This window comes from Bubalus kerabau, chromosome 4 (genome assembly GCF_029407905.1).
Source record: "Bubalus kerabau isolate K-KA32 ecotype Philippines breed swamp buffalo chromosome 4, PCC_UOA_SB_1v2, whole genome shotgun sequence".
NCBI lineage: Eukaryota > Metazoa > Chordata > Mammalia > Artiodactyla > Bovidae > Bubalus > Bubalus kerabau.
The window spans coordinates 85,315,989-85,460,167 of record NC_073627.1 but is presented as its reverse complement, the minus strand read 5'-3'; the positions used below and the strand labels follow the sequence as shown (position 1 = coordinate 85,460,167).

The window sequence follows — 144,179 nt, the reverse complement described above, 5'->3', positions numbered from 1 at the left end:
TTTTGAACATTTATAATCATATTTATTGCATTATTAGGTATATTGCTTTTTGAATTGAAATATAATTTATGTGTAAAATATCATGTATGAAATGAGTTGCCAGTCCAGGTTCGATGCAGGATACTGGATGCTTGGGGCTGGTGCACTGGGACGACCCAGAGGGATGGAATGGGGAGGGAGGAGGGAGGAGGGTTCAGGATGGGGAACACATGTATACCTGTGGCGGATTCATTTTGATATTTGGCAAAACTAATACAGTTATGTAAAGTTTAAAAATAAAATAAAATTAAAAAAAAATTAAAAAATTAAAAAATAAATAAATAAAAAAAAAAAAAAAAAAAAAAGAAATGTCCAATGAAATAAGGAAGCCACAGGGATGTATAACATACAGCATAAGGAATATGGTCAATAACACTGAAATTTTATAGGGACAGTGGTTTACTAGACTTGTGCTGATTAATTCATAAAGAAGGCAAATGTCAAATTACTATGTAATATACCAGAAATTACCATGATATTATTTTCTTTCTTTTTTTAAAATTTTTTTCTTTTTCTTTTCTTTTTTTTTTTTTACTTTACAATATTGTATTGATTTTGCCATACATCAACATGAATCCACCACAGGTGTACATGTGCTCCCGGTCCTGAACCCCCCTCCCACCTCCCTCCCCATACCATCCCTCTGGGTCATCCCAGTGCATCAGCCCCAAGCATACTGTATCCTGCATCGAACCTGGACTGGTGATTCGTTTCTTATATGATATTATACATGTTTCAATGCCATTCTCCCAAATCATCTCTGCCTCTCCCTCTCCCACAGAGTCCAAAAGACTGTTCTATACATCTGTGTCTCTTTTGCTCTCTCTGATCTGATACTGTATTGGTGTTTTTCTTTCTGGCTTGCTTCACTCTGTATAATAGGCTCCAGTTTCATCCACCTCATTAGAACTGATTCAAATGTATTCTTTTTAATGGCTAAGTAATACTCCATTGTGTATATGTACCACCACTTTCTTATCCATTCATCTGCTGATGGACATCTAGGTTGCTTCCATGACCTGGCTATTAGAAACAGTGCTGCAATGAACAGTGGGGTACATGTGTCTCTTTCAATTCTGGTTTCCTCGGTGTGTATGCCCAGCAGTGGGATTGCTGGGTCATATGGCAGTTCTATTTCCAGTTTTTAAAGGAATCTCCACACTGTTCTCCATAGTGGCTGTACTAGTTTGCATTCCCACCAACAGTGTAAGAGGGTTCCCTTTTCTCCACACCCTCTCCAGCATTTATTGCTTGTAGACTTTTGGATCGCAGCTATTCTGACTGGCGTGAAATGGTACCTCATAGTGGTTTTGATTTGCATTTGTCTGATAATGAGTAATGTTGAGCATCTTTTCATGTGTTTGTTAGCCATCTGGATGTCTTCTTTGGAGAAATGTCTATTTAGTTCTTTGGCCCAGTTTTTGATTGGGTCGTTTATTTTTCTGGAATTGAGCTGCAGGAGTTGCTTGTATATTTTTGAGACTGGTTGTTTGTCAGTTTCTGCATTTGCTATTATTCTCTCCCATTCTGAAGGCTGCCTTTTCACCTTGCTTATAGTTCCCTTTGTTGTGCAGAAGCTTGTAATTTTATTTGAATATGCTATCTAGGTTGGTCATAACTTTGCTTCCAAGGAGTAAGCGTCTTTTAATTTCATGGCTGCAATCACCATCTGAAGTGATTTTGGAGCCCAAGAAAATAAAGTCTGTCGCTGTTTCCACTGTTTCCCCATCTATTTCCCATGAAGTGATGGGACCAGATGCCATGATCTTCGTTTTCTGAATGTTGAGCTTTAAGCCAACTTTTTCACTCTCATCTTTCACTTTCATCAAGAGGCTCTTTAGTTCCTCTTTACTTTCTGCCATAAGGGTGGTGTCATCTGCATATCTGTGGTTATAGATATTTCTCCCGGCAATCTTGATTCCAGCTTGTGCTTCCTCCAGCCCAGTGTTTCTCATGATGTACTCTGCATATAAGTTAAATAAGCAGGGTGACAATATACAGGCTTGACGTACTCCTTTTCCTATTTGGAACCAGTCTGTTGTTCCATGTCCAGTTCTAACTGTTGTTTCCTGACCTGCATACAGGTTTCTCAAGAGGCAGGTCAGGTGGTCTGGTATTCCCATCTCTTTCAGAATTTTCCACAGTTTATTGTGATCCACACAGTCAAAGGCTTTGGCATAGTCAATAAAGCAGAAATAGATGTTTTTCTGGAACTCTCCTGCTTTTTCCATGATCCAGCAGATGTTGGCAATTTGATCCGTGGTTCCTCTGTCTTTTCTAAAACCAGCTTGAACATCTGGAATTTCATGGTTCATGTATTGCTGAAGCCTGGCTTGGAGAATTTTGAGGATTGGAGTGATTCCAAGTGAACCCAAATGTGAGATCTTTTAGCAATCTTAGTTCAGTGCATAAAAGAAAGAGAAGCACCTCCTTGAATGCTGCTTTTCTGGTTGTAATAATCTTGGTGGGAGAATCCTAAGAGGAAGATGAATCAGAGAATGGAAGCAACGGTCTCTTACCATTTCTAGAGAGAGGCATAATCCTTGTCCACAATCCTATATGGGTATCCTTCTGCAATAAGAATTGGGAAAGAAGGGTTCAATCATACATCTGACAGTTATAAAACTGTTAAAAACTTTATGACTTTATGTTCTTTAAAGTAACCAATTTATTGTATTGTTGTGACATTTTTACATGTTCTGACATTTTGACCTTAATATGATGAGCACCTCTGGTGGTGGTTGAAATTAAACATAGACTAAAAGGCTACAGGATATACAAGGATGGTGTCCTCTAATTTTCCTGGAGATTAATCTCTCCCTCTCAAATATATAAAAGTAAACTTTTCCTTGGTTTGATCTTTCCTCCCAAAGTCTTTTCTAAGTTATAATTAGAGATGAAAATTAAGATATCAATGAAAAAATACACTCTGATTTATCACTTCTGACAGAAGAGGTCTTTTCCCCAGGCTGCTTCCCAATTCCTTATTTTAGAGAAAACAGCAGGTGAGGGTGACTACTTCTCAGCTAGTGACAGCTTCCAAGACAAGAATTATATTCAGGAAAATATTTGTGATTAAAGCACATCAGAAAAGAGACATCACATCAAATCAAGATATTTTACTCAAATCAGCTCACTGCCCAGCTCAAATACCAATGTTTCAAGGTTGGAATTTTAACACCTTAAGCTCCTTAATAGGCAGATGACGTAAATCTCCCAGCAAGATTTCACTTAAATATAGTTCAGTTCAGTTCAGTTGCTCAGTCGTGTCCGACTCTTTGCGACCCCATGAATCGCAGCACGCCAGGCCTCCCTGTCCATCACCAACTCCCGGAGTTCACCCAGACTCACGTCCATCGAGTCAGTGATGCCATTCAGCCATCTCATCCTCTGTCGTCCCCTTTTCCTATTGCCCCCAATCCCTCCCAGCATCAGAGTCTTTTCCAATGAGTCAACTCTTCGCATGAGGTGGCCAAAGTACTGGAGTTTCAGCTTTAGCATCATTCCTTCCAAAGAAATCCCAGGGCTGATCAACACAGGGCACAGCATTTAATGAGCAGTTACAAGTCAAGTGCCTTATAGACTATGTATTTTTGCTACTTTTAATCTTCCCAAGTCTCTAGTGTAGGTATTATTATTTTTTGTTTTGTAGAGGAGGGATTGAGGCTGAGAGAGGTTAGTGCCTTGCCCAGAGACATGTAAAACGTGTGTTAGTCACTCAGTCACATCCGATTCTTTGTGACCCCATGGACTATAGCCCTCCAGGCTCCTCTCTCCATGGCATTTCCCAGGCAACAATGCTGGGGTGGGTTGCCATTTCCTCATCCAGGGGATCTTCTGACCCAGGGATCCAGTCTGTGTCCCCTGCTTGGCAGATGGATTCTTACCTCTAAGCCACCTAGGAAGCACCAAAAGAGCAATAGAAGAACCATAAATGTAATGTGGGTATCTTAAACCAATGCTTCTCAAACTTTTTCTTGCTTCCTTCCTAAGGGATTCCAATCCTCCCATGCCCACCTCTTTTTCTCTGCTTAGTTATGAAATATTTCTATTTCTGCCATCCTAAAAGATTGTTTCTGGCCTGCTTTCTTTCTCCCTCCCCTTTCCCCCTCCTTCCTCTTTACTTTCTCCCCTCCCTCTCTCCCTTCCTTGCTCCCTCCTCTTTTTCTTTCTTGTCAAGAAGCCAATATTTTTTTTTAAATTTTCAATATTGAAAAATATATTTTACCCATATTTTAGTAAATCTATGATGCCATTGATTGAAAGATACACAATTGAACTATGTTAAACTGAGAAAAAAATGCTATCAACTATGATGTAATGTTTTAAAGACAGTCCGGCTTGACACATGGATCATTTACACCAGCCACTCATTGTTTTTCATCAATGCCAAGGCATTTAGCAATTTGTTTTCAGTTCCTCTGCTTGGCATGTCATAGCTAATTCCTTTGTATGCATCTTAATAACAAAACTCAACATATACGTCTGTGTATTTTCTTAGGTCTGTAAACACATGGTTATTATTAGTAAGAAAATATGGGGCTCAAGTCATTCCTGTACGTTGAATGTTTGCTTCACTAAATCAAATTTATTCCCACTCTTTTATTTCTGTATATTTTTGTGTATATAATGACTTCTGCTCCGATGCTAAATCATGCAAGCCTGTAGAAAACATTTTAAATGGTGAATAAACTAAACACTTGTAGCACCAAAAATACTTAAGACTCGGGAAATGAGGGCAATGTGAATAAATTTAATCAAGGCAGTGACCACCATGTCAGAACTGTCACGTGGCTGGCATGGCTACAACATGCCACTAAGACTCAATTTCAGGGATATTAAAAGGTGACAAACTATACTTCTTGGAGTCAGTGAAATAAAGAAATACTGAATATGCTTTCTGATAGCCTCTATTTTCTGCTTCTCAGATCCTGATCAGGTCCCAGCTATTTTATTCTTAAGGCATTGCTTCTCTTGTGCTTCTCATCCTTCAGAGAAATATTGCTGTGCACTGTGCCTCTATCCACTGTGATACGTTCCTTCCCTACTCTAGGCAGCTTTTTAGTATTTACCCCAAGGCCTGTTATAAATGTTCAGAAAATTTAATTTTACTTTTTCATCTTAGGGAGAAAAATCCCAACTACGTTTCCAACTTACAGCAGTATATGTTCCCTTTTTCCATTGTACCGTGATGATATGTAAGCCTTTGCTGATAGGTACAGTGAGCATAAAAGGATTTAATTCACATTGATTGATTTAACTCTGCTTGAAACTTTTAAAAGAACTCTATAATTTGGAATTATTTTCCATTGTTGAATATTTTGGAAACATTTTTATATGTAACTAATGAACAGTTCCTTTGTGCCTTGAAGAAAGTACATATGTAGTAGTTGATTTTTATTACATATTCATTTATTTTTCTTCATTCTTAATAATTTTTTCATTTTTGTGTAATGATAATACCTACTCACTGTACTAATCCAAACAATACATAGTCAAAAGTGACACTGAAAGTCTCTTACTTTCCCTTTCTAATCCCATTTTCTAATATGATCACTGTAAACTACTATTTCCTTTAATACAAACACACACACTCACACACACACACACACACACACACACACATATAGCAACTCCATGTAGGGACTTGGTGTTTCTACATAGATACATGTATATACATCTATCTATCTATCTATATATAGCTTATTAGCATATTGTAGGCTTGTTTCTAATTTAATTCATAATGATCTACATTGTTTTTAATAACTGCTTAGTATTTCATAGAATTAATATACCATGATTTAGGCAACCATTTCCCTCTATATGGGCATTCTAGTTGTTTACAGAGATGTTCATAAACATTTTAGAGTTATTTTTGACTAAGGTTTTAAGAATATTTAACATTGCTGATTATTTTCTTTTTCTTTCTTTTTCTCTGCCTTGTCAGTTAGTATCCCAGAAATGAAAATACTCAGGATATATACATATTAAAAAATTTTAATGTCATTATTTAAATTTTTCACAATATAAAAAGACACTAGTAATCAGTGAATATGTGGGTTCTTCTAGGTTTTCTAATGAATGTTATTAGCATTGAATGTTATAGATTTTTGGTTGTCATCCAATAGGCAAGATTTGATCTCTTGTTTTAATGTGCATATTCTCTGTTTACCACTATTGCAGTGGTATACTTTCATTATTTATTGATCATTTTGATTTCCATTTTTTGTGATTTGCCTACTCCTATTTTAACCCATTTTAGATTATCTTTTTCTTAATGATTTGAAATACTTCTTTACATTTTAATAACAGCAAACATCAAATGCTTACTATTTCAACTGACTTTGATTCTGAGTGCTTCATAAGTGATAACACAATAATTTGCACAACATTATGAGGTAGGCACAATTTATAGGTAAGAAAACGAAGGCAGAGAAAGGTTAAGTATATGTCCTAGGTCACACTGCTAGTGAGTGGCAGAGGTGACATTCAAATGAATGCACTGCAGTATGAAGTCATGTTCCAGCTTCTGAACTACGGGCTGCTCAGCCAGAAAGGTAGATCACTTTGTGCTGAATGCACAGATACGCTGTTGCCACGTTCATAGGAGCTGGTGGCAGGCATTTTCAGAACATGTTGGAAAACAAATGTTTCTGTCTAGGGTCTGGTAAGAATGATACTTCTCATGAAGAAAAAATAAAAACTATAATGTTTCAAGGTTGAGTATTGATGGTATATATTTTTGAAAATGAACTATGGAAAATGCCAATAAAGCTGATAAGGTAGAAACTGAACAATGAAAGCAAAGGAGTGGGGGGGGGGGGCGGATTTTCTTCGTCAGACCAGGCATGAAAGGTCACAAATTCTTTAATGAAGTGGGATTGAAAAAATATAAGAACTACTTTGTAATTTGTAGTTTACCTAAGTAAATAATTTGTATGTAGTTTTCATTACATTAGCTACTCTTAATTAATCCCTTTGTGGTCTTTATAAAGTTTGTGGTTTAAGAAAACTAACAACAGGAAAAGCTTTGACAAAATTCAGCACCCATTTATGATAAAACCTCTTCAGAAAGTGGGCACAGATGGAACATACCTCAACGTAATAAAGGCCATATATGACAAACCTACAGCTACCATTATATTCAATGGTGAAACACTGAAAGCATTTCCTCTAAGATCATATCTCTCACACCTAGAATTGTCAAAATGGATAGATTTATGACTGTTATGATATTTATTTTAGCAAATTTAATAGTGCCAGGATTGTAACACCTTTTAAACGTCTACCTCCATTTAGTTTTATTTTTGGAACCCTCATAGTACCTGATTGCAACAGTGAAAAAAGAATCTTAATTCAAGATAAACCCAGGCATGTTACGGTTAAAGTCTTTTAAGTAAGGATTTCCTCTTTAACTTCTCTCCTTTCTCCCAAGAGTTAGTCTAAGATCTAGGGGCTCTGGAGCATCAGATTTGGGAAAGATATTTGGTTCAGGGCCATTTGTCTTCTAAGTGGGTATCCATAAGATGCTACAGTCCTGTAGGGTCCTGGAAAAGTGAAAAAAATCAAAGTGTTAGTCACTCAGCCATGTCTGACTCTTTGCAACTCTGTGGATGGTAGCCTGCCAGGCTCTTCTGTTCATGGGATTTCCCAGGCCAGAATATTGAAGTGAGTTGTCATTTCTTTCTCCAGGGGTCTTCCTGACCCAGGGGTGGAACCTTCATCTCCTGCATTGCAGGCAGATTCTTTACTGCCTGAGTCACCAGGGAAGCCCTGTTTGGTCCATGGTCATGGCCAGACCTCCTCACTGGAATTTTCTGCTGGCATCACTTATAGATTGAATTGTATTTTCCTAAAAGATGAATCAAAGTCCTAACCCCCACTACCTCAGTATGTGACTTTATTTGGAAATCGGGTTGTTGCAGATGTAATTAGTTAAGAAGAGGTCATACTAGAGTAGGGTGAAACCCTAATCCAGTATGACTAGTACCTTCTTAAAAGTGAAGACAGGAGACGATAAGGTCATGTGTCAATGGAGGCAAGAGATTGGGCCTATGCAGCTATAAGGCAAGGGATGCCAAAGATTGCTGATGACATAGAGGCTAAGAGAAAGTTATGGAACAGACTCTCCTCCAGAACCTTTAAGAAAGGATAGCTCTATGACATCTTGATTCTGGACTTCTAGCCTCCAGAACTTTGAAGAAATAAATTTCTGTTGTTTTAAGCCACTAGGGTTGTGGAACTTTATTATGGCAGCCTTAGGAAACTAATACAAAATCCAAACTCATGCTATTTCTGTGTTGTCTTCTTAGCCTGCGGGTCCACTTGCATTCAGAGGTGTATCCACTCAACTCATTTGGGAAAATGTTTGGCTACTTCCCATGCCCTGTCAAACTGCCCATCTGCCATAGAACTTCTTGTAGCTTCTCTGTACTATTGAAGGGACAGGTTGTCATGGACACTTTGTAGTGTTTGACAACTTCCAGGACAACCACAGAGGAAACCAGGCTTACATACTGTCTTATCTGAATCCCATAACCTTTCTGGGGTTGCTGTAATTCTCTTATGCCTTGAGCTCACCTAGGAGTGAGGACATGGAGCAGGATTTCATGCACAGTTCCTACACCAGTATGTCCTTCTTTCTAAGCCTTCCCATTTCCTACTTACAATTTCTACCCAATTCATTTTCCTACAGTTTCAAACTCCTGGGATTTCTATCTAGTTTGGGTATACAGATAATAATTGTCTCTACAACCTGAGTCTATCACTATCTATTCTTGAATTTTCTGTCTGACATCTAGGAAGAGTAAAAATTTAGAATTGACCCTCTTTTTTCCTCTGGTTTCTTTATTACATGCTCTCTTTGGACAATGAAAAATTTTAGTCTTGTGGTTTGAATGGAAGTGAGTCACTATTAAAGGAAAAATGCAGATGCATAATGCTGGAAACTGTAAACTCCTAGAAGAAAACATGGGGGGAAGCTTCTTGACAATGTTTACATAGAAATGACATCAAAAGCACAGGCAAGAAAAACAGAAATAAACAAGTGGGACTACTTCAAACTAAAAAGTTTCTGAACAACATAATAAACAATTAGCAGAATGAAAGGGCAATCCACGGGATGGGAGGAAACATTTTCAGACCATATATCTGATAAAGGTTAACACCAAAAATATATAAGGAACTCCTACAATTCAATAGCAGAAAAACCACACACACACACACACACACACAATCCAAAACCAAACTGATATGTCAATTATAAAATGGGCTAAGGACTGAACAGATATTTCTCCAAAGAAGGTATACAAATGGTCAACAGGTATATGAAAGAAGTCTCAATGTTACTAATCATCAGGGAAAAAAGTGCTAATCAACACTACAGTGACCTATCACTTCACACCTGGCAGGATGGTTATTATAAAAAAACAAAAGCAAGAGCTAACAAGGGTTGGCTAGGATGTGGAGAAATTGGAACCCTTGTGCACTGTTGATGAGAATGTAAATTGATGCAGCCACTTTGGAAAACTGTATAAAGTTTCCTTAAAAAATTAAGATAAAACTACCATATGTTCTAACAATCCCCCTTCTAGGTGTTTATTGCAAAATAAATGAAATCAGGGTTTCAGAAAGATATTAGCACTTTCTTTTTGACTGTACCATTATCCATAATAGCCAAGATGTGGAAACAACCTAAGTTCATCAATGGATAAATGAATAAAGAAAATGTGATACATAATGGTATATTCAGTTCAGTTCAGTTCAGTCGCTCAGTCGGGTCCGACTCTTTGTGACCCCATGAATCCCAGCACGCCAGGCCTCCCTGTCCATCACCAACTCCTAGAGTTCACCCAAACTCACGTCCATCGAGTCGGTGATGCCATCCAGCCATCTCATCCTCTGTCGTCCCCTTCTCCTCCCGCCCCCAATCCCTCCCAGCATCAGGGTCTTTTCCAATGAGTCAACTCTTCGCATGAGGTAGCCAAAGTATTGGAGTTTCAGCTTTAGCATCATTCCTTCCAAAGAACACCCAAGACTGATCTCCCTTAGAATGGACTGGTTGGACCTCCTTGCAGTCCAAGGGACTCTCAAGAATCTCTCCAACACCACAGTTCAAAAGCATCAATTCTTCGGTGCTCAGCCTTCTTCACAGTCCAACTCTCACATCCATACAGGACCACTGGAAAAACCATAGCCTCAACTAGATGGACCTTTGCTGGCAAAGTAATGTCTCTGCTTTTGAATATGCTATCTAGGTTGGTCATAACTTTTCTTCCAAGGAGTAAGCATCTTTTAATTTCATGGCTGCAATCACCATCTGCAGTGATTTTGGAGCCCCCCAAAATAAAGTCTGACACTGTTTCCCCATCTGTTTCCCATGAAGTGATGGGACCAGATGCCATGATCTTCGTTTTCTGAATGTTGAGCTTTAAGCCAACTTTCTCACTCTCCACTTTCACTTTCGTCAAGAGGCTTTTTAATTCCTCTTCACTTTCTGCCATAAGGTAGTGTCATCTGCATATCTGAGGTTATTGATATTTCTCCCAGCAATCTTGATTCCAGCTTGTGCTTCTTCCAATCCAGCGTTTCTCATGATGTACTCTGCATATAAGTTAAATATGCAGGGTGACAATATACAGCCTTGACGGACTCCTTTTCCTATTTGGAACCAGTCTGTTGTTCCATGTCCAGTTCTAACTGTTGCTTCCTGACCTGCATATAGGTTTCCAATCAGTCATAAAAAGAAGGACATCATTGTCGTTCAGGATAACATGTATGGATCTTGAGGGCAGAAGCACTGGATTCGAGTGGTGATGGGAGGTGGAGAGAAGAGTAGAGAGATAGGTTTCATGTATCTCTAAACAGATAGATGGTGGAGGTCTTTTTAGCTGTGTAAGAAAATTTTAATTTCATTCATAGATAAGGGGAAACTGTTGCAGAATTTTACACAGGCAAATAATTAGATTTTAAAATGTTGGGTCTGTTTTTACTGAGAGAATTGCATTGAAATGATAACAGAAGACTCTGAGAGAAGTTAGTTTCATCATTGAGAGATAACTGTGTTCTAAAGTCATGTAGAAGATGAAGTTAATATCTCTAACAGAGTAGTGAATATCTAGTGGTAGAAATGATTATATTTAAAAATTAATTGGTGAGGAAAAAGACTGAAAAAAAGTGAAGGATAATCTTGGGTTTCTGGCTAGGGGCCACATTGTAGACAGAAATGCCATTCTGAAAATATGCAACGTAAGAGGATAAACAAGTACTTTGGAGGTAAGATAAAGTAGTTTTTAGAAATGTAGGATTTGGGAGTTCTACAGACATTAGAGCATGAAAATTTAGTAGGCAGTTTTTAACTTGGACTTGGAATTTGAGGAAAGGTCAAACCAGAGTTTTGGATTTGGAGGCCTTCAGGCAGTGACAGGTACTGAAGCCATGGAAGGGATTGTGATTGCTTATGGAGCTGACTCTTTGGAAAAGACTCTGATGCTGGAAAAGATTGAAGGCAAAAGAAGAGGGTGACAGAGGATGAGATGGTTAGATAGCATCACCGTCTCAATAGACATGAACCTGAGCAAGCTCCCGGAGATTGTGAAGGACAGAGGAGCCTGGCGTGCTGCTGTCTGTGGGGTTGCAAAGAGTTGGACATGACTTAGTGACTGAACAAGAACAACAGTGGATGGTGTCGCAGTTAACTGTTGTGGCATAACAAGCCACCTCAAAACTTAGTGGTTTTAAACAAGGATGCCTAATCCTGCTCGTATTTCTATGATCTGGGTAGGGCATGGTTGGGCAGCTTGTCTCTGTTTCTATAATTTCTTTAAAATTCTTATTGATGTACAATGGATTTATAATGTTTTGTTAATTTCTTCTGTATAGCAAAGTGACTCAGATATATGTGTGTGTGTGTATATATATATATATATATGTATATGTGTATGTATATTCTCTGTCTCTGTTTCATATGGTGTTGGCTAGGCTCATTTATGCATTTACAGTCAGCTTGTGATGCATTTGGGACCAAGGATGCAGTGTAGCCTTACTCACATGTCTGATACCTGTGTTAGGATGGTCGGAATGAATGTGACTGGCTAGACCTTTCTCTTGTCTTATGGTCTTTCATCTTCCAAGGACTTTTTCTTTACGTGGCCTTTTATCTTCAAGGAAGATGGCCCCAAATTCCTTTCATGGCATCTCAGGGTAGCAAAAATGGGAAAGCAGGAGCTGTAAGATTATCACTGCTGCCCTAGAATTTGCAATGTCATTTCCACTCAGTTCTATTGTCCAAGGAAATCATAAGCCCATCCCATTGTGGGAGGGGCCTGGAATGTGATTTCACCAATTCACTGGGGGCAATTTTCCAATAATCTATCATAGAAGGTATGAGAGTGAGAAGAATCTAGAGCTCTGAAAAGTACAACATTTAAAGATGGGTGTAGACAGAGAAGCCCATGAGTGTGACAGAGGAGTGAAAAGTAAGGGAGAAGAATAGCATTGTGACAATTAGAAGATTCTACTTCCAGGAGGGAGTGGTCAGTAACTGCTGAAGTTAAGAAAATAATAGCTTAACAACTTCAGATTTAGTAATGAGCAGGTTGTTGGCACCTTTGACGGGAAGAAGTTCAGTGGAACAGAAGAGTTAAAGCCAGGTTGCAGGGTCAAGGGAAGGAAAAACAAGTATCAAGAAGGTGATCTGTGAAAGGGCAGAGAGAACTAAGGAAATAACCAGAATATGACACATTTCTGTGTTAGTCTGTTTGTTTTTAAATAAGGGAGGGATTTGTGCCTGTCTAAATGCTGCCATCAAGGTGGCAATCAAAAGGAAAAGGTTGAAGATATTTAAGAGACTAATATTAGGGAACTGAGTTCTACTTTCTTGAATTTACTGCTAGAAATTTGAACTCATTTTAGCTGCACAGAACAAAATATGGTTACCTTAAGCTATTACTTTTTAGCTCTTTTTAGTTTTTTGAAAGAATTTATGTTGAGTCAAAAGTCAAATGCATTAAAATGTATAAATATGGGATTCCTGCTTGCTCTTTGAAGTGTCCAATTAAAATAATTTTATCTAAAATGAATCCAATTGCAAATAAAAATGTTTAAATTAAAATGAAATATTTTGAAAGTATATTGTCTTATAAAGGTAAACACTACATTTGAAGTATGCATTTTAGCACTGGATATATTTATTTTCTTCAAAATGCAAATGCTGTAACAAACGTTGCCAATGTAGAGAAATAAATTAACTTTACATCAAAGAGAAAACATCTTACAAATGGCAACAAGAGACCAGTTTTATTTAAGATGTCTGATATTGCTTTATGTCTGTATTAATAATAAAATATTTTTATGCACTATTTCTCCTCATGGAAAACCCTGCTGTCCTTATTCATATACAAATAAAGTTGAAAGGGGATCTAGATGCCTGTGTGTCTCCCACAAGCTTTTTCTGGAACTAATTTGATGAGAGTAAAATTTACACTGTCTCACTACCCTTTTATACAGATATGCCCTTCTCTATTTTACTCCTAGAGCCCTGAGTATTTCTGTAGTTTCTATAGAGTTGATCAGACACACGTTTGCTCCAGAGCATTTAAACATACATTATTGATTCTATTGTTTGAAGGTAAAAATGCTTTTAAAAGAAACTTGGAAAACAAATTCTAAATGCATTGAATTTAAAGACCAAGAGAAGTCCCTCTGGAGGGTTTCCACAGCAGCAGTTTGAATGTTGTATATTTCTTTGCAAGCAACAGGTAGTCACTTAATGGCATCAACAAAAAATTTGGAACCTACTATGTGCTAGGTAGCTGAGAAGCAAAAAGAATTAGGGCAAACTATATCCTGTTCTCAGCTCCTCCTCTGTTACTGATCAGATCCATCACAGTCTATTCAGGGTGTCAGGTGAGTAAAGAATTTTAAGAATAATGTGATATGTGCTATGATAAATGTGGGAAAAATGTACTTTGTGAGTACAGAAAGAAGAAACTAAATTTGTATGTTGGAGAAGGATGCAGACAAGAGAGATGTTATCACCTCCTAAAGCAGCAGAGAAAAGGCATTTGATTTTTATCGTAGAGAAGGAGTGTGGTTGGTAGGATGGATTGAGGGCTTGGCAGGTTGGGAGGAAGAATTACACTTTGTTTAGAGGAAATAATTTATAATGGCAAAGAACCATGTTAGGAGTTTTTGGCTTGAAGTGCTCCTTGTGTTTTTCTGGGTAGTATGGCAGAATCATAGGATGTGCTAAGGGCGTGGCAACTTATTATACTGAAAGAACAGGTAGAAATACAAATTAACATTTTCAAGACATCATAAAGTTTTAAACTTTATACCATAAGTGGTGGGGTAGGCTGAATGACCAGTAATTTATATATGCCATAAACATTAAAATCAGGAAAATCACAGCAAGAAATCATAGGACTTGTGTAACAAAAAGCAATTATTATTTCTCCCTCTCTGTTTTCAAGAGAAGCAATAATCAAACACTGTAAGGCATTTCTGGTAACTGTTTCTTTGAAGTAGAAGCCTCTGGGAAATGCCTCCTTGTAACTTGTGCCATTTCATAGTCTTAACCACCATGACATAATTCCACATATTAAATCTCACAGTTTGTTATTAAGCTCATTCCTTTTGTTTTATCTTTTTGGTGTCGAAGATCTCTTTTCAGCAGCTTTTGATTCAGTTGAAGGCAATTTTAAAGTTATCTCTTGGACTTTCCACTTTAGACTACATAATTCCATCTCATTTAGTTTTTTTTTTTTTTCCTCACAACTTCTATGCTACAGCCCTTTAAGCCATTTTAATTGCTATTTTCTGGATCTTTTCCAGTTTCTTGACATCTTCCTTATATGTAATGAATAAAAAGCAACATAGTAATTTTAAAGAGTCTAAGTGATGTTACACCTGGTATAAAGGATTATTTTCAGCCATTATACATTATACTGCTATTAGGATATGTCTGGTTTCACGTGAGAATTTTTCAAAGACAGCTCTGTATTGGTGGAAGATACAATTTTCTTTGCTGTTTTGATCATTCCTTTACCTTTTCTGTATATGCAGCTAAAAATATTTTTAAAGCAGTATTGTTATATTCTTTTTTGTCGTTTATGATTTATCAGCCGCTTTTAAACTCTATTCTCTTTTTTCAAACTTTATCGAGGCATAATTGACAAACAAAATTTTGAAGTATTTAAAGTATATGACCTGGTGATTTGATATTTGTATACATAGTGAAGGAATCTCTACACCATTTAAACACTATTCTTATCTCAAAGCAACAAGATGTAATGGAAAGAAGATAAGTTGAGATCTGGATTCAAGCCATGTCCCTGTACGATGTGTTGGAAAAAACAAGTTAGGCTAAAAATGTTGTCCCAGAATAACTGTGGGGCATCTTCAAAAGTGTTCTAATTTAGATGGTAACTTGAATAGTCACCTCGGGCTCCATCAATTACTCGTGTGTGCCTCTCTGACTTTCACCTTCCTCATTGGTAAAAGGGGAAAGCAATATCTAGCCAATACAAATATTAAAAAATTAAAGCTTCTACTATGAAACCTGATACATGGTAAATATTTTAAATAGGTCTTTCCCTTTTTATTTTCCCCTTTTAATAATGATTTTGTATACTTAAATTATCTAAATAACTGAGGTAAAAGCAAGTTCCTCTACATAGCATACTTGTGAAGGTCATCCTTGTAGACGACAGTAGGGCATTTGATGAGCATCTTTACTTGTATCTACAGTTCAAGTCATCACTAATGACATCACATAGCACAGACATGCTCATATGATAGCTTGAGTTGTCCTTTAGCTTGACAGACAACTGATACGAATGACCCCGTATTCAGTCAAGTTTCCAGTTTTCAGGTTGAATCCCATTAAAATAGGATTTCACCAAATGCCTTCTGAGGAACACTGTTCCCTGTGGGTAATTGATGGATATCATGGATGGAGGGGCAGGGGGAGGGAAATGCTTTAGTCACATAAACTGGGGAAATGGGAAATGCTGGAGTAAACAGTTAAAGAGATTTCTACTTTGCAGGATTTTCCAGAGCCTTTAGAATACTCATCTATACTGTGGTTCTGAAAGAGTATGCTATAGTGTACAGCATGTACAAAATAACTAATTGAACTTGAATTTTTTAGAAATAAAGTTCCTCAATGCTCGATGGAAATTACTTTGGAAAATACTACAGTACTGATAGCTCAGTTTATCACAGTGTTTTCCAGTCTTGGCAGGATGTTCATCTGTTCATTCATCATCCATTGATTCAGCAAGCATGTATTTGGTCCACATTAGTGATTGAGTGCTTTGTGTCTAAGTAGCATTTCAAACCAAATTATATATCACACGTACGTGCGTGCATGCATGCTAAGTCCCTTCAGTCGTGTCCGACTCTTTTCGACCCCATGGACTGTAGCCTGCCGGGCTCCTTTGTCCATGGAATTCTCCAGGCGAGAATGCTGGAGTGGGTTGCCATGCCCTTCTTCAGGGGATCTTCCCAACCCAGGGATTGAACTCAAATCTCATGCACTGGCAGGCAGATTCTTTACCACCAGCGCCACATAGGAAGCCCATTTATCACACAATTATAGTTTAATGAAAGCAATCTAAGTAGTAATTATAAAATATAAATATATTATCAAAAATATATCTTAAATTATGTAAATATTTATTTAATTCTCATTTGGTTGTAAGAATTCAGGGTTCTATGGCCTTCAAATGTTTTTGATTGTGCTCTCAGTTCTTCACACGTCAACTATGCTTAATTATTTATGAATTATATGCATAGATTAATGGGTTAATGCATCATGTATTATAAATCATGCACAGAATTAGAACATTTTAAAAAGATGAGATGAGAAGGAAGCAAATTTAATCATGCTACAGACTTGAAGGGACTTTTATTTTTCATCCATTATATTTGTCCTCATTTATTAAGAGTAATTTTAGGTTTACACTATGGTGAACAGTTCACCAAAAAAAAGATAAAGAAATATACATATTTCTCTGATCTTCATAAGCTTGCTCTGATTGAAAAGAATGGCTGTTTAATAGAGCAATATCAGTTTAGAAGTTGGGATTCTTGGATCCATTCTATTAAGATTATCAAATATTTGTAGAATATCTCTCATATCTAAGTGCTAAGCATTAGGAATAATGGAAATAATTCATGGCCCTTAACTTTGGAGAGTTTTTATCACCAAAGGAGTGATACTGAGTTTAACAGTATTTTCAGGACAGAAGGGAAGGTTACCCTGGAAAAGCACTTCTTAATATTATGAATATTATATTTTGAGTAGAAGCTCTTTCTATTAAAGGATTGCAGAGAAAATGTCCTAATGTAAAAGAATTGTGAAGTTAGCTTGCTCGGAGGGACGCCAAAACTCTCTTGTTGCTTATGGTTCTTACTTAGTGCTTGTTCTCATGAATTCTAGTTGTTTCTGGGTACTCCTTTCTGCTTTATATCCATTTTAGTGTGTAAGACCTCTGCTATCCTGTAAGATGCTGTGGCTAGTGATTGCTGTTTCTCCTTATCACCTGCCCTTGGTCTCAGTGGATTCACCATTCTAACCTGTTTCCTTGTTAACTTCTACCATATTGTTCAGCCACCAGTAGCCTGCCATTTCATCCTTTGTGACCATTACCCTAGTATATTATTACTTTAGATTCATTATATTTCATCATGACTCTTAATTCTAGCAGATGTCCACTTACATTTCAATCACATGTAGTCTCCACTAGAATTATTTAAATGCATGTGAGTTTAGAATGTTTCAAAATGTATTTGTTATCTTTGTTTTTTCATACGCTCACATTTTCACCCACATATAAAAGCTTCATTATTTGAGGGATGGATGTAATCCAGAGAAGGATTTCTCAGGTTTCTAGTTTTATTTTTCTGAAACATTTCACTTCAAATAGAGTTTTAATTGTATTGGCTCTAAGTGAATGTAAACCAAGTTAGTATTGAACCAGCAGATGGAAAAATCTTTATCATTGAACAATGAAACAACTTGAATTCTTTTTTCCCCCTTTTGCCATCTGGTATCTGTGCTCATATTTGAAACATTAACCATTCAGAAAAGAGTTGTTTTCTGTATCCAATCGTCAGAAGCTTTCTCTGAAGACTGGTGCTTATCTTTTTAGAAAAAAAAAAAAAAGATACAATGCTGCAAATACAAATGGAGCCCTGAACTAATATTTGACAGTCACATAAAAACTTAAGAAAATTCAGAGTACAAAGTGATTCTAAGGAGAGACCATTTTCAATTTATTTTCATAATCTAATTCTGCATTGCTTGTAAAGGTTAATCTAAATCCAGCAGAACAAAGCCTGTCCACTGTTTACTTGTTATAGGCACTCTTACCTTATTCTAAACACAGCAAAGTAAACATAGCCCATCTTTACAACCTATTGCTATTTTTTCCAAATTGTAGCAGATATGATTTTTATCATGTGATCCTCAAATTATCAGTTGTCAAATGGTGTCTGTAATAGTAAAATTTTTCTAAGAAAACATCTAGAAGAGAATTTATAATACTCACTTTGAAATTAATGACACAATACATTGAACCTCTAGTTATTCAAATAACCTTGCAGATCAACTTTTTCTGAATGTCTAGCCATATTTGCATTTCCTACTTGGTGGGGGATGAAAGCCAAAGGAGCTCGCATAGTTTAAATATTATTTGAAATATTAGCCTAAGGAAATATCTATCTAACATTAAAAACTTCAGCCCCTGTGATTCAAGCATTACAATATCTGGTAGGAATGACTTTTAGATTTTTCTGGTGTTTCATTATATGTGAAACTTTATTTCTATTTTTTTCATGAGTTTTCTTAGTATAAACAAAACATGAGTAATTAATATGGTATTTCTGTTGTACTTAAAGCCTTGGTCTAAGTCTAGATCTTTTAGCTTGTGAGATATTTACTATCACTTTTTGGATTGGTTTGTCTTTGATAGATTTTGAAGACTTTACTTCTGTGGTTGTGTTTTCCACTTGGGGACTACGATAATGCCTCAGTTTGTGGCTGAGTGGACCAATTCCAGAAGTTTACTTTGCATGGACAGATAATACCATTCTATGAATTATGCTTTAGTTTTAGAAATGATTTTTCACAGACCGATCAGTCTCTGATCAACAATTTTAAGATTACAAATAATGTTCACTAGGTTAAACTTAAGTGTTTTCTTGTATAAACTTGGACCTTTATCCTTCTGCTTAATCTAACTCTGGCTCACTTGGATTTAAGACAGATAATTTAACTTTTACTCCCAACTGGTCTTTCAGGTGTTGAAGGGCTTTTGGGTACAGAGATGTGCTCAACCTAATCATGTGATGTGTAGAGAACTGAGATTTCTCTCAGTAGCTACAGAAAAGTCCTCGCAAGGAACCTAAGTTCCTTCCCTGCCCCTGGGAAGGCTGCAATCTCTCCAGAGCAACTCTGATCATTGTGAATCTGAACTTTTCCCTCAGAAGAGGTGCCTGGTGCTCACTGCTTTTGTGCCCTGCCATGTGTTGTGCTTAGGTGCTTAGTCGTGTCCGACACTTTGCGACCCCATGGGCTGTAGCCTGCCAGGCACCTCTGTCCATGGGGATTCTCCAGGCAAGAATACTAGAGTGGGTTGCCATGCCCTCCTCCAGAGGATCTTCCCAACCTAGACCTGGGATCAAACCCAGGTCTCCCGCATTGCAGGCAGATTCTTTACCATCTGAACCACCAGGGAAGCCTGAGAATACTGGAGTGGGTAGCCTATTCCTTCTCCAGGGGTTCTTCCTTACCCAGAAATAGAACCAGGGGTCTCCTGCATTGCAAGCTGATTCTTGATCAGTTGAGCTACTAAGGAAGCCCCTGCCATGCACTAGTGGTAAACAGTCTATCTTCCAACGCAAGAAACTCAAGAGACACAGGTTCGATCCCTGGGTTGGGACAATCTCCTGGAGCAGAAAACAGCAACAGTTAATTGGACTAGAACAATAGCTAAAACCAGAGGCAGTACCAAGGACATTGTTATTGTTCAATGGCTCAGTCATGTCTGACTCTTTGTGACCCCATGGACTGCAGCATGCCAGACTTCCCTGTCCTTCACCATCTCCCAGAGCTTGCTCAAACTCATGTCCATTGAGTCGGTGATGCCATCCAACGATCTCATCCTCTATTGTCCCCTTCTCTTCCTGCCTTCAATATTTCCCAGCATCAGGGTCTTTCCCAATGAGTCAGTTCTTCACATCAGGTGGCCAAAGTATTGGATCTTCACTTAGCATCGGTCCTACCAATAAATATTCAGGGTTGATTTCCTTTAGGATTGACTGATTTGATCTCCTGGCTGTCCAAGGGACTCTCAAGAGTCTTCTCCAACACCACAGTTTAAAAGCATCAATTCTTTGGTGCTCAGCCTTCTTTATGGTCCAACTCTCACATCCATACATGGCTACTGGAAAAACCATAGCTTTGACTAGACTGAACTTTGTTGGTAAAGTAATGTTTCTGCTTCTTAATATGCTGTCTAGGTTTGTCATAGCTTTTCTTCCAAGGAGCAAGTGTCTTTTAGTTTCATGGCTGCAGTCACCATCTGCAGTGATTTTGGAGCCACTGAAAATAAAGTGTGTCACTGTTTCCATTGTTTCCCCATCTATTTGCCATGAAGTGATGGGACCGGATGCCATGATCTTTGTCTTTTGAACATTGAGTTTTAAGCTAGCTTTTTCACTCTCCTCTTTCACTTTCATCAAGAGGCTCTTTAGTTCCTCTTTGCTTTCTTCCATAAACGTGGTGTCATCTGCATATCTGAGGTTATTGATGTTTCTTCCCGCAATCTTGATTCCAGCTTGTGCTTCATCCATCCTGGCATTTCCTATGATGTACTCTGGATATAAGTTAAATAAGCAGGCTGACAATATATAGCCTTGTTCCATGTCTGATTCTAACTGTTGCTTCTTGACCTGCATATAGGTTTCTCAGGAGGCAGGTGAGGTGGTCTGGTATTTCCATCTCCTGAAGAATTTCCCACAGTTTCTTGTGATCCACATAGTCAAAGGCTTGAGTGTAATCCATGAAGCAGAAGTAGATGTTTTTCTGGAGTTCTCTTGCTTTTTCTATGATCTAACAGATGTTGGCAATTTGATCTCTGGCTCCTCTGCCTTTTCTAAACCCAGCTTGAACATCTGGAAGTTCTCAGTTCATGTACTGTTGAAGCCTCGCTTGGAGAATTTTGAGCATTACTCTGCTAGGGTGTGAAATGAGTGCAATATTGTGTAGTAGTTTGAACATTCTTTGGTGTTGCCTTTCTTTGCGATTGGAATGAAAAATGATCTTTTCCAATCCTGTGGCCACTGCTGAGTTTTCCAAATTTGCTGGCATATTGAGTACAGCACTTTCACAGCATCATCTTTTAGGATTTGAAATAGCTAGCTGGAATTCCATCACTTCCATTAGCTTTGTTCATAGTGATGCTTCCGAAGGCCCACTTGACTTTGCATTCCAGGATGTCTGGCTCTAGGTGAGTGATCACACAATCGTGGTTATCTGGGTCATTAAGATCTCCTTTGTATAGTTCTTCCATGTATTGTTGCCACCTCTTAATATCTTCTGCTTCTCTTAGGTCCATACTCTTTTCTGTCCTTTATTGTGTCTGTCTTTGCATGAAATGTTACCTTGGTATCTTTAATTTTCCTGAAGAGATAGATCTCTAGTCTTTCCCATTCTATTGTTTTCCTCTATTTCTTTGTGTTGTTCACTTAAGAAGGCTTTTTTGTCTCTCCTTGCTATTCTTTGGAACTCTGCATTCAGTTGGGTATGCATTTCTGTTTCTCCTTTGCCTTTCTCTTCTCTTCTTTTCTCAGCTATTTTTAAGGTCTCCTTAGACAACCATTTTGCCCTTTTGAATTTCTTTTTCTTGGGGGTGGTTTTGATCACTGCCTCCTGCACAGGGTTACCGACCTCCATCCATAGTTCTTCAGGCACTCTATCAGATCTAATCCCTTGAATCCATTTGTCACTTCTACTGTATAATTGTAAGGGACTTGATTTTGGTCATACCTGAATGGCCTAGTGGTTTTCTCTACTTTCTTCAATTTCAGTCTGAATTTGGCAATAAGGAGTTCATGATCCGAGCCACAGTCAGGTCCTGGTCTTGTTTTTGCTGACTGTGTAGAGCTTCTCCATCTTTGGCTGCAAAGAATATAATCAATATGATTTTGGTATTGACTATCTGGTTGATGTCCATGTGTAGAGTCTTCTCTTGTGTTGTTGCAAGAGGGTGTTTGCTATGACCAGTGCATTCTTTTGGTAAAACTCTGTTAGCCTTTCCCCTGCTTCATTTTTTACTTGAAGGCCAAACTTTCCTGGTACTCCAGGTATCTCTTGACTTCCTACTTTTGCATTCGTGTCCCCTATGATGAAAATGAAATCTTTTTTTGGTGTTAGTGCTAGAAGGTCATGTAGGTTTTCAGAGAACTGTTCAACTTCAACTTCTTCGGCGTTACAAGTTGGGGCATAGGCTTGGATTAGTCTGATACTGATATTGAATAATAAACTAAGGACATCATTTATCTATTATTTAAATTACTCTGTGAAAGAAGTTTACATTACTGCTCATCTTAGCCCTGGAAGGTAGGCTTATACTTTTCCCTATTTTATAGGTATGGAAATCAGACTCATAGTGACAGAAGTAGGACTCAAACTCAATTCTGTCTAACTTCAAATTCATTCCTTTAACTGCTGCAGTACAACAGAGGTTAGGTCTCAGGGTTATATTATTCAAAGTCCAGAGACCTTTTGCAAATAGGCATGCTCAGAATGGCACCTCAGGCATAGTTGCCCTGAGGCTTTTTGGGGGGGACATTTTCACCAGCATGCACTTTTCCACATGGCATACTTCCCTGGCAGCACAATGGAGACTTTAAACAAGACTTCTTGGTGGCTTGAAGATGTGAGTAAAATCCTATTAATAAACTTCAAAGCAATAACACATAAGGTACAGTTCAGTTCAGTTCAGTTGCTCAGTCATGTCCAACTCTTTGCGACCCTATGAATTGCAGCACACCAGGCCTCCCTGTGCATCACCAACTCCCAGAGTTCACTCAGACTCATGTCCATCGAGTCAGTGATGCCATCCAGCCATCTCATCCTCTGTCGTCCCCTTCTCCTCTTGCCCCCAATCCCTCCCAGCATCAGAGTCTTTTCCAATGAGTCAACTCTTCGCATGAGGTGGCCAAAGTATTGGAGTTTCAGCTTTAGCATCAGTCCTTCCAAAGAACACCCAGGACTGATCTCCTCTAGAATGGACTGGTTGGATCTCCTTTCAGTCCAAGGGACTCTAGAGTCTTCTCCAACACCACAGTTCAAAAGCATCAATTCTTTGGCGCTCAGCTTTCTTCACAGTCCAACTCTCAAATCCATACATGACCACTGGAAAAGCCATAGCCTTGACTAGACGGACCTTTGTTGGCAAAGTAATGTCTCTGCTTTTCAATATGCCATCTAGGTTGGTCATAACTTTCCTTCCAAGAAGTAAACGTCTTTTAATTTTATGGCTGCAATCACCATCTACAGTGATTTTGGAGCCCAGAAAAATAAAGTCTGACACTGTTTCCACTGTTTCCCCATCTATTTCCCATGAACTGATGGGACCAGATGCCATGATCTTCGTTTTCTGAATGTTGAGCTTTAAGCCAACTTATTCACTCTCCTCTTTCACTTTCATCAAGAGGCTTTTTAGTTCTTCTTCACTTTCTGCCATAAGGGTGGTATCATCTGCATATCTGAGGTTATTGATATCTCTCCCAGCAATCTTGATTCCAGCTTGTGCTTCTTCCAGCCCAGCATTTCTCATGATGTATTCTGCATAGAAGTTAAATAAACAGGGTGACAATATACAGCCTTGATGTACTCCTTTTCCTATTTGGAACCAGTCTGTTGTTCCATGTCCAGTTCTAACTGTTGCTTCCTGACCTGCATACAGATTTCTCAAGAGGCAGGTCAGGTGGTCTGGTATTCCCATCTCTTTCAGAATTTCCCACAGTTGATTGTGATCCACACAGTCAAAGGCTTTGGCATAGTCAATAAAGCAGAAACAGATGTTTTCCTGGAATTCTCTTCCTTTTTCCATGATCCAGTGGATGTTGGCAATTTGATCTCTGGTTCCTCTGCCTTTTCTAAAACCTGCTTGAACATCTGGAAGTTCATGGTTCATGTATTGCTGAAGCCTGTCTTGGAGAATTTTGAGCATTACTTTACTAGCATGTGAGATGAGTGCAATTGCGTGGTAGTTTGAGCATCCTTTGGCACTATCTTTCTTTGGGTTTGGAATGAAAACTGATCTTTTCCAGTCCTGTGGCCATTGCTGAGTTTTCCAAATTTGCTGGCATATTGAGTGCAGCTCTTTCACAGCAGGGTATGAATTAGTTGATCCCAGTTTCTGTGCCCAATCCTGGAACTTACTGACCTTTACATTTTGGACATATTACTCAGTCTATTGCTTTATTCATCTTTAAAATTAGACAATCCAAATTTTAAAAGGACAATTGCCCATTTTTGAAAGACGATTAGATTATTTTGATAAAGAGTCTGTAGTTTGATAGGGTTTGAGTATGTTAATGGCTTGTTTCTTATTTTCCAAAGAAAGACTATATGTGGCTACTTAAAAAAATAAAAAAGAACCTCTTAATTGAAGTATAACACACATAGAAAAGTGCAGAAATAATAAGTGCTTGGCTGAATTAACTATCTCAAAATGAACTCACTTGTGAAACCTCCTCTCTACTCAAGAAATAGAACACTGCCAAAAGCATAGAAGCCCCACTCATGTCCCTTCCCAATAACTGAAACCTCCCTCTCTCCCAGAAGTAAGCACTAATTTGAATTCTAACACCTTAGATTGGATTTGTATGCTTTTTAAAAAACTTTGTGTAAATGAAGTGTAAAGTGAAAGTCGATCAGTTGTGTTTGTCTCTTTGTCATGGAATTTTCTAAGCCAGAATACTGGACTGGGTAGCCTTTCCCTTCTCCAGGGGATCTTTGCAACCCAGGAATTGAACTGGGGTCTCCTGCATTGCAGGCTGATTCTTTACCAACCGAGGTATCAGGGAAGCCTGTGTGAATGAAGTTATAGATAATGTATTCTTTTGTACTTGGCTTCTTTTGTTAAATTATGTCTGTAAGATTCATTATATTAGTGCATGTGAGTATAGTTTCTTTATTTTGATGAGTGCAGTATATTTTATTGTATGACTGTATCATAGTTCATTTATTTATTTTGAAGTTAATGGGCATTTGGGTTGTTTCCAGTTTTCAGCAATTATGAATAATGTTGCAAGTGTTCTTGCCTATGTCTTTTGGTTAATATTTGCACATATTGAGTTACTTGGTCATTCACTATGATATCTTTAACCTGAATAGATAATACCAGCAGATATCCAAAACTATTTTCTATTTCTGTCAGTAGTATGTGACTGCTTGTTGCTCCTAAGATTAGTTAGCTATTCGTGTTTTCATTCAATTGAATTGTGATGAGTTTGTAGAGGTGTGTTTTTAACTTTTCTTCACTGCTAATGTGGTTAAGCCTCCTTGCCTATGTTTGTTGAACATTCGGATATCCTTTCCTGTTAAATTCTTGTTCCTAATCTCTTGCCTACCTTTTCTATTGAGTTTTGACTATTTATTCTCAGTAAGAGTCCTTTGTTCCTGTATGGGTTGCAGATATTTTTTCCCAGCCTGTGGTTGACTTTTCACTTTCCTAATAGTATTTTTTAATGAAAACAAGTTAATTTTAATGTAATCATGTTTATTGATTTTTTTTTTTCCTTTGGTTAGTGCCTTTGTCCTCTGTTTGGGAAATATTTCTTAACTTCAGAATCATCTAGAACATATTCACTTGCATTATCTTATGGTAGCCTTATTGTTTTTACTTTCATATTTAAAACTACAGTCCTCCTGGAATGGATTTTTTGTCTAATGTGAGATAGAAATTTACTATTTTTTAAAATGCTTTTTTGATCTCATGTTTCTCCCCTTTATGGAAAGCAAATGAGACCATGGCCTGAGGAGGATATAACTCTTTCTTCATACATCTGTGTGCTCTGTGACTGTCCTTTGACATATTACTACATTTTCCCCAACTTGCTTGTTGTTTTTCTTCAGCATTTTGATACGTTGGATGAGTTTCACAAATAGCTATTTAGTACGCTAGCTTCCTGAGGAGGTTAGGACAAGCACATTCCACGAAATTCTTAAAGAAAACAGGGTAGTTATAGCAGACATATGGAGCGATTTATTCACAGAGATGCAGATCTTTCTTGCTTTTCAATATTCTTCTGACTATTCTCTGCCATTCACTCCTGAGCCCAGAATCACTATCAGTACCTGAATTTAATCAGCACTGATATCTCTTCCATTTGATATAATATGGAAGAAAGAAGGAGGCTTCCCCTATTTTATCGTAGAACTTTTGGCATTGTGAAAACATAGCTAATGCTTCTTAGGGAGAACATGGCCACTTAGGTGCTTGTTGGCATATTTGTTTTGTGGAGAGCTTTTCCATGACTAGATAAAACATAATGACAATAATGTTTGTATTGTCAGCAGATATTCCATTACGGAATAGGCATCTTTTAGATTTTTTTTTTCTTTTTTTTTGGTGCTGCTACTTTACTTTCCAAATTAAATACTGCTGTGAACACAAACCATTGGTCCAATGATGGAAATGTAGAAAGAATGCACAAATGGAGGCTTGCCCAGAGGCCTTGCACCCATTTCTCCTAGGCTGTGTTATTTTTGTCATCTTCTGTGCCTGTGCTATGGTAATATGGTGATTTTAATGCTAACATTCTTGTGTATCTCTGAACAGTGGCATCCTACTGTTTTTTAAAAATTGTAGGTCAAATTACAATTTTTTTTTCTTACTTTGTTTTCTAGAGTTGAAAATAAAGGAAGAGCTATGCAAGGAGCAAGGTGTGAGTGAATATGCCATAGGCTAGAGCCATCCATGAGTTACATCCATTTCTAATTCTTTGGGAGAGCACTGTTTTCATGTCTTTGTGTAGTTCACAGTTTTTGAAGGGCATGTTAATGAGGGTGCACTCGAAAGAAGATAAGGAAAGGTCAACTAGTGCTTCTTAACTAGTTTTAAAAAACTTCTGACTTCTACAGTTGTGTGGGTATGTGCACAGGCCTAATTGTTAAGGGCTCACCCTGCAACTTAGTCAAAAAATAATGTGCTTTTCCTTTAGCATTGGCCTTTTTAAATGTCAGTAAGTTTGTTAATTCCAAACCAATTATTTTCACACTTTTCAGAGCATAAAGTCATACTGGTCATTTGTACCTCTATATTGGGATATAATAAAAAAACATACCTATGCACATACAGGGCTTCCCTGGTGGCTCAGAGGATAAAGCTTCTGCCTGCAATGCAGGAGACTCGGGTTTGATCCCTGGGTTGGGAAGATCCCCTGGAGAAGGAAATGGCAACCTACTCCAGTATTCCTGCCTGGAGAATCCCATGGACAGAGGAGCCTGGTGGGCTACAGTCCACGGGGTTGCAAAGAGTCAGACACGACTGAGTGACTTCACACACTCACACACATGTATATACAGACACATATGTATGCTCACATTTACATATTACCTTTATCTGTAAGTATGATGCCATTTTCCTCACTATTTTGATTTAATGTGTGCAAAATTGGTCAGTGTTAAATACTAGTGGTGAAAAGATAAGCGAGACAAGGATCTTGATCTTAAAGAGATTCTTTTTGTATACTTACTAAGTCATGTCCAAACTTCCCTGGTGGCTCAGACGGTAAAGCATCTGCCTGCAGTGTGGGAGCCCTGGGTTCGATCCCAGGGTTGGGAAAATCCCCTGGAGAAAGAAATGGCAACCCACTCCAGTACTCTTGCCTGGAAAATTCCATGGACTGAGGAGTCTGGTGGGCTACAGTCCATGGGGTCGCAAAAAGTCAGACACGACTGAGCGACTTCACTTTCAAGTCATGTCCAACTCTTTTGTGACCCCGTGGACTGTAGCCCACCAGGCTCCTGTCCATGGGATTTTCCAGGCAAGAATACCGAGCAGGTTGCCATTTCCTGCTCCAGGGGATCTTCCTGACCCAGGGATTGAACTCATGTCTCCTGTTTGGCAGGTGGATGCTTTACTACTGAGCTAACTAGGAAGCCAAAATCTGGTAGTATGTGTGTGCTAATCAAAAGGTAAGCTTTGGTCTACAATATTTTCACTTTGAATATTTAGAAAATAATATTTAGGATCTAAAATCTATCACCAGGCTATTCAGAAAAATCTCCCAGCTCTGAGCCTATGTGAGCATGTTCTATGTGCAAGTTTGTGGTAGAATAAAGAGAATATCTCTGCTCTCAAGGTACTCACAAGCCAATATGCTACTTTTTCACTTTGCATAGATTCAAAATCATGAGACTAGTGAAACGCAGTGGGTAATTTTAATTCTTATCTGCTTCTGCTTATTCCGCTGGTTTAATTTATTCTTTTCCTTCATACCCTCTCAGAGTTAAAACACACCTGTATACAGGATTTTAACTATTTTTTATCCTGGTATTAAGGAACAATACCTCTTTTACTGGGATTGGAAGTAAAGTGCTCATGCACAATAACTTTTTCATGAAAAGAATGCCGGGTAGAAAGTTCATATTTCCATTGAATTCTGTGTAAGTATGACTTCCTCCAGCCAGTGAATTGTATTAAATATTTGATACCAAATTAAATATTTGATATCATAGGGCTTTACCTATAGGGATATCAAATTAATTTGTATGTTATTTTGACATAGTGTGGTATTTTTCCCTTTTCTTTGTTTTTTGGCTAATCAACAACCAAATGGATAGATAGTCCATGTGAATATTTTGTAGAATGTGGAGATTTCAATACACTAATAAAAAGCATGGACACTGGTGCAATGTGCCTGATCATTTTTATTAGGCTTCATGGATTATTGTGCAAGGTCAAAGATGCCATTTGTTCACAAATTAATTTATGGACTTGATGTAGTTATCCTAAAATCTCAATACCAGTATCTTAAACTTGATGAAATAATATTAAAATTCACCTAGAAGAGAGAAAAAGCAAGAAGAGCTAAGAAAATATTGACCAAAAAAGTAATGGATAGAAGCTTTGACCTATGAGCTATTAATATTAAAAACTACATTAACTCAATGGTTAAAAACTATGTTGTAAGTCAATCCAATTTATGTATAAGTATGTGAAATTTTAGTAAGCATGTATATGGATATAATATTCAGATGTCTATCTACCTACCTACCTATATTCTACCTAAAACCTGATTCTAATATTCAAATCTGTGTCTATCCACTATACTATACTATCTACACTGTACTCAGTGTATATTTGGTACATTTACCAAGAAAATATGCAGGAACCATATAAAAGGATCTAAGAATTTTATTGAGTAGTATAAAACATGACAAAGTTATGTTTCTACATGGGAAAAGGCTTGTAGGACAATATAAATTTCTTTTATGTACCTTGTTATACACTGCCTAGCACATAAAGTGAATATTCAATGAATGTTTCTTAAAAGAATGAATATTAAAAAGCTTGTGGTATTTTTTAATCAGTTATTGGAATTCTATCAGCATGAGATACAATCTAAGTAAGTATTAATATATTGAAAGTAATTGTCAAGATAATTGGGGAAAAGTTTCGTCTTAGTTATCTGCTAAGAATATGTTTGGAAGAGGTAGGGGAATATGGATGAGAAAACTTTTGAGTTAGCCTCATTACATGTTGGTGGATGAATAGGGAAAAAACCTGTAAGAAAATAGTAGATTTGATCATCTATGTTCAGGTCCTGGATTAGATACTTTTTGTGTATTCTCATTGTTTGGTAGTTAGGGCAATACCAGACCAGAAAAATCTCATATATCAGGCATTACATTCAAAACAATAGGAAATTGGGAAGAAATGCAAATTTCTAAGGGAGAGAGAAACTTAGTTAAAATGAGATTTAATGTCTGTTTCTACATATCTTCCCTAGTGTCTCAGATGGTAAAGAATCTGCCTGCAATTTGGGAGACCTGGGTTCAATCTCTGGGTCAGGAAGATCCTCTGGGGAAGGAAATGGAAACCCACTCCAATATTCTTGCCTGGAGAATTCCATGGGCACTGCAGTCCATGGGATCACAAAGAGTTGGAAATAACTGAGTGACTAATACTTTCACTTTCAATTCCCATGATATATGATTCATCAAAAATTCTTTCCCATATAATTACTCATGACCATGGGAAGTCAACTGCAATTTAGTTGCAGGAATCAATCAGTGCTTTTCTTGCTTGATCGATCCCTCATGGGTTTCTGATCCCTATGCCTGGATTTGAACTGGTGATGTAAATTTATTCATTAGTCATTCATGTATTCCATCAACAAATATTTATGAAATGTCTACTAAATGACACAGTGGTGCTAGGTACTACTGGTTTAACAGGAAACAAGACCTGGTTTCTGCTGTCTCAGGAAGAGAGAATGGGAAGCTGCAAGGGATCACATTCTGGTATGTCTACAGAATATGGTATAAGGACTGTAAAGCAGCTGGAGAAATTGTCTGTAGATCATAAGATATATGTAGACTACAAAAGATTTAAATTTAAGGAGTTGATATGAAATCCTAAGAAAAACATGCCACAACTGGAAACTTTTGAGCAATGGAAGTACATAGTCATATTTGTGTTTAAGAAAGACCTCTTCATCTACATTTTCAAGGAGATTGGAGGTTTTTGCAGATAATTTAGATAGAAAAAGATATAAATTTTTGTAGGGTCCACAGGTTACATATTTTGGGATTCTCTTTAAGAAAGAATACAAAATTTTGAATGTAAAATCAGATACAAGGCTCTAGAAGGGACCTAAAGACTCTTGAGTCTTCTAGATTTATCTCTAGATCCAGAGAAGTGATTTTTGGTAGTCTGAAATATGCTGATGATAGAGGGGATGAAGAGAAATGAAGGGAATAAGGAAAATTGAAAGACTTGTGATTAGATGTGCAAGATGTGAAGAGGGAACCATCAAAGATGATGCTTACTTTTCTGACTTGAGCAATCCATTGGGTAAATAAAGAGTCTATTCACTGAGACAGGAAACAAGATAGGGAGTAGATTTTGGTGGCAGTATAAGTTAAATTTTGTACTTGTGTTAGGTTGAAGTGACTGAAACATTTGGGTGTTAAGCTCAAGTTTAATTTATCCTGATAGTTGAAATTATCTCTGCTCTGATGTGGCTCAGTCAATTTTGGCAACTCACATGTTCAGTGTCCTGAGGATGAACATAATGCCCTATCAAATGTGAGTCCTAAAGTAGCCATAGATTTCAACCTGCATAATAAATAGTTAAACGATCATTGCCTTGCAGCACTATTAGCTAGGTCTGAAAACTAATGCTGAGTTATGTAGGACTTCTACTGTTTTTCTCACCTTTAATGTGTTGCTTTGCAGGGTGAGTTTTTTCCTGGTCCCTAGCAGCATAATACTAGGGCAGGTGCTGCCTCACTAGCAGGTTACACAAAAGGTTTCAGTTCTCTGCAGATGATGAATTCATGGTTGTATGTGTAGGGTTTCTCTAATGTAGGTCAGTGTCTGAGCTCCCTTTGATTGTTAATCCATAGTCTTGAACTGATTATGCAACCCACGAAGGACCTGCTAAATATAATGTTTTAAAGTTCAATAGCAAATGTCCTTCCCCATTGTCCTTTAATTTGAAAATGGCTGAACAAACTTTTCGTACACTTCTCATGAAAAAAAAGAAAAATATAACTTTCAAAGAAAATAAAAATCACCCTACTAGAAAAGTTTTAGACAGTTATCAAATGACTTAATACAGAAGGTAATAATAGAGACTGCTTTGCAACCTAAAATACAGCAGTTTCTACTCTGAACACTGTAATTACTATTTATGGCTAGATTATAAGGAAATCTGTGGGTGTCATAGAATTCAGTTTCAGAATTATGGAAACTCTGTTTGCATAATTAAAGGGCTAGTTAGTAAATTCCCTCCTATTTTCTAACCTATTTAAGTAGATCATATATGTGCCAATATTTCTTTGCTAACTATGGTGGAGACAGCCAACTTTAAATCTTTTATTGCTGAATAATACCCATAATAACTGTGTAATATATGGTTCATAATTAGTGAATATGCCAAGGTTTTTCCAGAAGTGCACTAGATATGGCATAGATACAAATTTCTGCTTCATTAAATGACTTTATAGACTGTATTTTGCTGCTTCTGCATATGTGATTTTTTTTTCCTGTTTGATAGTGAGATTACTTTACAGCTTCTTGATGAGAATACCTAGTTTTTATTGGAACCTTTTCTGAAGTTTTATTGAAACTTTTGGTGACCTATTTCTAATGATTTTAGAGCTGTAAAATTTTCTCTCCCTTATTTAAGTAGCTTTAACTTATGTTTGATTAGTGGCTTTGGAAGTAGATTCACAATCTAATTTTAGGAAGGAAATCTTTTCTTACAGGAAACAAATTCAAAAATAACCTTGCACATCACAGGATGCCTATGAATTATGGAAATGGCTTACATTCCCACCCCACTTATTAGGTGAAGGGAGGGTGAAAGTCGGAGATGACGCCTCTTAGTTGCCTTTTGTTCTCAGTTGCATTTGTGCAGACAAATTTCTCTTTAATATCCTGTTAAATAAACGCTGAGGACTCAAATGAGTAAGTTTATTAGTTGGTCTGAGAAGTGACTGTGAAGCAATGTAAAATGCTTTAATTTCATAGTCCTGTAGAAGCACAGATGAGATGCTGGTTTGGGGTGTTTGTGGAATGGGTGGTGGGTGGAAAGTTTGTAAGCATCCAAGTGGACCATACTCAAGTTAGTTTAGAGTTATTATTTGAAATTTAGAGTAGCTATGACTTATACTGGCTTCCCTGGTGGCTCAGGGATGAAGAATCTACCCGCAATGCATGAGACACAGGAGATGCAGGTATGATCCCTGAGTTGGGAAGATTGCCTGGAGAAGGAAATGGCAACCCTCTCTAGAATTCTTGCCTGAAAAATTCTATGGGCAGAGGAGCCTGGTGGGCTATATATAGTCCATAGGGTTGTATTGAGACTATTCACACCGAGAGGATTCAGGTGCTAGATGCCTGGTACAGGGCTGCTTCAAGACTCAGAAATGATCTTAAACTGGTCAAGGTAGGGGGTAAAGCATTGAAGCCTTTTATCTGTCTAGGACATTTCCATCTCTTCCCTAACTCTTTATTATTGGATTATATCTTATATCCATCTTTAACAGTGTAGCTCAGATTTATACCTCTAACAGAGGTATGAAGACCCTTGACTAATCTCCATTCTGTGTCCTCAATGTTCCCATAGATTCTTGGGATGGTGGCATCACTATGTCATCATCATCACCATAGTTGACATCATTATCTGATGCTAATATTTATTTAAATTACTATGTGCCAGAAATTTTGCTAAATAATTTATTTGGATTACTTCATGTAATTCTTACTATGAAATAGGTGATACAGTTATAAGTATTACAAATTTAGAGGTACACATAGCACATTATTTATAACCTTTTTGACTTGCCTTCCTCTCCAAATTGTCAATTTACTGATAGCTTGGACAATCTCTTTCATCTTGTATCTCTGCATCCCTGATAGTAAGAATAGTGACAGTAAATATGGAATACCCAAGATATTTGAATGAATTTTGGTTGAGTCTGGGCTTCCCTTGTGGCTCAGCTGGTAAAGAATCTGCCTGCAATGCAGGATATTTGGGTTCGACCCCTGGGTTGGAAAGCTCCCCTGGAGAAGGGAAAGGCTACCCACTCCAGTATTCTGGCCTAGAGAATTCCATGGACTGTATAGTCCATGGGGTTGCAAAGAGTCAGTTATGACTGAGCGACTTTCACTTTCACTTGGTTGAGTCTGGGTTGATCTAAGTTCTAGGTGTCGCTTGGATATCATCATTTTTAAATAATTTAAATTTTTAAATAAAATGATACTTTGGTCCTTATCATGCAATCAGTACATTTTTAGAACAATAGTTTTTTTTTTTTATTAAATTCAAAAAAATATTTGTCAAATTAAAATAAAATCCCCCTTGGATTTTAGTTCTCTGTCCTGAATGTGTGTTCAATTCACATTGGATGAAAGACTGGTAATCACAGATTTCTGCTATTGGAGAAAATGGGATAAAAGACTTCTTGGCAAAATAGTCACAGTTTTTCAACTTGCAAATTAAATTATAGTGTAGATTTGCTATCTTGCCCTCATTAACTTCTTGCCCTCTTTGGCTTTCTGAGCCCTCTGGGGATCAGATTTCCTGTGGCCCTGTATAACAGGCTATTGATCACCCTTTCTGCTTTGCCACCCTTACCTCTCAGTACAAATTGGCCTGTGTCACTTGGAAGGGGAAGGTAATTAATTTACACTCACATTGAAATTAGATGCATTCTAAAAGGAGACAGTCACCTAGGCTCTACCATTTGGGGATGTGACTTCCTGAGTTAACATTCTAAAGTAGTAAAAGTGTGGGTAAATCTAATTTTTGTATATCTGTGTGTACTGGGATGGGAAAGATTGGAAGATATCCTAAAATAAATTCTAGTGCTGACTTTTCCAAAATTTTTACACAGAGAATATCCCTACTTTATAATCAAAGCTGTTATTATGAAATAAAGTGCAGGTCATGGAGCCATTTATATGTTTATAAACAAGTGTTTTTCTTTACTACTTATAGCTCTACTTTTATGCTAAATAATATACTTGAAGCACTGAATTAGTAATTTTTACAAGCAGAGTGATAGGAAACTCCAAGAAATGGGCAAGGCTGGTCTTCCAGAATGCTTGTCACTTAATGGAATACAGATAAATTAACATATAATAACATTTCCAGGAAAAGTGATATTCATTCCCAACACTGGTACAGAAGAGATGAATAACTGCAATTTTTCCGGTGGGTTTACTTCTTAATTCATTCTGATCATAGCAGTGAAAACATTTTAAGAGGATAATGGATGTACCATTCTCCAGAACCTGGTGGCAATCCTCCTAAACATTATACTTGAAATGAAGTCGCTAATGTTTATAGTACTCTCTGAGAGTGATGTGGGGAGGATTTGGGCTCATTATTGAAAAGCAAAAACTTGTGCATCAGGAGTCCTTTGTTGTTTTGATCTTATACTCAAGTTATGTTTATCTCAGCAAATTCTAAGTAAACTCAGTAAACTCACAGTTTGGAGAGGAAGACAAGTCAAATATGTTTATCTCAGCAAATTCTAAATGATACTTTGTTCTTCAACTAATATGAATAGTAAGGATTATATTATTGGTCAACTCTTTCAGGAGGGAGGAAAATTAAATGGATAGATGGATTGTCTTAAATAAATGGTTTATTAATTTAGAGAAAAAGATATGTCACAAATAACTCTAGAACTTTTTCATTGCTAACACTCATAGATTACTTAACGGGTGCTCAAAAAACATATTTTAAACATGAAACAATATATTAAGATCTGAGTCAGTTCAGGTGACTTTCAGGAATCAATTACCTTAGGTCAGATATCTTCCTGGATGTGATAAAAAATCTGCATATAAAGGGAAAATTCAATCACCAATACATATATTTTTAAACTATATAAATCACTTCAACAGTCATTGAGCACTTGCTGTGTGCCAGGTGCATTGAGGGTAATTGAAATAAAGAAAACTTGACAGTTGACCTTAGGCATTATTAATGTATACAAGCTGGATAAATTTTACTTGAAGGAGAGAATTCTAGGAAGCCATTTGGTTTTTTAAAATAGGAGACTCAGAAACAGAATAAAGCTTATAAAGAGACTATTATTTGCTTTATGGCCATTAGAAAGGAGAAAAGTAAGTGGATAGTTTGCCCAGTTTTCCTGTGATAGGTGAGCTTGATTTGAATAAGCTAATATTGTTCGAAGTTACTGGGTGGTACATTATAATCAACTTAATAAATAATGGTGTTATAATGAGATCCTTTGGCTTAATGTGATGGTTTCATCTTCTCTGAACCATTGTCATTTCCTTTGGGCCAACATAGACTGGAAGTGACCGGATGCAGCATACTAAATCCTGTCTAGGATTTGTGCCTAAAGGTGGAGGTAAAGAAATGCTTCTTTTCAAAACCCAGATAGAACAGGATTTGCTATCACACCTTCTAGAGGAAGAAGTCAACTGATAATTTGAAGCTACTTAATCTGTTTAGCTATTCTTTGGTTTGGGGGTTCTCATAATGCTTTAGGTAACCATATCAAACAATTCTTAGTGATCAGCTCATTCAGTGCATATACCCAACTGTATTTCTCAAGGCACATTATAGTGGTTGTACTAGTATCAGCCAAATGCTGTAGAGCCAGCCCTTCCTTACAACATTCCAGAGCCTGAGGTTGGCCTCATTGGCCAGTACAGAGAATCACATTATTTTTCTAGGAGATTTTCTCTTTGGACACCTATACTTTCCCATGATCTTGCCTTTAGGTATATTCCAGTAACATTAAATATCCTAGGGAATATATTCTTCTTTTAAAAGTCTTATTGGTCCTACATAAAGTTTTAGGGCTTCCCAGGTGGTACTAATGGTAAAGAACTTGCCTGCTAATGCAGGAGACAGATGTGGGTTTGATCCCTGAGTTGTGAAGATCCCCTAGAGGAGGGCATGGAAACCTATTCCATTATTCTTGCCTGGAGAATCCCCATGGACAGAGAAACCAGGTGGGGTATAGTCCAAAGGGTTATACAGAGTCAGACGCTACTGAAGAGGCTTAGCATGCACGCACATGGCTTTGTGGGAGAGAGGTACTGCCTAATTCCACCAATTACTGGTATTTTAAATCCTAGCAACTCATATGATTTAAAAAACCTTTCAGAGTCTTGTGTGGGATGCTTGCTGTTTTATATTGTATACTGAAGTGTCATTCATTTTACCCGCTCCAAACTAAGGTTCTCTCTAGCATAACTGATGTCTTTACCAAGGAACTGCTATGAAGTTATACAGAAAATTTTTCTCTCTTAAAAATTATAGACTGCCTCGCTGAGCACACTGCTACACTTGCATACAAGGTGGAAATATTCAGAGGTCTCAAAATAGAATAATGACTAAGTAAACTGGTCGGTATACTTATTCAACTGGACATTATTCAGGCATTAAAGTCAGGGCTGTGAAGGCTATATAATTATATTAAATATGCTCGTGTTGCTAAATGACAAAAGCAGAGGCAAATCACAAACGTATGTATACTTATATGTTTCATATATATGTATATATTTATTTAGTCTCCAAGATAAATTATATAACCACTTTGCCATGCCCTTAATTTTTGGAAGGGCATTCAATCTGTTGCAACAAAGCCTAAGACTATCAAATGCACACACAGGGGCCAGAGAATGGTGCAATATACTCCTTTGCTTTTTTGCCTCAAGTTACTTTTAGGTTCATTATGAGTCTATTTGGATGTAGAGCAAGGAGTGTATTCTGTCCAGGCTGCTCTCTTCTCCCCCTCCCTTAATGTCTCTTTATCTACCCTGTGGCTATTCCCTCAGGTTAGGTTCTTTCCTCTTCAGTTCAGTTCAGTCACTCAGTTATGTCTGACTCTCTGCGACCCCATTGACTGCAGCTCGCCAGGCTTCCCTGTCCATCACCAACTCCTGGAGATTGCTCAAACTCATGTCCATTGAGTTGGTGATGCCATCCAATCATCTCATCCTCTGTTTCCCCTTCTCTTCCAGCCTTCAGTCTTTTCTAGCATCAGGGTCTTTTCCAGTGAGTCAGTTCTTCACATCCGTTGGCCAAAGACTGAAGTTTCAACTTCAGCATCAGTCCTTCCAATGAATATTCAGAACTGATTTCCTTTAGGATTGACTCCTTGCTGTCCAAGGGACTCTAAAGTGTCATCTGCAACATCATGGTTCAAAAGCATCAATTCTTTGGTGCTCAGCTTTCTTTATAGTCCAACTCTCACATCCATACATGACTACTGGAAAAACCACAGCTTTGACTAGACAGATGTTTGTTGGCAAAGTAATGTCTCTGCTTTTTAATATGCTATCTAGGTTGGTCATAACTTTCCTTCCAAAGAATAAGTGTCTTTTAATTTCATGGCTGCAGTCACCATCTGCAGTGATTTTGGAGCCCAAGAAAATAAAGTCTGTCACTGTTTCCATTGTTTCCCCATCTATTTGCCATGAAGTGATGGGACCAGATGCCATGATCTTAGTTTTTTGAATGTTGAGTTTTAAGCCAACTTTTTCACTCTCCTCTTTCACTTTCATCAAGAGGCTCTTTAGTTCTTCTTCACTTTCTGCCATAAGGGTGGTGTTATCTGCATATCCGAGGTCATTAATATTTCTCCTGGCAATCCTGATTTCAGCTTGTTCTTTCTTCTTGGCCCTTAGAATCAAATCAGTTTGTTTTTCATAAAGCTGGTGTGTGTGTGTATGTGTGTGTGTTAATGACATAGGTCAGTCCTGCTTCACAGATAGGCAACCACAAGACAAAATGTTAGTGCTCAATCATGTCTGACACTTTGTGACCCCATGGACTGTAGCCTGCTAGGCTCCTCTATCTATGGAATTCTCCAGGGTATAATACTGGAGTGGTTGCCATTCCCTTCTCCAGGGGATCATCCCTACCCAGGGATCGAACCCAGATTTCCTGCATTGAAAGTGAATTCTTTACCATCTGAGCCACCAGGGAAGCCCTAGGCAAAGAAACCTAAATAACTAAGATTGAAGAGAACTCTTAGAATGTCATTATTCTCTTTGTCTCTCTTCTTTTATTTTTCTAATCTGGTCTGGGTCCCATAAAGATACGACCACTTATTTTTCTTTAAAATGAAGTGACACAAGAAGGAAACTTTACCTTCCTATGTGCCAGAAAGGAAACTTAGCAAAATATTTACGGTGCTTTTATTAGAGTGGCATATTGTGTTTCCCCTTCATAGATCACAGACTTGTCATGGCGAAGGGGCTTGTATAACACAATGAAGCTATGAGCCATGCCTTGCAGGGCTACAAAAGAAGGATGGGTCATAGAAAGTGTTCTGACAAAACGTGGTCCAGTGAGAGAGGAAATTGCAACTCACTATAGTAGTCTTGTCTGGAGAACCCAATGAACAGTATGAAAAGGCAAAAAGATATGACAGCAGAAGATGAGCTCCCCAAGTCCAAAAGTGTCTAGTATGCTACTGGGGAAGAGTGAAGGGCAGTTACTAATAGCTCCAGAAAAAACGAAGCAACTGGGTCAAAGCGGAAATGATGTTCAGTTGTGGATGTGTCTGAAAATAAAGTCTGATTCTATAAAAAACAATATTGCCTAGGAACCTGGAATGTTAGGTCTATGAATCAAGGTAAATCAGATGTGGTCAAGCGGGAAATGGAAAGATTGAACACTGATTTCTTTATTAATCAGGGAACTAAAATGGATGGGCTTGGGCAAATTTGGTCCAGATGACCGTTGTATCTACTCTGTGGGCAAGAAGCTCTTAGAAAAAATGGAATAGCACTCACAGTAAACAAAAGAGTCCAAATGCAGTGCTTAGATGCAACCTCAATAACAACAGAATGATCTCAGTTCATTTCCAAGGCAAACCATTCAGCATCATACTAATTCAAGTTTATGCCCCAACTACTGATGCAAAGAAGCTGAAGTTGATTGATTCTATGAGACCTACAATGCCTTCTAGAACTAACACTGAAAAAGATGTCCTTTTCATCACAGGGAATTGGAATGCAAAAGTAGGAAGTCAAGAGATGCCAGGAATAATAGGCAAGTTTGGCCTTGGAGTACAAAATGAAGCAGGACAAAGGTTAGCAGAATTGTGTCAAGAGAACATGCTGGTCATAACAAATGCCCCTTTCCAACAACCCAAGAGATGATTCTACATGTGGATACCACCAGATGGTCAATACTGAAGCAGCCAAAAATGGAAAAGCTCTATACAGTGAGCAACAAAAAGACCTGGAGCTGATGGTGGCTCAGATCATGAGCTCTTTATTGCCAAATTCAGGCTTAAATTGAAGAAACTGGGGAAAATCACTAGGCCATTCATGTATGATCTAAATCAAATCCCTTATGATTATAAAGTAGAAGTGAAAAATAAATTCAAGGGATTAGATCTGATAGACAGATTGCCTGAAGAACCAGAGATGGAGATTCATAACAATGTACAAGAGGCAGTGACCAAACTCATCCCAAAGAAAAAGAAATGCAAGAAGGCAAAGTGGTTATCTGAGGAGGTTTTATACATAGCTGAGGAAAGAAGGGAAATGAGAGGTAAGGGAGAAAGGGAAAGGCATACAAAACTGAATGCAGAATTCAAGAGAATAGCAAGGAGAGATAAGAAGGCCTTCTTAAAGGAATAATGCAAAGAAATAGAGAAAAACAATAAAATGGGATAGACTAGAGATCTATCTCTTCAAGAAAATTGGAAGTATCAAGGGAACATTTCATGCAACGATGGCATAATAAAGGACAGGAACAGTAAAGACCTAATAAAAGTGGAATAGATTAAGACGAGGCAGCAAGAATATACGGAAGAAGTATATCAAAAAAGTCTTAATGACCCAGATAACCACAATGGTGTGGTCACTAATGTAGAACCAGACGTCCTGGAGTGTGAAGTCAAGTGGGCCTTAGGAAGCAGTACTATGAGTAAAGCTAGTGGAGATGATGGAATTCCAGCTGAGCTATTTAAAATCCTAAAAGATGATGCTGTTAAAATGCTGGACTCACTATGTCAGCAAATTTGGAAAACTCAGCAGTGGCCACAGAACTGGAAAAGGTCAGTTTTCATTCCAATCCCCAAAAAAGGCAATGCCAAAGAATGTTCAAACTACTGTACAATTGTGCTCATTTCACATGCTATTAAGGTATGCTCAAAATCCTTCAAGCTAGGCTTCAGCAGTAGCTGAAATGAGAACTTCCAGATGTACAAGCTGTGCTTAGAAAAGGCAAAGAAACCAGAGATCAAATTGCCAACATTCATTGGATTATAGAGAAAGCAAGGAAATTCCAGAAAAACATCTACTTCTGCTTCATTGATCACACCAAAGCCTTTGTGTGGATCACAACAGACTGTGGAAAACTCTTAAAGAAATGGAAGTACCAGCCCACCTTACCTGCCTCCCGAGAAACATGTATGCAGGTCAAGAAGCAACAATTAGAACTGGACATGGGATAATGGACTAGTTCAAAATCGGAAAAGGAGTACCACAAGGCTGTATATTGTTACCCTTGTTTATTTAACTTCTATGCAGAGTACATCATGTGAAATGCTGGGCTGGATGAATTATAAGATGGAATGAAGATTGCTAGGAGAAATATCAACAACCTCAGATATTCAGATGATACCACTCTAATGGCAGAAAATAAAGAAGAATTAAACAACCTCTTGATGAGAGTGAAACAGAAGAGTGAAAAAGATGGCTTAAAACTCATCATTCAAAAAACTAAGATCAGGGCATCTGGTCTCATCACTTAATGGTAAATAGAAGGGGAAAATGTGGAAGCAGTGACAGATTTTATTTTTTAGGCTCCAAAATCACCGTGGACAGTGAGTGCAGCCATGAAATTAAAAGACGCCTGCTCCTTGGAAGGAAAGTTATGACAAACACAGTGTATTAAAAAGCAGAGACATAATTTTGCTGACAAAGGTTTGTATAGTCAAAAGTATGATTTTTCCATTAGTCATGTATGGATGTGAGAGTTGAACCATAAAACTGAGCACTGAAGAATTGCTGCTTTCAAACTTGGTCCTGTAGAAGACTCTTGAGAGTCCCTTGAACAGCAAAGAGATCAAACCAGTCAATCCTGAAAGAATCAACACTGAAGATTCATTGGAAGGACTGATGCTGAAACTGAAGCTCTAATACTTTGGGTACCTGTTGTGAAGAGACAACTCATTGGGAAAGACTCTGATGCTGGACAAAATTGAAGGCAAAAGGAGAAGAGGGTGGCAGAGGATGAGATGTTTAGCTATTATCACCAACCCAGTGAACATAAATTTGAGCAAACTCTGGGAGACTGTAGAGGACAGAGGAGCCTGGTGTGTATATTCCATGTGTCCTAAAGAGTGGGACGCAACCTAGTGACTGAACAACAACAACAACAACAATATTGCATTTAGTTTTTTCCATTTTGTTTCTAATTTCCAATGTGTATATAATGGGCTATCATACTTTTGTAGTGTAATAAATTATGAAAACAGTAGGGGAAGACACCAGTTATTTTATTGATTAGGAAGGTGAATTCCATTTGAGGTGAGATGTCCAAGAAAAATTAGTGAGTAGCAGAACCAGGACTAACACCAGGGATGAACTCAAACTGGTGGCAAGCAGATAAGCATTGATGATATACCTAAATTCTTAACATGGGCCCACCATCTTCTAACTGCATTACTAGAGAAGTCTTTTCATTTCTTGCAGCCTCCATTTCCTCATTTATAAGATGGGGGTAACTGGTTGGATTGTAATTTCCATGGGCTTTACACATGCTAGCACACGTGAAATATGTAGCACAACAAAACAGAGGAGGCCTGAAGTGGCAGCTTTCCTCTCCTGGCTGCTCATCAGCATCTGTTCTGTCAGTGATGCCAACATGCAGAAGCTGATTAAGTACATGATGACTTTTATTGACGAAGTCAAGGAGGAAGCAGAATAGACAGGAAAGCAAAAGAAGAGTTCAACATTGAGAAAGATCAGCTTGTGCAAGCGTAAAGAATGAAGATTATGGAATATTATGAGAAGAAAGAAAAGCAGATTGAGCAGAATAGGAAAATTCAGATGTCCAGTCTGATGAGTCAAGTGAGGCTCAAAATTGTCAGACTGAAAGATGGATGATCTTGTCACAAACCTAAAGACAGTGACTCAGCAGAATGGTAAAAGATAGAGCCAGGTGCCAACTGCTGCTGAATGGCCTGATCCTCCTTGGCTTGTACCAGTTGTTGGAGCCCTGAATGGTCATTTTTGCAGAAAACAAGATTTCCTGCTGGTGAAGGCAGCAGTTGAAAAGCAATGTCTGTGTAAAAAATCACCACCAGAAGAGATGTTAATGTCTACAATGATCCGAAGGCCTACCTGCCTGAGGAAATAGCTGGCAAGGTTGCAATCTATAGTAGGGATTGCAAAATCAATGTTTCCAATATCCTCAAAAGCTGGCTGGACCTCATTGTCTAGCAGATGATGCCAGAAGTATAGGGAACCTTGTTTGGTGCAAATGCCAACAGGAAGTGTTTGGACTATGCCTACCGGAGGTAGTGTCCATCTGCTGCTGTGACATGGATGCTTCCGACATTGGAAGAAACAAGATGACCTCTGTAATTTCCTCTTTGCTGTTCTCATATTCTGTATTTATCAGTGGATAGAAGGAAATGACAACCCACTCCAGTATTCTTTCCTGGAGAATTCCATGGATAGAGGACCCTGGCAGGCTACAGTCCATGGGGTTGCAAAAGAGCAGACACAACTGAGTGACTGAACAACAACAACCCTTTTGTAGGTAATACCCCTGGCTGATTGGTAACAATGGGAGTGTTTTACTTAATATGGTCAGGAAACCTTCCTCTAGCATATCTGAGATTTCAGCTGCCTGCTGGCTCTGCAGTAAGAAGGCAAGGGGTCAGACGGTGGGTGCATGAATGTCTCTGAGTCTCCTGTTCTCCTCTGGTCCAGTGTCTAGCCTGGAAGGGCCAGTATATGGTGGGCTCTGGAGTCAGGTCTTTGCTCTTTGGGCTTGAATTGCATGTGAGGCCACATTCCTTCCAGCAGTAGTGGCTTCACTGTTACCTGTTTTGGCCTATAAATGTTTGTAGTGTGATTTAAGATCTACACCATGAATATGCTTTATTTATTAAAACAAAATGCATACCTGGAAAAAAGTATGTAGCTGTCACATAATGGGTAACCAATAAATGCCATTTCCCTTCTTTCCAATTGCTCCATTGCCTGTTATCAGTTCAGTTCAGTTCAGTCACTCAGTCGTGTCCGACTCTTTGCGACCCCATGAATCACAGCACGCCAGGCCTCCCTGTCCATCACCAACTCCCGGAGTTCACCCAGACTCACGTCCATTGAGTCAGTGATGCCATCCAGCCATCTCATCCTCTGTCGTCCGCTTTTACTCCTGCCCCAATCCCTCCCAGCATCAGAGTCTTTTCCAATGAGTCAACTCTTCGCATGAGGTGGCCAAAGTACTGGAGTTTCAGCTTTAGCATCATTCCTTCCAAAGAAATCCCAGGGCTGATCTCCTTCAGAATGGACTCGTTGGATCTCCTTGCAGTCCAAGGGGCTCTAGAGTCTCCTCCAACACCACAGTTCAAAAGCATTAATTCTTCGGCGCTCAGCCTTCTTCACAGTCCAACTCTCACATCCATACATGACCACAGGAAAAACCATAGCCTGGACTAGATGGACCTTTGTTGGCAAAATAATGTTCTGCTTTTGAATATGCTATCTAGGTTGGTCATAACTTTCCTTCCAAGGAGTGAGCATCTTTTAATTTCATGGCTGCAGTCACCATCTGCAGTGATTTTGGAGCCCCCCCAAAATACAGTCAGACACTGTTTCCACTGTTTCCCCATCTATTTCCCATGAAGTGATGGGACCGGATTCCATGATCATCGTTTTCTGAATGTTGAGCTTTAAGCCAACTTTTTCACTCTCCACTTTCACTTTCATCAAAAGGCTTTTTAGTTCCTCTTCACTTTCTGCCATAAGGGTGGTGTCATCTGCATATGTGAGGTTATTGATATTTCTCCTGGCAATCTTGATTCCAGCTTGTGCTTCTTCCAGTCCAGCGTTTCTCATGATGTACTCTGCATAGAAGTTAAATAAACAGGGTGACAATATACAGCCTTGACGTACTCCTTTTCCTATTTGGAACCAGTCTGTTGTTCCATGTCCAGTTCTAATTGTTGCTTCCTGACCTGCATACAGATTTCTCAAGAGGCAGATCAGGTGGTCTGGTTTTCCCATCTCTTTCAGAATTTTCCACAGTTGATTGTGATCCACACAGTCAAAGGCTTTGGCATAGTCAATAAAGCAGAAATAGATGTTTTTCTGGAACTCTCTTGCTTTTTTGATGATCCAGCAGATGTTGGCAATTTGATCTCTGGTTCCTCTGCCTTTTCTAAAACCAGCTTGAACATCAGGAAGTTCACAGTTCACGTATTGCTGAAGCCTGGCTTGGAGAATTTTGAGCATTGCTTTACTAGCATGTGAGATGAGTGCAATTGTGCAGTAGTTTGAGCATTCTTTGGCATTGCCTTTCTTTGGGATTGGAATGAACACTGACCTTTTCCAGTCCTGTGGCCACTGCTGAGTTTTCCAAATTTGCTGGCATATTAAGTGCAGCACTTTCACAGCATCATCTTTCAGGATTTGAAATAGCTCAACTGGGATTCCATCACCTCCACTAGCTTTGTTCGTAGTGATGCTTTCTAAGGCCCACTTGACTTCACATTCCAGGATGTCTGGCTCTAGGTCAGTGATCACATCATCATGATTATCTGGGTTGTGAAGATCTTTTTTGTACAGTTCTTCTGTGTATTCTTGCCACCTCTTCTTAATATCTTCTGCTTCTGTTAGGTCCATATCATTTCTGTCCTTTATCGAGCCCATCTTTGCATGAAATGTTCCCTTGGTATCTCTAATTTTCTTGAAGAGATCTCTAGTCTTTCCCATTCTGTTGTTTTCCTCTATTTCTTTGCATTGATCACTGAGGAAGGCTTTCTTATCTTTTCTTGCTATTCTTTGACACTCTGCATTCAGATGCTTATATCTTTCCTTTTCTCCTTAGAAATGTACCCGCCAATATCTTCTTTTGAGTTACTCTAATGTCATATGCTTTTTACACTTATATATTAATACAATACCTTGTATTGTTCATATGTTGATGTCTTAACCGCTAGTACCACAGAATGTGACTATATTTGAGATGGGGCCTTTGAAGAAGTAAAGTTAAAATGAGGTCTTTAGGGTGGGTCTTAATCCAGTCTGACTGGTATCCCTATAAGAAGGGGATGTTTGGGTATATGGAGATACACCAGGGATGCATGTGCAATGAAGAAAGACACTGTGAAGATGTAGAGAGGTTGACTTGCCACTTGCAAGCTGAGGAGAGGACTGCGAGGCCTCAAGAAAAACCTAACCTGAGGATATCTTGTTCTTAGACTTCTAGCCTCCAGAGCTGTGAGGAAATAAATTTCTATTGTTTAAGCCACATAGTTCATGATATTTTGTTATGGAAGCCCTAGCAAAGTACTACCTCTTCTATCTTTAAATAGAAGCTAAGCTGCTCGAGGGCAAACTGTATTGTACTCCTTCGTAATCAGAGCAGATGATCAACAGTTTCTTGATGAATACTATGATTTTTATGTAGAATAGATTTTTATTAAGGATATTACTTGTATTTGTTTTGTATTTCTTTTATGTCTCCCATGGAGGCCCAGCTATTGAGGTTACAAACAACTGTAATATAATAATGAGGATTATATATAATCTTTTTTTTCCTGTTGCAAATAGCAACTAGAATTGTCCTTTTTATGAAGTCATAGGAGTAAATGCAATTAAGGCTGAAAAGATTATTCCTTGTTGCCTGTCTAGACATAGGAAGAGAGAATTAAATCTTCAAATGTAATTTCTGAAATTAAGATTAATGACCAGTAGTACATGATTCCCTTATATGTTCATGACCTCATGTTGTTTTAGACTAAATGTGGGGGCTTCCCACCGTCTTTGTATTAATGAATATGATTGAATTATTTTAAATATAGCTAGACTATAGCATTAACTTGTCTGTGTTTGAAGTTTGCCTTGTATTTTTCAGAGGATCAAAAACAGGCAATCATAAAAGAGAAAATCAAAGAGCTTTTTACTGAATTTTAAAAATTACATTTAATTCTCATTTTCTGGATTATGAGGAATGTGGGAGAAAATGAATTATCTTAGTGAATTTATGGAAGGGACATCAAGAGATAAAAAAAAAATTTGTAGGTTTTCAATGTTTGCCAAGTGTAAGAGTTTAAAGGGGGATTTAGTGATAAACGAGAAATCTTATGAACAGTATGGTAGCAAGTTTATTACTGGGAAAAATGCAGAAAATAGTTTTTAAGGAAGTGGAGGGGGCTTCCTCCACTTGTTTTTGAACCAACACGACCTTTGTGTTTTCCCTCGTGACTCAGACGGTAAAGCGTCTGTCTGCAATGCAGGAGACCCGGGTTTGATCCCTGGGTTGGAAAGATCCCCTGGAGAAGGAAATGGCAGCTCACTCCAGTATACTTGCCTGGAAAATCCCATGGACGGTGGAGCCTGGTAGGCTACCGTCCATGGGGTCACAAAGAGTCGGACCCGACTGAGCGACTTCACTTTTCAGCACATATGTGTTTACATACACATAAGGAATATTTTTCTAATGTCTTGTCATTGTCATTACCTGCTGAGTAATGTTTGGATGTTAATTAAAGCTTATGGCACTCATTCAGACATCTGTAGATAAAAGGCATTAGAATAGATGATCTAGAAAAATTAACATACTTTTCAATTCTAGGATTCTCTCTGTAGTATATCTGGATATATGGGAAAAAAGGGAGAGGATGAAAGCGATGTTACTTAGGGAGGGTACTGTTTGTACTTGTTCTGTGAGTCTCCTAAAGACAGTCTTTGCCACGGGGCGTTGACTGGCTTCTGAGCTCAAACACCAAGCCCTGTGCTTTAAGACCATGGGTACTATTCACTGCTGAATCTCCAGAACTAGAAGAATGCCTGCAACATAAAAGACAGTCAAAATACTTGTTGGAAGAAGGAGTAGATTAATGTTTCTAATGCTGTTTTGAATATAATCTTTCTATTATAGGGTAACTTGCCTGTATTTTTCAGAGTTATGTTGACATATGTCCACTCAGTTATTAGACATCTGGATTAGAGGACTAGAGAATTAGAGAAAGATAATCACATGTTGCTGCTAAAGTAAAGCAAATGTAGCAGCAAAATTTTAAATAATGTTTTCTTCTGACATAGAAAAACAATAAAGTTTGCTTTATTTCTACCCCTTCCTTTTTTGTGTTTTGTTCTTTTGTTGTTGTTGTTGTTATTAGGAGAAAGATGTATTTTCTGAAACTCCAGAATGAGTATCTTATGTGAGGGCAGGGGACACTGTCTGTTTTTTTTTCATGGACCTAGCAATACTGAATCACAAAAGTGTTTATTTAATTTTTATTTATATTTAGTATGGGGCTGCAGGAAGCTCCCTGGGCCAACTCTACTACCTGTGAGCATGGAGCTCACGGGGGCTGTCAGCGGGAGCAAGGAGAATGTGAGGTGCAGGGAGGGCGCCGAGGTGGGGGCTGTGATCATGGTCAGGACAGAAGCTGTGGATCAGAGAGACAGAGCTGAGGAGTATCCTCCCATCGAAGGCTTGAATGGAGCTACAGGGAGAGGTCCTGGAGTGGCATCTCTCCAGGGCTCTACTACCTCCTGGCTCTGTGACCTTGTGCAAGTTTCAGGGCTTCAGTTTTCTCACCTTAGCCTCAGCTGAGGATCTTTAAAAGTGCTAGTGCTTGAGTCCCACCCCAGAACGTCTAATGTTACTGGGATGTGCCCGAGTGTTGAGGACGTGAAAGCTCCCCTATTGATGCTTCTGTGCAGCCAGGGCTGGGCACAAAAGTATTGAATGGATGAATGGATGCTGAAAATGGTAAATGGTTGCAAAAGTCATGGTATTTGGCTCAATGTTCATTAGAAGTGGGCAAAGGTAGTCTGGAAAGAAGGGAGTGAAGCATACTGCTGCTGCTGCTGCTAAGTTGCTTCAGTCGTGCTGACTCTGTGCGACCCCATAGACGGCAGCCCACTAGGCTCCCCCGTCCCTGGGATTCTCCAGGCAAGAACACTGGAGTGGGTTGCCATTTCCTTCTCCAATGCATGAAAGTGAAAAGTGAAAGTGAAGTCGCTTAGTCGTGTCCAACTCTTCACGACCCCATGGACTGCAGCCTACCAGGCTCCTCTGTCCATGGGACTTTCCAGGCAAGAGTACTGGAGTGGGGTGCCATCACTTTCTCCATGAAGCATGCATGTATGTATATATTTATAGAAAAATCAGAGAAATATACTGATACTTCTGTTTTAACAAAACATAAAAGCTCTGTTAAGTCTGTTGATTTTTTTGGTCAAGTTCAAGGGAAGATTCTTGAGTAAAAAAAGACAAAATCAAAAATATTGAAACATCTGGCCATTATTTTGAAAACGCTTGGTGACTTTATAAGAGAGAATATTCTAAATATTAGCCATATGGCAAGAAAGAATTAGAGAAAACTGAGTTGTCTTGTAGTATGGCTTGTCTCAGATACTAGTCTTCTAGCAGGTAGCTTATCATTATCCTACTCTCCAAGTCATTATGGCAGCATTTCTCTGTATGTCTGAGTTTGGTGCACACTTTCTGTGACTTAGGAGTCTAATGTCACTGAAAAACTCTGTAAGGACAATCATCAGCATGGGAATCAGCCCATCATTCTGACTGAATAGAGATAAAGAGGAAATCAGCTGTCTAATGAAGCTCCTTCTCTGACCCCTGCCATTGTAAAAAATAGCAGCTACAGTATTTCATTATGAAATCTGTGTGCTTCACTTCTCACCCTTCCTTGGTTTGAGAATCAAAGGCCATTTCTGTCAGATCTCACCCTTGGAGTTCTCATCGTCACTCATGACTTCAACTATCACCTCTACGCAGGTATCTCCCCAAATCTGTATTGCAAGTCCCACTCCCTCAGCCCTTGCTACAATCCTGCCTCCCAACAAAACAAGTTTTATTTCTTAATCTAGACAACTTTGACCTTATAGTTGCATGTTTTGATAGAGTCAGAATCACAATATTTTATTCTGCTTTTTCCTCAAAAATTAAATCATTAAACCTTATGGACTGGACTTTTATATTTTTCTTCTTAACAGATATGCTTCAGGGACTGAAACAATTTTTTTTTTAGGATTAGGGAATGTCAGAGCTATTTGCTGGCTTCCTTTTTTATTTTCTGAATAAAAGCACTGAGTAAGTGTGACATGTATATCACTTTAAAGTTGAGACTGCAGAATAAAATTTAAGAGATTTATTCTCTCCTCGAATTTGACTCTGAAAATAACTTGTACTAACATCAGGAACCTTGCATCCTCATCTGTGTAATTGCATGGTTCCCACAGTCAAATTAAAGACATAGAAGTGATTGCAATAGAAAAAAATATTTAAAGAATGCATTAGCTCTGTATTAAGACTGTTCAGTAATTAATACATTCAAAGTTTATACTCAAAGAGTATGTTTTTTGATTAAGTATGTCTAGGCACTATTTGTACATCTCAGAAAACCTTAAATATATATGTCTCTGAAATTCTTACATTTTACAAACTACAACTTAGTCATTCTAGTCTTATATCAACACTTACTGAGATATCTCCATGACTTACCCAAGTCCCAGATTTGAAATAAAATTTCATCTATCCATCTACAATATATAAATTCATTTTGTTTTTAAATAATTTATTTATTTTTGGCTGTGCTGTGTCTTCGTTGTTGTCGGGCTTTTTCTGGTTGTGGTGAGCAGCAGCTACTCTCTAATTGAAGTGCACAGGCTTCTCATTGTGGCGGCTTCTGTTGTTGTGGGCATGGGGCAGGGGCTCTTGGGCACGCGGGCCTCCATAGCTGCGGCACATGGGCTCAGTAGTTGCAGCTCCCAGTCTCTAGAGCACCAGCTCAGTGGCTGTGGCTCATAGTTGCTCTGTGGCATTATGGGATCTTCCTGGATCAGGGATTGAACTGAAGTCTTCTGCATTGACAGGTGAATTCTTTATCACTGAGCCAGCAGGGAAGCCCCCAGATATATACATTTAAAATGATATATGATCCATGGTGCTGGAAGTTTACTCCAGCAGGGAATACCTTTCTTCTGAACAGGACTTTATCATTTACAAGGTGCTTATCTCCACCACACCTATTAATCCTCCATTAGACAGAGGAGCCTGGTAGGCTGCAGTCCATGGGGTTGCTAGGAGTCGGACACGACTGAGGGACTTCACTTTCACTTTTCACTTTCATGCATTGGAGAAGGAAATGGCAACCCACTCCAGTGTTCTTGCCTGGAGAATCCCAGGGACGGGAAGCCTAGTGGGCTGCCGTCTCTGGGATCGCACAAAGTCGGACACGATAGAAGTGACTTAGCAGCAGCAGCAGCAGCAGCCTCATAGTAATACTGATAAAGGAAAGCCATGAATTTGCCTTTCTAGGCTTAAAAATTCTAGAAATGAATTTCCTTGTCTATAGCCATATAAAGGAGATCTTCTTCATCATCATCTCTATACCATAAGCATTCAGATTCTGGATTTATTTTTGTCTAATTGCATGGTTCCTCTCTATTTACTGTTCTATTTCTTTATGCACTCTGGTGTCTCTTCATGAGGTATCTGCATTACATCTATGTAGAATGAGTACCTCTTGCCTCATGGTTTCTTGCCATGTAGTTTGACCCTTATTACCATCAGAAACTTATAAAACTTGCCTATGGTTTAGCTGAAAAACTTACAGACTTCACCCATCAAATATATATTTTTAAAGTATTATATTTTGAAACAAAAATTATTAAAATATATTAAAACTGATTTTAGAATAATTTCATGAAGATGTTTGACAACAATGTTTGGCAGTTTACCCAGGGAGAGACCAAAGTGAAGAACCCCTGCACACTGCTTTCTCTGGAACCTTAGATTTTCCCTCTTGTGCTATATTTACATGTGTAGCTTGTCTAATTGTCTGCTGTTGGGCCTCCTTGTGCTTCTAGTGCTTATCATAACCAGCTAGAGTGTCAGGGCAAAGCGTGAAGAAAACCTTACGTTCTCACCTGAGTAAGCCAGCTTACAGCAGTATGTGGACCCTCTGTGCTGGGTCCCTCTCATCCTGTTTTTCATTATGTGTTTCTGACATTGCAAAAAAAGAAGTCAACAAACTGTCTTCTCAGTAAAGTGGCTCTAAAAACTTAAAAGTTGTTTACTAATTCAGCCAGACTTGAGATGTCAATGATATAACCAGATTAATCAGATGGTAACAAATGCCAATTAAATTTAAATAAATTCAGTATAGTTCCACTCAAGGCAGGCCAATCCAATATAATTCAATTCATTTCAAGCATATCTGAGTGTACAAGGATAAATAAAATGCACTCACTGTGTACATTCTAACAGTGAGAGTAAGCATACAAACAAAATAAATTGCAATGTTCAATAAGTAGAATAATGAAATTATGCACACTATCCTGAAGGACTTTGAAAGATGCCCAAGATGTCAGAGTGGGGTCAACTTTAGACAGAGGGAAGATCATTGAATATCTTGGTCCATTCCCTATGACCTTGGATAGGCTCTTATGCCTATAATAATGATCTTAGCTATTTTCACACAAATACTTTTCACTTCAATTATTTTATGAAACATGAATGTTTTACTACAAATATATTAAAAACAAATGCATAAACCAAAAGATAAATGGCTTTGACTTGAGATTCTATACTGTGATATGAACAGTTTTGGATCTGTGAAATGTGGTGAACTTGGTTTTAACCATCATTTAAAAAGATAGCAAGGATATAGTGGGAAATAGGAAAAATACAAAATGCATATGAATTGAGAGGTTGTTTAATTTCCCATTCTAACACCAAGAAACTTCCTTGGTGGCTCAGGTGGTAAAGAATCCACCTGCAATGTGGGAGACCTGGGTTTATCCCTGGAGGAGGGCGTGGCAACCCACTTCAGTATTCTGGCCTGGAGAATCCCCATGGACAGAGGAACTGTCCGGGCTACAGTACACGGGATGGAAAAGAGTCGGACACGGCTGAGTGACTGAGCACAACAGCACCAAGAAGCCTTTGATTTAGATTATATTATAAATCTGCTGAGGGTTTAAAATTTCTTGTGTGTAAACAGGGAAATGGTTATCAAGGAAATCTCTGTGGTCTCTGCTGGCTCTTAAAGCATTCTCTGATTCTACAGGATGATCGGGCCAGTGAAAATATCCCAAGGGATGCAGAATGAAGAGTGGAATGAGTACAGTCTTTGCAGCCAGCAGAGCTCAGACTGAACCCTGGCTGAACTTCATCCGGTTGAATGATTTAGGGCACATGGGCATCACTTCATTAGTAATTCTCATTTGTAGAACACCTATTTTATAACACTGTGAGGATTAATACAATAACATGATCAAAATACTGCAGAGCTCTTGGCACATACTAGGTACTTAAATGTTAATTTCTGTTTACATCTTCTTTTGTTCTGATTAACAGAAACAAGTCAATCTCTTTTATAGGGAGCCTCAAATATTCAGGTGTTAATGTTCAATAATTCTCAGAATTATAGGTTGTCTGAGAATATGTACTATGGCCAAGACATGATAGATCAAGTGAAGCAGAGAAATGGATTAAGGTATCATGTAGCAAGATATTTGATAGCAGTGTTGTTGTTTTCTTTAAAGAGAAAGTCATTTAACAAACTCATGCCATAGTGGCCTTGCTGCTTTTCTATCTCTCATGACCTTTCAGTTGTGCCTGATTATTCGCTGATACCGTGCAACCTGACTAGTCAGCACATTTGCTGATAAAGGGACACTGCTTACATAATATTTCTCTTGCATTTCACTTCACAGCCAAGATTTATTAACTTTGTTGGTAGGAGTCTTCATATGAAAACTTGGATGCTTTTATGGAGACACACTGTGCTACACTTACAGAAAGATCGTTTCATAAGTATTATTATAAAAGGCAGTATAGCTCTGAAATAAGCTGAATGCAGAGTCTCTAAGATCTAAGGTGGATGTTGCTCCATCTCTGTTCTTCCTGGGGACATTCTGTTCTTGTTTCATTCTCTTTGTCCATCAGTTCAGGCCCAGTTTCACAGAAGCTTAAATCCTCTGTTTTTTTGGTAGAAGATGTGAGGAGAAGCAACTCTGGCTGGAATGGGAAAAATCCTTCCATTTCTTATCAAATGCTATGATAATATGTGATAGCATGTTTCTAACAACCCCTCAGTAAAGAGCATTTACTAAGGGGTTATTAGAAACAATGATGTATATGTCTGCTTGGTATCCTGAGAAGACTGGGATCTTTCAGATCAGACAGGTACAGTTTCAAGTATCAGGTCATCACTTAATAACTGGGACTTTCAATGATGAACTTATTTTCTCTGAGACTTAGGCTAATAATAACTTTTGTATGGGATGATGTGAGGATAAACTAAGACAGTAAATTCAAAGTTCTAAGCAGTATCTCTTGCATGAAGGTATGCTGCTGCTAAGTCGCTTCAGTCGTGTCCGACTCTGTGCGACCCCATAGACGGCAGCCCATCAGGCTCCTCTGTCCCTGGGATTCTCCAGGCAAGAACACTGGAGTAGGTTGCCATTTCCTTCTCCAATGCATGAAAGTGAAAAGTGAAAGTGAAGTCACTCAGTCGTGTCCGACTCTTAGTGACCCCATGGACTGCAGCCCACCAGGCTCCTCCATCCATGGGATTTTCCAGGCAAGGGTACTGGAGTGGGATGCCATAGTGGCCATTAAATGGGGGCATCATAAAAACAAAAACTGTGTACAAAGTGACAAATGAAAAGTGTCTTTATAAAAAAGTGTCAGTCACCTCAGTGATGGTTCTGTTTTCCAATCGAATGACTATCACACACATCTGATAAGAATAAAATCTTTTAATCCCAGCTTGTATAAATCCCCTTTCCTTTTGTTTCAGCAGAATTGACTTCAGTCTGTCTCTCCAATTACAGTATTCTAGAATAAAGTCTTCCTTGCTTCTTTAAAAAAAAAAAAAAAAGAATAAAATCTTTTTTCTAAACAGGTGACATTTCAACTTTCACTCTTTTGTTTGTAAAATAAACAGGAAACAAAAAAGCGACCCCAAACTAGACTTTTTTTTTTAAGAGAATCTATGACAGCATCTTTTTTCAGAACTTGGCAAAAGTTTTCTGGTTGTTATGTGAAAGGTAACTCCTGAGAGAAGGCAGGAAGATTTATAGGGCATAAGTAACAATCTTTCAGCACAGTAATAGTATGTTGCAAGCAAACATAAGGGAAGCCATTATAAAAATGGAAAAGGATGTTACTTTTCACATCTAGGGTACATTTTCAGGGGAGCATGTTGCTATGAGTGGCCAGCATGAATATCTGTGATTATATGAATATGCTGTGATTACCTCACTGATAGTGAGCCTGCTAATGTGACTGACAGGGATGGAGAGTGCTGGTGCGGAAAGGGAGGGATAACATTGCAGTCACTGACACAATAGGCTTTTATCCTACTGTACATTTCCCACAGAGTCAAGTGGCTGGTGATGTTGGTATTTGGAAAAACAGCCAGTGGCTTTCTATGCTAATAATCTTAATCCCAAGCCCGTAAAATTGTTATACACACTCCTTAAAGTAGTAGTCAAAGGTATTCCACGAAAAAAAGGGCTTCCGCAGTCAAATAAGTTTTGAAATGCTGAGTAGTATGTCCTCCCCACTGTGGATCAACACAGTATAAAATACTATATGAAAAACTTAGAAGTCCTGCACTGAAAGAAAGTTAATTAATTAGGGAATGGTTCAATCATTCCCCCATTTTAAACTGGTGTCCTTTATCAACAAAAGTTTATAAACATCCTGTTGAGCAAGTGATCTGGAAAACATACTTTGGAAAACCCTGTAATTGGCATTCAGGGAAAAAATTATATATGTGATAATGTGAAGGGGTGAGTTGTTTTGGAGAGATGGACTTTCACGATTACACATCTTCTGAAACATACTCCTTGTGCTTTCTCAGTGAAGGTGTTTTAGAGTCATCTGTGAAGAATATATTGTAATCTTTGTTCTGGCTTATGACTAGTTTTCTTGTCCAGGGAATATCTCGAGGATACTGTGGGTTGGGTTCCAGTTCAGTTCAGTCGTTCAGTCATGTCCGACTCTTTGCGACCGCATGGACTGCAGAATGCCAGGCTTCCCAGTCCATCACCAACTCCCAGAGGTTGCTCAAACTCAATGTCCATCGAGTCGGTGATGCCATCCAACCATCTCATCCTCTGTCTTCCCCTTCTCCTCCTGCTTTCAATCTTTCCCAGCATCAGGGTTTTTTTTTTTTTTCCAGTGAGTCAGTTCTTCACATCAGGTGGCCAAAGTATTGGAGCTTCAGCTTTAGCATCAGTCCCTTCAGTGAAAATTCAAGACTGATTTCCTTTAGGATGGACTGGTTTGATCTCCTTGCAGTCCAAGAGACTGTCAAGAGTCTTCAACACCACAGTACAAAAGCATCAGTTCTTTGGTGCTCAGATTTATGGTCCAGCTCTCACATCCATACATGTACTACTGGATAAACCATAGCTTTGACAAGATGTACCTTTGTTAGCAAAATAATGTCTCTGCTTTTTAATGTGCTGCCTAGGTTTGTCATAACTTTTCTTCCAAGAAGCTAGTGTATTTTCATTTCATGACTGCAGTCACCATCTGCAGTAATTTTTGGAGCCCCTCAAACATAAAGACTGTCACTGTTTCCATTGTTTCTCCATCTATTTGCTATGAAGTGATGGGCCTGGATGCCATGATCTTAGTTTTTTGAATGTTGAGTTCCAGAATGTTGGGTTCCAGACTGCCACAAGAAAGCAAATATTGCCATAAAGTGAGTCACATGAATCTTTTGGTTCCCAGGACACATGACAGTTATGTTCATAGTATGCGGTAGTCTACTGAATGTGAAATAGCACTACGTCTAAAAAATGTACACACTTTCATTAGAAAATACTTTATTGCTAAACAAGGCTAGCCATCATCTGAGGCTTCAGTAAGTCATATTCTTTTTTCTGTGGAGGTTCTTGTCTTAATTTTGATGGATATTGACTGATCAGGGTGGTGGTTGCTGCAGGCTGCATGGCTGTGGCAATTTCTTAAAATAAGACTCCAGTGAAATTTACTGCATCGATTGACTCTTCCTTTCACAAATGATTTCTCTGTAGCATACAACACTGTCTGATAGCATTTTCCCACAGTAGAACTTTTTTAAAAATGGAAGTCAATCCTTTCAAGCCCCACTGCTGCTTTATCAACTGAATTTATATAATATTATAAATCTTTCATTGTTATTTCGACAGTCTTTTATAGCACCTTTGCCAGGAGTAAATTCTATCTCAAGAAATCACTTTTTTGTTCATCTGTAAGAAGCAACTCCTCTTGAGATTGCAACAATTCAGTCACATCTTCAGGCTCTACTTCTAATTCTAGTTCTCTTGCTATTTCCACCATAATGGCATTTACTTTCTCCACTGCAGTCTGCTGCTGCTGCTAAGTCACCTCAGTCGTGTCCAACTCTGTGCAACCCCTTAGATGGCAGCTCACCAGGCACCCGCATCCCTGGGATTCTCCAGGCAAGAACACTGGAGTGGGTTGCCATTTCCTTCTCCAGTGCATGAAAGTGAAAAGTCAAAGTGAAGTCACTCAGTCGTGTCCGACTCTTAGCGACCCCATGGACGCTAGACATGGAGCCCACCAGACTCCTCCGTCTATGGGATTTTCCAGGCAAGAGTACTGGAGTGGGGTGCCATTGCCTTCTCTGCCACTGCAGTCTAGAATGCTTCAAAATCATTCATGAAGGTTGGAATCAACCTCTTCTAAATTCCTGTTAATGTTGATATTTTGACCTCTTCTCATAAATCATGAATGTTCTTAATGACATCACCTTCCCAGAAGGTTTTCCATTGACTTTGCCCAGATCCATCAGAGGAATCACTATCTATGACAGTTATAGACTTATGAAATGTATTTCTGAAATAATGATTCAAAGTCTAAATTACTCCTTCTTTCATGGGCTGCAGAATGAATATTGTGTGAGCAGGTATAAAAACAACACTAATCTCATTGTATACCACTATCAGAACTCTTGGGAGACCAGATGCATTGTCAATAAGCAGTAATATTTTGAAGGGATGTCTTTTTCTGAGCATTATGTCTTAACAGTTGGGTGAAAATATTCAGCAAGCCATATTGTAAACAGATGTGCTATCACTAGGGTTTGTTGTTCCATTTAGAGAGCATAGTCAGAGTAGATTTAGTAGACTCATTACTAAGGGGCCTAGGATTTTCAGCATGGTAAAATGAGCATCAACTTAAAGTTGGCCCTAACAAGAGAATCAACTTGTCCTTTGAAGCCTCGAAGCCAGGCATTGATTTCTCTTCTTCAGATATGAGAGCCTCAGATGACATCTTCTTCCAATAGAAGACTGTTTAGTTTACACTGAAAATCTGTTGATTAGTGTAGCTGTCTTTATTAATCACCTTAGCAAGATCTTCTGGGTAACTTGCTGCAGCTTTTGCATCAACACTTGCTGCTTCACCTTGCACTTTCATGTTCCGGAGATGGCTTTTTTCCTTAAACCTCGTGACCCAATCTCTGCTCATTTCAGGCTTTTCTTCTGCAGCTTCCTCACCTCTCTCAGCCTTCAGAGAATTGAAGTGAGTTAGGGCCTTGCTCTGGATTAGGCTTTGGCTTAAGGGAATGTCATGCCTGGTTTGACTTATACTGCTGAAACTATCTCTGTATCAGCAGTAATACTGTTTCACTTTCTTATCATTTATGTGTTCCCTGGAATAGCACTTTTAATTTCTTTCAAGAACTTTGCATTCATAACTTGGATAGCTATTTGGGGCAAGAGGCCCAGCTTTTGGCCTATATCAGCTTTTGATTAGCTTTCTGATTTGCTCCCTCATCTTAATCATTTCTAGCTTTTGATTTAGAATGAGAGACACGTGGCTCTTCCTTTTGCTTGAACACTTACAAGTCTTTGTAGGGTTATTAGTTGGCCTGATTTCAACATTGCTGCGTCTCAAGGAATAGAAAGGCCCAAGGAGAGGAAGAGGGACAGAGACCAGTACATCAATGGAGCAGTCAGAACACACCAGAACATTTTTTGATTATGGGTGTGGTCTGTGGCACCTCAAAACAAGTACGATAGGAACATTGAAGATCACTGATCACAGATCATCATAACATACAGTAATAATGAAATATCTTGAAATATTGTGAAAATCACCAAAATGTGACGCAGAGACATGAAGTCAGCAAATGCTGCTGGAAAAATAGCATCGATAGATTTGCTGGACACAGGGTTGCCACAGACCTTTAATCTGTAAAAAGGCAGTATCTGTGAAGCTCAGTAAAGCAAAAACACAATAAAAAGAGGCCTGCCTGTACGGTTGTGTTAAACAGGAATCAGTTATTTCATAGTTTCGTTTTGCAGATTAAGGCACCAGAGCTGGATCTTATTGTCTGATGAAATCCTTTTCAGGTTTTATTCTACAGCTTTCAAGTTCTGCAGCAACTTTCTTTTTAACTAAAAATATTTTCTTAATTTAAGCAATCCGCCACGTTGAAGAGAACTTGTAAGCACTGTTCGTACTTGTCAGGAGTAAATGGGACTCTGGAGAGTTCTATGAAATAGGAAACATTTGAACAGAGTATCATCTTTCCTTCAGCTGTTTGTATTGATGCAATTTCTGCAATTCTATACCCCACAGCTCTAATTCCTCTTCATCTGTGTCTCAGGCTTCCATCAATAATCCTTGTGCTGAAACACATTTGACAAGAGAGGTAGAGTGGATACCCTTGCAATATCTTCTGAATGTCACTCAAGAGCAATTTGTAATCGAGATCATAAATTTTAGGAAGAAAAATGTAAAACTAAGTGGGGGGTTCAATCTGTATGAATCTGGATTGGATAAGGGTATGGCTAGTAGCATTTTATAAAAATCATCTTTTGATTAGACACTGGAGATTTTGTAAAACATTAAAAAAATCAGTGATTATTATGGATATATATCTTAAAAAATAAACCGCTCTTGCAATGTACCTTAATAAATGAATGAATTGGATGTTTTCTGGATCCAGTTATATTCACCTTACACACCGTGATTTCTAATACATCTTTCCATCCTAGAAAGTCTATAGCACAGTTGTTATCCCATCTCATAACATTTGTATTGAAAAAAGGATCTAGTCTGTTTGTATGTGTTAGGTAAGAGACTGAATTTCTGCTGCCCTTCTGAAATTCAGGAGAAATATATGCTATTGCCTACAATAATATATCATTAAAAAACTGAGTAAGAAAAAATGAGATAGTCTGTTTGGACAGTGAAAAATGTTAAATTAATTTTATTGATTTGGACCTTTCTGTTTATTAGGTGAAGCTATTAAAATTGTTCTAATTGTTTTTGAACAAAATATTGAAAATTAAATATGAAAGCCATGTAGTGTATTTTACTCTTAATTTGTTCAAGAGCACTATACTCATATTAACTTTTCATTATTTGTTTATATAATAGCATTATATAATAGAACTTTAGGGGAAACGTACTATATTTAGGTATATTTATCCTGTACTATTTTTCTCTCAACTCTAGTACATTTATGTGTTATACATATGTTTAGTTACAAAATGAAAGAACATTGTGTATTAAGCATTTAGAAAAATGAATGATGAATTTAAAATAACCTTTGTCTAAACATATGACTTCATTCTGTTCATGGGGTTCTCAAGGCAGGAATACTGAAGTGGTTTTCCATTTCTTTCTCCAGTGGACCACATTTTGTCAGAACTCTCCACCATGACCCGTCTGTCTTGGGTGGCCCTACATGGCATGGCTCATAGTTTCATTGAATTAGACAAGGCTGTGGTCCATGTGATTAGACTGATTAGTTTTCTGTTATTGTGCTTTTCAGTCTGTCTGCCCTCTGATGGACAAGGATAAGAGGCTTATGGAAGCTTCCTGATGGGATAGACTGACTGAGGGTGATACTGGGTCTTGTTCTGATGGGTGGGGCCACGCTCAGTAAATCTTTAATCAAATTTTCTGTTGATGGCTGGAGCTGTGTCCCCTCCCTGCTGTTTATCTGGGCCCAAACTATGGTGGAGGTAATGAAGATAACGGTGACCTCATGCAAAAGATCCCATGCATGTACTGCTGCAGTCCGGGCCCCCAACCTTGCAGCAGACCACCACCAACCCATGCCTTTGCTGGGGACTCCTGGACACCCACAGGCAAGTCCAGGACAGTCTCCTGTGGAGTCACTGTTCCTTTCTCCTGGGTGCTGGTGCACAACGTTCTGTAGTGCCCTCCAAGAGACTATTTCCCAGTCCTATGTAAGTTCTGGCAGCTCTGTGGTAGGGTCAATGGCAACCTCCTCCAAGAGGACTTATGCCATACCCACACCCAGAGCCCCTGTCCTTGCGCATACCACTGATGACCTGTACCGCCACACAAGACACTCAAACACAGTTCTGTCTCAGTGTCTGTGGGGTCCCTGGGTCCTGGTGCCCACAAGGTTTGTTTGAGCCCTCTGAGCATCTCTGGCAGGAATGGGATTTGATTCTAAATGTGAATTTGCACCTCCTACCATCTTGCTGGGGCTTCTCCTTTGCCCTTGGGTATGGTGTATCTCCTCACAGACGCTCCAGTGCCCACCGTCTTACTGGGATTTCTCTTACCTTGGACATGGGGTATCTATTCAGGGCTGCTTCAGTGAAATGCAGGCGCCGCTCCTGACCTTGGATGTCAGGAATGTCCTCTTGGCAGCTCCAGTGCTGCGTAGCTGCCACTCTCTGCTCCAGTGCTGTGCAGCTGTTGTATGAAAAGGCAAAAAGATAGGACACTGAAAGATGAATTCCCCAGGTCAGTAGGTACCCAATATGCTACTGGAGATCAGTGGAGAAATAACTCCAGATAGAATGAAAAGAAGAAGCCAAAGCAAAAGCAACATCCAGTTGTGGATGTGACTGGTAATGGAAGCAAGGTCCGATGCTGTCAAGAACAATATTGCATAGGAACCTGGAATGTTAGGTCCATGAATCAAGGCAAATTGGAAGTGATCAAACAGGAGATGGCAAGAGTGAATGTCGAATCAGTGAACTAAATTGAACTGGAATGGGTCATTTTAACTCAGATGACCATTATATCTACTACTGTGGACAAGAATCCCTTAGAAGAAATGGAGTAGCCATCATGGTCAACAAAAGAGTTTGAAATGCAGTACTTGGATGCAGTCTCAAAAATGACAGAATGATCTCTGTTCGTTTCCAAGGCAAACCATTCAATATCATGGTAATCCAAGTCTATGCTCCAACCAGTAATGCTGAAGAAGCTGAAGTTGAATGGTTCTCTGAAGACCTACAAGACCTTCTAGAATTAACACCCCCAAAAGATGTCCTTTTCATTATAGAGGACTGGAATGCAAAAGTAGGAAGTCAAGAAATACCTGGAATAACAGGCAAATTTGGCTGTGAAGTACAGAATGAAGCAGGGCAAAGGATAATAGAGTTCTGCCAAAAGAACACACTGGTCATAGCAAATACCTTCTTCCAACAACACGTAGAGAAGACTCTACACATGGATATCACCAATGGTCAACACTGAAATCAGATTGATTATATTCCTTGCAGTCAAAGATGGAGAAGCTCTATAGTCAGCAAAAACAAGACTGGAAGCTGACTGTAGCTCAGATCATGAACTCCTTTATGCCAAATTCAGACTTAAATTGAAGAAAGTGGGGAAAACCACTAGACCATTCAGATATGACCTAAATCAAATCCCTAACGATTATACAGTGGAAGTGAGAAATAGATTTAAGAGACTAGATCTGATAAACAGAATGCCTGATGAACTATGGACGGAAGTTCTTGACATTGTAAAGTAGAGAGGGAGCAAGACCATCCCCAAGAAAAAGAAATGCAAAAAAGCAAAATGGCTGTCTGAGGAGGCCTTACAAATAGCTGACAAAAGAAGGGAAGCAAAAAGCAAAGGAGAAAATGAAAGCTATATACATTTGAATGCAGAGTTCCAAAGAATAGCAAGGAGAGATAAGAAAGCCTTCCTCAGTAATCAGTACAAAGAAATAGAGGAAAACAATAGTATGGGAAAGACTAGAGATCTATTCAAGAAAATGAGAGATATCAGGGGAACATTTCATGCAAAGAAGGGCTTAATAAAGGACAGAAATGGTATGGACCTAAGAGAAGCAGAAGATACTAAGAAGAGGTGGCAAGAATACACAGAAGAACTGTATGAAAAAGATCTTCAGGATCCAGATAATCACAATGGTGTGATCACTCACTTAGAGCCAGACATCCTGGAGCATGAAGTCAAGTGGGCCTTAGGAAGCATCATTATGAACAAAACTAGTGGAGGTGATGGGATGCCAGTTAAGCTATTTCAAATCCTAAAAGATGATGCTGTGAAAGTGCTGCACTTAATACACCAGCTCATTTGGAAAACTCAGCAGTGGCCACAGGACTGGATAAGGTCAGTTTTCATTCCCATTCCAAAGAAAGAAAATGCCAAAGAATGCTCAAACTACTGCACAATTGAACTCATCTCACGTGCTAGTGAAGTAATACTCAAAATTCTCCAAGCCAGGCTTCAACAATACATGAACCATGAACTTCCAGGTATTCAAGCTGGGTTTAGAAAAGGTAGAGGAACCAGAGATCAAATTGCCAACATACACTGGATCATCAAAAAAGCAAGAGAGTTCCAGAAAAACATCTTCCACTTTACTGGCTATGCCAAAGCCTTTGTGTGGATCACAAGAAACTGTGGAAAATTCTGAAAGAGATGGGAATACCAGACCACCTGACCACCTCCTGAGAAATCTGTATGCAGGTCAGGAAGCAACATGTTCCAGTGGACATGGAACAAAGGACTGGTTCCAAATAGGAAAAGGAGTACGTCAAGGCTGTATATTGTCATCCTGCTTATTTAACTTATATGCAGAGTACATCATGAGAAACGCTGGGCTGATGAAGCACAAGCTGGAATCAAGATTGCCGGGAGAAATATCAATAACCTCAGATATGCAGATGACACCACCCTTATGGCAGAAAGTGAAGAAGAACTAAAGAGCCTCTTGATGAAAGTGAAAGAGGAGAGTGAAAAAGTTGGCTTAAATCTCAACATTCAGAAAACAAAGATCATGGCATCTGGTCCCATCACTTCATGGCAAATAGATGGATAAACAGTGGAAACAGTGTCAGACTTTATTCTTTTGGGCTCCAAAATCACTGTAGATGGTGACTGAAGCCATGAAATAAAAAGGTGATTACTCCTTGGAAGAAAAGTTATGACTAACGTAGATAGCATATTCAAAAGCAGAAACATTACTTTGCCAACAAATGTCTGTCTAGCCAAGGCTAATGTTTTTCCAGTAGTCATGTATGGATATGAGATTTGGCCTATAAAGAAACCTGAGCACCGAAGAATTGATGCTTTTGAACTGTGGTATTGGAGAAGACTCTTGAGGTTCCCTTGGACTGCAAAGAGATCCAACCAGTTCATCCTAAAGGAAATCAGTTCTGAACGTTCATTGGAAGGACTGATGCTGAAGGTGAAACTCCAGTACATTGGCCACCTGATGCGAAGAGTTGATTCATTTGAAAAGAGCCTGAGCTGGGAAAGATTGAAGGCTAGAGGAGAAGGGGATGACAGAGGATCAGATGGTGGGATGGCATCACTGAGTCACTGTACACGAGTTTGAGTAAACTCCAGGAGTTGGTGATGGACAGAGAGGCCTGTCATGCTGCAGTGCATGCAGTTGCAAAGAGTCAAACACGACTGAGCGACTGAACTGAAACATATGAATTAGAGAAATTAAAGCATATGACCACAGGCTATCACTCTACTTTCTCTATAATAAATTGCACTGTTTGAGGAATTCCTTTATGCTCACAAGTTGCATCAGATAAACATTATGCAATTCATAAGAAGATCTATATTGGATAATGAAACAGATAATTTTAAAAGTGGTGCAAGTGGTGAGGCCTAAATGCCCATTAAACATTTCCCTCTGTTTATTTGTAGTCATTCTTCTTTCATTCAACTCTTTGGGGATTAGAGAACTCCAGCCTGTCCTGGAAGAAGTCTCTGTCGCCGTGAGGAAGGCTTCTGTGTTCTCTGTGTCTGTTTAGCTTTCAGCTGCCCTGAGACCCTGCCAAGTGCCAATCAGGGCTGATTGGACACCTGTGTCCAGGGACCGGGACAGAGCAGCTCACCTCACTCAGGTCATCAGACCATCTCCAGATGCCAAAGAATCCCTGAAGTTATGAACAAATTTGCTTATGATGCAAATTAGTGACCTGCGCCTAGATGCTTCATTAATGCTCTGTCTCCCCTGAGCCACCAAGGTGTCAGAAGTTGCACTGTTTGCTCTCACATTTTTTTCTCTCTGTAATATATGTTAATAACCATTTATCCTCATAGAAATGGTTTCATCAATTACTAATGGCTAGTTGACAAACTATCAAGGTGGAGATGAAAATTAGATTCCATTTAGAAAAACAAACAATATTTACCTTTTCTCGTGGAAATGTGTGAAAAAACTTCAGAAAATTCTGTTATTATATGAGGTCTCTGAAGAATCTGTGATTAAAAACAATGAAAGAAGAGAAATATGAGTTTCCATCTAGATCACTATTTTGTTTTTTTATATAAAAGTGATGAGAAAAATTATGTGAATCCATAATTGTATTATATTAACGTCAGCTGACAATATTCTGTACAGACTTTTGTTTGCTTAAAATTCTGCCTCTTGGGTTTAAACACACATCTAAAATTCAGTCAACTCATTTCTTTCTTGCTGAAGTCACTTTATCAGTTACTCTCAACTACTGAACTTATTTTACGTGTTCCCTTTTTCCAATATTACATTCTCAAACTTTTGGCACCTGGGAATTCCTCTCTGTGGTGGTTTTATTACTGAATTCAAGATTTGTAGTTATTATTAATTATTTGGCTAATAAGATGAGTTGATAGGGTCTTGCTGCTTCTTTTGCTTAGTATTATGGAATGATACTGACTGCTGTGGACAATGCCCAGGCATTTTCCAGTGAAGTGCGCCCATGAAGAATGAGTTGTTTTTTTTCATGAATTGCCTCAGCAGAGAAAACAATGCTTGACAGTTTCCTGTGGCTGTGGTCTTTGGTTTTAGGTAGCTCATACAGTAGAATGGATTTTAGCAATATTTGAGAAAGATACTTCCAGAATTTCACCACTAAAAAGAACAGGCACTAATAATAATAAATATATGGAAAGAGTAAATATTTGAGAATCTGTTTTATGTCTTTGAGGATCATTTGCTTAGTTGTTTTGCTTTTCAATAAGATATGTTATGTCATTTAGTGCCAGATTATGAAACCGTGGAGTGTATTTTCTATAAAAAATGGGAAGGTTCTATTATTCAGCCATTAAAAAGAATACATTTGAATCAGTTCTAATGAGGTGGATGAAACTGGAGCCTATTATACAGAGTGAAGTAAGCCAGAAAGAAAAACACCAATACAGTATACTAACGCATATATATGGAATTTAGAAAGATGGTAACAATAACCCTGTGTACGAGACAGCAAAAGAGACACTGATGTATAGAACAGTCTTATGGACTCTGTGAGAGAGGGAGAGGGTGGGAAGATTTGGGAGAATGGCATTGAAACATGTAAAATATCATGTATGAAACGAGTTGCCAGTCCAGGTTCGATGCACGATACTGGATGCTTGGGGCTGGTGCACTGGGACAACCCAGAGGGGTGGAATGGGGAGGGAGGAGGGAGGAGGGTTCAGGATGGGGAACACATGTATACCTGTGGCGGATTCATATTGATATTTGGCAAAACTAATACAGTTATGTAAAGTTTAAAAATAAAATTAAAAAAAAAATGGGAAGGTTCACTTTCTGCTCAAATTGAATAAGTTACTTCCAGCAGATATTCGAGTCCTCTGGAATTATCCTTTATTGTGTATCAGGTGGACAAAAAGGAAAGTTTCAGAGAAAAGAGGCATGAGTCGTTATGTGAGTTTTGGGGAAATGTAAATACTGGCTAATTCTTTATTCTAGTATGAGCAGTACTTTGAAAGATTAAGACTAATCCTCTTCAAAAGTTCATGAGAGCAGAGGCTTGGGGTTGTAGTTCTATCAATGAAAAATCATTTTTGTGTAGTTCTAAAAATTGCCAGTATAGAATCTGAAAATTATGAAAACAACAGTTTAGCTAGTATCCATGAATGAATTCAGTGTGCTGTTAGATACATGCTTATTTTTATTTTCTTGACTCACTAATCATAAGAAGAGTCCTCTAATTGTTAGAGATCAGCTACTGGATTATGATACTGCTGCAGTTTCTACAATTAATTTGATAAAATGGATATACTAAGTTAAGTACAACTTCAGGTAAATGGAAATATTAATTTTGTTGACAGACATTTGAAAATTAAACTATTTCCTAAATGTCATTTGAATATTTAGTTTTATAAAGTTCCTATCTAGCATGGAAGACTATGAGGGTTAGATTCTCTTGATCCCTGTACAGATCAGTGAAAATTAGATATAATAATGTATTAATTCAGTTGAAGAAAAGCTTTTACTGGAAGCTTAGAAGTCATTTGAGTTTTTAAATTTTGAAATAAACATGTAGTTCTTATTCATCTTAAATTATATACTCCCTAAGGAATTTCCACAAGTATAAATTTAAGTTAGGAAATATTTAGCTTCACCTAAGTCAGAAAAAGTGAAGTTTTAAGAATAAAAATTGATGACATGGAAAATTACTTGAGCTGATGATGTACAGTACATTTCAAAGCAAATGCTTTGCTGTAATCTTGATGCCACTGTATCAGTGTTAAAAACTTTAGCTGCTACCAGGTAAGAGGAGAAAAGGGTGAGGCAATTTAATATACAAAGTATCTGCACAGAATGTCCTCTAAGGTAGCTTGAATTTTTGAAAGATGTGATGGAAGGCAGGACAAATACTTGAGAATGAACTAGGAAGAGCAATGCCATGGCCAAGTGGTAATTAACCATGTAAGAAGATTTTTAAAAAGAACTGAAAATGATTTCTAGATCGTTGACTAAGAAAAATTACTTTCTAGGGAAAGTAAACACGGTTGGGAAGAGGGGAGTTGCCTCTTATTTACAGAGTCTCTATTATGCTTAAGGGCTTTAGTCTGTTTTTTCATTTAATCCTCAGAGCAATACACAAAGGGTGGGTATTTAATAGATAAGAAGGCAGAGGCTCAGAAAGATCAATAATTTGCCTCAGTTAATATAGTGAGGATCCAGGTTTGTTTGTCTCTAAGCTAATGTTCTTATTCATGGCACACAGAGAGGTACATAACTGAAAACTATTGCTCCTAAACTTTTAAAAGTTTTATTTTGCTTGAATTATTTTTACATTGTTTATCTTCTCATTTAAGAGTTATTTCTGAATTTTCAGTTGAGTTCACTATGTAATTTTTTGATATATCATTTGTTTAAATATTAGCATTGCTCACTGTAGGGTCTTATATCCCCAGATTTTTCATGATTGAGCTCTTTCTTTCGATTCTTGGTCAGATGAGTGTGTCCTGGGTAAGTATTTCAAATAAGGGTACTTGGATAATATAGTTTGAATCTTTGAATATTTAATAATATATTTTTTGTTGTCTTCTCAAATAAATGACAGCCTGATGAAAACAGATTCTTTGGGAAATAATCTTTCTTCCACTCCCCCAAGTCTGTAATCATTATCCCACTGCCTTCTAGGTTTTAATGTTGCTTAGAAGCCTGAGGAAAACCTGATTTCTGTCCCTTGCAAATAATCTTTCAATGTTCTTACTAATCTTCCTTGATATTTACATAATGTTTACCCCTGTATCCTTTGAATTAGAAAATGTCAGTATATGTTTGACATTTACTGTTTGACCCAACCCCATACCTACTGACCTAGGAGAGATCAAACTGCAGATCCTGTTATTTTAATTTAATTTTTAATCTATTAAGTTTTTGCCAATTGTATTTTTAATTATCCCTTTTACCTCATCTTTGCTTTCACTCCTGTATTAAAAAAATCTATATATTGTATTTGTTCTTTGAATTGCCACTAAACTTTGCTAAAACAAAAATATTGGAAGAAGCATCAGAAAAACTGCAAATAATTTTCAAAAAGAAAAACTGACTATAGAAATTATTAACTGATCAATTTAACATTGATAACTTTTTGCCAATATGTTGGAGGGTTTGAAGAAACTGATTATTAAAGGAAAAATTGATTAATGACAAAGAAACTGGTTAATAAACATTTGCATTTAAGAAAGAATAGGTTGATGACTTCTATCTATCAACATAAGCCCATGCTAACATCACACCAAAATTACCTCATTTAAAAAATCAATTTACTAGAAAAGTTTAGTAGATTTTAAAATGAGGATTTTAATATACATTTTAAATGTATATTATATATACATTATAAATGTATATAAATATACATTTATACATTAACATACCTGTATAAAAGTACAAAAATTATATATCTTTGAATAACCTTGAGAGAATATATTCTTATCTAGAAACAGAAGGTGGGTGGTGACCCCTCTCTATCACCGTCTTTATCTTCCACTCCCAAGTTAACTGTTCTTCTGACTTACGTAGATTAATTTTGCTTGCTTTTGAGTTTCTAAAAGAAATGCTTGCATTCCTTTGTCCCAAGTTTCCTTCATTCAACATTGTGTTTATGGGATTCTTCTATGTTCTCATGTATAATAGAAGGTGATGAACTTTCATTTCTGGACACAATATTCTATTGTGTAACTCTATGATTATTTATCTATTGGGTTTAATACTGGGTTTCTTCCATTTTAGGGTTATTATGAATACAATTGAAACAAACTTTGTTAAACAGATCTCTTGGGGTATATATTTATGTATATGCCTTCTGTTAATGTCCATTTGAGTTACATATGTTCAACGTCAGTAGATAAGGCCAAATGGTCTGGCAGTATATGAGTTCCAGTTGCTCCGCACCTGCTGTGTGCTGAATGTTTGTGTCCTCCCCCATTTCAAATTCATGTATTGAAATCCTAATGTCCAAAGTGAGTGTGTTATGTGGTAGGTTTTTGAGAAATTATGAGGGTGGAGCCCTCAGGAATGGGACCAGTGCCATTATGAAGACTGCTCACAGCCCTCTCCATTCTTCTATCATGTGAGGATGCAGCTAGAAGACACAGGATATGAACAAGGAAGAGGGCCCCTTCCAAAGGTGAGCATGTTGGCTCCTTGATCTCAGAATGCCCAGCCTCCAGAACTTTGAGAAATAAATGTTTGTAGTTAATAAGTAATCTAGTCTGTAGTATTTTATTATAGCAGCCTATAAGGACTAACATTACCTCCTTGCAAACACTTGGATTGTCAATCATTTTAATATTAACAAATTTAGTGAGTATATAGTAATATCTCATTGTGGTTTTAATTGAAGCACCTTAACAACTAATGAAATTTGCAGCTTTTTATATGATTTTTAGCTATTTGAATATCTTTTCTAAGTACTGTTGACTATTTTAAAAATTGGATTATCTATTTTCTTATTGATATTTAAGAAATTTATTTGATAACTGTTGTTCAGTCACTAAATTGTGTTTGACTTTGTGACCCCATGAACTGTAGCACACCAGGCTTTCCTGTCCTTTGCTATCTCCCAGAGTTTGCTCAAACTCATGTCCATTGAGTTGGTGATACCATGCAAAATCTCATCCTCTGCTGATCCCTTCTCTTCTTGCCTTCAATCTTTCCCATCATGAGGGTCTTTTCCAATGAGTCGGCTCTTTGCATCAGATGGTCAAAGTATTGGAACTGTATAATTTTCCAGATGTTTCCTCCCACTCTATGGCTTGCATTTTCACCCATAATGGTGTTTTGCTTAAGCAGAAGTAGCTAATTTAATACAATCTAATATATTCATCTTTTTCTTTATGACATATTAAGTGTCATAAAAATATTACTCTGTTTTACATTACCTCCTAAAACATATTTAGATAAATAATCTACTTAGAAGTGATTTCTGTGTTTAGTGTGTAGTTTCTTTCTTTCTTCCTTTTATTTTCTTGGTCTTCACCTGGTGAACTAAACTAGTGCTGTTTATTTGAAGGTCTCGTCTCCCTCCCACCACTCTGCAGGGCCACTTTTGTCGCAAATCAGGTGTCTGTATATGTCTTTTCCTGTACTTTGTCTCCTGCTCTGCTTTTCTAATTGTGTATCTTATCACTTATACCAAATTTTCTGAACACTGTATCTTTATACTCACTCTTGATATACTGTGGTGTGAATTGTCTCATTCTGTTCTTCAAGATGCCTGGTTATTTTGTCTTTTTTTTTTTCTGTTTACATAGATTTTAGAATTAGTGAATTTCCATAAGACATCTGCCTGAGACATTGACAGGGATTGCTTTGATATAAATCAATTTGGGAAAATTGATATTTTAAAAACTTTACAGTTTCTAATTCATGTACCTGATATATGCCTCCATGCATTTAGATCATCTTCAATTTATTTGTTCATTTTTATTATTTTAAATGATAAACTTTATCTTTTATAGCAGTTTTTGGTTTACAGCAAAATCCAACGGAAAGTACAGGGAGTTTCATATATCCCCCGTCCTCCCATGTATACAACCTCTCCCACTATCAACATTCTGGACTACAGTGGTATTTTTGTTGCAATACATGAACCAACATAGGCACAAGAACCTAAAATCCATAAATTATGTTGGGGTTCACTCTTGGTGTTGTACATTCTGTGAGTTTTGAAAAATGTATAAAAACATGTATTCACCATTGTAGTATCATGCAAAATAATTTCTTTCGCTACCTTAAACTCCTCTTGTGTTCCTTCTATTCATCTCTTTCTTTCCCTAGCTCTTGGCAACCACTGATCTTTTCCTAACTCCATAATTTTGCCTTTTCTGGAATGTCATATTGTTGGAATTACAGTCCATGACCTTTACAGTTTAGCTTCTTTTGGTTAGTAATATGCATTTAAGGTTTCACCATGTCTTTTCACGGCTTAATAGTTTATTTCTTTTTCTTTTTTAAATTGAGGTATAGTTGATATAAAATATTATATGTTTCAGGTGTACAGCATAGTGATTCACAATTTTAAAAGATTTTATTCCACTTATTATAAAATATTGGCTATATTGCCTGTGTCATACTATATATCCTTGTAGTTTATTTATTTTATACATAGTAGTTTGTACCTCTTAATCCCCTACCCCTGTCTTGCCTCTTCCTTTTTCCTGTTCCCCACTGGTAAACACTATATATTTGCCTGTGCTCTGTATCTGTGAGTCTGATGCTTTTTTGTTGTATTCACTTTTTGAACTTGCATTTTTGCTTTTTTTACAGATAAATGCCCAGGAGTGGACTTGCTGGATAATATGGTAGTTCTATTTTCAGTTTTTTTGTGAAATCTCTATACTGTTTTCCACAGTGGCTCTACCAGTTTACATTGCCACTAGCAATGTGTGAAGGTCCCTTTTTTCCACATCCTTACCACTATTTGTTATTTGTGGTCTTTTTGATATTAGCCATTCTGAAAGATGTGAGATGATATCTCATTGTGGTTTTAATTTGCATTTCTCTGATGATAAATGGTATCAAACATCTTTTTATGTGCCTATTGGCCATCTGTATGTTTTCTTTGGGAAAATGTCTATTCACATCTTTTGCCCATTTTTTATTTGGGGTCCATCCTAAAGGAGATTAGTCCTGGGCATTCATTGGATGGACTGATGTTGAAGCTGAAACTCCAATACTTTGGCCACCTGATGTGAAGAGCTGACTCACTTGAAAAGACCCTGATGCTGGGAAAGATTGAGGGCAAGAGGAGAAGGGGACGACAGGGTGAGATGGTTGGGTGGTATCATCGACTCAATGGACATGGGTTTGGGCGGACTCCGGGAGTTGGTGATAGACATGGAGGCCTGGCGTGTGGCCATTCGTGGGGTTGCAAAGAGTTGGACATGACTGAGCGACTGAACTGAACTGAACTATTTGGGGTTTGTTTTTTTGATTTTGAGTTGTATGAGCTACTTATATATTTTGGATTAGTGTTGTTGTTTAGTTAGACTAAAGTCATGTCCAACTCCTTGCAACCCCATGGATTGTAGCCCACCAGGCTCCTCTGTCCATAGGATCTCCCAGGAAAGAATACTTGAGTGGGTTGCCAGTTTCCTTCTTCCAGGTATCTTCTCAACCCAGGGACTGCACCTATGTCTCTTATGTCTCCTGCACTGGCAGGCAGGTTCTTAACTACTCATGCCACTTGGGAAGTCCAATCTTAATTTCAGTTCAGTTCAGTTGAGTCGCTCAGTCGTGTCTGACTCTTTGCGACCCCGTGAATCGCAGTATGCCCGGCCTCCCTGTCGATCACCAACTCCCGGAGTTCACCCAGACTTACATCCATAGAGTCAGTGATGCCATCCAGCCATCTCATCCTCTGTCGTCCCCTTCTCCTTCTGCCCCCAATCCCTCCCAGCATCAGAGTCTTTTCCAATGAGTCAACTCTTCGCATGAGGTGGCCAAAGTACTGCAGTTTCAGCTTCAGCATCAGTCCTTCCAAAGAAATCCCAGGGCTGATCTCCTTCAGAATGGACTGGTTGGATCTCCTTGCAGTCCAAGGGACTCTCAAGAGTCTTCTCCAACACCTCAGTTCAAAAGCGTCAATTCTTCGGCGCTCAGCCTTCTTCACAGTCCAACTCTCACATCCATACATGACCACAGGAAAAACCATAGCCTTGACTAGACGAACCTTTGTTGACAAAGTAATGTCTCTGCTTTTGAATATGCTATCTAGGTTGGTAATAACTTTCCTTCCAATGAGTAAGTGTCTTTAATTTCATGGCTGCAATCACCATCTTCAGTGATTTTGGAGCCCAAAAAATAAAGTCTGACACTGTTTCCACTGTTTCCCCATCTATTTCCCATGAAGTGATGGGACCGGATGCCATGATCTTCATTTTCTGAATGTTGAGCTTTAAGCCAACTTTTTCACTCTCCACTTTCACTTTCATCAAAAGGCTTTTTAGTTCCTCTTCACTTTCTGCCATAAGGGTGGTGTCATCTGCATATGTGAGGTTATTGATATTTCTCTTGGCAATCTTGATTCCAGCTTGTGTTTCCTCCAGTCCAGCATTTCTCATGATGTACTCTGCATATAAATTAAATAAGCAGGGTGACAATATACAGCCTTGATGTACTCCTTTTCCTATTTGGAACCAGTCTGTTGTTCCATGTCCAGTTCTAACTGTTGCTTCCTGACCTGCAAACAAATTTCTCAAGAGGCAGATCAGGTGGTCTGGTATTCCCATCTCTTTCAGAATTTTCCACAGTTTATTGTGATCCACACAGTCAAAGGCATTGGCATAGTCAATAAAGCAGAAATAGATGTTTTTCTGGAACTCTCTTGCTTTTTCCATGATCCAGCGGATGTTGGCAATTTGATCTCTGGTTCCTCTACCTTTTCTAAAACCAGATTGAACATCAGGAGGTTCACGGTTCATGTATTGCTGAAGCCTGGCTTGGAGAATTTTGAGCATTACTTTACTAGCGTGTGAGATGAGTGCAGTTGTGTGGTACTTTGAGCATTCTTTGGCATAGCCTTTCTTTGGGATTGGAATGAAAACTGACCTTTTCCAGTCCTGTGGCCACTGCTGAGTTTTCCAAATTTGCTGGCATATTGAGTGAGCACTTTCACAGCATCATCTTTCAGGATTTGAAATAGCTCAACTGGAATTCCATCACCCCCACTAGCTTTGTTCGTAGTGATGCTTTCTAAGGCCCACTTGACTTCACATTCCAGGATGTCTAGCTCTAGGTCAGTGATCACACCATTGTGATTATCTGGGTTGTGAAGATCTTTTTTGTACAGTTCTTCTGTGTATTCTTGCCATCTCTTCTTAATATCTTCTGCTTCTGTTAGGTCCATATCATTTCTGTCCTTTATTGAGCCCATCTTTGCATGAAATGTTCCCCTGATATCTCTAATTTTCTTGAAGAGATCTCTAGTCTTTCCCATTCTGTTGTTTTCCTCTATTTCTTTGCATTGATCGCTGAAGAAGGCTTTCTTATCTCTTGCTATTCTTTGGAACTCTGCATTCAGATGCTTATATCTTACCTTTTCTCCTTTGCTTTTTGCTTCTCTTCTTTTCACAGCTATTTGTAAGGCCTCCCCAGAGAGCCATTTTGTTTTTTGCATTTCTTTTCCACGGGGATGGTCTTAATCCCTGTCTCCTGTACAATGTCAGGAACCTCATTCCATAGTTCATCAGGCACTCTATCTATCAGATCTAGGCCCTTAAATCTATTTCTCACTTCCACTGTATAATCATAAGGGATTTGATTTAGGTCATACCTCAATGGTCTGGTGGTTTTCCCTACTTTCTTCAGTTTAAGTCTGAATTTGGCAATCTTAATTTAGGCAAGTAATTTAATATTAAATCTAATAATAAGCTCTTGAAAAAGATGTTAAAATATCTTAATACATAGTTAGATTTTTAAAAACTTACTGAAAGAGAAGCTGTTAATATATCACTTTCATTCAGTTGTGAGATTTCCAATGTTGTCCCCTGGTTTTATTCCATGTTATTGATCATTTATTATCAGACATAAATGCCTTAAAACAAGAACTAATTAATGCATCATGTTATTGAATCATTACAAAGAAATAGATCAATGGTTTGTGATGACTGGATAAAAGTAGCTGCCTAAAATTTAATGGCAATAAAATCCTGATTTTCAGCAGTTGCCAACATTAGCAGTATTTTATATGAAAAATTATGGAAATTTTATTAGCATATGTAATTGTTATTTAACAATGAGGCCCAATATTGTGAACCAGTGCTTGAATCTAGCTAATTAAACTTTATAGATCAATGTGCTATTACTTCAGTTATATTATCAAAGAGTTGAATTTCATTTTTTTTTTTATACAGTTTTCTAAAAGTATTAATTAAACATGTGCTAGGGACATGGCAGAGGTTTTAACTTAGTGGATGCTGTAAATACATTACAAATAGACTATCTTAAACAAAATTATATTCCAACAGGGGATATTGTCATTTACCTAAGATATTTAAAATATTAGGCTAATAAATATGTCTGTTGAAAGAGATGGAGACATAGCTAAATTTTGTTGTTTTTATATTAGGGAGAGGATACTCCCAGTCATAGGAGTTAGAGAAGATTTCATCAAGAATACAGCATTGTGCCTGGTGGTAGAAAATTTAAAAAATTTGACATGAAGAGATGGGAGACAAAATATTCTACAAAGCATGGTGGAATGGATAAAGGATGTGTTTTAGTATCAGAAAGATCCCCATATTTAATTTGTGATTTCACTAGTTGTGAGTCATTATTTGACTCAGATTTTAAGAGCATGTCTCACATCCATGTTTTCTAATTTTTTACATCACATCATTTTTTTTTCACATTCAAAATCAATGAAAATCTTTAAAGGAAAGATGCATAAACTCTGAGTATAATATAGTATTTTAAGAAAATGTGAAAACCCCTTTTTGTCTAAGTTTGATCCTGTGATCATTTTGTTTTCCATTTAGAAAAGTTAGAGACACAACTATCTTCTTTCTAGATTGCAATAACATATCATCTATGGTTAAAAATTGCCAAGTAGTTGTCTTATTCTTGGAAAGGAATCAAGGTAATTAAAAAATTTATAAGGCTATCAAATTCTTTTAGTGAGAACCTATTCTTTATATTTCTTGTGTTAATAAAAGATGATTATATATATTTCAGCAGAGATCAAAGAAATAATTTTTTCTGCCCTATTAATTCTATATAGTTATGTTATGGTGACATAATAAATATGTTAGAGGGTTTTACAGCTTCTTCTTTTTTTTTTTTTTATAAAGTCAGATTAATTCCAAACACTTTTTAACATTTACATTCCCATATCATCTTTTTCCCTAAATTAAGCTATTTTGGGGAGGATTGTTTAATTTCCATTATGAAATCTCTCTGCCTTCAATGTTAGATTTTTCACAATAAACAACTATCCTTTATATCCAGGTTGGCTTGGTGAAGCATGAGTTACATTGATGGCAAAACATTCTAAAATATGGATCCTAGTATTTATGCTCATTTATAAATTTGAATTTAAGGTATCTTTGGAATATATTTTCTTTGACTTAATCAAGGAGGAGGAAGAAGAGAGAGGGTAAAACTCAGTGCTGTCCATGCATGAAATTGGCTTTGGTAATTGGCTTTGGCACTACTAAGGTACTAAACTACACAGCTTCACAAAATGTGAGTCTGGGAATAGAAGGGTATGTAGTAATTAGTCAGTCACTTTGACTTTCGACTTGGCTTAGCATATTACCGTTTCCCTCATTGCTCTGACCTGAATCAATGACCTTTAAACTGGAATATATTTCATTGTGCCTCCTTATACCCCCTCCCTTTTCCGTCTCTATTACTCCAAAAAGAAAAATGATTCAAGTATGGAAGATACCTACCCATCCATGGAAGTGTGGCTATTTTTAACTCCACTGAAACATTGAGAAGTAGTCATTATGACCAAAAAATATGCCTCATTTAACTTAAGAAGTAAAAACTGGGCCATTTATGATCAAAGTGAGAAGTATTACTTCATTTCTTATAAGTTTTGTTAGATATAATTTCTTCTGAAACCAGTATTTTTTTGAGATAAACAAATAAAAAAAATAGAAACTTTGAGGGGAAAGGAAAAAAAAGATTCTTCCAATATAAATTATCTTTTTCTTCCATTTTGCCAAAAGGCACGTAGGTTTGGAATTATTCAATTTTTAAAAAGTAGTCACTACATATGAGGTTCAATTTATAGTCATTTAAAAATCACTTTTATACTATTGTTCTACCCCCTGCCAATGATTTAATACTAGACTTACACAATCAGAGTCTTGGAAAATTAGGCCCTGACTCTCAAATTTTTAACATGATCCCCAGGTTGCTAAAAAAAAAATTCTGAAAAATCACAGATTTATTTTTAAATTAATTTTTATTGGAGTATAGTTTTTTTGCAATGTTGTGTTAGCCTCTACTGTACAGCAAAGTGAATCAGCCATGTATATACATATATCCCCTCCCTTTTGGTCTTTCACCATCAATTAATTTTGCAATTCTTAAACTTCTTAGAATCATGCACTATGACTTCTTTTCTATACTGCTTTTTGCATATGGTGTTTTTTCTTGTGTGTGTGTTTGTAGCATCTCATGTCACAATTTTTTTTTTTTTAAATCATCACAGAGTTAGTTTACAGTGTTGTTTTAGTTTCAACAACTCAGTCAGCAAAATAATTCAGTTGTACATAGATACAGACATTGAGTATAGTTCCATGTGCTATACAGTAGGTCCTTGGTTTGGTGGTTTAGTTGCTAGGTGGTATTGGATGCTTGCAACCTTATGGACTGTAGCCTGCCAAGCTCCTCTGTCCGTGGGATTCTCCAGGCAAGAATACTGGAGTGGGTTGCCATTTCCTTCGCCAGGGGAATCTTCCCCACAGTAGGTCCTTGTTGTTTGCCTATTTTATATGTAGTAATGTGTTTCTGGTTGCTTCCCAGGTCGCACTAATGGTAAAGAATCTGCCTGACAGTGCAGGAGACATAAGAGACTCAAGTTCAATCCCTCGGTTGGGAAGATCCCCTGGAGGAGGGCATGGCGACCCACTCCAGTATTCTTGCCTCGAGAATTCCCATGGACAGAGGAGCCTGGCAGGCCACAGTCCATGGGGTCACAAAAAGTCAGACGCGACTGAATTGACTTAGCATTCACACAGTGTGTATAGGTTAATCACAAACTCTATTTCTGCCCTGCTGGCCCTTACTATCCCCTTTGGTAACCATACATTTGTTTTCTATGTCTGTGGGTCTATTTCTGTTTTGTAAATAAGTTCATTTGTATCAGTTTTTTAGGTTACACATGTAAGTGATATCATATGATATTTGTGTCTGTCTAATTTTCTTACTTCACTTCATATGATGATCTCTAAGTCCACCCTGTGCTGTGTGCTTAGTCGCTCATTCGTGTCCAGCTTCCCTGGGGCTTCCCTGATACCTCTGTTGGTAAAAGAATCTGCCTGCAATGCAGGAGACCCCGGTTCAATTCCTAGGTTGGGAAGATCTGCTGGAGAAGGGATAGCCTACCCACTCCAGTATTCTCAGGCTTCCTTTGTGGCTTAAATGGTAAAGAATCCGCCTGCAAAACAGGAGCCCTGGGTTTGATCCCTGGGTTGGGAAGATCCCTTGGAGAGGGGAAAGGCTACTCACTCCTCTATTCTGGCCTGGAGAATTCCATGAACTGTATAGTCCATAAGGTCTCAAAGAGAAGACATGACTGAGTGACTTTCACTTTCATTCTGACTGGTGTGAGGTAATACCTCATTGTAGAGAATTGCATTTCTCTAATAATTAGCAATATTGACAATCTTTTCATGTGGCTGTTAGCCCTCTATATGTCTTTTCTCAAGAAATGTCAGTTTAGGTCTTCACTCATTCTTGTTTTTTTTTTTTTTTTTTATCATTAAGTGGTATGAGCTGTTTGTATACTTTGGAAATTAATCCCTTGTCAATAGTATCATTTGCAAATATTTTATCCTAGTCCATAAATTATCTTTTTGTTTTGCTTATGGTTTCCTTTGCTGTGTAAAGGCTTTAAGATTAATTAGGTCCCATTTGTTATTTTTTGCTTTTATTTCCATTATGCTAGGAGATGGATCCAAAAAATATACTGCAATTTATGTCAAAAAGTGTTCTGTGTTTTCCTCTAGGAGTTTTATAGTATCTGGTGTTACATTTAAGTCTTTAATTCATTTTGAGTTTACTTTTGTATATGGTGTTAAAGAATGTTTTAATTTCATTATTTTGCATATAGCTGTCCAGTTTTCCCAGCACCACTTATGGAAGAGACCGTCTTTTCTTCACTGTATATTCTTGCCTCTTTTGTTGTATATGAATTGACCACAAGTGCATGAGTCTATTTCTGAGCTTTCTATCCTGTTTCATATTTATATACATATGTCTGTTTTTGTGCCAGTACAATACTGTTTTGATTATTGTGCAGTAATGTCACGGCTTATGCATTCATTTTACTACTGATAGTTATTTTGTTTGTTTCTAGTATTTGGTTATAATAAATAAAAGAATTATGAACATTCTTGAGCATGTCTTTTGGTGTACAAATACATTCATTTTTCTCAGATACATACCTCAGAGTGGAATTGCTGGGTTATAAGATTGGCAGTGCAAGGTTTTCCAAAGTAGTTTCACCAGTTTACACTCCAGTGCGCAACATATGAGATTTCAGTTGCTCTGTATCTTTATCAACACTTGGTATGATAACTCATTTGGAATTTTAGCCATTGTGGTTGATGTATAAAAATATTTCACTGTTGTTTTAATTTCAGTTCCCTTGATGACCAATTGTGTATCTTTCCATATGTGTGCATAGTCACTTGGTCTCTTTTCTTGTGGATACCTCTTTAAGAATTGTGCCCTTAAAAAAAATGTAATGTTTGTGTCTTTCTTAATGATTCTTAAGAGTTCTTTATGTTTTCTGGATGTGAGCCCGTTTATCAATTACAGTTACTTCCTCTCTGTGGCTGGCATGTTCTCTTTTTAAATTATGCTTTTGGATAGCTAGAATATCTTAATTTTAAAGAAACTCAGTTTCTGAATCCTTTTGAAAAAATGGTTAATGCTTTCTTTGTTCTTTTAAGAAAGTTTTGCCTAACTCAAGGTCATGATGATGTTTTCCTGTTTTTCACTGGAAGATTTATTGTTTAACATTTAGGTTTGTGATCCATATCAAATTAATTTGTGTATGGCATGAAGTAGCCATGGTTCATTCTTTCATATTTATATATCCAGTTGCTCTAATACCATTTATCTGAAAGACTATCCTTCCTGATTAGAAGGTACAGTTCAGTTTAGTTCAGTCGCTCAGTCGTGTCCGACTCTTTGCAACCCCATGGACAGCAGTACACCAGGCCTCCCTGTCCATCACGAACTCCCAGAGTTTACTAAAACTCATGTCCATTGAGTCAGTGATGCCATCCAACCATCTCATCCTCTGTCGTCCCCTTCTCCTCCTGCTTTCAATCTTTCCCAGCATCAGGGTCTTTCCAAATGAGTCAGCTCTTCACATCAGGTGGCCAAAGTATTGGAGTTTCAGCTTCAACATCAGTCCTTCCAATGAACATTCAGGACTCATTTCCTTTAGGATGGACTGGTTGGATCTCCTTGCAGTCCAAGGGACTCTCAAGAGTCTTCTCCAACACCACAGTTCAAAAGCATCAATTCTTTGGTGCTCAGCTTTCTTTATAGTCCAACTCTCACATCCATACATGACTACTGGAAAAACATTAGCCTTGACTAGATGAACCTGTGTTGGCAAAGTAATGTCTCTGCTTTTTAATATGCTGTGTAGGTTGATCATAACTTTCCTTCCAAGGAGCAAGCATCTTAATTTCATGACTGCAGTCACCATCTGCAGTGATTTTGGAGCACGCCCCCCACAAAGTCAGCCATTGTTTCCACTGTTTCCCCATCTATTTGTCATGAAGTGATGGGATCAGATGCCATGATCTTTGTTTTCTGAAAATTGAGCTTTAAGTCAACTTTTTCACTCTCCTCTTTCAATTTCATCAAGAGGCTCTTAGTTCTTCTTCACGTTCTGCCATAAGGGTGGTGTCATCTGCATATCTGAGGTTATTGATATTTCTCCTGGAAATCTTGATTCCAGCTTGTGCTTCATCCAGCCCAGCATTTTTCATAATGTACTCTGCATATAAGTTAAATAAGCAGAGTAACAATATACAGCTTTGACATACTTCTTTTCCTATTTGGAACCAGTCTGTTGTCCCATATCCAATTCTAACTGTTGTTTCCTGACCTGCATACAGAATTCTCAAGAGGCAGGTCAGGTGGTCAGGTATTCCCATCGTTTTCAGAATTTTCCACAGTATATTGTGATCCACACAGTCAAAGGCTTTGGCATAGTCATTAAAGCAAAAATGGACATTTTTCTGGAACTCTCTTGCTTTTTCGATGACCCAGCAGATGTTGACAATTTGATCTCTGGTTCCTCTGCCTTTTCTAAAACCAGCCTGAACATCTGGAAGTTCACAGTTCACATACTGTTGAAGCCTAGCTTGGGGAATTTTGAAGGTATAAGTACCTTTAAAGTAAATAATGTGATAATTAATGTGTGAATCTGTTCTTGAATTTTATCGAGTCTATTCCATTGGTATATTTGTGTGTGCGTGTGTATCCTTTTGCCAATACTGCATTATCTTTTAAAACTATTTACTTAATTAATTTGTTTATTTGACTGTGGTGAGTCTCAGCTGCAGTATGCGGAATCTTTATTTGTGGCATGTAAACTCTCAGTTGCAGCATGTGGGATCTAGTTCCCTGACCAGCGATGGAGCAGCTTAAGATCTCAGATTCTGTCTTGACTATTTTAGGTTCCTTTAATTTTTATAAAAATTTTCAAATTTGCCATTTCTGTCTCACACAATAAACATGTTGGTATTTTAGGGTTGCATTGACACTATAGATCAATTGAAGAGAATTAATATTTTAATATTCAGCTTTTAATCCACGAATATTGCATATTTCTGTATTTATGTAAGGTTTTAAAAAATCCTCTCAACATGTTTTATTGTTTTTCCTTGTAGAGTTCTTCTATCAGTCAGTTCAGTTGTTCAGTCATGTCCGACTCTTTGCAACCCCATGAACCGCAGCACGCCAGGCTTCTCTGTCCATCATCAACTCCCAGAGTCCACCCAAACCCATGTCCATTGAGTCAGTGATGCCACCCAACCATCTTATCCTCTGTCGTCCCCTTTTCCTCCTGCCCTCAATTTTTCCCAGCATCAGGGTATTTTCCAATGAGTCAGCTCTTTGCATGAACTGGCCCAAGTATTGGAGTTTCAGCTTCAGCATCAGTCCTTCCAATGAACATTCAGGACTGATCTCCTTCAGAATGGACTGGTTGGATCTCCTTGCAGTCCAAGAGACTCTCAAGAATCTTCTCCAACACCACAGTTCAAAAGCATCAATTCTTTGGCGCTCAGCTTTCTTTATAGTCCAACTCTGACATCCATACATGACCACTGAAAAAACCATAGTCTTGACTAGACGGACATTTGTTGACAAAGTAATGTCTCTGCTTTTTTAATATGCTGTGTAGGTTGGTCATACATTTCCTTCCAAGGAGTAAGCATCTTGTATATATTTTGTTAGATTTATTCCTATATATTTGATGTTTTGATACTATGTAAATGGTGTTATTTTAAAAGTTACATTTTCCATTTGTTCCTTGAAAATGTATGAAATATTTTTGTATATTGAATTCATAAACTATTTGTTAACTATTTATGCTCATTAATTTACTTACTAATCCTAATAGTTTATATATTCTTTTTATTTTCTATGTATATAATCATATCATTTATGAATATTGACATTATGATTTCTTCCTTTTCAATTTGAAAACTTTGTTTTCATTTTTCTTACAATATTAAAAGCATAATGTTGAATAGAAGTGGTGATGTGGATATCCTTATCAGTTTCTTAACTAAAGAAAAGTGGTCAATATTTTACCATTTAGAAGGATGCTAATTGTAGAATTTTTATGGCTAACTTTTATCAGACTTTGATAGCTCTCTTTTATTAGTAATATACTAATGAGTTTTATCATTAACAAATTTAAGATTTTAGCAAGTGATATTTATGTATATACAGAGATAATAATTTTTATTTCTGTTAAAATGGTAATAGATTTTCACATGTTAATCCAACATTGTACTCTTTTGTTGGTGATATATTTTATATATTGTTGAATCCATTCACTAATACCTTATTTAGGATTTTTGCATTTATTTTTATAAGACATATTGGTTTGCAATTTTCCTTTTATATAATGTCCTTGCTAGTTTTGGTATCAGGGATATACTAATATCAGGGACAATGGGAAGTATTTTCTCCTTTTGTATTCTTTGGAAGAGTTCACATGAAATTTCTTGTCTTTTTTTTGAGATTCAACCCATTTATTGCACAATAACTATAATTCTTTTTTTACACTTTTGTATAGTATTCCATGCTATGATATAATTTATTTGTCCTCCTTTTAAAAAATGAAACAAAGATGAATATTTTTAATGATAAAGGTACAATTCACACAGAAGATAGACATCATAAACCATTAGACACCTAACAACAAAGATACATAAAGCAAAAATCAGAAGAAATATAGGAAGAAGAAAAATATATATAATCATCTGCTAAGTCACTTCAGTCGTGTCCGACTCTGTGCAACTCCACAGACGGCAGCCCACCAGGCTCCCCTGTCCCTGGGGTTCTCCAGGCAAGAACACTGGAGTGGGTTGCCATTTCCTTCTCCAATGCATGAAAGTGAAAAGTGAAAGTGAAGTCGCTCAGTTGTGTCCGACCCTCAGCGACCCCATGGACTGCAGCCCACCAGGCTCCTCCACCCATGGGATTTTTCAGGCAAGAGTACTGGAGTGGGGCACCATTGCCTTCTCCATATATATAATCATAGTGAGACATATTAACATTTCTCTGGGAATATTTTTATCAAGTGTGAAAACATAAGAATAGGAGCATCTTGAATGATGTCATTAATAATTTAAATATAATAGATTTCATTTAATTAATTTATGTTAATCTTATTTCCTACACAAATATATTTAAAATTTTGTATCTCAGACATTGTTATTAGATGTCCATAAGACATTTAGAAAACCTGAAAAAAGTTAAACATTACTAAATTTCAAAAAGTAGAATTCTTTTATTGTGTGTGTGATTCAGTTATACATATGTTATTACATATGTTATATGCACATGTTAATTTTGAAATTATTTTCCATTTAGTTTATTACAAGATATTGGCTATAGTTCCCTGTGCTATATAGTAAATCTTTGTTACTTGTTGCATATCTATTGTTTTAAGTTAGATGTCTAGAATTCTATTCACACTAAGTCAAATAAGTAGAATCAAAATGTCATACATTTTTTAGTTAGGTAACAATTCATATGTTTTCTAAAATACATATATTATACATATTATATATATTTATAAAAAGCATTTATACTATGCTTGATAAAGGCTTGAGAAAAAATAAAAAAAGAGATGAAGAAATTGGAAAACATAAGTGAAATGAAATGGGAGTGCTGAATATGATGTAGCAAAGTGAAACAAACTACATAAGAGTGAAAGATCCTCAGATGGTCCAGTTGTTTTTAAACATGGCTACTCATTAGAAATATAACTGGATGATGCACGATCCTAGATGCTTGGGGCTGGTGCACTGGGACGACCCAGAGGGATGGAATGGGGAGGGAGGAGGGAGGAGGGTTCAGGATGGGGAACACATGTATACCTGTGGCGGATTCATTTTGATATTTGGCAAAACTAATACAATTATGTAAAGTTTAAAAATAAAATAAAATAAAATAAAAAAAAGGAAATATAACTGGAGCTCTGACCAAAAAACAGCAATAATTGGGTACTTGTATTTTTCAAAAATTTCCAAGATAATTCTGATATGCATCTAGATTTTAAAAAGAGATTACAAGTTTTTCTGTTAAATGAAGTTTTGGTGATATACATTTCTATTCTTTTTCTGTCTACCAATCATGATACAATAGTATTAAGTGAGTAATAGTTATATAATCACAATTTTAAAAGATGTTTATCAATTTTCATAATCAATAACCAGACAAAAAAGATAATTAAAATTGCAAGCCATAATGGGAACATGATTAACCTAACAATATAAAGTAATTACATGCAATTTGAGGGGTCAAGCAGAGTGATACCGCAAGTGGAAGTGCATACATGCACATGTTTTCATCTGCTCATCCAGTTTGTGTCTTTCAGTTGGTGCATTTAATCAATTTACAGTTAAGGTAAATTTCTGCTTTATTGACTATGACAAAGCCTTTGACTGTGTGGACCACAATAAACTGTGGAAAATTCTGAAAGAGATGGGAATTCCAGACCACCTGACCTGCCTCTTGAGAAACCTATATGCAGGTCAGGAAGCAACAGTTAGAACTGGACATGGAACAACAGACTGGTTCCAAATAGGAAAAGTAGTATGTCAAGGCTGTATATTGTCACCCTTCGTATTTAACTTATATTCAGAGTGCATCATGAGAAACGCTGGACTGGAAGAAGCACAAGCTGGAACCAAGATTGCCAGGAGGAATATCAATAACCTCAGATATGCAGATGACACCACCCTTATGGCAGAAAGTGAAGCGGAACTAAAAAGCCTCTTGATGAAAGTGAAAGTGGAGAGTGAAAAAGTTGGCTTAAAGCTCAACATTCAGAAAATGAAGATCATGGCATCTGGTCCCATCACTTCATGGGAAATAGATGGGGAAACAGCAGAAACAGTGTCAGACTTTATTTTGGGGGGCTCCAAAATCACTGCAGATGGTGATTGCAGCCATGAAATTAAAAGACGCTTACTCCTTGGAAGGAAAGTTGTGATCAACCTAGACAGCATATTCAAAAGCAGAGACATTACTTTGCCAACAAAGGTCCATCTAGTCAAGGCTATGGTTTTTCCAGTAGTCATGTATGGATGTGAGAGTTGGACTGTGAAGAAAGAGTCCCGAAGAATTGATGCTTTTGAACTGTGGTGTTGGAGAAGACTCTTGAGAGTCCCTTGGACTGCAAGGAGATCCAACCAGTCCATCCTACAGGAGATCAGTCCTGGGTGTTCATTGGAAGGAATGATGTTAAAGCTGAAACTCCAGTACTTTGGCCACCTCATGCGAAGTGTTGACTAATTGGAAAAGACCTTGATGCTGGGAGGGATTGAGGGCAGGATGAGAAGGGGATGACAGAGGATGAGATGGCTGGACAGAGGATGAGATGGCATTACCGACTCAATGGACATGGGTTTTGGTGGACTCTGGGAGTTGGTGATGGACAGGGATGCCTGGCGTGTTGCGGTTCATGGGGTCACAAAGAGTTGGGCACGACTGAGCGACTGAACTGAACTGAACAGTGGAAACAGTGGCTGACTTTATTTTTCTGGGCTCCAAAATCACTGCAGATGGTGATTGCAGCCATGAAATTAAAAGATGCTTACTCCTTGGAAGGAAAGTTATGACCAACCTAGACAGCATATTTAAAAGCAGAGACATTACTTTGTCAACAAAGGTCCATCTACTCAAAGCTATGGTTTTTCAAGTGGTTATGTATGGATGTCAGAGTTGGACTATAAAGAAAGCTGAGTGCAGAAGAATTGATGCTTTTGAACTGTGGTGTTGGAGAAGACTCTTGAGAGTCCCTTGGACTGGAAGGAGATCCAACCAGTTCACCCTAAAGGAGATCAGTCCTGGGTGTTCATTGGAAGGACTGATGTTGAAGCTGAAAACTCCAATACTTGGGCACCTGATGCAAAGAGCTGACTCACTGGAAAGGACCCTGATGCTGGGAAAAATTGAGGGCAGGAGGAGAAGGGGACACCAGAGGATGAGATGGTTGGATGGCATCACCGACTGAATGGACATGGGTTTGGGTGGACTCTGGGAGTTGATAATGGACAGGGAGGCCTGGTGTGCTGTGGTTCATGGGATCACAAAGAGTTGGACATGACTGATCAGCTGAACTGAACTGAACTGATGATCCTATTATTGTTTTCTTGATTGTTTTGGGTTTATTTTTGTAGGTAGGTTCTTTTCCTTCTGTTGTTTCCTGCCTGGAGAAGCTCCTTTACAATTTGTTGTAAAGCTGATTTGGTGGTACTGATTCTCTTAACTTTTGCTTGTCTGGAAAGCTTTTGGTTTCTCCATTAAATCTGAAGGAGAGTCTTGCTATTCTTGGTTGTAGGTTCTTCCCTTTCGTCACTTTAAATATATCTTGCCATTCTTTTCTGGCTTGTAGAACTTCTATTGAGAAGTCAAATGATAGCCTGATGGGAGTTCCCTTGTATGTTATTTGTCATTTTTCTCTTGTTGCTTTTAATATTTTATCTCTGTCTTTAATTTTTGTCAGTTTGATTAATATGTGTCTTGGTGTGTTCCTCTTTGGGTTTATCCTGCCTGGGACACCTTGTGCTTCCTGGACTTGATTTACTATTTCCTTTCCCATGTTAGGAATGTTTTCAGCTGTTATAGCTTCAAATATTTTCTCAGATCCTTTCTCTTTCTCTTCTTCTTCTGGGACCCATATAGTGTGAATGTTGGTGTGTTTAATGTTGTTCCAGAGGTCTCTTAGGCTGTCTTCATTCTTTTTTCTATATTCTATTCTGTAGCAGTGATTTCCACCATTCTGTCCTCCAGGTCATTTATCGGTTCTTTTGCCTCAGTTATTCTGCTATGGATTCCTTGTAGTGTACTATTCATCTCTGTTTGTTTGTTCTTTAGTTCTTCTAGGTCTTTGGTTAACATTTCTTGCATCTTCTCAGTCTCTGCCTTCATTCTTTTTCTGAGATCCTGAATCATCTTCATTATCATTATTATGAATTCTTTTTCTGGAAGGTTGCCTATCTCCACTTCATTCAGCTGTTTCTATGGGTTTTACCTTGTCCCTCATCTGGGATATAACTTTGTGCTTTTCCACACTGATTAACTTTCTGTAATGTGGTTTGGTTTTAGTTGCTGTGGGATTGTGATTCTTCTTGCTTCTTCCAGTTTCCTTGGTGGCTCAGATGGTAGAGTCTGCCTGCAATATGAGAGACCCAGGTTTGATCCCTGGGTTGGAAGATCTCCTGGAGAAGGAAATGGAAGCCCACTCTAGTATTCTTGCCTGGAAAATCCATGGATGGAGGAGCCTGGCAGGCTACAGTCCATGGGGTCACAAAGAGTCAGACATAACTAAATGACTAACATTTCTTTCTTGCTTCTTTTGTCTGCCCTCTGAGAGAGAAGGCTTAGAGGCTTGTGTAAGCTTCCTAATGGGAGGGACTGGTATTGGGGAAAACTGGGTCATGCTCTGGTGAGCAGGGCCTTGCTCAGTAAAGCTTTAATCTAATTGTCTCCTGAGAATCCCATGGATAGTGAGCATAGTGGGCTACAGTCCATAGGGTCGCAAAAAGTTGGATATATCTGAACTGACTTAATACACACTGAGTAAGTCTGTTTTAGGACAGAGACCAAAACTTATCCATTTTTATATTACTTATATCTAGCACCATGTACTAGCTTTTGTGCTTATTGGATAAAGATAGGTAATGTTTTTTTTTTTCCAGATATTGAGACCTTAACTTTAATGTTGATATAAAATACTACTTTATATTCACAATTTTATCAATATTTTGGTGAAATGTTTTCTTTTTTTAACTTTTTTATTATAAATTTATTTATTTTAATTGGAGGCTAATTACTTTACAATAGAAGATAGGTAATATATAATTTTGAATTATAGCATAATAGTGTATTTGACAATATGAATGACTTTTCTCAGGTAAAAATATTGTGTACATAGGTAGAAAATATTAAATGAGCTTGCTATCATCCCCATTCTTGTGTCCTTGTAACACATCACTCATCAGTTAAGGAACTCCTGCCTCCTAAACTTGGATATACCCAACAGTTATCTCTTTAACCACGCAGTTCACTACCAAATTATGCTAGTCAATCTATTCCTAGAGTATTACTTACTACTTCTAGTATAATAGTAAGCACACTGGACTAGATGTCTGGAAACATGGGGCAAAGCCTGGCTTTGAAGCATATTAGGTACATGACATGGAGCTTATTATATAAATTTTTGTCCTTCATTGCTTTATTTGTAAAATAAGGATCATAGTAACTGTAATTCATTGCATTTTCCCCACCCCTTTTTCCTTTTGAAAATTGGTAAGATTTAGAGGACCAACAAGAACAGAAGGGCATGCTGGATACTGAAAAGAGCTTAGAAATAAGGGATTTGGGTCACAGTCTTGGATCAGGCTCTTATAAATTAGATAAACTTGAACAAGCAGGAAACCCCATGATGACAACGTCTGCATATATTTTGTTTTCCTTCCTATCCACAGGCAGCATAGCATCTACTTAGAGAGTATGCAAATGGTATTTATTGACTTAAACGATTTGCCAAATAAGGGGATTTTAGAAAATTGTTCCTTATATCCCTTTTTGTTCATACATTCTATAATTTTTGGTCATGGAAGTATAAGTGCTTTGAAGATCAAAGGGTGTATTTATAAGGGACTCTTTAAATTTTGGCTGCATTACTATTTTGAAGCTGCTATAGGAGAAGGAAGAGACTTTTATTGATATTAAGGCTAGATAACTAGTGTCAGGGTTCGATTTTTCAATCAGTTCAGTTCAGTCACTCAGTCGTGTCCGACTCTTTGGACTGCAAAGTGCCAGGCTTCCCTGTCCATCACCAACTCTCAGAGCTCACTCAAACTCATGTCCATCAAGTCAGTGATGCCATCCAATCATCTCATCCTCTGTCGTCCCCTTCTCCTCCTGCTTTCAATCTTTCCCAGCATCAGGGTCTTTGCCAATGAGTCAGATCTTCACATCAGGTGGCCAAAGTATTGGAGTTTCAGCTTCAGCATCAGGCTTCCAATGAATGTTCAGGACTGATTTCCTTTAGGATGGACTAGTTGGATTGCCTTGCAATCCAAGGGACTCTCAAGAGTCTTCTACAACACCACAGTTCAAAAGCATCAATTCTTTGGTGCTCAGCTTTCTTTATAGTTCAACTCTCACATCCATACATGACTACTGGAAAAACCATAGCTTTGACTAGACAGACCTTTGTTGGCAAAGTAATGTTTTTGCTTTTTAATATGCTATCTAGGTTGGTCATAGCTTTTCTTCCAAAGAGCAAGCATCTCTTAATTTCACAGCTGCAGTCATCATCATCAGTGATTTTGGAGACCCCCCCCCAAAATAAAGTCTGTCACTGTTTCTACTGTTTCCCCATCTTTTTGCCATGAAGTGATGGCTATGGCCATATCATCCTGAAGGCACCCGATCTCATCTGATCTCAGAAGCTAAACAGGGTCGGGCCTGGTTAGTACTTGAATGGGAGACTGCCTGGGAATAACGGTACTGTAGGCTTTTGGGGGCTTTTCCGATAGCTCAGTTGGTAAAGAATCTGCCTGCAGTGCAGGAGACCCCAGTTTGATTCCTGGGTTGAGAAGATCCGCTGGAGAAGGGATAGGCTACACATGCCAGTATCCTTGGGCTTCTCTTGTGGCTCAGCTGGTAAAGAATCTCCCTGTAATGTGGGAGACCTGAGTTTGATCCCTGGGTTGGGAAGATCCCCTGGATAAGGGAAAAGCTGGCCTGGAGAATTCTGTGGACTACAGTCCATGGGGTTGCACAGAGTCAGACATGACTGAGAGACTTTCACTTCACTTCACATTTTTCAATAGGGAGGCAAAATCTAGAGTAAGGACTATAGAATTCTGCTTGGCTATTATTTGTATATTTTTACATAATTATTTGCATGTCAATATTGCTGAGACTACCTGCATCTAATTTTAAAAAAATATTTCCTTGATAATTCTGATATATATACAGCACCTTTGTTTGACAGTAATTCATTGCACTTTCCCCACCCCTTTTTCCTTTTGAAAATTGGTAAGACAATACTTGGTTCTTATCTGGCAAGAAATACTGTTTTGTTGCTACTTTGTAGGAATGATTTGGCTAGAATTGGTATACAATAGATATTGGTATACAACTGTATGCCTCTGGATGCAGGGAATGAAAATCTTAACGTGATTTTCATTCCCCCCCCTAGAACATTGTGGTTTAAACCTGTTGAAAATAGAGTAAGTTAATTTTCAGGCTTGTTTATTTTCTCAAAAGTTAGGCCACGGAATAGAGTACTTTTTGACATGTACATTCTGCTGTCACATTAAATCTTACATCTGCATCTAAAAAATCAGCATAATAATGATACTAGTAAACTTGAGCAATTTTTAAAGCTTTTCTTCTGCTTATGGAAGGTATTACCTGCTTTCTTTTGACTGTGGAAGTCTCAGGTCAGCAAAGATATAGCAGGATGCATATCACTGCAGATTTTCTTCATTGTCATCTGTTGCTGGCAATATGGCCAGATGTGAAAAAGAAAATGACTGCTTCTTTTAATTTCCTTTTCCTATCTTTTAAAACAAGTTATCTGTGTGTGTGTTCATGCCAAAACATCATTTATGGTATGTGTGTGTGTGTGTGTGTGTGTATAAGAGACACAAAGGAGGGAGGAACCTGTATGGAAGGTACATTTAACTTTTCTTGGGCAAAACTGTTTTCCTATTTGGCCTTCGTATTAAAGGTAAGTTGTGAATCATGACTTTCGAATCAATACATTTTCCAACAGAATATATGCTGTAACTTCCTGTTTATTTGTATTGAAGTATAGTTGCCTTGAGGCTTCTTGGGTGGTGCTAGTGGTAAAGAACCTGCTTGCCAGTGCAGGAGACACAAGAGACACAGGTTCAATCCCTGGGTCAGGAAGATCCACTGGAGAAGGAAATGGCAACCAACTCCAGTATTCTTGCTTGGAGAATCCCATGGACAGAGGAGCCTGATGGGCTACAATCCATGAAGGCACACAGAGCTGGACATGACTGAGCGACTTAGCATGCATGGTTGCTTTACACTGCTGTACAACAACGTGAGCCAGGCATACATATACATGCATCCCCTCTTTTATGGAGGATATTTCTTTCTTTCTGTCTTTCTTTTTATCTTTCCTCGCTGTGCCACATGAGATGTGGGGTCTAAGTTTCCCAGCCAGGGATCAAACCTGAGCCCCCTGCGTTGTAAGCACAGAGTCTTAACCTTTAGACCACCAGGGAAGTCCGATAACTTCTTGTTTGGAATGTTCTTATTTTATCGGCTAATGTCTCTGTCTTTCTTTCCTCAGGAATTTCTGGACTTGGAAACTTGTGGACATGTGAGAACTATGTTATATTCAAAACTTATACTTTTGTCCATGTGTTACATTACAATTTTTCTGTATAACTATACAATAAATACACAGTCTTTGTTGGTTAGAAAGTAGCAGCATTTGTTCTTTCCGAAATTAAGCTTTGAGTTTCATTGATAGACTATCAATTGATAGTTTCATTGATACACTATTGATAGACTATCAGGTTTCAGTCATGTCCGACTCTTTGCGACCCCTGGACTGTACCCTGCCAGGCTCCTCTGTCCATGGAATTTTCTCCAGGTCAGAATACTGTAGTGGGTAGCCGTTCCCTTCTCCAGAGGCTCTTCCTAGCCCAGCAATAGAACCCAGGACACTTGCATTGCAGGCAGATTCATTACTGTCTGAGCCCCCAGGGAAGCCCAGACTATCAGGATTACAACAAGTTCCAAGATAGTTTAGCATTTCTGTTTTTCAGATGAGGGAATTGTGGGTGAGAGCGAGCAAGTTACTGTGTCCAAGGTCTCACTGCTTTAACAGTGACAGGACCGCTGTGACACACTAGATCTCAAACTTCATAGTTCTTTCTGTATTCTGTTGTATCACATGCAACATAAATATGTCAAAAAACAAGACTTAGTTTCCCCATTCCCTTACTTTCCAATTCCCATGGAAATAGGATTGTAGCTTGAAGATTGCCTGAATTTGGTAGTTTAAAATATCTCTCTTCTCCCTCCATGATGCAGTGGAAAGAGCATTTATCTGGAGTCAATTTTGAACAATATTGACTGAATGCCTTCTCTGTACCAAGTTTGAGACCAGCACCTGGAAATACAGGAGTGAATGAGGCACATAATCCTAGTGTTTACAGTCAGCTCAGACTTCTGGTCCGGCCTCTTATTACTTATCTATCTTTAGGTAAATCATTTCATCTCTCTGAAACTCCATTTTCTGATCTTTAAAATAAGGGCAAATTCTATTTTTGAAAGTTGTGAAGATTAATTAAACTTTAATAAAAGTAAATCTTACAGCACATTTCTGACAAACAGTAGGCGGGCACTCAACAAATGTTAATGTCTTCCCTCTTACATCTAAGGGTTACTGTGAAAAGCAAATAAGAGAATATACATGAAAATGCTTTGTGAATTGGACACAAAATTCCATGGACAGAGGAGCCTGGCATGCTACAGTCAATGGGGTTGCAGAGTCGGACCTGACTTAGTAACAATAGCAACCACAAATTATAGACAAAGTTGGGGTTTTACACATTTTGCCTTTCTTCACTTGTAAGTTCCAGTCAAATGAAAAGAGGCGAGCATCTCAAGATAAAGTAGCAACTTAATTATAGATTAAGGCTGTGTTCGAGATTGTAGTTTTGATGTGCTTCCCAACACTTTACTCTAGAATTAAATTTACCCACTCAGATAGGCACAGAACAGTGTGTGTAGGCACAGGTCTTACCATTGGGGCAATTATTTTGCAATGCAGAAGGCAAACAGAATGAATGCTTCCTGAATGGAAGCAGAGAACCCTGAAAGAGCAGAGCTGCCCATGGACAAATTGTTTTTAAACTCACTAATTACTCCATCTCAGTAGATAAGTAACTCCATCGCACATGAAAAAGAAACGGGAAATGGTATTTAGGAAGGAAGCCTTTCTCTGTGGAAAGAAAACAAGAGGACAGAAAATACAGGTTTCTCTAACAGACACATATACATTGCTATGAAGAAATTAAAATTCAACCCTCTTCCCCCAGCCCCCCATTCTTATGCGAACTGCTATTTCATGTATGAAAATATCCTTATATTGTCTTCAAAGCTATTTACACCTCTTTCCCAAGCTTATAATATGTTCAGTAAAAAATACAGATTAGAAAATTCTGCTGTATTACATTGTATATTATATTCTGTATACACAGTATATACAGACTGTATGGTATGTTTGTGTGTCCTAAAGGAATGTATATTTATTAGAGGAAGTGGAGAGGGAAATTAAAGTCCTCAGTGTGTCCATCTTCAGGTATGATTATGAGTGATTATTATTATGCATTTCATACTTTTCAGAATTTGTTAATGATGTATTTTTTAAAAGGTGGCAATCTCCTTCCTGCCAAAATGCAACTTTAAAAAAGCACAAACAATAACAAAATCTAGCCATATTGTTTCTTCTTCTCCAATGCTGGCAATATTTTCCATTTTTCCCTTTTCAGTTATGTTCAGTACAAGTGGTCTAACAAACTCACTTGGTGCAGTAAACGGTGGTGGAAAGTCACCTGAAGACTAATTAAACGTAATCGTGTGTAAGTGCATGCTATCATTTCTATCGTGTCTGATTCTTTGCAAGCCTATAGACTAAAGCCCACCAGGCTCGCTATTCATGGGATTCTCCAGGGAAGAATACTGGAATGGGTAGCCATTTCCTTCACCAGGGGATCTTCTTGACCCAGGGATCAAACCTATGTCTCCAGCATTGCAGGCAGATTCTTTACCACTGAGCCACTGGGGAAGTGCCAATCAAACGTCAAATTGCAACTATTATAGCAGACATTGTCATTTCTAAATACCTATCTTTTAATTATTTGTGAATGATGATAAATCCTGGAGTTAAGTTCAACAATTTAAATTCCTTTTCCTTAATCAGCATCTTTCCACATTTCTAAGAGCCATCTTCAGATCAGATCAGATCAGTCGCTCAGTCGGGTCTGACTCTTTGTGACCCCATGAATTGCAGCACGCCAGGCCTCCCTGTCAATCACCAACTCCCGGAGTTCACTCAGACTCACGTCCATCAAGTCAATGATGCCATCCAGCCATCTCATCCTCTGTCGTCCCCTTCTCCTCTTGCCCCCAATCCCTCCCAGCATCAGAGTCTTTTCCAATGAGTCAACTCTTCGCATGAGGTGGCCAAAGTACTGGAGTTTCAACTTTAGCATCATTCCTTCCAAAGAAATTCCAGGGCTGATCTTCAGAATGGACTGGTTGGATCTCCTTGCAGTCCAAGGGACTCTCAAGAGTCTTCTCCAACACCACAGTTCAAAAGCATCTATTCTTCGGCACTCAGCCTTCTTCACAGTCCAACTCTCACATCCATACATGACCACAGGAAAAACCATAGCCTTGACTAGATGGACCTTTGTTGACAAAGTAATGTCTCTGCTTTTGAATATGCTATCTAGGTTGGTCATAACTTTCCTTCCAAGGAGTAAGCGTCTTTTAATTTCATGGCTGCAGTCACCATCTGCAGTGATTTTGGAGCCCAGAAAAATAAAGTCTGACACTGTTTCCACTGTTTCCCCATCTATTTCCCATGAAGTGATGGGACCAGATGCCATGATCTTCATTTTCTGAATGTTGAGCTTTAAGCCAACTTTTTCACTCTCCACTTTTACTTTCATCAAGAGGCTTTTGAGTTCCTCTTCACTTTCTGCCATAAGGGTGGTGTCATCTGCATATCTGAGGTTATTGATATTTCTCCCGGCAATCTTGATTCCAGCTTGTGCTTCTTCCAGTCCAGCGTTTCTCATGATGTACTCTGCATAAAAGTTAGATAAACAGGGTGACAATATGCAGCCTTGACGAACTCCTTTTCCTATTTGGAACCAGTCTGTTGTTCCATGTGCAGTTCGAACTGTTGCTTCCTGACCTGCATACAAATTTCTCAAGAGGCAGGTCAGGTGGTCTGGTATTTCCATCTCTTTCAGAATTTTCCATAGTTTATTGTGATCCACACAGTGAAAGAATATTTACTTTCTCATTTTGTTATTTTTGTTATAACTATTGGTGTGAAGGATTTTTGGTTATATAAATTTTAATTTTTTAAAATTAGGTCCAATTTATCCATCTTTTCTACTTTTTCTGTTTTTTCATACTTAGAAAAGCTTCTAATGCTGGGTTATGAAATTTTTTCCCCACATTTTCTTCTGAACTGGTTTAATTTTCCATTTAAGTATTAATATTTTGAAATGTTTACTGAAATAAAGTGTTAGTATGGATGCACTCCCCCGCCCCTAGATAGCTATCCAACTTTACAATATCCTTTATGGAATAACGTCATTACCTCAACTTTATCATATACTAAATTTTTGTATGCGTGTGTCTTTCTTGACTTCTACTTTGTTTTCAAAGCTCTATTTTTTTTTTTTTCAAGAGAGTACTGTGGCTTAAAAATTATGTTGTTGTAGTATGAATTTAATTTAATTTATTTATTGTATTTGTTTAAAATTAATTTTTATTGAAGTATAGTATATTTATACTCTAGACACCCCAACACTAAAAATAAACTGAGCATGGCCTCCCAGGTTATGTATATCACTTAAAAATTTGTATATATAAAAGAATGAATACTATTATGTCCATTATAAAATCACTAAAACATATATTTGAAAGCTAAAGCTAAAATAAACAATATTTAAATTTGTAAGCAATACATTAAAAATAACATAATAAAATTTTACAATATATTGCTGTCACTAATGAAATTAAAAGACGCTTACTCCTTGGAAGGAAAGTTATGACCAACCTAGATAGCATATTCAAAAGCAGAGACATTACTTTGTCAACAAAGGTCCATCTAGTCAAGGCTATGGTTTTTCCTGTGGTCATGTATGGATGTGAGAGTTGGACTGTGAAGAAGGCTGAGTGCCGAAGAATCGATGCTTTTGAACTGTGGTGTTGGAGAAGACTCTTGAGAGTCCCTTGGACTGCAAGGAGATCCAACCAGTCCATTCTGAAGGAGATCAGCCCTGGGATTTCTTTGGAAGGAATGATGCTAAAGCTGAAACTCCAGTACTTTGGCCACCTCATGCGAAGAGTTGACTCATTGGAAAAGACTCTGATGCTGGGAGGGATTGGGGGCAAGAGGAGAAGGGGACGACAGAAGATGAGATGGCTGGATGGCATCACCGACTCGATAGACGTGAGTCTGTGTGAACTCCAGGAGTTGGTGATGGACAGGGAGGCCTGGCGTGCTGTGATTCATGGGGTTGCAGAGTCGGACATGACTGAGCGACTGAACTGAACTGAATATTGTGAACCATATATCATTATCTTTTTTTAACTTTTTATTTTATATGGGATATATTAACAACTGATTAACAATGTTGTAATAGTTTCAGGTGAACAGCTAAGGGACTCAGCCTTACATACATATGTATCCATTCTCCCCTAAACTCCCCTCCCATTCAGGCTGCCATATAACATTGAGCAGAGTTCCATGTGCTTGTAGTGTGTATTTAAAAAATACAGTTAGTTTAAATTCTCTTTTTTTCTCAGAATATAGTAAGCTAAAACTACTAAAGTTAACTCAAGAGTTGATGTTTAGCTGGAAAGATCCCACATAGATCTATCATCCTTTATTCTAACAACCTCAGCAGTTTCTTTGCTTTGATTTGTAACATAGCTTTTGCTATCTTGTAATGTGCCATTTGAAAAGATATTTAGTCAAGCCTGTGAAGCAATGGATTTTTCAGTTATTAGCAAATTGGAATGTGGCTGGATTTCAAGTAGAAGGAAAAGTTGGAGATAGGGAGTTCCTTAGGTAAAACTAGTTGTTATCATAAGGAGGCAGGTTCAGAACAAGGAATTTAGGAAAAACGGGTGTTCTTTATCTTTTGCTAAGACAACTTTTCAGTATATCTTTGGCCTGAGAAATATTACTTTTTTCTCAGTTAGGAAAGCATAAGAATTGTGCCATCTTTGGAGAAGGAAATGGCAACCCACTCCAGTGTTCTTGCCTGGAGAATCCCATGGACAGAGAAGCCTGGTAGGCTGCAGTCCATGGGGTCGCACAGAGTCGGACACGACTGAAGCGACTTGGCAGCAGCAGCAGGCACTTGAAAGACGCGTGTAGGGGTGTGTCAAGCCAAGTACTTAAAATCCATCATTTCAAATAATACAGAAGCTCAAAAATCTATTCCACTGGATAAAGAGCCAAACTTATGACTCTTCTCATCAGATTTAAGAAATAATTTCAATCTACTTGAATATAATAGTAATTTACAGTACATCAGTACCTTCATCCCACTGCTAATTTTAGCAGTACTTATGTAGCTTCTCTGAGAATGTTGTAATTACAGCTAGAAAAAGATATCTCCAAAAAGTTACTGCTGCTGCTGCTGCTTCTAAGTCGCTTCAGAAGTGTCCGACTCTGTGCGACCCCATAGATGGCAGCCTACCAGGCTCCCCCATGCCTCGGATTCTCCAGGCAAGAACACTGGAGTGGGTTGCCATTTCCTTCTCCAATGCATGAGAGTGAAAAGTGGAAGTGAAGTCGCTACTAGAATTCTCTAATTCAGTGTGTGTCTTCAGCCTTCATTTTATATGATTCACCATGACTTAAGAATTCATCTTCTAGACATTTATCTTAAAAAAATAATGCAAACTATAGAAAAATATATATGTGGAATTTTTTTTTTTTATTGCAATGCTACTTAACCAAATTAGAACAATTGAAATGTTCCCATTTAGGGGAATGATTATGTAACTTATGGTATTTACAAGTATGGCATATTCACTGTAAAATAACTTTTACAAAGAGGTTTTCCAGACATAGGATAAGGTCAATGATAAACGGTTAAGTAGTATAAATAGGGATACAGAAGGTAGTGTCAGTTACTAACATTAAATTATAATTGTTAAAATGATACTAGTGATACTCTGAGTGTTGGGATTATGGGCTGTCAATATTTTTAGATAATTTTTATGTTTTTTCTCAATTAATTTTACAATTAATGCAAAATGAAGCATCTTCTACTTTCTTTTTTTTTTTTTTTTTAAAGCACTTAAGTTGTACTCTCTTGGCAAATTTCAATGATACAGTGTTATTATCTGTGGTTACCATGTCATATATTAGATCCTCAGAGCTTATACATCTTGTAATTAAAAGTTGGTAACCTTTACCAAACTCTCCCTATTTTCCCCAACTCCAGTTCTTGGCAGTCACAGTTTTATTCTCTGTTTCTATGAGTACACTTTTTTTTTGTTTGTTTGTTTTTTAAAAGATTCTACATAGACGTGATACCACGCATTATTTGTTTTTCTTTACTTGCCTGTTTTATTTCACTTAGCATAATTTCCTCTAGGCTCATCCATGTCATCACTGATGACAGAATTTTCTTCTTTTTCAAGGCTGAATAATATTCTGTTTTGTATATACACCACAGTTTCTTGTTCCATTCATCCACGGGCAAACAGGCTGTTTCCATACTCTGACTATTGCTGCATCAAATATGGGAGTCCATGTATCTCTTTAAGATAACAGTTTCCTTTAAATATGTACCCAGAAGTGGAATTGTTGGGTCATATGGAAATTCTTTTCATAGTGTCACAGGGTGAAAGAGCAGAGTGAAAAAGGTGGAATAAAACTCAACATTAAAAAAGTAAAATAATGGCATCTGGTCTCATCGTTTCATGGCAAATAGAATGAAAAATAGTGGAAACAATGACAGATTTTATTTTCTGGACTGCAAAATCACTGCAGATGGTGACTGCAGCCACAAAATTAAAAGACGCTTGCTCCTTGGAAAGAAAGCTATGACAAACCTAGACAGTGTATTAAACAGCAGAGACATCACTTCGCCAACAAAGGTCTGAATAATCCAAGTGTTGATTTCCAGTAGTCACGAATGGATGTGAGAGTGGGACTAAAGCTGTGCTGCTGGAAAAGACTCTTGAGAGTCCCCTGGACGGCAAAGACATCAAAACAGTCAATACTAAAGGAAGGCAACCCTGAGTATTCATTGCAAGGACTGATGCTGAAACTGAAGCTCCAGTCCTTCGGCCACCATATGCAAAGAGCCAACTCATTGGAAAAGACCCTGGTGCTGGGGAAAATTAAGGGCAAGAGGAGAAGGGGGTTACAGAGGAGATGGTTGGACAGCATTACCGACTCAATAGGCATGAGTTTGAGCAAACTCTGGGAGATAGTAGGGTCGCAAAGAGTTGGACACCACTGAGCGACTTTCACTTCACTTCACTTCTCTTCACTGGGAGATAGTGAAGGACAGGAAAGCCTGGTGTGTTGCAGTCCCTGGGATCACAGAGTTGGGCACGACTTAGTGACTGAACAGCAACAACATGGCAATTCTAGTTTTAATTTTTTGAGGAATTCCATACTGTTTTCCACAGTGGCTGTGCTAGTTACATCCCCACCAACAAGGCACTAGGATTCCCTTTTCTACACATTCCCACCAGCGTGTATCCCTTGTCTTTTTTTTCTTTTTTTTTATTTTTATTAGTTTTTTTTATTAGACCAAGTATTAGTATTGTATTTATGCACAATAATAAAAACAGATTTACAAGTTCAACTGGAAATTTAAACATAAGAAGTTTAACAGCTTTTGTTTATTATTATTATTATTATTTGGCTGCTTCGTGTCTTGTTGCAGCAGGCAGGCAGGATCTTTCGTTGTGGAGTACAGACTCTCTAGTTGTGGGACATGGACTCAGTAGTTGTAGCTCGTGGTCTTACTTCTTGCATGGCATATGGGATCTTATTCCCTGACCAGGAATTGAACCTGTATCCCCTGCATTACAAGGTGGATTCTTAACCACTGGACCACCATGGAAGTCCCTATCCATTGTCTCTTGATGACTGATGCCATTCTAACAGGCATAAAGTGATACCTCAAGGATATCTTGATTCATATTTCCCTGATGACTAGTGAGGCTGTGCATTTTCTTGTGTACCTGTTGGCCATTTTGTATGTCTTTTTTGGAAAAATGTCTATTGAGGTCTTCTGTCCATTTTCTATTCATATTATTATTATCATTGCTATTAATTTGTATTATTTCCTTATATACTTTATATATTAATGTCTTATTGGATAATATAGTTCAGAAATGTTTTCTCTCATTCCATAGGTTTCCTTTGGTTTTGTTGATGGTCTCCTTTGGTGAACAAAAGCTTTTTAGCTTTATGTATTTCCACTTGCTTATTTTTGCTTTTATTGCCTTTATTTTTTGTGTCATATCCAAGAAAAATTGTTGCCCAGACTAATGTCAAGAAGCACTTCTTCTATTTTTTTTCTAGGACTTTTACAGTTTTAGGTTTTACATTTAATTCTTTAATCTATTTCCAGTTAATTTTTTGTGAGTGATGTAAGATAGAGGTTGAATTTCATTCTTTTCCATGTGAAAGAATATCCAGTTTTCCCAATACTGTTACCTGACATAAATCCTACTTGGCCATTTGGTTTTCTAATGTTTTGTTGATTTTTGCAACTATGTTCATGAGAGTTATTGATCTATAGGTTTTTTCATTCTGGTAATATCTTATTTGGATTTGGTTTTAGGGTGATGCTGTTTTCACAGAATGGGTGAAGAAACTGCTGTTACTTAATCCTTAATCTTCACTCTTTGTTCCACCTTCTGTGCACACTCCTCTGACACTACCTGGATACCACTCTTTCACTCTCAAGATAATATTTTTTAAGGCTTTGCACTTAACAAATTTTACACAAGATTTGGTATCCAAGAAGGGGATTAATGTGCAGTGCAGCAAAGCACAGCATATAATTCAAGTTTATATTAGACATCCTTTCTCTTAAACACCCCTTTGCCACTTCAAATAATGTGAATTCACTAATTGTTCCACTTCATTTATCCCTGTCCTTTAGATGTACTGCAAGACTCTACCTTCTTATCTGTTCTTAACTTTCATTTTAAAAACTCATCTGGTTTTACAGTGTAAACAATTCAGTTTTCTTCAGTAAGTTTGGACAAATGTTTGTGTGTGAACCAGGCTGGGTGGGTATCAGCTGATATTTTTATTTCTTATTTAATATTTAAGTCATAGATGGCCTTCGGTCCACAAGGAGGCTTTTCTCCATGCAGTCGTCAGGGCACCAGCCTTCTTTTATGTAGTGACTCTACCATCTCCTTGGACAAAGCAGAGAAAGAACTTGAAGGGTGGCCCAAGGGACTTCAGGGCCAGGCATCAAAGTATTATTTATCACTTCTTCTCACATTCAGCTGCTCAGAATTCATTCACATGTCCCCATCTGATTGCAAAATGTTGTCTTGCTATGTGCTTCAGAGAAAATGAAATGTTCTTTGATGAACATGTAAAATTCTTCCTGCCACACTTTAAAAAAAATTAGGGTGATATGCTAAGTATAAGCCTAATCTGGGTCTCCATTCCTTTACTAGCATTTTAGTGGAAATTTCTTTCTTTTACATGAGCTCACTGTCCTGAGGAGACCTTCTTGTCTGACACAGTACTCTAAAATCCCTTAGAAAAAAGAGGCTCCCATCAATTTTACTTGCTGCATTGCCTATTGATTTGAGTATCTCAAACTCCCCCTTTTTATTGCTGTATACTTAGCCTAGCTTATGCAGTATGCATATATAATTTGGTACCCTTACATTTTTCACTAATAATACTTGATGGATTTTTTTCTTATGGATCGATGCTATCTAATCAATATAAAAAATGATATTAGCTACATCTAGTTGTGATTTTAACTAATAAACCCACTGTTAATATCTCATGAGATTTTTGATTGTAGCTGAAAATCTGTTCCTACATTTTGTTAAAGCCCACTTTCCTTCATTGTCCCCTAAGGATTCCCCATCACCTCTTTCAGTTTGTCAGCTGCTTTCTTTAATTTTATTCCTTATCTGTTTCCAAGTTATTTCCTTTAGCTGCCTTGGTTTCTTGCTCTTTCTGTTTTTTTTTAAAAAACTTTGATTGCTCCCTGTGTTCCCATAATCAACTAGATGTTGTTTTTCACTGCTTATATATTCAGTCCCCCACAGTGAAAGAAGTTAAAGACTATTTCAGTTATTCCTATTTGCTTTCCACTCCCTCACCTTCCTGTTAATTTCAGATATGAGCAGTATGTTTTACATATTAGAGCTGTATTTGGTGCAGTTTTGTTTTTCAGAATGTTAATATGTGAATCGCTTTGACTCCCAACTTGTGACAGTCCTTATTAAGTGCTTTTGAGATCACTGCTGGTATGCTAATAAAGATTGTTTAAACTGAGCTCAGGAAAGGTTTTCTGTGCATCTGGTGTGGGTTGAAGAGATTATAATTCCAATAATCTAGAAGAAGCAATTAAGTGTTTGTTCATATTTGGATTTTTAAAATAAAAATATCTCTCAATTGCACCCATTTTAATGCATACATCTGTTTAGAATCTTGCTACTAGGTTGTTGCTTTTTGTGGTGAGACTGGCACTTTTTATAAACTAATGGGTTGAATATAATGGGTAAACTTAGTAGAGTCACTAATACCACAAAATGATTTAAACTAAGGTTTTTAAAAAAAATCTTTCTTGGTGGTGGAAGTCATTTTATGAAGGGTAATTCTTTTGAATGATTAAATACAGAACTGTTTCTTGCCCAGTGAGTTTATGGAGGAGTAAACATTCTTATTTCCTTAATAGCAGTAGGTATGTGGTTTATTGGCAAGCTTCCCTTTTTCTACTGTTCACCCCCCTCCCCCACCACAGTGAGCTATGAGCACATTACCAAGGCAAGGCCAATGAGTCTGGCCATTTTGATTGTCTTAGAGATGAATGTATGACCTAAGCATGGCCAATGAGAGCTCCACCAAAAGTGTTTGCTGGCACTTAAAGGAAAAGTACTTTCTTACCCCTTAGTTACTAGGATGTATTATAAGTTGCAGCCCCTGGGAGCTCTTGTTACCATCACATGGAAAGAGCTCTGTGTCAGGATAAAACAATGAGGAAAACAGAATTGAGAGAGAGAAATTTCTTATGGCATTTCTAAAACCCTAGATCTAATTGTGTTTGAAGTCAGTCACCTCTTAGATTTCTTAGGAGTGTAAGTCGTTAAGTTACCTTTTAACTCAAGCTAGTTTTGGTTGAGTTTCTTTCACTGACAACTGGAAGTGTACCATCAAAAGCACTATGTAAAACCATTTTCTACAGGAAAGTAAAGAAGACCCTTACCTACAATGTTGACCATTCACTTTCTATCATACATCACAGTAACTGGCACAGAGACATGTTTAATAATATTTATGGAATGAATAAATGATTCATCTAATTAGATTAATTTATTTTAATAATTTAGTTCAAATGGTTGGACACCTATTTTGTTCAAGGTCTTATCATAGGAAATAGTAAGATGATAAAAGAAATAAAAGGGACAGAGGCTCTCTCCTGCATTTTCTGAGTTTGTGCAGGCAATAAATTATAATAATAACTTAAGGCAAACTCACAGAAGGGTCTAAATGGAGTGAAAGCTGTCTGTTAAAAAATAGCTAAGTCATCAAAAAGTTTTCAAGTTGGACTACTTAGACTTGACTCCATGTTCTGTGCTTGTTAACTGAATAAATTTGGGTACATTATTTAAACTCAGTTTTTTTATCTGTAAAACGAGGGTAATATTTGTATTCCCTTTATAGATCTTTCATAATAGCAATATGTGAACCATGAACTTCCAGATATTCAAGCTGGTTTCAGAAAAGGCAGAGGAACCAGAGATCAAATTGCCAACATCCGCTGGATCATTGAAAAAGCAAGAGAGTTTAAGAAAACATTTATTTCTGATTTATTGACTATTCCAAAGCCTTTGACTGTGGATCACAATAAACTATGGAAAATTCTGAAAGAAATGGGAAACAGACTACCTGACCTGCCTCTTGAGAAACCTATATGCAGATCAGGAAGCAGCAGTTAGAACTGGACATGGAACAACAGACTGGTTCCAAATAGGAAAAGCAGTACATCAAGGTTGTATATTGTCACCCAGCTTATTTAACTTCTATGCAGAGTACATCATGAGAAATGCTGGACTGGAAGAAGTACAAGCTGGAATCAAGATTGTTGGGAGAGGAGAACAAGGACAGTCCTGTAGTGCCTGACAATTTGAAATGTCACGTTTTATGTCGTTCATAATTTTCAATATGTCTTTTACAATGCAATTGAGAATAAAACTTGCTCAAAAACTAGAAGAAGAAAAGGACTTACTTAAATAAATTATTACATCTTTAAAAAAAAAAAAAGATTGCTGGGAGAAATATCAGTAACCTCAGATATGCAGATGACACCACCCTTATGTCAGAAAGTGAAGAGGAACTAAAAAGCCTCTTGATGAAAGTGAAAGACAAGAGTGAAAAAGTTGGCATAAAGCTCAACATTCAGAAAACGAAGATCATGGCATCTGGTCCCATCACTTCATGGGAATTAGATGGGGAAACAGTGGAAACAGGGTCAGACTTTATTTTTTGGGGCTCCAAAATCACTGCAGATGGTGATTGCAGCCGTGAAATTAAAAGACGCTTGCTCCTTGGAAGGAGAGTTATGACCAGCCTAGATAGCATATTAAAAAGCAGAGACATTGCCAACAAAGGTCCATCTAGTCAAGGCTATGGTTTTTCCAGTGGTCATGTATGGATGTGAGAGTTGGACTGTGAAGAAGGCTGAGCGCCAAAGAATTGATGCTTTTGAACTGTGGTGTTGGAGAAGACTCTTGAGAGTCCCTTGGGCTGCAGGGAGATCCAACCAGTCCATTCTAAAGGAGATCGGTCCTGGGTGTTCTTTGGAAGGACTGATGTTGAAGCTGAAACTCCAATACTTTGGCCACCTCATGCGAAGAGGTGACTCATTGGAAAAGACTGATGCTGGGAGGGATTGGGGGCAGGAGGAGAAGGGGACAACAGAGGATGAGATGGCTGGATGGCATCACCGACTCGATGCACATGAGTTTGAGTGAACTCCGGGAGTTGGTGGTGGACAGGGAGGCCTGGAGTGCTGCAATTCATGGTGTCGCAAAGAGTAGGATGTGACTGAGTGACTGAACTGAAGGATAAATAGAGATTTTTATTTAAAATAATTAAAAACCTAGGATATATTAAGTAACTTTTAGCTGTCTTTTCAGCAAGCAGAGATGGATTGTACAGGATTTAAATATGGAAGAAGATAGAATTGGAAATGAAGTCACTCTTGGGAAGCTGAATATTTATTATATTGCAACTAAGTGTCAGTCATTAGGAAAACTCTGTGTACAGAGTTTGTAATACAAAATCATCGAGCAAAATCATACTTTATTATTACGTGTGTTAGATTTATACTGTGATAGATTTATTTTAGAAAAGATAAGATATGCATCCTTGTAAATGGGGTAAAAAAGGGTCCTGTATCTTATATTTTTATGAATTTTTACAGGAAAGCATTTAGCATTTTAAGCTCAGATTGATAACAATGTCAAATTTTTACTAGATATTCTGTGACAGGAAAGAAAAAAAAAGGATTTTCAAAAATAGTGTCTTTAATTGTCTGCAATAAGGTAGATAAGCAGAAGATTAAGTATTATATGTTATATAGCCTTCTGGATTCATTAATATATAATACAATGCTTAAAGCTCATAAAATTTGATGAAATTTTATAAGGTCTCGTTCAGAAATAATTGTCCTTCTATGTCATGAAATGATTTTTATAATTACTTTTTAATTTTCCTTTAATCTGCAACTCATGGTAAAGTAGTAGTTTCCCAGGGGTTTCTGAATAGAAAGGAGAAAAGTAGTTCAAATATGCTTAATATTGCTGGCCTACATGTTTCAGAAGCATGGGGGCATTTCCATTTGATTCAGGGGTCAGTGGAGAGAATGAAACAGCATAGTATAGCAGTGGAAAGAACACAGACTTTGGAAATCTTGACAAAAATAAAATAAAATTGCCTCATTTTGGACAATATAACCTTATTGAGCCCAGGGTTCACAGTGAGAAGAAGACAGCAACATTAACTTCATAGTGTTTTTGTGATTGATTAAGGGTGATCTTTATAGGGTGATACTCATGTTGTTTGGCACATGGAAGGTGATCAATGTATGACTACTATTCTTAATATAAATTATAATTTCCAGTTAGTAACAAAACATGTCAATGAGATTCTATTTCATATGTTGTGAGTAAAGGGAAATATACATCTATCAAAATCAAAATAAAAGAATGGATAAGTGCTGGAAATCCTAAGGCAGAAATATGAATAAATAAAACTAAAGAGATAAATGTTAAGAATCAACCTCCAAGATTTTGATAGATGTTGACTGAGTCTTAGCTGATATCCTAGCTAATGAATAGCCAAGTTCAGCACTGCAGTTTAACTCCACTCTTCCAGCCTGCTCCAAAGATAAAATGGATGTGGAGGTGTTCTATGTAGAGATGATGATGGAACAGCTGTTCTTCACTCTCTCTTCTTCTCAAGTTGTTTGCCTTTTTCATTTAGCCTATAAAGTAAGCATGAGTCTAGTTTCTATCAGGAACCAGAGTTCCTATCTTAGCGTTTTCTATCCAGTTTTCCTGTCTTTGTCCTTATGATCTTTTCTGGCCTCCTCTCTTGACCTTTCTCCTTGTCCAATTCTCTTTCTTATTTGCTTAATGAAAAGTCCAACTCTCTTCTCAAAACTAGGCTCTTCAGAGGCAGCCTCAACCCACCTCATACCATGGAAGGACACATTCCTCCTTAAGAATTATAAAATACACATTGGGATGTTAAAAACTGTTACTTTCTGGCTAAGGACTCTTCATTGTGTTAAATTTAAACTAATCAAATCCCCAGATTTACATTTTAATATATATATATATATATATAAATATATATATATATATATATATATATAAACAGCTTTACCACTGGCCTCAGGTTATCTAAAAAGTCATAAGTTTTCCTCCTTTTGTTTTTAATGGAGCATTTTGTGAATTCTATCAGTTCTTTGTGAATTCATCCTTGTGTAGGGACCATGCTGGTCTTCTCTGTATCATTCCAATTTTAGCATATGTGTTGCTGAAGCAAGCACTCTTTCCTCCCTCCTTTTCTCCTCCCTCTCTTCTTCTCTCCCTTTCTCTCTGTCTCTTTTTCTGAGATGGTGCTCTCTGACATATATATATATATATATGCCGTCTGCTTGCTACAGTTTAAAACTTATTTTTACTTTAGGCAAGTATATATTTTTTCCCTCTGTTTTTCCTTTTTCTTCCCCTAGAAAAAATCTTGCAACTGAGTCCGACATATTAAAAAATATAAATTAAGCTTTTTATTAGGGGAAGACCCTGATGCTGGGAAAGATTGAAAGCAGGAGGAGAAGGGGATGACAGAGGATTAGATGATTGGATGGCATCACCGACTCGATGAATGTGAGTTTGAGCAATTTCTGGGAGTTGGTGATGGACAGGGAAGCCTGGTGTGATGCAGCCTAAGGGGTTGCAAAGAGTTGGACATGACTGAGTGACTGAACTCAACTGAAGTGGGATCAGACCTCTCCTCTTTCATCTCTATCATTTTCATGGTCCCTGCAGTATCTCTGAGGAGCCCTAGGCCCAGAGAAACACTATTGAAAAGCCTTGAGCTAATGAAAAGAGTTATTAACTGAAATTCTGAAGACTGGAGTTTTAGCTTTAGCTCTAACATCAAATTTATATGTGTCACTGATAGGGGTAATTGTCTTATCCATAAAACAAAGGTTTGAACAGTGGTTCTCAATTTTGTCTGTGTATTAGAATCACCTGGGGAGCTTTTAAAAATACTGATGCTCAGGCCTTATATCAATTAAATTAGAGTCTCTGGGGCGTGACCAAGACAACAGCATATTTTAGAGCTCCTTGGGTGATTCCAATGTGCAACCAAGTTTCAAAACTGCCAGAGTTTTTGAGCAATAATGTTTCACAAATCCATAGGTCTTTGCAGCTTGCTTTGGTAGATGTAGTTAAAATGTGCAGTCTATTAATTTATAGATAGTACTTAGTGAAGAGTGGGGATGAACGTGGTCATAAAGATTGAAACCTAGGAAAAAAGTTTTTTGATTATCTTAATAGCTCAGTGTGTTGGGCAAAACACTTAACTCTGTTATATCCCTGATGGGAGTAATTTTGACTTCCTCTAAAATGAGGCTCTCAACGGAGAAATCATATTTAAATGTAGTGTTATTAGATTTATACCAATAATGACACCATTTGTTAGTATGATCTGCTAAGAATTACACCTAGCTATTTCATTCACAAAATAAATAGAATGGCCAGATTGACTACTGAAATGTAAAATATGGTTAATATTCCTCAGTTGGTGGTATAGCTAGAAGACAGATTAAAGTAACATGCTATCAATGGAAATCTCTGATATTGAGATGCTGCATTAAAAGTGCCTCCATCAAAAGGGCAAAGAGAGAAAAAAAACCGCAGGATTACTGCTGTGTGCTTGTCAGTGAAAAACTATTGTTATGAAAAACTATTGTTTCAGCTGAGTTTTCAAAGTAGGAATAAAGCTCATAGTATTGGTGAGCAATTGATCCTCAAAGATATACAAATTGTATGACAATATTCAGTCTATAATCTCCAAAGGTCAAATGAATTTCTTATGATTGAATAAGTTACAATGAATACCAAGTAGTATAAAAGTGATGGCAGCATTAGAGCAAAAATGATTGATTCTAAATATGTTAGATGTAAAGCTAAATAGAAATGCCTTTTCATTTTCTTGTTACCAAGGCCATTTACACATTTTCTCTCATATTTGGGCAGCTAATAGGTATTCAAATTCATGTGCTTTAATCTCCTCTTTTACCAATGTAGTTCTTTGCTAGAAGTTGGTAACCTTTAAATAAAAGAAAGTGCAGTTATTACTTGCGGCATGACAATATATTAATAATTTTATTCCCTTGTTCTTAGAAATTTTTTTGCTGGAATGGATTTACCAACAACAGAATAAAAAAATCATATTTTTAAAATTTTTCCTGTCCTTTCTGGACAGGAAGATCAGCTTTATGTTTTCATGTGTTCTAGGCCTCCTTACCCCAGAGGAAAGTTTACCCTAGGTTTCTTTGTGAAAGTACCCAAGAAGTTGGGCAGTGAGCCCAATGTTGACTTGGCAGACTAGGAGAAAGTCCACAGAAACAAGTTTGACAACATGAATTTGAATCAATAGCAACATTGTCCACCTCTGAATGAACTGTGTTAAGAAGGACAATGAGTGCTTTACTATGGCTAAGAGTGACCACTGGTTAGGAATTGCCTCTATTTTTTCTTGGCCTTTGTAAGATCTGATATCTTGATACAGTATAAAATAAATGAATGAGAAGAATGGTGTGTGGGGAAAGAGAAAGAGGGAGAGGTGTGTAGGGGAATGAAATGTAGTGGTAAATTACAAAATAATTATTGATGTTGTTATTTTCACCAGACTTGGCCAATGGAGACTGGAAGCTAAATATAGTTTGGTTTGGATAAATTTAAAAGCATAGAATGTTTTCTGTACTTTATTTGTTGCATAGAAATTCTTAATTTTCACATACCTTTGAAAATGTATGCGTGTGTGCTAAGTTGCTTCAGTCATGTCCAACTCTTTGTGACCCTATGGATTGTAGCCCACCTGGCTTCTCTGTCCATGGAATTCTCCAGGCAAGAATGCTGGAGTGGGTTTCCATGCCCTTCTCCAGGGGATCTTTCTGACTCTGGGTTCAAACTGGCATCTCTGATGTCGCCTGCATTGGCAGGCAGATTCTTTACCGCTATAGCATCACCTGGGAAGCCCTGGTACAAATAAATCTCAGTATTTGGTTGTTAAAATTAAGTTAGTTGCTCAGTGGTGTCTGACTCTTCGTGGCCCCATGGACTGTAGCCCCCCAAGGCTCCTATGTCCATGGAATTTTCCAGGCAAGAATACCAGAGTGGGCTGCCATTTCCTTCTCCAGGGGATCTTCCCTACCCAGGGATTGAACCCAGGTCTCCAGCGTTGCAGGCAGACTCTTTACCCTCTGAGCCACCAGGGAAATGGTTAGTTATCTCTTTTTAGAACAACTCCATGAAGCCATCTTTAGTTTGCCTAGTTCTATAGTGATCTCTTATAGTCTGAAATTATCTCCTATGCATACTATTTATTTCATGACTCGTTGATACACTGCTTAGTGACTTTTAGTTCTTTGGGTGTTTCTTATTTCACTAACATCTTAGCAATACATCTAGATTTTAAACTTCTGCTGTGACAGAATTGCTTTAAAAAGAAAGCTGAGAAAGTGAATGTATGAAAATTGCTCTAGATGAGTTGTCTACGAGTGGAGACCAATGATACCGTTTATACATGTGGTGTCAACAAACAGTGCAGTACAGGCGCATAGGAGGCACTCAGGACTTGTTTGTTGAAGGGCTGTGTGAGTAGATGAATGGACTAACATTGAATGAGGACACAAATGTGTATATCCACTTGAGGAGTTGGTTCTTTCATATCCTACAAAGGATTAATCTGTTACCCCCAGATATGAATTTCTAATCCAGGGCAGTGGGTGCTCTTTACTAATATATTCTGGAAATCAGTCTGATTAATGCCAGTAATAGACGGAACTTTGATCAGATCTTACGTGTTATAAAGTCCCTTCTTCATTTCTCAACCAAGTCTCATTGCTTATATTTGTTTATTTTTCTCTTTTCAGCAAAAATGAAGATAGTACCCCCCTCACCAAAGCTCAATTTTCTCTCAAGCTTCAACCCTCAGTCTCTGTCACTTTTCTCTGAGAGTTTGTATTTCAAGTTGCTCCAAATCATTCTATCATGCCACTTCACTTTATTTCAGGTGAATCAGAGAGAGGAAATCTAGAAGTTCTTTTGGTGGAGAAAATGTTGAAATTTTTATAAAGTATTTCCATGGCAGCTTAAATTATTGACAATTATTTCATTGAGATTCGGGATCTATGTCCACTCCCCTTGTATCTGGGTGAGGTTGTGACTGCTGGAACCAAGAATATATAGTTTAAGTGATGTTTGGAGACCTTTGAGATTAGATCATAAAAGGCCTTGGGTGTTCTGACTTATTTGTTGAGACAATGGTCAGCAGTATGAGAAGTCTGGCTATGGAAAGCTGATGTGTGGATGTGCTCAGCCAATTATCTCACCTGACACCGGCTTTCCAGCCATCCATTTCAAGGTGCCACACATGTATGTAAAGAAGCCATCTAGGAAGTGGGTCCCCAGCCTCAGCTCTTTGAGTCTCCCTCAGCTAAGACCACGGAGAAGGTAATGGCACCCCACTCCAGTACTCTTGCCTGGCAAATCCCATGGACAGAGGAGCTTGGTAGGCTGCAGTCCTTGGGGTTGCTAGGAGTTGGAGATGACTGAGCGACTTCACTTTCCCTTTTCACTTTCATGCATTGGAGAAGGAAATGGCAACCCACTCCACTGTTCTTGCCTGGAGAATCCCAGGGACGGGGGAGCCTGGTGGGCTGCCGTCTCTAGGGTCGCACAGAGTCAGACATGACTGAAGTGACTTAGCAGCAGCAGCAGCAGCAGCAGCTAAGACCAAAATATCAAAGGGCAGAAACAAACTGTACTCTATATGAATGCATGACCCACAGTTTCTGTGGTCATTCTAAAAATTATCATTTTATGCTACTAAGGTTTGTAGTGATTTTTTAATACAGTAATAATGATCAGGACAATTTCACAATCAAATTTTATATACTTAAGGATATATTTTAGAGAGCTGTCATAGCTCAGTCAGTAAAGAATCTGCCTACAATACAGGAGACCCGGTTTCAATCCCTGGATTGGGAAGATCCCCTGGAGAAGGAAATAGAAATCCACTCCAGTATTCTTGCCTGGAAAATCCCATGGACAGAGGAGCCTGGTGAGCTACAGTCCATGGGGTCACAAGAGTCGGTCACGACTTAGCGACTGAACCACCAAGGATATATCTTATTTTAAAAGTTATAATCAAATGATTTTTGTAAATAATGTAGGTCTGTTATTAACCAGTATCCTTTCTCCCAGCTCTATTCCTCCTACTTGGATCCAGGCTTTTCTTCAGACTGTCCAACAGAAGCACAAAAAGAGTTAGAAGTAGGTGTGTTTAACATGATGATTAAATACATCTGCTTTTACTTGTATCATTCAATTCTCTTGATGTTTCAAATAATAATAGAGGTTGTAAGCAAGGATATGACAGTTGGGAGCTTCAGGTCTAGGAGAGCAGTTGAGTGACAATGAGGACAGGGAGGCACCACCTTGGTATCTCAGACTAGTTAGGGAATGGTATATTCTGGTCAACCAAGTTCCCAGTTGCTTCAGTTTGACAGTGAAACTGATATTAGTAAAAAGGTGAGAGGATTGAAATGTAGAATTCTCTGGATTGATTTTTCAAGTGGTGTATACATTCTTTAGAAAAGCAGTACTTTTAACAGCTACAATTCCTTAATAGAATTGCTAGACCATTAACTGACCTGACAGGTCAACATACCTTGCAAAAGTCTTCCTAAAATGCAAAGGTAAGTTCTGTCAGCTGTTGTTAGCAAAGCAAAATAAATTTATAGGAATAAAGAAATATTTCTTCTAAATACTCTAGCATTATAAAATGCAATTCTTCAAAAGTCCTTGAGAAAGTGTTTCAGATATGAAATCTGGATGAAATGTAAGAGATTGAAAAAGCAATAGAGTAAATGAAAAGACTTCTCTCAAGATTTAAATAGGAAGTGATAAATGTCAAAGTGAAGCTTCATTTAATAATGGGGGAAAAATCCCTCTATTACTTTAAGCTGAATCAACTGTGGATTCCATAGGGTGAAAGCAAAAAGAAAGATAATACTTCACAGGCTTGGGGAAATAAAAGTTACATTGTTCATATGAACTTAAATTAACCCAGAACTGCTTTATTTAGATAGTTTCTGACACACAACACACTCTTAGTAAGTTAAGGATAGTTGCATCAAAAAAAGTTAGAGATCTTTTTACTTCAAGATTTCTGAGGCTTTAATATACTAACGTGCATTTTGAATCATTCCAATGTGCATCTGTTATACAGTGTATATCTAAAATTCACTTGACTATGTCATTTTTTTTTAAAGAGATGATCTTTTGGGGGACTTGGGTTCCGAGGAGGCAAACTTTGGGAAACACTGATTTAGCCCTTCTATTTGATAAGATCTTCCTGACCTTATTATGAAACTAGAAGATGCATGTGATCTGTAGGTTTCTCATGGTTTCCACTCTTTGTACTCATAGCTGTAGTTATCACATGTATTTTCAGTAGAATTTGTGCCTTTCCGTGGCTTCCTTCTTTCTTCCATGCAGAAGCAATTTTCTACTTGTTGGAGTGTTGGCAATGCCCTATTCTTGACCTGTGTGATGATTACATAAGAGTTTGTACTTACACTAGCAATTATAAACTGTGTAATAACTATGTGTTCTATGTACTGTTCTGCATACGTATTTCATTAAAACTAAAAAATTAAAAGGAAAGTCATGTATTTTATATGCTTTTAGACTAACAGTGACTTTCAACTTATTGAGAACATTTGTATACATTTTAAAATTTCCAATTCTTAGAAATCTATGAAAATTTCAGGATGTGGAACTTTCTATTTCTGTTACTCTTTATTTATGAATGAGCCTCTAATACTGCTCATAAGCGATTTAAACATGTATTTAATTGTATAAAGAACATAAAGAGTAAGACTTGCATTTTTATTTTATTTTTTATTTTTCTGGCATAAATAACTAAGCAAATTTTTGTAAAATTTCTCAAGTGCAAGGTAACAAATACTTTTAAGTGCTTTGCTTCCAATGTATGTAGTTTATACATCAGATCAGATCAGATCAGTCGCTCAGTCGTGTCTGACTCTTTGCGACCCCATGAATCGCAGCACGCCAGGCCTCCCTGTCCATCACCAGCTTCCAGAGTTCACTGAGACTCACGTCCATCGAGTCAGTGATGCCATCCAGCCATCTCATCCTCTGTCGTCCCCTTCTCCTCCTGCACCCAATCCCTCCCAGCCTCAGAGTCTTTTCCAATGAGTCAACTCTTCGCATGAGGTGGCCAAAGTACTGGAGTTTCAGCTTTAGCATCATTCCTTCCAAAGAAATCCCAGGGCTGATCTCCTTCAGAATGGACTGGTTGGATCTCCTTGCAGTCCAAGGGACTCTCAAGAGTCTTCTCCAACACCACAGTTCAAAAGCATCAATTCTTCGGCACTCAGCCTTCTTCACAGTCCAACTCTCACATCCATACATGACCACTGGAAAAACCATAGCCTTGACTAGATGGACCTTTGTTGGCAAAGTAATGTCTCTGCTTTTGAATATGCTGTCTAGATTGGTCATAACTTTCCTTCCAAGGAGTAAGCGTCTTTTAATTTCATGGCTGCAGTCACCATCTGTAGTGATTTTGGAGCCCAGAAAAATAAAGTCTGACACTGTTTCCCCATCTATTTCCCATGAAGTGATGGGACCGGATGCCATGATCTTCGTTTTCTGAATGTTGAGCTTTAAGCCAACTTTTTCACTCTCCACTATCACTTTCATCAAGAGGCTTTTTAGTTCCTCTTCACTTTCTGCCATAAGGGTGGTGTTATCTGCATATCTGAGGTGATTGATATTTCTCCGGCAATCTTGATTCCAGCTTGTGCTTCTTCCAGCCCAGCATTTCTCATGATGTACTCTGCATAGAAGTTAAATAAGCAGGGTGACAATATACAGCCTTGATGTACTCCTTTTCCTATTTGGAACCAGTCTGTTGTTCCATGTCCAGTTCTAACTGTTGCTTCCTGACCTGCATACAAATTTCTCAAGAGGCAGATCAGGTGGTCTGGTATTCCCGTCTCTTGAAGAATTTTCCACAGTTTATTGTGATCCACACAGTCAAAGTTTTTGGCATAGTCAATAAAGCAGAAATAGATGTTTTTCTTGAGCTCTCTTGCTTTTTCTATGATCCAATAAAGAACTTTATATAGCCTTTGGTGAATGAAGCACATCTTTGCAAACTTTTGTTCTTTTATTCCTTTGAACAAATATACAGATTATTGTATATGTACAAACATAACATAATTTTGTTTAGGTCATTTTGTAAACAGAAGAGAAAAAGTGTGGGTTTTTGTCATCAAATTTAATTGAAGATTTATTGCTTTCTAGGTATTTATGGTTTCCAAATTCAAATATGAAATGTTTATTTTCTGCAGAAAAAGCTAATAGTTTAAATGAAAAAATTTAAAAATTACTAAGATATCATTATATCATATATTATTGATAATATCCAGTACTAAGATAATATGCCATATTTACTCATATTGTTTTATATCCTATTTGACAGAATATTTTTGCCCTTATATAGCCCTAACCTACAAATAAAATGTTGAGTTTTGGTCATTGTAACTTTAGATTCTGGAAAGATTTCCTGCAAATTAAAAAAAATAATAATTTTCCTTGGGAAAGAGAAAGTAAAGATGATAAAAAAGTTAAAAAATTTGGTGTAGAATGTAATATTTTGATCATATATAACACAGTAGATGTTGCTTCTTTCTTGCAGAATAATTAAACTTTAGCTCAAATCACAAAACAAACCCAAAAGGCAGGATAACAGTATCTGTTGAGCTAATCCTGGGAATAAGTCAGCCAATTGGGAAAGAACTCCCACTTCTGAAAATGCAAACTGGAGGAACATACTCACTCTAATTCTTGATGACAGAAGAGGATAAAACTTGTACAAAGAGTGAATTCTGATTGTGTTGTTGGAACTGTATTTGTGTGTGTTGCTTTGAGATTCAAGCAACTCCTTGTCTTTCTCGTTTACAAGTAAGTATTGAACTTAGGAGCTACTAACACTACTCCAAGTGCTCTTTCCACTCCACCAAATTTTCTTTCATTCCTCTACTACTTGGACTCTGTGTATAGTCTGGCACAGATATTTAAATTTAGAGAAAGACAAGGAGGACACTTTAATAATTGTTGATAAATTTATTCTTTAAATTGCCTGATATTTAATTGGTACTCAATCAGCTCAGATGGTAAAGAATCTGCCTGCAATGCAGGAGACCTGGGTTTGATCCCTAGGTCGGGAAGATCTCCTGGAGAAGGAAATGGCTACCCACACTCCAGTGGTCTTGCTGGTAGAATCCCATGGACAGAGAAGGCTGGTGGGCTAGGATAGTCCATGGGGTTGCAAAAAGTCATGTATGACTGAGTAACTAAGAACAAACAAATAATGTTTATATTCAACTGATTCAAAATCAAGTTGGAGTACAGAAAGCTATGAACCAAGAGATCCTTTTTTTCCCTGGTTCTGGTCTTTGCCACCTTTAGTGGTTTATCCTAAGGTTCAGTTCTTAGACTTCTTCTATGCCTGAACTGACTGTCCTGTGCTTTCAGTCTCATGGCTTTATATGCAATCTATATCTTGACTTACCATATGCACAGCCCTAGTCTAGATTTCTCCCATGAATTCCAAATTCTTTTACATGCTATTTCTAGCTTCTGTTGGATATATTATAGTCATTTCAAACAAGCAGCCTAACAGGTTCCTCTGTCCTTTGGGTTCTCCAGGCAAGAATACTGGAGTGGGTTGCCGTGCCCTCTTCCAGGAGATCTTCTCAACCCAGGAATCAAAGCCATATCTTTTACGTCTCCTGCATTGGCAGGTGGGCTCTTTACCACTAGCGCCACCTGGGAAGTGTGGATATATTATAGTCGATTCAAACATAACATGTCTAAAACTGAATTCCCCCATTTATTCCTACCAAAGATTGCCCATCACATCAAATGCCACCTGAATTCCCCTAGTTGTTCAAATTAAAGACCATGGAGTCATCATTGATTCTGTTCTTTCTTTTATACCCCAGTTCAGTTCGGTTCAGTTCAGTCACTCAGTCGTGTCTGACTCTTTGCGACCCCATGAATCACAGCACACCAGGCCTCCCTGTCCATCCTGAACTCCTGGAGTTCACTCAAACTTATGTCCATTGAGTCAGCGATGCCATCCAGCCATCTCATCCTCTGTCGTCCCCTTCTCCTCCTGCCCCCAAACCCTCCCAGCCTCAGAGTCTTTTCCAGTGAGTCAACTCTTCGCATGAGGTGGCCAAAGTACTGGAGTTTCAACTTTAGCATCATTCCTCCCAAAGAAATCCCAGGGATGATCTCCTTCAGAATGGACTGGTTGGATCTCCTTGCAGTCCAAGGGACTCTCAAGAGTCTTCTCCAATACCACAGTTCAAAAGCATCAATTCTTCGGCACTCAGCCTTCTTCACAGTCCAACTCTCACATCCATACATGACCACTGGAAAAACCATAGCCTTGACTAGATGGACCTTTGTTGGCAAAATAATGTCTCTGCTTTTGAATATGCTATCTAGGTTGGTCATAAGTTTTCTTCCAAGGAGTAAGCGTCTTTTAATTTCATGTCTGCAGTCACCATCTGCAGTGATTTTAGAGCCCCCCAAAATAAAGTCTGACCCTGTTTCCACTGTTTCCCCATCTATTTCCCATGAAGTGATGGGACCAGATGCCATGATCTTCACTTTCTGAATGTTGAGCTTTAAGCCAACTTTTTCACTCTCCACTTTCACCTTCATCAAGAGACTTTTTAGTTCCTCTTCACTTTCTGCCATAAGGGTGGTGTCATCTGCATATCTGAGGTGATTGATATTTCTCCTGGCAATCTTGATTCCAGCTTGTGCTTCTTCCAGCCCAGCATTTCTCATGATGTACTCTGCATAGAAGTTAAATAAGCAGGGTGACAATATACAGCCTTGATGTACTCCTTTTCCTATTTGGAACCAGTCTGTTGTTCCATGTCCAGTTCTAACTGTTGCTTCCTGACCTGCATACAGATTTCTCAAGAGGCAGGTCAGGTGGTCTGGTATGCCCATCTCTTTCAGAATTTTCCACAGTTTATTGTGATCCACAGTCAAAGTTTTTGGCATAGTCAAGAAAGCAGAAATAGATGTTCTTCTGGAACTCTCTTGCTTTTTTGATGATCCAGCGGATGTTGGCAATTTTATCTCTGGTTCCTCTGCCTTTTCTGAAACCATCTTGAACAACTGGAAGTTCACGGTTCACGTATTGCTGAAGCCTGGCTTGGAGAATTTTGAGCATTACTTTACTAGCGTGTGGATGAGTGCAATTGTGCGGTAGTTTGAGCATTCTTTGGTATTGCCTTTCTTTGGGATTGAAAAAAACTGACGTTTTATAGTCCTGTGGGTACTGCTGAGTTTTCCAAATTTGCTGGCATATTGAGTGAGCACTTTCACAGCATCATCTTTCAGGATTTGAAATAGCTCAACTGGAATCCCACACCCAGTTAATTAGGATATGTGGTGCCTTTATATTCAAAATATTCAGAATCAGACCATTTTCTAGAATTCCATTGCTGCCACTTTAATAACTCTCCTTTAAAAACTGGGGCATAAGTATTATTTGAACAACTATGAGCTTCTAAAGTGGTGGGCTGAAGCTGGCTTGCACAATCGACTCCCATTTCTCACCAGGGTTATGGTAATGCCTTCCCACATAGCCTCTCTATTTACATAATTCATTCAGTTTGCACAGAAACAATCCATTCTCTGCACATGAACTAGAGTGATCTTATTAAAATGCATATCAAAAGCTATGACAAACCTAGTCAATCAGTTCAGTCACTCAGCTGTGTCCAACTCTTTGTGACCCTATGGACTGTAGCACTCCAGGCCTCCCCGTCCATCACCAACTCCCGGAGCTTACTCAAACTCATGTCCATTGAGTCTGTGATGCCATCCAACCATCTCATCCTCTGTCGACCACTTCTCCTCCCACCTTCAATCTTTCCCAGCATCACGGTCTTTTCCAATGAGTCAGTTCTTCCCATCAGGTGGCCAAAGAATTGGAGTTTCAGCTTCAGCATCAGTACTTTTAATGAATATTCAGGGCTGACTTCCTTAAAGGATGGGCTGGTTGGATCTCTTTGCAGTCCAAGGGACTCTCAGGAGTCTCCTCCGACAACACAGTTCAAAAGCATCAATTCTTCAGCGCTAAGTTTTCTTTATAGTCCAAATCTCACATCCATACATGATGACTGGAAAAACCATAACTTTGACTAGATGGATCTTTGATGGCAAAGCAGTGTCTCTGCTTTTTAATGCGCCGTCTAGGTTGGTCATCACTTTTCTTCCAAGGAGCTAACATCTTTTAATTTAATGGCTACAGTCACCATTAGCAGTGATTTTGGAGCCCAAAAAACTAAAGTCTGTCACTGTTTCCACTGTTTCTCTATCTGTTTGCCATGAAGTGATGGGACCAGATGCAATGATCTTCATTTTCTGAATGTTGAGTTTTAAGTCAATTTTTCACTCTATTCTTTCACTTTCATCAAGAGGCTCTTTAGTTCTTCTTTGCTTTCAGCCATAAGGGTGGTGTCATCTGCATATCTGAGGTTATTGATATATCTCCCAGCAATCTTGATCGCAGCTTGTGGTTCCTCCAGCCCAGCGTTTTTCATGATGTACTCTGAATATAAGTTAAATAAGCAGGGTGACAATATAAAGCCTTGATGTACTCCTTTCTCAATTTGGAACCAGTCTGTTGTTCCATGTCCAGTTCTAACTGTTGCTTCTTGACCTGCATACAGATTTCTCAGGAGGCAGGTCAGGTGGTCTGGTATTCTCATCTCTTTCAGAATTTTCCACAGTTTGTTGTGATCTACACAGTCAAAGTCTTGACTACTGGCATAGTCAAAAAAGCAGAAATAGATGTTGTTCTGGAACTCTCTTGCTTTTTTGATGATCCAATGGATGTTGAATATTTGATCTCTGGTTCCTCTGCCTTTTCTAAATCCAGCTTGAACATCTGGAAATTCATGATTCATGAACTGTTGAAGCTGGGGTTGGAGAATTTTGAGCATTACTTTGCCAGTGTGTGAGATGAGTGTAATTATGAGGTAGTTTGAGCATTCTTTGGGATTGAAAGGAAAACTGACCTTCACCAGTCCTGTGGCCACTGCTGAGTTTTCCAAATTTGCTGGCATATTAAGACAGCACTTTCACAGCATCATCTTTTAGGATTTGAAATAGCTCAACTGGGATTCCATCACCTCCACTAGCTTTGTTCTTAGTGATGCTTCCTAAGGCTACTGGACTTCACATTCCAGGATGTCTGGCTCTAGGTGAGTGATCACACCATCATGGTTCTCTGGGTCATGAAGATGTTTTTTGTATAGTTCTTCTGTGTATTCTTGCTACCTCTTCTTAATATCTTCTACTTCTGTTAGGTTCATACCATTTCTGTCTTTTATTGGGCCCATCTTTGAGTGAAGTATTCCCTTGGTATCACTAATTTTCTTAAAGAGATCTCTAGTCTTTCCCATTCTATCGTTTTCCTCTATTTCTTTGCATTGATCACTGAGAAAGGCTTTCTTACCTCTCCTTACTATTCTTTAGAACTCTACATTAAAATGGGTATATCTTTCCTTTTCTCCTTTGCCTTTCACTTCTCTTCTTTTCTCAGCTATCTGCAAGGCCTTCTCAGGCAACCATTTTGCCTTTTGGATTTCTTTTTCTTGGGGATGGTCTTGATCCCTGCCTCCTGTACAATGTCACAAACCTCCATCCATATTTCTTCAGGCACTCTATCAGATCTAATCCCTTGAATTTGTCACTTCTACTGTATAATCTTAAGGGATTTGATTTAGGTCATACCTGAATGGTCTAGTGTTTTCCCCTACTTTCTTCCATTTCAGTCTGAATTTGGCAATAAGGAGTTCATGATCTGAGCCACAGTCAGCTCCCAGTCTTGTGTTTGCTGACTGTATAGAGCTTCTCCATCTTTGGATGCAAAGAATTTAGTCAAACCTGATTTCAGTTTTGACCATCTAGTGACTCTACACATGTAGTCCATGTGTAGAGTCTTCTGTTGTGCTGTTAAAGAGGGTGTTTGCTATGCCCAGTGTGCTCTCTTGGCTAAACTCTGTTAGCCTTTGCCCTGCATCATTCTATACTCCAAGGCCAAATTTGCCCATTACTCCAGGTATATCTTGACTTCCTACTTTTGCATACCAGTCCCCTAAAATGAAAAGGACATCTTTTTTGAATGTTAGTTCTAGAAGGTCTTGTCAATCTTCATAGAACTGTTGAACTTCAGCTTTTTCAGCTGGTCAGGGTATAGACTTGGATTACTGTGATATTGAATGTTTTGCCTTGGAAATGAACAGAGATCATTCTGTTGTTTTTGAGATTGCATCCAAGTACTGCACTTTGGACTCTTTCATTTACTATGATGGCTACTCCATTTCTTCTAAGGGATTCTTGTCCACAGTAGTAGAAATAATGATCATCTGAGTTAAATTCACCCATTCCAATCCATTTTAGTTTACTGACTCCTAACATGTTGACGTGCACTCTTGCCACCTCCTGTTTGACCACTTCCAATTTGCCTTGATTTCATGGACCTAACATTCCGGGTTGCTATGCAGTGTTGCTCTTTACAGCATCAGACTTTACTTCCATCACCAGACATATCCACAATTGGGTGTTCCTTTTGCTTTGGCTCTGTCTCTTCATTCTTTCTGGAGTTATTTCTCCACTGATCTCTAGTAGCATATTGGGCACCTACCAACCTGGGGAGTTCATCTGTCAGTGTCCTATCTTTTTGCCTTTTCATACTATTCATGGGGTTCTCCATGCCAGAATACTGAAGTGGTTTGCCATTCCCTTCTCCAGAGGACCAAATTTTGTCAGAACTCTCCATTATGACACGTCCATCTTGGGTGGCTCTACAAGGCATGGCTCATAATTTCACTGAGTTAGACAAGGCTGTGGTCCATGTGATCAGATTGGTTAGTTTTCTGTGACTGTTGTTTTTAGTCTGTCTGCCCTCTGATGGAGAAGGGTAAGAGGCTTATGGAAGCTTCCTGATGGGAGAGAATGACTGAAGGGGAAACTGGGTCTTGTTCTGATGGGTGGGGCCATGCACTATAAATCTTTAATCCGATTTTCTATTGATATCCAGTGTTCCCTCTCTGTTATTTGACCTGAGGCCAAACTATGGTGGAGGTAATGAGATAATGACAAACCTAGACAGCATATTAAAAAGCAGAGACATCACTTTGCTGACAAAGGTCCATATATTCAAAGCTATGGTTTTTCCATTAGTCAGGCATGTACAGATGTGAAAGTTGGACCGTAAAGAAGGTTGAGCACTGCCAAAGAATTAATGCTTTAGAATTGTGCTTCTAGAGAAGATGCTTTCAAATTGTGGTGCTAGAGAAGACTGAAGAGTCCCTTGAACAGCAAGGAGATCAAATCAGCCAATGCTAAATGAGTTCAGTCAGTTCAATCACTCAGTCATGTCCAACTCTTTGTGACCCCATGAATCACAGCACGCCAGGCCTCCCTGTACATTACCAACTCCCGGAGCTTACTCAAACTCATGTCCACCAAGTGGGTGATGCCATCCTGCCATCTCATCCTCTGTCGTTCCCTTCTCCTCCTGCCCCAATCCTCCCAGCATCAGGGTTTTAACAATGAGTCAACTCTTCATATGAGGTGGCCAAAGTACTGGAGTTTCAGCTTCAGCATCAGTCCTTCCAATGAACACTCAGGACTGATCTCCTTTAGGATGGACTGGTTGGATCTCCTTGCAGTCCAAGGGACTCTAAAGAATCTTCTCCAACACCACAGCTCAAAAGCATCAATTCTTTGGTGCTCAGCTTTCTTCACAGTCCAACTCTCACATCCATACATGACCACTGGAAAAGCCATAGATTTGACTAGTCGGACCTTTGTAGGCAAAGGAATGTCTCTGCTTTTGAATATGCTATCTAGGTTGGTCATAACTTTCCTTCCAAGGAGTAAGCGTCTTAATTTAATGGCTGCAATCACCAACTGCAGTGATTTTGGAGCCCGAATAATTAAGTCTGACAATGTTTCCACTGTTTCCCCATCTATTTCCCATGAAGTGATGGGACCAGATGCCATGATCTTCGTTTTCTGAATGTTGAGCTTTAAGCCAAATTTTTTACTTTTTTCTTTCACTTTCATCACGAGGCTCTTTAATTCTCTTCACTTTCTGCCATAAGGGTGGTGTCATCTGCATATCTGAGGTTATTGATATTTCTCCTGGCAATCTTGATTCCAGCTTGTGCTTCTTCCAGCCCAGTGTTTCTCATGATGTACTCTGCATAGAAGTTAAATAAGCAGGGTGACAATATACAGCCTTGATGTACTCCTTTTCCTATTTGGAATCAGTCTATAGTTCCATGTCCAATTCTAACTGTTGCTTCCTGACCTGCATATAGGTTTCTCAAGAGGCAGGTCAGGTGGTCTGGTATTCCCATCTCTTTCAGAATTTTCCACAGTTTATTGTGATCCACACAGTCAAAGGCTTTGGCATAGTCAATAAAGCAGAGATAGATGTTCTGCTGGAACTCTCTTGCTTTTTTGATGATCCATCAGATGCTGGCAATTTTATCTCTGGTTCTTCTGCCTTTTCTAAAACCAGCTTGAACATCTATCTGGAAGTTCATGATTCATGTATTGCTGAAGCCTGGCTTGGAGAAATTTAAGCATTTCCTAGCGTGTGAGATGAGTGCAATTGTGCGGTAGTTTGAGCATTCTTTGGCATTGCCTTTCTTTGGGATTGGAATGAAAACTGACATTTTCCAGTCCTGTGGCCACTGCTGAGTTTTCCAAATTTGCTGGCATATTGAGTGAGCACTTTCACAGCATCATCTTTCAGGATTTGAAATAGCTCAACTGAAATTCCATCACCTCCACTAGCTTTGTTTGTAGTGATGCTTTCTGCTGCCACTAAGTCGCTTCAGTCATGTCTGACTCTGTGAGACCCCATAGACGGCAGCCCACCAGGCTTCCCCGTCCCTGGGATTCTCCAGGCAAGAACACTGGAGTGCGTTGCCATTTCGTTCTCCAATGCATCAAAGTGAAAAGTGAAAGTGAAGTTGCTCAGTCGTGTCCAACTCTTCGCGACCCCTTGGACTGCAGCCTACCAGACTCCTCCACCCATGGGATTTTCCAGGCAAGAGTACTGGAGTGGGTTGCCATTGCCTTCTCTGAGTGATGGTTTCTAAGGCCCACTTGACTTCACATCCAGGATATCTGGCTCTAGGTGAGTGATCACACCATCATGATTATCTGGGTCATGATCTTTTTTGTACAGTTCTTCTGTGTATTCTTGCCACCTCTTAATGTTTTCTGCTTCTGTTAGGTCCATACCATTTCTGTCCTTTATCGAGCCCATCTTTACATGAAATGTTCCCTTGGTATCTCTAATTTTCTTGAAGAGATCTCTAGTCTTTCCCATTCTGTTGTTTTCCTCTATTTCTTTGCATTGATCACTGAGGAAGGTTTTCTTATCTCTCCTTGCTATTCTTTGGAACTCTGCATTCAGATGCTTATATCTTTCCTTTTCTCCTTTGCTTTTCACTTCTCTTTTCACAGCTATTTGTAAGGCCTCCTCAGACAGCTATTTTGCTTTTTTGCATTTCTTTTTCTTGGGGATGGTCTTGATTCCTTTCTCCTGTACAATGTCAAAAACCTCCGTCCATAGTTCATCAGGTACTCTGTCTATCAGATCTAGTCCCTTAAATCTATTTCTCACTTCCACTATGTAATCATAAGGGATTTGATTTAGGTCATACCTGAATGGTCTAGTGGTTTTCCCTACTTTCTTCAATTTAAGTCTGAATTTGGCAATAAGGAGTTCATGATCTGAGCCACAGTCTGCTCCCAATCTTGTTTTTGCTGACTGTATAGAGCTTCTCCATCTTTGGCTGCAAAGAATATAATCAATCTGATTTTGGTGTTGACCATCAGGTGATGTCCATGTGTAGAGTCTTCTCTTGTGTTGTTGGAAGAGGGTGTTTGTTATGACCAGTGTGTTCTCTTGGCAAAACTATTAACCTTTGCCCTGCTTCATTCCGTAGTCCAAGGCCAAATTTGCCTGTTACTCCAGGTGTTTCTTGACTTCCTACTTTTGCATTCCCTTATCCTATAATGAAAAGGACATCTTTTTTAGATGTTAGCTCTAAAAGGTCTTGTAGGTCTTCATAGAACCGTTCAATTTCAGCGTCTTCAGCATTACTGGTTGGGGCATAGGCTTGGATTACCATGATATTGAATGGTTTGCCTTGGAAACGAACAGAGATCATTCTGTTGTTTTTGAGATTGCATCCAAGTACTGCATTTTGAACTATTGTGTTGTCCATGATGGCTACTCCATTTCTTCTAAGGGATTCCTGCCCACAGTAGTAGATATAATGGTCATCTGAGTTAAATTCACCCATTCCAGTCCATTTTAGTTCACTGATTCCTGGAATATTGACGTTCACTCTTGTCATCTCCTATTTGACCACTTCCAATTTGCCTTGATTCATGGACCTAACATTCCAGGTTCCTATGCAATATTGCTCTTTACAGCATCAGACCTTGCTTCTGTCACTAGTCACATCCACAACTGGGTATTGTTTTTGCTTTGGCCCCATCCCTTCATTCTTTCTGGAGTTATTTCTCCACTGATCTCCAGTAGCATATTGGGCACTTACCTACTGGGAGAGTTCCTCTTTTAGTATCCTATAATTTTGCCTCTTCATGCTGTTCATGGGGTTCTCAAGGCAAGAATACTGAAGTGGTTTGCCATTCCCTTCTCCAGTGGACGACATTCTGTCAGAACTCTCCACCATGATTCACCCATCTTGGATGGCCCCACATGGCATGGCTTAGTTTCATTGAATTAGGCAAGGCTGCCGTCTGTGTGGTCCGATGGCTAGTTTTCTGCGGTTATGGTTTCAGTGTATCTGCCCTCTGATGCCCTCTTGCAACACCTACCGTCTTACTTGGGTTTCTCTTACCTTGGACGTGGGGCATCTCTTCACGGCTGCTCCAGCAAAGTGCAGCCACTGCTCCTTACCTTGGACAAGGGGTATCTCCTCAGGGCCGCCCCTCCTGACCTTGAACTTGGAGTAGCTCCTCTAGGCCCTCCTACACCCGTGTAGCCGCCCCTCCTTTGACGTGGGGTTGCTCCTCTTGGCTGCCGCCCCTGACCTCGGGAGTGTGGTAGCTCCTCTTGGCCACCGCCACTGCAAATCCTAAATACTCATTGGAAGGACTGATGCTGAAGCTCCAATACTTTGTCCTCCTGATGTGAAGAGTTGACTCATTGGAAAAGACCCTGATGCTGGAAAGTTTGAGGGCAGGAGGAAAAGGGGGCAACAGAGGATGAGATGGTTGGATGGCATCATTGACTCAATAGGCATGAGTTTGAGCATCATTGACTCAATAGACATGAGTTTGGGAAAACTCCAGGTGATAGTGAAGGATAAGGAAGCCTGGTGTACTGCAGACCAAGGGGCCCCATAGAGTTGGAAACGATTTAGCGACTGAATAGCAGCAGTATCAAATCATGTTACTCCTTTGCTTTTTATATCTCACTGTAAAAAGACTGAAAGCCCTACATGATCTGTTGTCTCCAGTCTCTTATATCATCTCGTTGCTGTGACTTGGGAACTTTAAGTAACTTCCTGCCTCAGGACCTTTGTACTTGTGTAGCCTGTCCTTGAAAAATTCTTCCCTCACTTCCTTCAAGCCTGTACTCTAATATCTGCTTCTCAGACTCTTTGACCAAACCATTTAAATTGAGAGCGTGCATATTCATTGCCTTTAATTTTTCTGCATACCACTTACCACCATGTAACATACATATTTTATTGATCTGTTATGCCGATGGTCTGTCCTTTATAATGGAAGCACCATGAGGATGTGAATTTTTCTGTTATTCCCTTTTCTATCATGGTGCCTATAAGTACCTGGTAGCTAGTAGATACACAATACATATTTTGTTGAAAAATGAATGGTATACATTTACCAGGCTTCTTTTCCTAAGTCAGGGATGGAATACATTCTGTAGCAGGGTCTTGGGAAGACTAATAATTTACAGCTATTATTTTTGTTTGTGTGTGTGTTAGTCTTTTAGTCGTGTCTAACTCCTTGCAACCCCATGGACTGTAGCCGACCAGGCTCCTCTGTTCATGGAATTCTCCAGGTAAGAATACTGGAGTGGGTTGCTATTTTCTATTCCAGAGTGTCTTCCCAACCCAGGGATCAAACCCGCATCTCTTGCATTGGCAAGTGGTGTTTGTTTTTATTTTTTCTTTTTGATACCACTGAGCCACCAGGGAAGCACTTTTATTTAGCAGGTCTGGGGAAAGGCCTGAGAAGATGTATGTCTAACAAAATTTTAGGAAACACTGATACTGTAAGTCTGGAATTCTCATCTTGAGAACTGCTTATTGAAAGGAAAAGGCAGAGTCAGGAAGGTAATATAGAGCCTGAGAAATCTGGCTGGCAGCACCTAGTCATTCTAATATGGTTTTGAGCAAGACAGCCACTGTTCCAAGCTTATTCATGTCAAAGTCCTGCAGTTAGCAAGATCCTTATTCTTCACAAGGCAATTTAGCTTCTTCAATGGTCTTATTTCTTCTTCCTTCTAAGGTATCTCATTCCTACCAATGGAATACAGTATTCTTCTTGATAGAGTTCTGATTAGCCAGTTTTCTCATTGTATTTCCAGTAAGAATCATGACTCATACTATTTTTTGTCCTTTGCTGGAAAATCTCTCTCAGTCTAGCTCTGCGTTCAGTCACATGATGATGAGACAATACAGTGTCAGTGATGATTAAGATGCTGTTTCTCATCCCCAGCCCAGTGGATATCGGGTATATGGGAAATAAGACTGATTCTAGGCTCACGAGTTAGGGAGTTGAGGTGATGACATGTCTACCTTTTCAAAGATTGTGTGATTGTGTGTGTATATGTGTGTGTGTGTGTGTGTGTGTGTGTGTAACAGTGAGAGGAAGAGAGGGAGGGGAAGTTGGAATGAGAAATGAGACATGGGATTAATGTGACTGAACCTACAGATAGAAGGAAATATCAGAAATTGTAGTTGGGAAGAATTAGGAAAAGTAGGAGCCATTGCAAATGTTGTATTTGTTCCTATTGCAAGGTCGTATTATCTAATCGTGAATGAAAATGTATTAACATCTTCTATGCACATGATATACTGATACAACCTACTTTCTAATTACATATATTTAAAAAATCTATTCATTGAAAGAAATATCTTAAGGACTTCTGGAACTCTTACTCAATGAATAAAAGATTGGTTGAACTTGTAAGACTATTGATAAAGATGGTATTTTGAGACAGAAAATTACATGTCTTTCAAAAGTATTCTAACATGTTGAATTTCCATTAATTTAGATAGACTTTTCCAATTAGTCCAAATTGTGGAAGTTTTCCTCTCTTCACTAATCCTTTGGTCTTCTAAGCTCTATTAGGTGAGATAATAATTAGAAGTTTAGTGGAAAACTAAACTTGCATATAGGAAGAAGTGTAAAGTTTAGAAAGATGTTTGCATCACAGCCTGGAGCATGCCTAGCTTTCATTTGTTAGTTGTTGGCTTCCCAGTTTATTATTATGTAAGCAGATTTGCACTCCATTAGTGGTTCTCTACCCTAACCACACATTAGAAGCACCCTTTGAGAATAGTAATTTCTCAGTTGCACCTTAGATCTTCTAGTTTAATTGGTCTAGGATGGGACTGGGAATTGGAAAATTTTTAAAAGCTCCCTAGATGATTTTAATGTGCAGCCAGGTTGAGGACCACTGCACTTGAGAACAGCAAAAATCATGATAGCTTAGAGTAACTAAACAAATACCTTTTGACAAGTTTTCAAGACCAGTGGCCAAATCTGATGATTCTATATTGATTTATGATTCACTTCAGTTCTTTAACATAAATATGCTGTTTCAACCCATTGCTATTTTGTGACATGAGTAAGGGGAGATGGTGCTATACTTATTTTATAGAAGAAAATGCTGAGACTTTATACTCATTTTGTAAATTACCTTAGGTGCTTAAGTCAGTAATTTTCAGAAGATTTTCATTGTTGCCATATGTTGCCAAACATCTAACTGAAAAGTTTGTTTCATAGCACAAAGATGCCACATTCAATTTCATAGTGTGAGGATAGTACATCTGCATCTTTTATCAAATGCTTTCCTCACGGGCTTCCCTGATAGTTCAGTTGGTAAAGAATCTGCCTGCAATGCAGGAGACCCTGGTTCGACTCCTGGGTCGGGAAGATCCACTGGAGAAGGGATAGGCTGCCCACTTCAGTACTCTTGGGCTTCCCTTGTGGCTCAGCTGGTAAAGAAACCACCTGCAATGTGGGAGACCTGAGTTCAATCTCTGGGCTGGGAAGATTCCTTGGAGAAGGGAAAGGTTACCCACTCTAGTGTCTGGCCTGGAGAATTCCATAGATTGTATAGTCCACGGGGTCGCAAAGAGTAGGACATGACTGAGCAACTTTAACTTTCACTTTCCTTTTCACACTCAAATTTGACCCTTGGTGTATACAATCTCAGCTTATATTTTCCCCTTTTTGTTGCCAGTATTAGCTGCAAAGAATTTCAGGCCCACTTTGTTTTTATCATCCTTGTTTACTTAAACTTATTCATCACACTCAGGATGTTTACCATACATTCCTAACTTTGGGGCCATTATTAGGCTGAGGGGTGACATTAACCTTCCAAAAGAGAATTGTTGACACAGGAAGGCTGACAGCCTGATCCTCTAATATGAAATCACAGGTTTGAAAGGTGAGGAAATTGACCTTGAAATCTTCCTTTTGCTGCCTACCAGACTCTGAACAGTCAAAGTCATTCTGACTAAAGGGCAAGCTGGGCCACTTGATGTTTGCTTTTCATTGTGCTTTTTGTGTCAGACCAAACCTCCATTAGAAGACTATTGAAAAATGCAATAAGCACGTCTACAAGAAAGATTTCTTTGTGTTAGCACATTAACACAGTAGTTTCAAAAAACAAAAAAACAAAAAAAACACAGTAGTTTCCAGATGTGTTTGAATGCCATGGGATGTTCATAGGCAGCTCACATCTTCACAACATAAGCATGTTGGAGTCGGGATTTGAACTCAGTTACTGACTTGTGCTCAGACCAGCAGGTCCTGCTGCTACTTAGATGTCTCCTATTGTAGAACTGGACTGAACAGCAAAGAGAAAGAAAACATAGCCTGTGAAATGACCTGGTTGGTTTACCAGGTGCAAATATGTGGATTGGCAGCTTAATGCTTCTGAAAATGATAAATGAATTAAAGGAGAATCATCTGTGGCCATTTTAATAAGTATATTGGTGAAAGAATGGAACCATGGAAACAATGCAATAGAATATTTATTCAAGTATATTTTGTCCAGACTGTCAACTGACAGGACAAGAAATATTTTTTTCAGAAGCCATAATTGGAAACTTCAGAATACCAGATAGAGAGAAATTAAAACTATGTCTCAAGGGAGAATTCTTGTGGGCTAGCCCTGTGGGTTTAGAAGAAGAAGAGGAACCAGAGATCAAATTGCCAACATTCGCTGGATCATACAGAAAGCTAGGGAATTCCAAAAACAAAAAACAAAACCTTCTACCTCTCTTTCATTGATTATGCCAAAGCCTTTGACTGTCTGGATCATAATAAACTTTGGAAAGCTCTTAGAGAGATGGGAATACCAGACCATCTTATCTGTCTCCTGAGAAACCCGTATGTGGGTCAAGAAGCAACAGCTAGAACTCTGTATGGAACAACTGGTTGATTCAAAATTGAGAAAGGAGTATGGCAGGGCTCTCTGCTGTCACTGTTTGTTTAATCTATAGCTGAGGACATCATGAGAAAAAGCGGGCTGGATGAATTACAAGTTGGAGTCAAGATAGGTGGGAAAAACATCAACAACCTCAGATATGTGAATGATACCACTTTAATAGCAGAAAGTGAAGAGGAATTAAAGAGCCTCTTGATGAGGGTGAAAGTGGAGAGTGAGAGAACCGGCTTAAAACTAAATATTAAAAAACTAATATCATGGCATCTGGCCTCATTACTTCATGACATATAGAGGGGGGAAAAGGTGGAAGCAGTGACAGATTTCCTCTTCTTTGGCTCTAAAATTGCTGTGAATGGTGACTGAAGCCATGAAATCAGAAGACATTTGCCTTTTGGCAAGAAAGCTATGACAAACCTAGCCAGTGTTTTGAAAAGCACAGACATTACTTTGCCAACAAAGGTCCATATAGTCAAGGATATGGTCTTCCCAATGGTCATGTATGGTTGTGAGAGCTGGACCATAAAGCAGGTGGAGCACCAAAGAATCGATGCCTTTGAACTATGGTGTTGAAGACGACTTCTGAGGGTCCCTTGGACAGCAAGGCGATCGGACCAGTCAATTTTAAGGGAAATCAACCCTGAATACTCGTTGGAAGGACTGATGCTGAAGTTGGAACTCCAATATTTTGGTCATCTGATGTGGACAGCTGACTCATTAGAAAAGTCCCTGAAGCTGGGAAAGATTGAGGGCAGAAGGAGAAGAGGACATCAGAGGGTGAGACGGCTGGATGGCATCATTGATGCAATGGACTTGAACTTGGGCAAATTTCGGGAGATGGTGAGGGACAGAGAGGCCTAGCGTGCCACAGTCCAAGAGGTTGCAAAAAGTCAGACATGACTGGGCAACTGAACAACCGCAACACCAGCACCAACAGCCCCGTGGAAACACCTGTGTTCCTTTTATTCCCACCAGCATGAATGGATACCTGGCAGAGAAGGAAGAAGCTCTCATTTTATGTGGGTCTGGTTAATTGCTATATCCACTGCAAGTATAACCAGAGGTAGCATTAGTTAAACATGGGCCCCAGTATAACCAATCCAAGTATAATGTGGGCTCCACCCTTCAATGCATAATCGCCATAATGCATAATCTCCTGTTGTATCAGTGTTGAAAACCAGTTAGACAATTGTTAACCCTACTCATAAAAAAAACAAAGTTAACAATAAAAAACTTCAGAGCATTTGAAAACACAACTGTGTGTGTGTGTTAATATTTTCTGTAATTAACCTTATAAATTCAATTGTTCCGGTTTTCATGTTATTGTGGTTTAGTCACTACATCATGTTTGACTCTTTGTGACCCCCGTGGACTATAGCCCACCAGTCTCCTCTGTCCATGGAATTTTCCAGACAAGAGTACTGGAGTGGATTGCTGTTTCCTCTTCCAGGGAATCTTCCCTACCATGCCTTTTTAAAGAGACTACAGTTCTGTACAGGATTTGGCCAGGATTTTCTTTCAGGATGCCTATACAGTATACAAATTTGTTCTTGGGTTAATGCTTCACAGTACTTATGAACCAAGTCTCTTCCATTTGTAATTTCTAGATGAGAAGTTTCCCTCAGGCTAATATGTTTTCTACATATAGGGACATAGATGTGTGCGTGCGTACTAAGTCACTTCAGTTGTGTCCAACTCTTTGCAGCCCTGTGGTCAGGCTCCTCTGTCCATGGGATTCTCCAGGCAAGAATACTGGAGTGGGTTGCCATGCCCTCCTCCAGAGGATCTTAATGACCCAGGGATGGAACCTGTGTCTCTTTTGTCTCCTGCATTGGCAGATGGGTTCTTTACCATGATCACTACCTGGAAAGTCCAAGGACATAGATATTTTCTATTAATTTTTTTCACTTATAGCCACAACTAAGTTAAACAAAAAGTTAAAGAAATATTAGGGGAAACTTAATAAAACTATTACTTACAGCTTATATATCATATGTATATGCACATGTATGTTGTCATTAGTTGATGTATATATACGTACTTAATAACTCCTCCACTACTTTAATTCTAGATCTTTTGGGACATTATTTCACTAGGGGATTGACTCTGAGGGAATTTCTATTGGTAATGAGGCTAACATTTTGAAGGGGAGAAGGAGGAGCTTATGATTACAGAATAAGAGAGCTACACTATTTAAGAGCAGCCCTGCCACAAAACCAGCATCTACTTAAGGCACATAGTTATTTTACTGTTTGAAAAAGAGCAATTTCCTCAGATGAATATACTATTTGGATAGAGATACATGACTCTAACATGATTTGGCCAATGTTGGTAAGATGCCACTTAGAATCATGGAATACTGTTGCTGGAAACCACAGAAAGCTTGTAGTGCAAACCTCCTCTAGACAGGTGAGAGGACAGAGGCCAGCTCCCTTCTGCTGGATCGTTGAGCAAGGTCGTAGCCCAGAGAGGACTAAAAACCAGAGATCCCCTTAGCCAGTCTGTCTTGCTTACTGTCTCTAAAATGTGTGGGCACATTAGGGAACTGTTGATGTAAAAAGGCACTCCAAAATAAATCTGTTGGTAAATTGCATATAAAACCAAAGGACATCTATAAAGAAAACAGAGTATCTATAGACCCAGGGTCCAGAAGTGATCATGGGCTTCTCATCAGTAATATTCTTCCATTTTCCTTTCATTCTTCTTTCCCTACTTTACCGGTTCATCCCAATCCCCAGATGAGGAGCTCATGCTCACTTCTAGACTCTGGGTCTATAGATACTCTATTGTCTTAGACTGACTCAGGCTTAATTACCATTTTGGCTATGTCCCAAGATTCATCTTTTCTGTTACTCTTGAGTCACAAATACTATCTTTGCTTTTTCTAAGTTATTCTGGAGCCCTCTCCTCTTCTCAGGATAGCTTGAAAATATTCTAGGTAGTAAAGACAAAGAACCCATTCACAAATCCCAGGGAAATATATGTATAATATGTACTACATCTCTGTATAAACATTTATAAATATCTCAAAGTTAAAGGTGCATGTAGGTCACCTTATTAAAATGCAAATCTCAGGGTGGGGCATGAGATTCTGTATTTCCAAGGTTTCCCTCAGGTGGTGCTGATGCAATTAGTCTGTTGGTCACACTGAGCAACAAGGCAATTGCTACAATAGTTAAAATGTTTGCATTTTAACAAAAAGCATCAATATTTTAACCTAAAAAGTGACTCAACATGGGAATTTCAAGCAGGTCTATTTTTGACAATTTTTACATTGCAACATATAGTCAGGGAGTATTAGCCTCTGTCTTTATCAGGTCTATTCTGGTAAGCCCCTTTGAGATCATTATATGAAAGAGAGCACAGAAGAGCCGACAGATGTTCTTCATTGGTTGTAAATTTCAACCGTGAGCAGATGACTTTCTATTCCTCTTGGATTCCTTCCTTCTCTTCCCACACCCCATCTCCCACCCCCAGTTCAGAAATGCATGTTAAAACTTCTCCTGTACAAGATGCTGGTTTTGTTGGATCTGCCTTTGAAATAAAATAAGAACACAACAGGTACGTTTATTGAATGTTCTTTATTTCTTAATTGATAGGAGCAATGGGTTTTAATTTTAATTTGGGAGGAGCTTAGTTTTCTTTATCTTTCTCTCTCCAGTCCCCATTGCAATCTATTTCTATAGCACATATCTTTTGCTGTTTTTGTTTCCCCTGTAATTGTCTTTTTAAAACCAAAGTTAGAATTTTTCTTCTTCCCTCAATAGTATGGAGTGCATCTGGAGTATGACTTAATTTTGCCTCAGCCTCTATTAGGGTGCTTTGTGTATTAATGTTCACAATAAAGTCTCAATGAATAAATGTACACTTAATAAATATTCATAGTATTTAATTATCCTGATCCTTCAAGGTAGCTCCTTTCCATGCTGGTTTACACAGACATAAGGACAGTACTTGGGGATTTTTGGTTTTCTCCTTCTAGACTCTAGGAATGCAGTTATTCTCTGTTCTGTGTATATTTATATACTTTTCAACTAGAACAGAAACACTATTTTTTCAAATAATATCCCTAATCCTACTGGTTCTACCTGTGAAGTTGCATATGTGTCCTCTTTCGCATGCCTGATGTAGAATAATCTTATATACCTCTCCTATATATCACTGTATTCTGATGCAAGTAGGAAAGAAAAGTAAGTGTTTCTGATTGATAGTTCTTTCTGAATTGGAGGCTCTCTTGTTTGAATGACCTAGTGGAAAGAATGTAGATAACAAAGTTATCAGGCCAGAAGGCAGATCTTTTATGTGTTTGTAATCTAGGTGATAATATTAGTTATGAATCATTCATTCATTCACTCAGTTCTCATTGAGCACTCCCATGTACTGGGCATAATTAGCAATAAACTCCCTGCCTTCTTACAGTCAAATTCTGTTTGTGTGTGTGTGTGTTTTATAAAGCTAAAAAATAAATTTAGAACATAATTTCAATTAGTGATAAGAATGGTAAAACTATATAAAGCAGGTTAAGAGGATAAAGGAGAATGATAATAGCAGGCCCTAGAAAAGGTTTGTATGAGAAGACATTTGAGCAGAGAACTGAGGTGAAGTGTAGAGTGAGACATTTGGATGTTGGGGAAAATGGTCTACAGGCTGAGTGAACAGCAGATGCAGAATTGAGAGCAAGTCTGGCATGCTGGATGAAGAGTAAGACTTCCGGGGGTAATGGAGTGATTGCAGTGACTGAGGAGGTGAGTTTGACAAATGGGCTGGCCCATTATTGTGGGTGTGGTAGCTGCTTAGTAAATGGACACTGTTCTACTCTTATGCTTAAACCTTTCAGTGGCTTTTACTGCTCTTAGGAAGATGCAAGAGCTTGAATGAAAGCTTAGTCTTCCAGCCTCATCAAGCATGCCATCTTCTCCTAAATTCCCTCTGCTCCAGGCACAACCCACCACCACCTCCACAGCCCACCATCTTTTAGTCCTTCTCTCTTCCTGCTCTTCTCACCACAGGGCCTTAGTATGTGCCAGTCTCACTACCTAGAGGACTGTCCACCTGCACCCTCAAGCCTTTGCCCCTTCACATCTCAACTTCATTATCAATTCTTTAGAGAAGATTTTTCTGGCCCTCCAATAATCCCTGTTATTATGCTGTCAGAGTATCATGTACCCCTCTTCATTATGCTTACCAGCATTTCAACTTTACATTTGTGTGGTTCTTTGTCTTTTTCTACGACCAAATTATAAGCTCCATGAGGCTGGGAACCAGACTGGTTTTTTCCCACTACTTTGCCTCTGACACCTGGAGCAGGGTCTGTCACACAATAGTGGCTCATAAGTACTTGAATGGGCTTCCCAGATGGCTCAGTGGTGAAGATTCTGCCTGCAAATTCAGGAGATGCAAGAGATGTGGGTTTGATTCCTGGGTCAGGAAGATCCTCTGGAGGGAGAAATGGCAACCCACTCCAATATTCTTGCCTGGGGAAATCCCATGGACAGAGGAACCTACAGTCCATGCGGTCAAAAAAGAGTTGGACATGACAGTGAATAAACAATAGCAACAACACGTATTTGAATAGTTGATTAAAAAAAATTCTCTTAGCTTTTTTCCACATTTTATTTCTCTTTTTCTGAAAATTCATATTTCTCCTTTTTCCTTTGTTCTCTATCTCTCATTTCTTCCTTCTCTCATCTTGCCTGATGAAGACTCACTGCTGAGTTTAAGATTCTGTATGTAAGTGAACATTTTCTAAAGACTAAAGGAAAAAGGTAGAAAAGAGTTGGTGGCATTTAATAGCATGTTGCCAGTGTATGTGAAATCAAAGATAGCCCTTCATAAGAGAACGTGACTATTATATCTTCCTTAAAATGAAGACCTACATCAAACACTGCGGCAGGGGTGTTTTTCCATTTCATTTCTTTTGTTCTGCTTGTGGCTTTGCTGGATCCATCTATCATTAACATTTATAATTTAGCACTGTCTTCTGGCACAGCGTGATGCTATCTGTATTGCTGACAGATTTGTCTCAGTCTTGGTCTTAGGTCTTTCAGCTGTCTGGTTTCCCAAATTTTGCTTATCCAAGCATTTCATTTGTCACACTACCTGCCATTGTCACCACGTTTTTCTTCATCCTCAGTCATTAGTTTTCTATGCTCTGTCTTAATCCCATTACAGGGCTTGTTCTTGCTATTTTTATTTGTCACGGTATCTATTTTAGTAACAGATGTAGTTGTCAGAACAGCTCCTTTACTCTCATTACTGGTGTCACTTGTGTATTTGGTGTGAGAGTTTGTCTTGTATGCTATTCTGGATCTTTCTGTGCACACATGTTAGTCCACTTCATTGTTTTAATTGTATAAATTTTTTCTTTCTATGATGATACATAACTATAGTTTATTTCTACTTGCCGTTCTGAATATTGTTGACTTGCTGTCTCTAAGGAAGGCATTTTGGGGAGGCCAGATCAATAGAGTAACAGATGAGAATGCAAATTGATGAGTGTTTGCTCTTAAGATGTGTGCATTCAGTCAGAGACCTGAGCTACAGTGTGTGCGCTTTTGAGCATGTTAGGATAGCATGTTCATTGACTGAGTTTGATTTTCAGTATATGCTCTTCACATTTGGCTTAATATCATATTTGATGGGATGTTATTTTATTTTATTTATTTTTTTTACTGTTTGAAGTTACTGTATTTCCATGGTAAATGAAGTTTTGAAGAAAATACACTTTGTCTCTCCTACTCTTGCATGATGAGTTAACAAAGCAAAGCATAACAGATTTATTCTAAAATGAATTTATTACTTGAAGAAAAGCTTACTAAGCAGCATTTAGTGAAAAAAATAAGATGAGGAGAAACATGGAGGAGTGCAGATAATAAAAATAAATAGAATTTGTCTTGAGGATGGGTACAAAGAGGATTAGCTTCTCTGAATTAGCCCTCTAACCTTTATAATTTATTCTCAAATAATTTAAAATAACTAAGGGTATGTGAGAGAACTTCAGCTTACTAAAAGATAGAAGAAGATCTCATTCCTCAGGGTTGTGGGTACTCTCTCAGTGAGATTAGCTATAACTTCTCTAAGGTTAGGTCTAATCCAATTTGTGAAAGAAAGGAGAATATATAAACAGGTTAAACCTTGAAATCTTGCAAGTGTATAAAATGTTTTATGTTCAGTCAACTGACTTGGAACCAGACCATGATGAAATTCACATTCTTCCTCTGCTCCATGATGTTATGATTGCTTTTCAGTTGATATTTGAACTGCTTTGTTAGTTTGATTCCTCTAAACTGAGAAAATTAGAGTATCAACCACTTGTGGGAAAAATTCAGTTTCATTGTGGTCTTAGTAGTCAAGGAATTCAAGGGATAGTAGATACGTGCAAGTTATGAAATACAACAGTGTAGTCCCCACTTGTCAGTATCTGCCTCCCATTTCTAATTTTTATAAGATATAAGCTAGCAGGGAAGCTCTCTAACCATTAAACGGTAGGAAAATGGGGTTTTGTAGGTCAAAAAAGGGAAATGTTCATGGGAGTCTGGATTTTCTATGACTAAATGACACTCGGCAGTTATGAATTTGAAAGGCCTATATATTGCTCCTCAAGTGAACAGAAGAATGTGTGCATGTGTATGAAGTCGCTTCAGTCATATCTGACTCTTTGCAACCCTATGGAACATAGCCTGCCAGGGTCTTCTGTCCATGGGATTCTCCAGGCAAGAACACTGGAGTGGGTTGCCACACCCTCCTTCAGGGGATCTTCCTAACCCAGGGATCGAACCAGCATCTCTTTAAGTCTCTACATTGGCATTTGGGTTCTTTACCACTAGCACCACCTGAAAGCCTGTACAGAATAGCCTCCACATTTTTCCTGTGAAGGAATAAAAATACACAATAGCAATTTGTGAAGAAGAATATTTCATGTATATATTTAAATATCATTTCAGAAATCTCCTTACCTGTATTCTGTGGCATTTTCTCTCCTTTGTACCGCTGTGGTGTTTGGTGTTCAGCTCTTACATAAGACTTTTCATTGCATCCTGATTGCATATCTTCTACCACCCTGGCTATGAGCTCTTTGAGTGTGAAGCTTACTTATCCACTATTTATTAATGCCAATGCTTTGTGAATAATTGCTTTTCAATATATGATTGGAAATGAAGAGTTACTATTTTATGGCTTATGCCAGGTAATTGTTATGAATACATGCTTTAAAACATTTATTTATCTGATTGAAGATTTTATAATCTTAAATGAGGTAGTGAAAAAAAAATCTATGTTGAAATATTTGAGGCAGGCTTCTAATCTTTGTTTTTCAATGTAAAATACTTGAAAAGGTAATTTAAAGTAAAAGAAGGTCTTTGAAGTGCCAAACATATAGTCCAGACAGGGCAGGACACTATGCTGTAAATATGACTTCTAATTTACTCCTTGTAACAACCCAGTGAGGTAGGGATTTACAGTAGATAATTCTTAGTGAGCTGCTGACTCAAAGTAATCTCCCTTTTTCTAGAGAAATACATATGAGCTCTCTGTGACGACATTTCTACTCTTAACTCTAAACCTCTGGCCATAGTTTGTTGATCCAGGATTTGGATATGATCTAGGCAGGGATAGTCAGATTTTATCTTTCAGAAACTGGAATGTGAGACAGAAAGAGACTGAGAATTGTTGGAACTGAGTCATATAATCAACAGAGAAATTTCCTTCCTTCCTTCATTCAACAAATATATATTGAATGCTTTAAATGTTCCAGACACCAAGGAGAGGTTGGCGATTAAATGAAACAAAATCAGACATAATCTCTACTCTTAAACACTTATGGATTACTGAGAGAGGAAGACTATAATCAAATACTCATAAAGTTAATTAAAACTATAAAGTGATATAAATGAAGAAATGGAATATAGCTTTCTGATAGCAAATAACGGTAGAACCTGGAGTGGAGAAAGATTGAGAAGGCTTCTGCAAAGAAATAAAAGTCATTTAATTTACAAAGAGTGTTAAATAGGTGAAAATGGTGGATGTGGTTGAGAATGAGACATTTCAGGAAGAGGCAGCAGCGTGGTAGAGGATCTAAGGCATGAGTAGGAAGCATTCAATTGAATGTTTTTCATCACATAGCTAATATAATCATGTTTGTCATCAGATTTACTCCAGGGAAGAGTGGATGTTAGTTTTCTATGACAAGAGCAATAGAGTAGGAAGAGAAATGGATGGCTTTGAGAAATATATAGGAAATAAAGTCAACAGAATTTGGTGATAGAATTTATGTGGTATAAGAAAAAGGTGTCAAGTATGATTTTCTTATTTATGTAAGAAAAAGGTGTCAAGTATGATTTCTAGATATTTAGCATGCAGAATTAGAGATAAAAAGATTTAGCAACTGACAAAAAACTAATCTCAAAAATATACAAGCAACTCCTGTAGCTCAATTCCAGAAAAATAAACAACCCAATCAAAAAATGGGCCAAAGAACTAAACAGACATTTCTCCAAAGAAGACATACAGATGGCTAACAAACACATGAAAAGATGCTCAACATCACTCATTATCAGAGAAATGCAAATCAAAACCACAATGAGGTACCACTTCACGCCAATCAGAATAGCTGCGATCCAAAAGTCTACAGGCAATAAATGCTGGAGAGGGTGTGGAGAAATGGGAACCCTCTTACACTGTTGGTGGGAATGCAAACTAGTACAGCCACTATGGAAAACAGTGTGGAGATTCCTTAAAAAACTGGAAATAGAACTGCCTTATGACCCAGCAATCCCACTGCTGGGCATATACACCGAGGAAACCAGAATTGAAAGAGACACGTGTACCCCAGTGTTCATCGCAGCACTGTTTCTAATAGCCAGGACATGGAAGCAACCTAGATGTCCATCAGCAGATGAATGGATAAGAAAGTGGTGGTACATATACACAATGGAGTATTACTCAGCCATTAAAAAGAATACATTTGAATCAGTTCTAATGAGGTGGATGAAACTGGAGCTGATTATACAGAGTGAAGTAAGCCAGAAAGAAAAACACCAATACAGTATACTAACGCATATATATGGAATTTAGAAAGATGGTAACGACAACCCTGTATGTGAGACAGCATAAGAGACACAGATATATAGAACAATCTTTTGGACTCTGTGGGAGAGGGATGGGGGGGATGATTTGGGAGAATGGCATTAAAACATGTGTAACATCATGTAAGAAATGAATCGCCAGTCCAGGTTTGATGCAGGATACAGGAAGCTTGGGGCTGGTGCACTGGGATGACCCAGAGGGATGGTATGGGGATGGATGTGGAAGGGGGGCTCAGGATGGGGAACACGTGTACACCTGTGGTGGATGCATGTTGATATATGGCAAAACCAATACAATATTGTAAAGTAAAAAAAAAAAATACTAAATGGTTTTTCAGCATTGAAGAATGTAGGAATTTTGTGTGACCATTTGAAATGGTTATGATGGTCATGGATTCTTGTTTCTAGTACTTATAAATGATAAGTTATGTAAATTTTGATGTTCAGTGTTTGACTGTAAAGAGCTTGACTAGCAAAAGATGGTAGTTAAGATTTCTTAATTTTCTAGATATTTCCAAGAGAAATTCATGAATAGTGTTCACCCAAAGTGAACCAGAATGCCATCTGGTGACTATTTATAAAAATAGCAGGCACATGTTCCCTGAGGACAAACTTATAATAGCTAACATTTCCTGAGAAATTATAAGTGCTTGGAATCTGTGCTAAGCAATTATATGGCATCACATTTATTAACACTCTAAAGCATACTGGATTTTAAATGGCAATATAAGATAATATTAGATATAAAGAAATTGTATAATTGCATGGCACATGAATGATTTAAATTAAAAAGTGTTATGATTTTAGGTTGCTTCTATGTCCTAGCTATTGTAAATAGTGCTGGAGTGAACACTGGGGTACAAGTGTCTTTTTCAGTTTGGATTTCCATGTTGTAAACCAGTTATCCTCCAATTAAAAATAACCAAATTAAAAAAAGAAAAATTCTAAGGACAAAAGGAAAAAAAAAAAAGTCTGGTGATTTCAATAGGTTAATGAATTGCACTCTTCCTTTTGCCTAAAATGCATATGCATTTATATCACCTGTTCATCAGGAGAAAATGTGGAATCAATTCTGTTGTAGGATTTGTTGTTTTCTCTCCTAAAGAAAAAAGGAGTTATTTGCAGCTCTTGAGTTATGCTTTTCAGTGTAAACCAGGCTTTGAAAAAAGTCAAACATTGTTTTGCATAATTCAACCATTCATTTACTCAGCAATTATGGTTATATATTGAGCAACTATTATGATGGGGTACTTTTCTACTGAAGATGCAACAGTGGAAAAAATACGCAAGAACTCTTATCTTTATGGAATTTTCCATTAGGAGAGATAGAAAATGACTAGTAGAATATATAATATGCCAGATACAATTAAGTGCTGAGGTAAAAAATGAAGCAGAGAAAGAGAGTAAATAGTTATGGTAGAGGTGCAATGGTGTTGCTCTTTTAAATAGATGCCAGATCTCATGGAATAAAAACTTCAAAGGGGTAAAGAAATGGACCATAGGAACTTTTGAGGTAGAGTGTCCTGATAGAAGGGCCAGAAGGTGCAAAGACCCAGAGGTAGAAATATTCCTAGTTTAGTTAAGTAAAACCAAGAAGACCAACGTGGCTGGTGTAACATAATTTAAAGAATAAATTAGAAAGTATTCCTTCTGCTTCTATTTTCTGGAGGAGATAGTGGGAAATTGGCATCATTTCTTTCTTAAACATTTGATAGAATTCACAAGGAAAACCATCTGGGCTTAGTCTTTTATTTATGGGAGATTATTACCGGTTTGACTTCTAAATCTGATATAAAGCTCATTGAAGTTATCTGTTTCTCTTCCTGTATGTTTTGGTAGATTGTGTTTTTCAAGGAATTGGTTTATTTTATCCATGTTATCGATGTTTTGGGCTATAATGTTTCCA

The 144,179-nt window shown here is 38.1% G+C and overlaps 1 non-coding gene and 3 pseudogenes across 1 annotated transcript; 2 read left to right on the top strand and 2 right to left on the bottom strand.

Annotated features, from left to right (window-relative positions):
• Positions 1–42,525: 42,525 nt before the first annotated feature.
• LOC129650920 (V-type proton ATPase subunit E 1-like) lies at positions 42,526–43,334 on the top strand (annotated as a pseudogene).
• Positions 43,335–56,886: 13,552 nt separating this feature from the next.
• LOC129650918 (tigger transposable element-derived protein 1-like) lies at positions 56,887–140,237 on the bottom strand (annotated as a pseudogene).
• LOC129651974 (uncharacterized) lies at positions 90,901–91,018 on the top strand (annotated as a pseudogene).
• On the bottom strand, positions 108,494–108,603 carry LOC129651883 (U6 spliceosomal RNA). The gene has a single exon (XR_008714386.1). It is a non-coding gene; the product is annotated as a U6 spliceosomal RNA (small nuclear RNA).
• Positions 140,238–144,179: the final 3,942 nt, after the last annotated feature.